At 39.2% G+C, this 141,635-nt stretch overlaps 2 protein-coding genes and 1 pseudogene across 4 annotated transcripts in view; 2 read left to right on the forward strand and 1 right to left on the reverse strand.

Moving 5' to 3' along the window:
- The window catches only part of LOC117693482 (C-C chemokine receptor type 5), a 6,518-nt gene extending 4,444 nt beyond the window's left edge, over positions 1–2,074 (forward strand). For both annotated transcript variants that reach the window (XM_076917259.1, XM_034484155.2), the window contains one exon: positions 1–2,074. This exon is cut by the window's left edge and continues 1,664 nt beyond it. The gene's annotated coding sequence lies outside the window, so the exon portion shown is untranslated.
- A 29,650-nt stretch (positions 2,075–31,724) lies between these two features.
- LOC117693797 (protein DBF4 homolog A-like) lies at positions 31,725–33,811 on the reverse strand (annotated as a pseudogene).
- Positions 33,812–45,046: 11,235 nt separating this feature from the next.
- On the forward strand, positions 45,047–117,998 carry LOC117693543 (uncharacterized). Of its 2 annotated transcripts, XM_034484266.3 has the most exons (5): positions 45,047–45,188; positions 62,734–62,860; positions 64,621–64,681; positions 65,924–67,281; positions 114,697–115,836. In XM_034484266.3, the coding sequence occupies exons 1-5, from the start codon at positions 45,186–45,188 to the stop codon at positions 115,644–115,646; spliced, it is 2,499 nt and encodes an 832-aa protein (XP_034340157.3). In that variant the 5' UTR covers positions 45,047–45,185; the 3' UTR covers positions 115,647–115,836. The 2 variants fall into 2 exon arrangements, with proteins under 2 accessions (XP_034340157.3, XP_034340159.1); XM_034484268.3 differs by lacking the exons at positions 45,047–45,188; positions 62,734–62,860; positions 64,621–64,681; positions 65,924–67,281 and adding exons at positions 94,304–94,463; positions 113,101–113,227; positions 113,420–113,480 and having other exon boundaries at positions 114,596–117,998.
- Positions 117,999–141,635: the final 23,637 nt, after the last annotated feature.

Consider the following 141,635-nt stretch of genomic DNA (forward strand, 5'->3'; position numbering starts at 1 on the left):
CCTCAGACCTAAATCTTACCATACCGGCTTTGATCCTGAAGGGTAACCAGGGGGCTGTGAAACACCTGGATTATGAATCACGAGCCTGAGATCTAGGAATAATACGAACCCCTTGTAATTCTAGATGAGGGCTGTTTACATAGTTTGAACTCAGAACTTTGAGCAGAGGGTCCAAGAGATGAGAGAAGAACATCAATTTTTTTTTTCTATTTACTTAGCAATCATCACATCTGGAAGATTCATTTTCAAAACAAGTTGCTGTGCACTCCAGGAGTCATGAAAGTCTAACTATTGCCCTCTGTGTTCCAGGTTGAGTGTGAGGGCTTCAGTCACACTTTCCAGATAGCTTCTCCACACAAACGATGCTAAATTTAGCCATTTCAGAGAGGTTGAGGATTTTTGTTGTTTTTGCAGTTGATATTGTTTTGAATTTTAGAGCAGTTAAGATCTTCATGGTGAAGGCTAGGGGAAGAAATAAAGGGGTTAGAATCTCTCAGAAGATTCAAGTATCCGCCTAACAAGAGGTGGTACTGGTTTCTCTCAAGCTCTGATTATGAAACCAGAGTCCTGTGACTGTCAGCAGGAAGTGAACCTTTGCTTTTTTCTTTCCTGTGATCCACATCTTCTTCCCCACTATGTAGCCCAGACTAGCATCAAGTTCATGGTCCTCCTGCTTACATCTCAAGTTCTGAGATTACAAGTATATATGAACATGCCCAGCTGGATTTTTATATTCGTTAGCACATAGAAAGTTATAAATTCTTCGAAGATAATGAGTCTTATAAAAAGTGCTTTGTAAAAAAATTGCATTTTATACTTTCAATCAAGTGTACATTTAGTGAATAGTAAGTAAAATTATGAGAGTATTTTGTAAGTAGTTGTTTTGGAGAACACCCCCAAATAATACTGGTTTAAATATAGAGTTCTTAGAGTAAGTGGGTGCTGGTGACAATTGTATTTCCTTTAAAGTATTTTTAGCAGTTAACTTTCCTCCTGAAACACATTTTCATAATAATTTGCTGTTAAAGATATTATGTCTAAGAAATATTATTATTTCTGAGCAGTTTTGCCTTGAAAGGTTGTAAATATTAAATTGTGCTTACTCTCCATCAAAAGAGTTTTTAACATATTTACAAATTTATTTCAGAAGTCAAGAATCTAGTTGAAAATAAAGATATGCAACTTTGTGGTCTGGTATTTGACTGGGTGTCACGTGGTAGGTGTCATGTGGCAGGAAGGGTGAGCATTGTCTTTGTTTGCTCCTTTCTTCCTTCCTTCCTTCCTTCCTTCCTTCCTTCCTTCCTTCCTTTCTTTCTTTCTTTCTTCCTTCCTTTCTTTCTTTCTTCCTTTCAAGTGTGTTAATAATTTCAGTAATGGAACTTCGATAACACTGGGATTTCTTGCACATGTTTCTTGTTCAGAAAGAGGATGGATGCTCCAAGGAGAGTTTGGACCATGCTGGTTTCCAGTCTGCTACAGCCTCAGCTTCTAAGGGGCTGTTCATGCTCCTTATGGAAGAAACAAACCAGTAGGAAATAAAACAGGCTGAGTGGTTCAGTAACTTCTAGATTCAAAGGGTTGCTTTTCATCTTTTAGATTTGAAGGTAGAAAGTGTCAAAGAAGAGTGGAAGGCATCCGGGCTTAGAAGAGAGAAAGGAGTCAGGGCAAGGGAGTCCTCTATCTGCTATGATAAAGTCAGCTTTTGTGGGGATGAGGGAAAGTGTGTTAATAACTTATCTTGTCGCTGTGAAAAAAATCTGACAAAGGCAGCTTAAGGAAGGACTGTTTACCATTGTTGGTGGTTTGAAGGAATACACTCTGTTGTGGTGTGTGAGGAGTGTGAGCTTGGTGGTCATGTCACATCTTCATCCAGGAAGCAAAGAATTGAATGCTGGTGTCATTTCTCTTTCTCCTTTTACTCAGCCCACGTCTCTAGTCCATGGGATGGTGTTGTTCATATTCAGAGTGGGTATTCCCTTCTTGGCTTATCTTTCTGGAAACATCCTCATAGATACAGTCAGAAATGAGTGTCCTAGTTAATTCTAAATCCAGTAAAGCAATCAATCAATACCAACCATTACAAAAATGTCTGTTTCTTTCTTTCTTTTTCTGTTATGGCTGAAATACACACTCCTTCTTACCTTTCCGTATGTTAGATGAATTCAAAAAGAAAAACTGCTTGAGGTATAATATGACTATGTATATATTTCTTTCATAATTTTATAAATATTTTAACGTCCCATTTGACTCCATATTGTTACTATTTAGATAAATTATAATTTCTGTGCTATTATAATTCTGTAATGCCTCAAGAGCTTATTTTGTTTTAAAAATAGGGAGTTTTGTTTGTTTTGAGAGTTTCTCTGTGTAGTCCAGGCTGCCCTGGAACTTCCTCTGTAGATCAGGCTGGCCTCAAACTCAGAAATATGCCTGCCTCTGCTTCCCAATTACTGAGATTAAAGGTGTGCACCATCATTGCCTGACTCAAAAATGAGTTTTAAAGTATACATAGAGAAAAATGACCCTTTTCCCTGCTTGAGTCAAAGGGAAGGCTCGCAAAACTGCAACTAGCCCAGGCTATATTGATTCTATACTGCCCCCCAGTGGCCAACTAGCAAATAACAAGAATGTTTGGCAACCAGCATGGACCACATCTTAGAAATAAGAAGTATGGTTCCACTGAATTGTTTACTGTTTGTGTCTTTAATTCCAGTGTGGACAGAGGCATATCCAGAGCAGCTCAGGGTAGATGACACACAGCTCTTTCTCACTGCTTCAGAAGAACAGGAAGAACATCAGCTGAGAATACCAGTTGACACTTTGGTTGAAATAATTATTTCAGGTGGATCTGCAGAATGCTGGAGCCCAGACCTTGAAAAGGCTCTAGAAAATTATTTATAAACAGGTATTTTTCACATGCACGAAATGCCCCACACTCTCCTTGCATTTCACTCTAACCCTGTGTTTCCCAAGTGTTTGCAGTGTTTCAATATAGTTTGAGATGTAGGTGGTTTTCCTTGATTCTTTTTATTCTCTTTTCTTCATTGCCATTATTACTCCACAGGGATGAAACACTCTTACAAAACTATATACCTTTACAATGGAATAGCTGTGGAGGATTACTCAGTCCAGGTGCCTCTCTCTGTAGGTGAGAAGCAGAGTCTACTCCAAGCCCTCAAAGAGGGTTTCAGAGGACCCAAGAATTAGCAAGTTATGACAGTGTTTCCCAATCTCAGTGTGCAGTCAGTGATAAGCCTTTGAGTAAGTAGGTGGGGAGACGGTCTGATACCACTTACAATCATGCCTAGATAAATTCAAGAGCTGGGCTTACTATTAATGAAGGCTATATTCTAGTTCTGGCGTAGTCTTAGCTTCACTTTGAAATGACATGGGGAGTTTTGCACTAAGCCCCGCTCCCATTCTACATCAAACAATTCTGTTTAATCAACCCACATGTGCCTGTGTTTCTAGCTCTTAGGAACTCGCCAGGTGGCTCTCAAGATAGTCGAGTTTGAGACACTGGGAGTGAAGACTGGGTTGAAGTCTGTCGTACTGGGTATGATGGTTGGCGTTTGAGCACTGTCACACAGACAGTGTGGCATGAAGAAGATTATGACTTGGTCAGGCAATGTTAATTCTGAAAGGATTGAAAAGTTAGCATTAAGAGAGTAACTCTTGGATAGCCAGGCACCTAATTTGAATCTATGCACACACACACACACACACACACACACACACACACGAAACAAAGCTTGGCTTGTGTCACTGTGACCACAGTACTCAGTTAAAACAACTGAAGGAAGGAGAAGTCTACTTTGGCTCATATCTTTAGTTCATTATGAGGAAGTCATAGCATTGTATGAAAGTTCATGGGGTATGTACACCGAAGACTCTTCATGTTACAGAAGTTCAGAAAGCAAAGTCCAGAATTGGGGGCAAGCTATAACTTTCAAAGGATCATCCCTAGTGCCCTAAAGCCAGCCAGACCTTACCTCCTAAAGAATCTATGGGCTTATCAATAGTGCCACTGTCTGGACATGTTTTGCTATACACAAAACATGACCCTGTGAAGACTATTTCTGAAAATCAGATATAAGTTACTCTTTTTGTTTTGAGTCAAGACAAGGTCCCTTTGTGAAACTAAGTATAGCTAAACATAATGCAACTAAGTTTAAAAATAAAAACATAGTGGAAATGCTTCAGGATAGTCTATATTTACTCCAGAATTTTTCTACTTACATTTATTTCCATTATCTTAGATTCCTCAAAATATCCTATAAAGAAGTTATAATGTTTTCTCAATATATAATCAAATCAATCATCTGTTGATTGGACAACTCAGTCTTTTCTGCATGGCAAAGGCCAAACTCTGGGCTCAGAAGGTAAGAACTTAAAAGTCATATTGTCCTGAATATCATCTTGAAGCAGTGGGAGCTTAGGCAGTAATCTGAGTTCTTAAAGCCTTTGGTTCCTTTTGCTAATTTGAAGACTACTAATATCAGCTGACAGGGATGTTTTGGATAGATAATGTCTATACCAGGCTGCCCAGTAGAATTTCCCTAATGCCATGCTCTCTTTCTGTATCTTCTAGTATGGTAGCATATTGCATGAGTATAGAATGTGGGTAATGTGGATTATAAGTTATATTTAATTTTAATGTGGCCAGGATTATTATATTGAATATTCCAAGTCTGGTGTGCATATAAATAGTGTAATTTGACTTGTGTTTAGTCATTAAAGTATTGAGATACTATGGACATCTACTATTTTTAAGCCCTGGATTTCCTCTCTGTAACTGAGTATAATAATATCTGTCTTATAGTTTTGATTAGAGGATAAATAAGATACTGGATGGTGAGACCTTAGCACAGTATCACCTAGTTCACAGACATCCTTGTAGATATTTGCTATTGTAAAAGTTTTTTGAGAATGTCTATCTTCTTTTTATCTTGAAGCACATATGGCACATAAGACTCTAATGACTCTGTGTAAACTGTCATAAGGGGTAGCTCATTGAGAACTTGAGCTTTTAGATCAGTCTCTCTATAAACACCCTCAAAGACTTACCTAGAGGAGGGCTTTATTATGTTCTTCTGGGTACTTCTCAATCCAATCAGGTTGATGGACAAGATAAATCACACTACTCCACTATAAAAACTTAAGTCCAGAGTATCCACAGAAACATGATTGAAAACCCTGTTACAATGTTCTCAGCTAACCGTAGTCACATGAAAGAGGGCTCTCCAAAAAGAGGAGACTTGTGCAGGCTCTGCCTGATTTGTGTGGTTGAATTTTTACTCATAGAATATTCTTGATATTTTGCTTGACCACAGGAGACTCAAACTGTCTCCAGACACCTTATTTTAATCTACACACATATCACCATGCTATGTCCATTGCCTTTCTTCATGAGTTTTTTCCATGGGCCCAGAATTCCCCTCTTCTCAGCTTCCTTAGTGGCATAAGTGGATCTGATGAGCATATGTAGCCTGTATCCTAACTGGCAAGGTGTACATAATTCATGGTCGTGTTAGATTGCTGGAGTCCAGCCTAGCATCACAGTTCCCTGAGAAAGGCAACAAGGGTGGCATTGGTGATTCCAGGGCCAAAAGCGACTTACTTTTGGCAATTTAACTCTCATTTTAACTCTTTGCTGTTCTGTTGCCAAAAGCCACTGGCTTCTGGCAATTAAACTCCTCCAGTATAGCAGCAGGGGAAAAGAAACTTAATTACTTTGGTACTTTTCTCTGTGATCAGGCCTCTCACTAGCCAGGTGAGATACTTGGAGTTCCTTAACTCTTATTGAGCCAGAGAAAAAAGAAAAGGAAAAGAAAAAAATCAGAATAAGAAGAAAAGAAAAGCACACATACAGAGACACACATGTACTGGATCAAGGAGAGAAGGGCTAACTTACTGCTTTATTGTAGTTTCTCTCAGTTTTTATACATTTTCAGAATAATTGATCACATGGGTTTTGTTTGGTTGGTTTTTTTAAGACATAAATTTATGTCATAGCTCACCAAGGCTTAAGGAGTTACAGCAGAATTGTTTATATGTATTTTCATTATGACTAGTTCCTGACTAAACATTCATTATTTTTACCAGCTCCATAAGTTCATTATAAGTTTAAAGCAATAATTTTTGTGTCACGGTAGGATGGTATTGTCAAAAGACAAATCTTGTGTCTTATTATTTTGAAGTCTTATATATAGAGACTAATCCATCATTTATTTTCTGTCCTTGTATCTACAATAAATTGCCCATTCCCAGGTTTTGACCTTTAGTTACCAGATAGTGGCCTCATTCCTGACCTAGAAGGAATGTTTACTTAATTGTAAAAGTGTTCCAAGCTTATTTTCTTTTCCTAGTGCAATTATCCTGTGGCACATGAAGGTTTATAGAGTTCTATTTGCAGCTTTGATTCTATAGGTGACTTGAGATTACTTATATCAGTTTATGAGTTCTAAAAAATCATTATCAAGTATTTTAAATCATCAGCGCACCTACACAGAATTACTACATGAAAGTACATCTCCATTTTGATTCTGCAGGAAATCTGTTCAATAAGGTGGGATGATGCTCAGGGACCATTGGGCTATATAATAATGGCAAGAAAGGACTATCAGCAGCAAGAAGCAATACTGGGATGAAGTCTATGAGGACCCTGCATCTCAGAACACACCTATCACAGCCCTGCAAGGCATTGGGCCATTTTGAGAAAACTCACTTGCCATAGCCTTTCATAGATGGCTTCTGACACTAGACATCCTTCTTAGTTTGTATATGCATGAGGTTGGGTTAAATCTCTTACACAAAGTATAAATAAAAGTATATCTGTAGAAAAATAAATCGATATCCAATGGGAATTGTGTATAAACATGGAAGTGACCTCAAAATGCTGAGTGGATTCTTTAAGAATGAAAAGTATTGGGACTCTGGGAGAACAAAGGTCCTTGTGCCCACAGATCCCTAGGGAAAACAAAGTATGTTAAATACACAAGATTTTCCTCTCAAAGTAAAGTGTGAAAGTTTAGTTTTATTAACCAGATGTCATCTCAGAGGCTTTCTGTTGAATAAGTTTACTCTTTCTAGTTCTTTCTGAACTCTGGCTGTCTGGTTCAACTCAGCAGTTCTGGCTCAAACCTCCTCTCCCAGTGACTGCTTCAAACTGGCTTGTCTAAGTTTCTGACTGAATTCCTCTGCTTGGCCTCAAACTAACTCTAGCAATCTGTTCTAATTTTCTGGCTTCTCATTCTCTGACTCATTCTGTCTCCACCTGCAACATGTCTCTGTAAAACTGTCCCAGTGAAACTGCCCTCTCTCTGTCTCTCTGTCTCCCTGTCTCTCTGTCTCCCTGTCTCTCTGTCTGTCTGTCTGTCTGTCTGTCTTGTGCTACTCTCTTAAGTGGCCTCTCCTTCCTGTCTGTCTTCATGAGAGTTGGGTGTATCCTATCTCTGACTCATTCTGTCAAATCTTTTTCTGATTTGTCACTTTGTCTGTCCCCCAGTTAAACATCTCTTTCAAACATAGCTGCCTCTCTTTATACACTAACCTTACTTTCACTGTTTGGAATTAAAGATGTGTACTAAGGGCATGTCTGTATTCCAGCCAGGGGAATTCAAGGTGTGTGACATGTCTGCATCCCAGTCGGATCACACAGATCTAGAAGGTCTTTGGATGTGATCCTTTGCCAAAGCATCCATATTGCTGGATTAAAATTCCTCTGCAGAAAGAATGTATAACCTGTTATCTTTTTCATCCAGAAGACATGGAAGTAGAAGTGATAATAGCCTGAAAATCTGCTTTATCTGTAGGGATAGGCCATATCAAGCTCCCATCACCAGGAATAGAGGTAGCTAATAGTCCAAATAACCTCTATATTATCTGTAAGATTGAGCCATGTAGCCTATTTCAAGAAACCATCTTCTTGGAAGAAATGGAATGTAGTTTAAATTGAGTTTCAATGTAATTATCCCTTCTTGTACACTGGAGGTTGTAGTACTTGGGGGAACATTTCCCCAAATTGTACTGTGTTTAAATGTGTTGTCAGTAAACCACCTGGCACAGACTCCCAAAATTTGATCCAGCCCAACTTAGTGAAGCTGAACCAAGTTTTTATTCTTTCTTCTTTGTGGATTGTTTTACTGCTGATCATGACATTTTCAGGGACCCCTCCCTCCACAAGGGAGAACTGAAAAAACAATGGAACTGGAATTCATTACAGAGATGTTAGTCTACTATAGTGGAAAGAAAATAGTGCAGCAGAGTACCAAGCATCATAGCCAGGAAGCGTAGAAAGAGGAGATGCCTGAGTTGGTTTTCTTTTTCTTCCTTGTTATCCCATCTGTGGTCCTAACCTATAGGATGCCACTCCTACTTTCAGAGCACACCTTCCCCCTCAATACTAAAGAGAGTGAGAACTCTAAATGATACAGGAATAGCACTGAAGATTGCAGCCATTGCCTGTAGGTTGAGGCAGAGAACCCAAAGAAGGTGAAGACAGAAGACATATATGGTGGATTTTTGCATGAAGTACATAGGGTGAAGAATCCAGTATGAGTGCCGGTTTTGAACCTTCTGTTGGTGATAGAGCTTGTGGAGACAGTGGTGGAAGACTCAGGCTGAAGACAGAGATGTGAGTAGTGATTCTTTGAGAATATAATAGAAGCGTTGTCTCAGATATGCATTCCCTGAATGGAGGCATTAATGGTTCTAAATGTGATACAAGAAGTTGGAAGATCATGAAGACTTGAATGTAGGGAGAGGTGAAAAGTCAAGCTTGGATTTCAACTCACGAAAATGAAGAACACTGACTTTAGAGAGTGGTAGAATGGCTACAGTTTTAAAGACAAGTTTAGTTAGAAACCATGGGAAAAATCTAGGCAGTAGGGAAACTGGGTGTGAAATACTGGCAGGGCACCAAGAAGAGTAAATAGAGATATACACGTGGCTGTCATGGGTAATGGATGCCACAGGGTGAACAAAATACCTCATACAGAACTTAAAGTAATGCAAGCATCTAAAGAACAAGAAAATTTGCTAGGAGAGTCAGAAGTACTTTAGTACTAGAAGTATATATTGGTTCAGGGAAGAGGAAGTGAAGTGTCAGCAATTGCAAATGCTGTGAAGATTGGCACATGTCATGGGAAGACACCAAAGCATCCACAGCCTTGTGATGGTATAAGAATGACAGACCACTCAGTTCCTGCCTGCTTCTTCCTCAGTGATCTGTTCCAAAAGAATGAAAAACAAATTAAAACAAACAAACACAACAAAAAACAAAAAAAAAACTTTTTTCTTTACCCCAGAAGTACCCAGAAAGGAACTTTTTTTTTTTTTTTTTTTTTTTTTTTTTTTTTTTTTTTTTTTTTTTTTTTTTTTTGTCTCCATGTCTGGTGTCTTCAGAAAGTATGAAGCCAGTCTTGTGGTTTAGAGAGTGTGGCTTACTTGGGGTGGAGGCATTTATTAAGAACCATTCGAGACGATGTGACTGAATCTTTTGAGAGAAGATGAGGGTCATCAATTCTGGGGTAGATAGGAGTGGCTTAAATCACATCCTTGAAAACTCTGGAGCCTATGAAAGTAATGATGTACAACCCCTGAGGAGTCTCAGTGACTGTGCCAGGGCATATATGGCAGGGAAGAAGCAGAGCTTTCTAAGTGCTCAACAGGATTTAGAACCCAGGACATCCATCTAGGCTGTAGCACAGACTAGAACTCTTTTCCTGCACAATTAGAATAAGTCATAATTTAATCTTATTAGAAGTACTATTGTAAAATGAGGATTTATCTAATTTATTAATTTTAAAATACTGAAACATAAAACATTTTTATTAGAGGCTATCTAAACCCCATCAATCTTGGGTGTCCAAATAGACATCCAAGAAGAGGAAATAGGAGAGTTAGAAAAATGGGGGCTGGGCAGATGTCTCAATGTCTGATCTTTTTGTTCACATTTTGTGGACAGAATGAAAAGCCAACCTAATGATCTGGTGGAGCAATAGATACTGTGCCCTCATTGGACACATGACTTCCTCTTTCAGGGTGATGTGTCCCTGTGTGGTTCCTATAGTCTTACAAAACTGGTTTTAAAATTTTTAGTTTTTATTTCTTATTATTCAGAGTAAATAAAATTTGTAAGAAATCCATACCCACTTTTCTAATTATAAAGGATGCTGTGAGAGCTGTTCAGGTGCTCTCTTCAGGGCCACTTACCACTCCCTTGGTTCCTAGGCATGGAGCTTTTGAGACCTGGAACTACCTGTCCAGGCTGTAATGCAGTGAGTGGATGAATATGGAAGCTGATGGAAAGGCTTGGTCCAATTTCCCACATTCAGAACATTCCTCGGTGTAGCTGGACTTTTACGGACTGTTCAGCTATTTAAATAAGGACACAGAGATTCTTGTATATTTTTTAAGTTTAGGGTTTAACTTGGGCTACCTCCCAGATCCTCTAACCTGACTAATTCTGCCCATGTCCCATCATGACCTGTTCTACCTCTCTGCTCATGTTCGCATCCATCTAGCTCCAAATCCTCTCCTTGAATCCCTGCTTCTGATTTTTCCCCATTGTCCCCTTCTCTCTACCAGAAGTCCTGCCTTCCACTTCATGCCAAGTTATTGACCCTCAGATTTTTATTAAAGCCAATAAGAGAATCCCTTAATTAGATGTTGGAAGGGCAGAGACCCTTTTACACAGTGTATTCCAACACCTCAAGGCTATCTTATCTCTGCTGTTCCTTAGAGTATTAGTTGAATACTGGTTGTTACTTCGTTATGGCTTTTTCTACGTGGCCTGATTCCTCATCCTGGCCCATATAGGGAAGCCTCAGACCAACAAGCTTTCCACACACATGCTTCATATCATCTTGGAGCTCTGGATCTCCAGGAATCCAAATGATCTGGTTCTTGGTTTTAATTTTTCACTTTCACTGAAAATTACAGATGTCAACAGGTGATAAAATGTTACCACTTGGATTCTGTGGCTCCTCCCCCCATGTGCTTCATCTCAATGTTACCAAAAAGTAGTTTTCTAAAACTCACAGTATATGAATATTTACTCATGTAAACTCAAAAAACTAACCCAGCAGAAAACAGATTGTTTCCTAGAAGTAGTTTTGGTACTTTTCCCACTAAGGACTATATGACTATTAGAATAGATGCTATTTGGCAGTTTCGCCATTGTATATTATTTTTGTAAACATTTTAAATTTTCTATAGTTTAGTTAAAGTTAGAGGGCTAGATAATCTATGAAAACATATTTTCAGAGACAGTTATAAGGAATATACCCAATTATGATAATTCCAAACAGCCTATTTTCGAATGTCAGTTTAGAACCTTGATACCTGACACTCAGTCAGCACTCTCTATCTTGGCATTTCTACATTCTGTCACTGAGCTGAATCTAATGTTTATGTGTAAAGCAATACCCATGAGAAAGAAACCCTCTTCCTGGGTTGATATAAGTTGTGTTGAGGGGAATTTTATAAACCACTAAGAGGTTAATAAGGATACTGAGTTATAGCAGGTTAAGTCTATAAGCCTGAAATCGTCTCAAATATATGAGTGATATTCACAAGACAGAGGTTCTCAAGGTATCCTTCATGCCTCTGTGAAATCTCATGAGTATGAAATGTCCCCCCGTAAGGTTATTGTGTTGAATTCTTGGTGCCAGATGGTGATGGTATTTTGGGAGGTGGTGAAAACCATTTGGGAAAATGGTTTTACTAGACAAAGGTTATTGTAGATGTGCTTTTGAATGTCTTTCCTTCCTCTGTCTTTTTCTGCTTGCTGTCTACCATGAGGTGAATAACCTCCTCCGTCACATTCTTTGCCACCATGATATTGTGACGAAGTACACAGGGCCAAGAAAACATGAACTGAACATTCCTGTTATATACATTTCCTTGGAAAAGGTAATAAGATGTCTGTTTTATCCAAATAAGTCAAATCCAACAGACCAAGAATATAATTTTGCTTAAGCATAGCTTGGTAAACTATTGAATTTATTGGAATTACTTACAGGAACATGGCTAAGGGGCTACTTACAGAAACTTGGGCACTCAGGCAGTCGTATTACTGAAAAGCTCACACCATTATGGGTGTTTAGAGTTATGGAACTGGAACTTCCTGAACAATTTGCAGGCAGCTCCACCAAAGAGTCTCCACTCTCCCAGAAAATCTATGTTATTTATGCTACCTCAGGGATGAACCACCAGTTTCATGGGTTTCTGAATATATGTTCCTGGTGAGTCTCATGATTCTTCTGACTCTCCCAAATGTTTCAATATGCAGGAAGTAGTGATATCTTTGTGCCCCATCCAGCAGGGTGATGAACAGGGTCCAGGGGAAATCACCTGAAAGAGAGAATGGGGGAACAGGTGAATGCAAAGGATGGCTTGTATATAGTCTGATCAAACCGGCATTTTAATTTTTTCACACAGGGGTTATATACACATAGAGGCAGGATGTGGGGAAGGGGATGACACAGGAGTGTAGGTGTTCTCAGGGGGAGTACAGATATCTTCCAGAACAGGGTTTTGGCTGGGTGAAGAAGCAGGAAACAGGTCACTATGACTCTGTCTATGATTCACTTGTTCTTATCCAAGCTGGTACTTTCCACCAAGGCTACCTATGCACAAGACCTATGACTACTTGCTCTTATCCAGGCTGGTAGTTTTCCACCAAGGCTGCCTGTCTACAAGATCTATAGCTATCTGTTCTAGAGTCAGTGTTTTCCCACAGAGACCAAGACTTTGTGTTAGTAGGCATGTATGGCTGACTTTAGGCCTTCAGTGCATAAGCAAGGTTGCTCCTGACATCTTTGAAACCATAAACTAAAATAAATAATTGATTCATTATGTTTTATAACCATTTCCTTCATAAAAACCACATGCAAACAACTGTGGTGGGAGGAAACTGACTAATCCCATCTGCAAGAGAGAGAGAGAGAGAGAGAGAGAGAGAGAGAGAGAGAGAGAGAGAGAGAGAGAGATCTTCTGACTGGTTTCTTTAAGCTGAACAGAAAGCCCCAGTGTTGCAGCTTTTATGAGTCATGCAGCTACTTCTGAGTCATCCTTAATTCTTTTAAGTAACTCCTCACCCATATTCCTGTTAATTACCCCAATAAAAAATGTTGGTTTGTCAAATTGTACATTGATGCAATCTTTACTTTAGTACGTAATAGATCCCTTTTCTGGAGTGAACTTCTTTGTGTCCTGTCTCCCCAGGTAAATTCTGCCAAATAACACTTTAATGTTTTTGAAAAGGTGACTATCTGCTTTATTAAGAAATATATTACCAAGTTGACAGGAAATTTTACTAGAGGCTACCTAATCTGTCAGAAAAATTCAGTAGGAAAATACCAAGAGTTGTATTTAGCTCATAGTTTCGGATGTTTAAGGGTATGAATTCACACAAACTCAGCTCTGATGAAGACCTCAAGGTATCATTTTATAACATGAGAATGAGGAAAACTGTAAAGTCACATGGTGAAATAAGAAGCCAGAAACCTAAGACGTTAACCATTCTTGTTTATTTATATTCATTCAGTCTTTCATGAACTTACTGAGACCCGGATGGACTGCATCAAGTGCCTTTTTGTGCCCTTCCCAGGCCTGAGCAGACCGAACACACTTTGCTTGCCACATAGGACCTTAACACCTAGGTGAAGTCATCTGCTTTGTTTACATTTACAACTTCCTACAGGACTTTAACACCTAGGTGAAGTTAGCTGCTTTGTTTACTCTTGCAACTTCCTACAAGAACTTAGAAGAGACTGTCTGGTGAGCCTGCTTTGCCACATTATCCAGCTGAAACAAAAGATGGGTCTGGGTGGGCTTCTCCTATATAACAGAAATGCTGACTATTAAACTTTAATCACAGAACTTTGTCTTGGCTTCATGCTTCTTTCGCCCCTCTGTCCCTTTTTTTATTACCAGCCCTCCTTTCAGGTGAACCCAGTTCATCTGTGACTGCTGGTGGCTACAGGTGGTGCCCAACATGGGGCCTGAGAAAGGGGAAGGGGCGGGGGATGACTGAGAAATGCTGTCTGGATGGAGCTCCACAGAAAATGGAAGAAAAAACATATCCTGCACTTGGTAAGCAACAAGCATTGATGCTAGCACTAGTTATCTTTTGGAGGCTGTGTTGTAGGTAAGTTTAAGCTGATACAGATAGGCTAAATAGGTGTTCCTTCAACATGACCTCGCTAAAACCAAGCTTCAAACACATGAAATTTTGTGAAACACAGACTGTATCCAAATCATAGTAAGGATGCTTGCAAAATCAGTGAAAGGTGGTCACTAGAGTCTACGTCCAATACTGTAAAAAGTGGAGTAGGAGCTGATGTGGACTGTGTATCCTTTGCTTTTAAAATTGAGTTAATATCACATTACAGAATATCTCTGTTTATTCCAAACGGTTATTGCTAAAATTATGACATAACATGTGCTTTCAGTACCCTAGATATAAGAATTTTGCAAAAAGAGTGGGGCAACTGCTGTTTTTAATTGGACTGATCCTTTGCTAATTTCTTTCTTTTTTATTAATTATTTTAATTGTTTACATTTCAAATGATATCCCCATTCTTGGCTACCCCTCCACAAACCCCTATCCCATCCCATCCACCCTCTCCCCCATCTCGTTTTCCTCTATGAGGGTGCTCCTCCACCCACTCACCCACTCCCACCTCACTGCTCTTGCATCCTCCTATGCTAGAGCATCAAGCCACCACAGGAACGAGGGCCTCCCCTCCCACTGATGTCAGATAAGGTCATTCTCTGCTACATGTGTATCTGGAGCCATGGATTCCTCCATGTATACTCTGGTTGGTGGTTAGTCTCTGGGAGCTCTGGGTGGTCTAGTTACTTTATATTGTTTTTCTTATGAGGTTGCAATTCCCTTCAGCTCCTTCAGTCCTTCCCCTGGATCTTCCATTGGGGTCCCCAGGAGATAGAACCTGTAAAGACCACCTCCAGTAGATAGGCATTGCCCCAAGTTGAGGGATGGGGCCACCCAACCATCTTAAAATTGTTAACCCAGAAATGTTCCCGTCCAAAGGAAAGACAGGGACAAAAAATGGAACAGACACTGAAGGAAAGGCCATCCAGAGACCATCCCACCTAGAGATCCATCTCATCTGCAGACACCAAACCCTGACACTATTGCTGATGCCAAGAAGCACTTGTTGACAGTAGCCTGGTATGGCTGTTCCATGAGAGGTTCTACCAGCACCTGACCAATACAGATGCAGATACTCACACCCAACCATCAGACTGACCCCAGGGACCCCAATGGAAGAGCTAGGGGGAAGGACTGAAGGATGTTTGCTGATTTCTTGCCCATTTTCTCAGCAAGGCTGCCTTGATACAGATCCACCCAGTCCTTCAATTCTCCTTTATAACTTTACTTTCCCATGAAAATTTCTACTACCTACCATTCACTTACTTATTTCTGACTGTTGAGTGTGAGCTCCATGAAGGTCAGGATTTTATCTTCTTTTGTTCATTGATGAATCCCCAGCATTTAGAACAGGACTGAGCAGATTCTGGGCAACCTATGAATATTTGTTGAATGAATGAATGAATGAATGAATGAATGAATGAATTACATGAAGGGAATAGTGAGAGTACAAAGTGACAGCTTTTATTATGGAAGTGGAAATAACTACTGTGATAAAAAGGAATTCAGACTTTCAAAGCTAAAGTTTTCAAGGAACAAAGCCACAGAACATGGTGTACTGCCACCAAAAGACATGAATGTGGTTTCAATAAATGTCTCCAAGGCCTATGTACTAAAGGCTTGGTCCCCATTCTGTGCTCTCTCTGTGTTTACTTATTTAAGTGTGTGTAAATGTCTGTATGAGTTTAGGTGTAAGGGTACATCTGTGGAGGTAAGAGAACATTCTTGAGTGTCAGACATCATTGCACTTTTTTTGAGGGTGTGTATTTTGTAAATTGCTGCTGTGTATGCCAGCCTATCTGGCCTGTGAACTTCTGGGGGACTCTCCTGTCTCTTCTTGCTGTCTATAGATACACTAGGATTACAGACTTGAGCTACTATACCTGGCCATGAGTTCTAGGCATTTGAATTGTGGCCCTTGGGATTACACATTTTAGTCTTTCACCCATTCCCTGGGTCCAACTTTCCCTCTCTTTTTTGAGTTATCTCAGATATTCTGTCTGCCATGGAAAGCTGAGTGGCACAATATCCCTTTATTTTCTGTCACTCATTAAAATGGTAAAAAGGACTTTCATTATTACTTAGATTCAAACCTCTAAGCTTTACATTTATTCTAATTCTGAAGATATTTAAAAATTATCCTCATCTAAGCACTATTAGGCAGAATTCTTGAAATAAAGCAAAATAAACTGATACTGCAAGTGGGAAGTTGGAATGATCCTGGATTTACACGATGGTGCTTTTCTTCTGAAGACTAAGCATCATGTGATTCTGTGACATATAGCAATAAAGTTCTACAGTTAGGTCAATGTCTTGGTTAATGTTTCATCGTTATGAAGAGACACCATGACCAAGGCAATTCTTATAAACAACAACATTTAATTGGGACTGTCTTACAATTTCAGAGGTTTAGTCCATTATCATCACGGTAGGAATTATATGCATTCAGCAGAATAGTATGCATTCAGACTTGGTGCTGGAGGAGTTGAGAGTTCTACAGTCTTATCTGAAAGCAGCAGAGATTGTCCCACAGTGAGTGGAGCTTGAGCATAGAAAACCTCAAATCCTACCCCCATGGTGGCACACTTCCTCCAACAAGGTCACACCTACTCCAACAAGGCCACACCTCCTAATAGTGTCATTTCTCATGGGCCAAGCATTCAAACATGAATCTATGAGGCCCAAACTTATTCAAACTTATTCAGGGGTAGGGTAGGTTGCTATTTCATTTTGACTTCCACTTAGCCATGTAACAAGCAGCTTGTGCATTCATGACTTTGTTTCTCCTGTCCGCAATTGTCTGAAACTCCTCCTATCAACTCACACATGGTCCTAGATGTTCTACTGTCTTCCAAGTCACTTGCCTGAAAGACACAGAAGAAGGAGCATGACTAACTCTGGTTGTGGCAGACACTATAGGCAGACTGAATTCCAAGGCCTGATGACCCCTGCTTCCTCATAGAACTCCATGCACCGAGTAGACGGAGGGTGTAGAATGATTTATGTTGTACGCCTGGACCTTTAAATGATCTCCAATTGCTTGTCAACTGTCTCCTTAAGAATTCTTAGCAGTTAGAACTGTTTGACCATGTGACCTTTAGTGTTGGTTGCCTCTTAGATTTCTGGGACCAGAAGATGATTTTTGTAAAAAACCCAGCGGAGGCTGAGAAAGGAAGATTGAGTGGAATGAGAAGAGAAGTCCGTTTGTGCGGAAGATATTGTTAGGAAACAGTTGAGCCAGGAGAAGCTGAGCTGAACAGATATGCTAGAAAAGTTGTTAGTTTGAGGCTGCTAGTTTTGGGAAACCTGGGAGAGGGACTGTTTAAGTGGGCTGTTATGGAACTGAGGGAGGAACAGTTGGGAGAAATATTTGAAGGAGCAGGGTTGGAAACTGGGAGAAATGGTTAGAAAATAAATTAGATTCAGGAATCCCCCCCTCCCCACTACCCTTATTTCTCTTCTATCTAGTGTTAGGGGGTAAAACCAGAGGGATAAAGCATAGAAAAAACACAAGAAACAAGAGAAGAAATGCATGATTTATCTTGTGCAACTAGCTCTTTAAGGTGTCCCCAGTTGCTAGTTAACTTTCTTGAGTGTCTTCTGGGAAGTGGCCACAGCCTGGGTTCTCACTGCACCAACCTGTGTTCCCCCCCCCCCTTTTTTTTCAGCAGCAGGCATTTTTAAAGCATCATGCCCGAGCATGTTTGACTGGGGTCCTCTTTTTTATATTTTTCTCTTAGCATTTTCTCACTTTCTATTTTTATTTTTATATGGACTCTATAACTGTTACTCCAAAGGTACATTGTTGATGATAATACCAGTGATGCCATTATAAATTCTATGCCAATATACAGGATTGGTTCCCAAATCAAGTTGATTAAGGCTGCACAGTCATTGGCCCATGAACAGTTCATTCATACTTTTTCTTTTTAGTTCAAATTCCTCTCCTTAAATCAACCCTTTTCATGTCATACCCATATCCTCACCGTTTCCTCAAACTTCCCAGCTCAGGTAACACTCTCTTTTTATCTCTTTGTCTTCTATCTTTATTAAACTTTACTTCATCATTGTATTTACATCTGACTTGTCACTTTTATAGCTTCACGGAGTCTTCTTCCTCTGCGTCCTTTTGTGAGCTGAGTAAGCTCCTCAAAACATCCCAGTATTAGTTATTCTCTGTTTCTTGCAACATTTCTATTTTTCTCAACATGAACACTTGGGCAAGCCCTCCACTCACCAGAACAAACACCAATTTCTGCCACACTTTATCTTCAACTTTTTTCCTAGCCTATATTAGGACTTTCATTTTCTCTAAATCCTCTCTTGGGATCTCATCTCTAGTCAGGCATATCATCCTTCAAGTATGGTAATAAAAACCCAAATACATGCCACGTGCTATGTTCCTTGATACATATTGTCTTATGTTATGGTATGGACCTCCATCAGTGCTAGTGAGACACTACACTTGAAGGTTAGGACCCTTGGGTCTGAACTGGAGACAGTGGGAACTGTTATGCTTCCTCTAGCATTGGAAACAATAGTAACTTACTTCCCTTATCTGAGTGGCCTGGAGGACAGTTGACTAAATGAAACAGAGAAGTCAAAGTTTGGGTGGTAGAGAGGATCAAGAAAAGAAGAACTTCCTATTTTCTCTCAGTGGCTCAACATAGAGCCTCATACTGTCTGAGAAACTTAAATTTCTTGATTCCATCTGGTCCTTAAGCTCTGTGACTGTGTTTTCTCTGGTCTTTCAAGATCAGGACCAGTCTGTTTAAAAGGAAGCAGTATTCTCTTGGCTCATTAATTCCAAGTCTCCTGAATAGTATATTGAGAGTCTAAGCCCTTCTTCCTTTAAGTTCAATCAAGAGGTAAGACATTAGACCTCATCAACTTTGTCAGGATTAGAGCAGTTTCATATTTGCAAACATTTTTATAGCCAAATGGAGCAAAACATTACTTGCCTATAAACCACTTCCAGGGGTGAGAAAACTTTTTTTAATTAATAAAAGATAGGAGATACTTCCATTTTCTCTTTACCCATGGTGTATCCGTTTCTCATCTGCAAATCTTATTTCAGCTAGCAGAATTTAAGTGAAGACAGTGTCATATTTCTTTGTGCTTCTTAGAGGTACCTGGCATATTAAGTCCTTGAGTATTTAATGACTATGCAGAGCATAGCCTCCAATCTGAGGAAGTAGGCACATGTTAAAGAAATGTTTAGCCTTCTGAGATCTTACCTACAATTGGCTAAATCAGGCCTCGAGAAGGGCAAAGCATGGCTGTGTGGGTTCAATCCAGTTTGTGTTTTCCTCTGGAAGGATATATCCATAGAATGACCCTGGAAGATACATGTGATATCCTCACACAGGATGGTCTGGAGAACAGTTATGTGGAACAACATGACAGATGCAACATCAGGACCCTTCAGTTGTTAGGGCCACAGCTGTGTTCTACTATTTTTTTTTTTTTTTTTTTTTTTGGTTGGGCTATAGGATAACATATTCATTGTAGTCATCCTGGTGAAATACAAAGGATTCAGGCATGCAGGAAGTGTATACTTTCTAAACTTAGTTTCTAGTTTTTGTTTCTAGGTTCTCATGCCATTATGCCCTCTCGTTGCTTTACATATAGAAAGCCTTGGTGATTTCATGTTAAAAGTTCTTATCGAACTACACCCTGCAAGCTTACACAGTGAGATGCCGTTTAACACGCTTTTCAATGTGCAACAGTGCCAGGCGCTTTTCATGTGAAGTGGTCATCTGCCAGCCTCATGACAGGGCCTGGAGGAGCCATTGTAAGTGTACTTGGAATGGTTTATACTTGTTCTGATTCACTTTGTTTGAATTCATGTTTTACAAATCTGAGATGGAAAGGAAGAAATGCAAGTGCTCTTTTATTACTCCATAATTGCAACCAGCTGAAGAGACATTCTGGAAGTGTCCTCTGGCATTGAAGATGAAAATTTCGCTACTTGTTTTCCAGCTGTTGGTTTTTTATATCTTGCTCTGTGTGAGTGAGGAATGAATAAAGGCAGTATGGTCTTTGCAAGTTTGCCTCCATCGTAACAGGTCTCTTTTGATGTATGCTCCCAATACTATTGGACTTTTCCTGTCCACATTCCAAGAGCAGCCATAACCTAGACATAAATGTTGATGTCACACAGAATTATTGCCAACACTCTATTGAAAAAATATTTTGTGCACTGGATAAAAGTTGTCTTTGTATTATTCATATGCTGGTTTCTGTACTGGCAGAGATCTGATTATAGGCTGGACTTTAGTAATAGTTATTCTTATGGCTGCATCACGTTTTGTAAACATTCCCTCCAACACCTTCTGCTTGGTTTTCAATAAAGAGCTGAATAGCCAATACCTGAGGCAGGAGAGGAAATGTGGGACTTTAGGGCAGAGACAGGAACTTTGAGAAAGATTCACGTGTGGGAAGACTTGCCAGTCAGACATGGAGAAAAAAACCTAAGAAAGTGAGAGGTAATGAGCCACAGGCAGAACATAGATTAGAAAAAGGGGGTTTAATGTAGCCATTTTATGTATGCCTGACTCTCTCCTGGTTAGTTTATGAGTAAACAATATGGAGAAATCAGAATTTATTAACAAGCCTAAACTGGGTAAATTCTGTGCTATGCTAAGCTATATTCAAAGCATAGATCCTATGTTTCTTGTAGTTTGAGTCTTGCCTGGTTTATTCTGTTCCATGTGTGTCCTCATTGCCGGTTTCTTGTGCCATGTTGTCATGGTGCATGCTGCCTCATGGTAACCTCCTTCTTTCTGTTCTCGCTTCCTCCTTGTGGTCCCTACCTGAGATTCCCTACCCAATCTCAAGTTCTGTCTTCCTCTCTTTCCTGCCCAGTCACAGCCTTATATTAACTAATTATGGATTATTGTGGAGTGTACCCCAATATCAAATTACAGCCTGATCAGGGACACAGAACTCATCTTCTGAATATCCATCGCACAAAACTAACCCTAGCATCTCCACTACCTTTCGTCCAGTAAAAGGTTCTTTTCTTATAATAAACTATATGTAATAAAGTATATTTAATAAAAGTAATTATGAAACAATTGTAAAAACTATCAAGTAAGAGTTGGTTTGGGTTACCTCACTAAGGATGATATTTTCTAGTTCCATTCATTTGCCTGCAAAATTCATGATGTCCTTACTTTTAATACCTGAGTAGCATACCATTGTATAAATTAACCAAATTTTCTTTATCCATTCTTCAGTTGAGGGACATCTAGGATGTTTACAGTTTCTGGCTATTACAAATAAAGCTGCTGTGAACATAGTTGGGCAAGTGTTCTTGTGAGAGAGTGAAGCATCTTTGTGGTATATGTCCAAGAGTGGTATAGCTGGGTCCTGAGGTATAACTATTCCCAATTTTGACAGAAATCACTAAATCGATTTCCAAAGTGGTTGTACAAGTGTGCACTCTTACCAGCAATGGAGGTTTGTTACCCTTGCTCCACATCCTCTCCTATGCTCTCCCTTTAGTTTTTCACCTCAGCCATTCTGAGAGGTATGAGATGGAATCTCAGAGTTGTTTTGATTTGCATTTCACTGATAACTAAAGATATTGAACATTTCTTTAAGTGTTTCTTGGCCATAAGAGATTCCTCTGTTGAGAATTCTCTGTTTTGCTTGGTAGCACATTTTTAATTGGCTTATTTGAGCTGTTGGTGTCTAACTCCTTGAGTTCTTTATATATTTTGGATATTAGCTCTCAGGGACACTGAGATGTAGGATTGATAAAGATCTTTTCCCAATATGTAGGTTGTCATTTTGTCTTATTTATGGTATCCTTTGCCTTTCAGAAGTTTTTCAGTTTCACGAGGTCCTATTTATTAATTGTTAATCATAGTGCTTGAGCCATTGATGTTCTGTTCAGCAAGTTGTCTTCTGTACCACTGAGTTCAAGGCTATTCCCCACTCTCTGTTCTACTAAGAGTTCTTTTATAAGTTATTGATTTAGTTATTCACTTTACATTCCAATATCAGCCCTCCCTTCTCCCAGCCCCCCTCACAACTCCTCTGCCTCATTTCCCACCCACCTTTCTCCTCTGAGAAAGGATGCCCAACAGCCATACATTATTTTATTCTCTCAGCCTTTTTATATATTCTTAGATAAAAGTTCCTTATAAAATTACCTCACAGATAAAATATTACACAAAAGGAAGGTTACAGAAGGAGGTTGATAGTAAGTTCAGAGCAGTGTTTCATCCTATAAGCTCATTATAAGCTCAAGGCAACAGTTTCACATGGTCTTGCTTTATCATAGTGTTCACTTAGACCTTCATACTTAGACCTGACTTAGAATGAAAGCTTTTCTTTGATCACAACTCTGTCCCAAGCCAATCTCTCTTCTTAGTGCAATTTATGAAATTTCATTGTATTCCTTATTATGCAGCCTTTATTCATTCTATGAGGAGGAGAAAGAGGAGGCACATTTTATTCTTGATTCAAACTTTATTACATCTTTATGGCAAAACAACTAAAGCCACCTTTTAAGCTTTCTTCCTAAAATTATTTTAATCAACCCAGAAATTCTATAAAGTCAGTGTTTATCTAAACAGCATTAATTCATAAAAGTTCACATTCATGCTAATCTGCAGGAAATTTGCCCAGTAGGGTGGGCTAGCACCCAGAGGGTAATGACATCATGATATAGGCAATGAAGGTCTCTTGGTGTCTACTCTCACCAAGAGAAATACATGTGAAGTATGGCAATGAAAAACATGAGAAAGCATATCAGTAGCAAGAAGAAATCCTGAGATGAAGTCTCTGGGGGCTGTGGCTCACCAGAATGCACCCATCACAGCTGAGCAAGATGGTGGGCTTTCTCCTAGGAGCTCACTTGCCCACTGCAGCTCTTCCTGCATGGTGTCTAGCACAGACACTCGGTTAGACCAGCACCCTTTGTTGAAGATGCTCTTCCTTTTCCATTCTATGGTTTTGGCTTCTCTGTAGAAAATCAAGTGTCCGTTTGTGTGTGGACTTATTTCTGAGTCTTCAGCTTGCCTTCATTGATCAACCAGTATTATGAAATTTTCATTACTATTGCTGTGGTACAGCTTGCAGTCAGGAAGACAGGAAGGGTGATTCCTCCAGAAATTCTTTTATTGTACAGGATTGTTTTAGTTGTCCTAAGTCTTTTTGTTTTTCCATATGAAGCTGAGAATTATTCTTTCAAAGTCTATAAAGAATTGTTTGAACTTTTGATGGGAATCGCATTGAATGGAATCTATACATTGCTTTTGGTAAAATGGCCATGTTTACTATGGTAATCCTGCTGATTCATGAGCATGGGAGACATTTTCATCTTCTGATATCTTCTTCAATTAGTTTCTTCAGAGACCTGAAGTTCATGTCATACAGGACTTTTACTTGCTTGGTTAGAGTTACACAGAGATATTTTATATCATTTGTGGCTATTGTGATGGTGTTGTTTTCTTTACTTTCTTCTCAGCCCACTTATTGTTTATATAAAGGAGAGCTGGTTTGTTTTAGTTAATTTTGTATCCAGCCACTTTGCTTAAAGTTTATCAGCTGTAGGAATTCTTTGGTAGAATTTTGAGGGTCACTTATACATACTATCATATCATCTATAAATATAACTTTGTGATACTTTGACTTCTTTGTTTCTAATTTGTATTCCCTTGGTCTCTTTCCGTTGTCTTATTGCTTCAGCTAGAACTTCAACTACTATATTAAAGAGATAAGGAGAGTGAACAGCCTTGTCTTGTCCCTGATTTTGGTAAAACTGCTTTAAGATTCTCTCCATTTAATTTGATGTTGACTATTGCTTTGCTATAAATTGCCTTTATTGTGTTTAGATGAGTGCTTCTTATTCCTGATCTATGCTGGGAGCCTTCTCAGCCTGGGGAAAATTTGGGTCTGAAGAGGGACATAGTGTGGGATGCAAGCCAAAGTACTGATGATCTCAGGCCTGTTAACTCTCTAATATACTGGAAAAAGTTGATAGCTTCTGGAAAACTAAATATTTTCTTGCCTATTATGTGGCTGAAAACCACTGGCTCCTTTTCTCTTTAGCTCTCTATGCTTTATTTTATTCTGTGTTTTATTAAATGATGAAGACTTAACTTTTTGTTTCTGTTCTGTGGTAAAAATTTAAGACTTTGTTACTATTCTGTGCTTAAATAAGTGCTGAAGTCTGGCAAATTAACACATGCCATTTAACAGCAGGGGATTAAGTAAAAATTGTTAGATTTTTTTTTCTCATTTGCCTGGAAGCTTCATCTCTCTGGAGCTGGTCAGGACAGAGGGAGACCTGAAACAACTCATCATGAAACAGAAAAAGAAGGCCATGTTTACAGAAAGAAAAACTTTACACAAAATAATATTCAGAGACACATATACACATTCATACACATATTCATGTTGGGCCTGATTGCCTGTCTTAGCCACTCAACAAGTATTATGCACACACACACACACACACACACACACACACACACTTAGTGGATGGAGCAAAAGCAAAAGCCCCCACAAGCAGGTTTCATTGAGCAAGAAGCACCAGCACAGAAAGAACTCACTCATTCTGGATGAAAAAGTAAGCTTCAACTTTTATTGCTCAGAAAAAAAAAACTTCCATTTTTTTATTGAGTAAGAAAAATCCATGTCCTTACTTAGGTTGAAATCTATTTTATTAGATATTAGAATAGTTACTCCAGCTTGTTTCTTGGGTGTGTTTGGAAAACCTTTTCCCAGCCCTTCACTCTGAGGTAATGTTGCTAAGGTGTGTTTCTTGCATGCAGCAGAATGATGGATCCTGTTTATGCATCCATTCTGATAGCCTGTGTCTTTTTATTGGGGAAATGAACACATTGATGTAGAGATTTTAATAAATGGTGATTGTTAATTCCTTTTTTATTTTGATATTGGTGGTAGTCTGTTCTCTCTGTCTCTCTGTCTCTCTGTCTCTGTCTCTCTCTCTCTCTCTCTCTCTCTCTCTCTCTGTGTGTGTGTGTGTGTGTGTGTGTGTGTGTGTGTGTTTCTCTCGTTTTAAATTTGCTTGTGTGGAATTATCTATTTCCTGTGTTACCCTCCTTTGCTGGAGATTTTGTTCTAGTATCCTCTTCAGTGCTGGATTAGCAGAAAGATATTGTTTAAATTTGGTTTTGTTGTAGAATATCTTCATATCTCCTTCTATGATGATTGAAAGTTCTGCTGAGTATAGTAGTCTGGGCTGATATCTGTGGTTTCTTAGGGTCAGCTATAACTATGGTGAGGCCCTTCTAGCTTTTAGAGTCTCAGATGAGAAATCAGGTGTAATTCTGTTAGGTATGTCTTTGTATATTGCTTGGCCATTCTCCCTTGCTTGCTTGGAAAATTCTTTCTTTGTTCTGTATAGTTAGTGTTTTGATTATTATGTGATGAGAGATTTGTTTCTGTTCTGATCTATTCAGTGTTCTGTAAACTTCTTGTACCTTTCTAGGCATCTTTTTCTTTAGAATAGAGAAATTTTCTTCTATGATTTTGTTGAAGATGTTTTCTGGGCCTTTGAGTTAGGAATCTTCCTCCTCCTCCTCCTCCTCTCCCTCCTCCTCCTCCTCCTCCTCCTCCTCCTCCTCCTCCTCCTCCTCCTCCTCCTCCTCTTCCTCTTCCTCTTCCTCCTCCTCCTCCTCTTCCTATTATTGTTAGGTTTGGTCTTTTCAAAGTGTCCCTGATTTACTAGATGTTTTGTGTATAGATTTTTTTAGATTTTGCATTTTCTTTGACTTTTTTTGATTTTTTAAATTATATCTCCTACACCTGAGGTTCTCTCTCTTCTATCTCCTGTGTTTTATTGGTGATGCTTATGCATCTATAGTTCCTGTTCTCTAGGTTTTCCATCTCTAGGACTGTTTAGGTTTGTGTTTCCTTTATTGCTGCCATTTCCCTTCTCAGGTCTGGAAGAGTTTTATTCGTAACCTTCACCTGTTTGATTGTAATTTTCTGTATTTCTTCAGTGTTCTTTTCTATTTCTTCTGATCAGATTTGACTATTTTATCAGGTATTAAAATAGCAATACCTGCTTACCACTTAGGGACATTTGCTTGGAATACATATACTCATCCTTTCACCCTTAGAGAGTATCTATCCTTGAGGGTGTGGTGTGTTTCTTGGATGCAGCAGAAAGAGGAATCCTGTTTTCTGTATTATCCTGTGTCTTCTTATTGGGGGAACTGAGACTATCAATACTGAAAGCTATCAATGTGCAGTATTTACTGAGTCCTGTTATTTTATGGTTATTGTGTGAGTTGTTTTCTTTCTTTTTTGATTTACTATACTGGTGTCGTGGCCTGAGCTGCCCCATGTTGGGTGCCAAAAATGTTGTGAGCTGAGCTACCCCAGGTTTGGGGGCCAAAATGTCTCGGACTGTTCTGTCAATGTTGTAACCCGCACTGCCAAAAGCCTTGGGGGTTAAGTTGTTAGAGCCCACACTGCCCCAAGCAGCTTCAGTCTGCGGGTCGGGGTTCAGACTCGAAGAATGGAGACCAGACAGAGTGTGATTCAATCCTGTTTATTCTTCAGTCTCTCTTCTTCTCTCCAAGTCCCTAGTGCCTCCAAGTTCCAAGTTCCAAGTGCTAAGTGCCTAATGCCTACTACCTAGTTCTTCCAAGTTCTCTAGTCCAAGTGTCTTCTACCTAATGCCTAATAACTACTCCAAGTTATACTGAACTCTTCTGTCTGCCTCTCACCTTTTATATGTCTCATTTCTAAGCCATGCCTTTAAGTCACTCCTTTAAATCATGCCCTTAGACCTTGTCTCTAAATCTGATCTCTAAGTCACACACCTTTAAGTCTCACACACCCAAGGGAAAATCCTGGGTATCTAAAGCAAGATGTTATCAGAGTGTGCTCAGCTGTTGTAGGCTATTGTAAACAAGCCTCTTGTCAGGGTATATGGCTCAAGATGGCTGCAAGGATGATAGCCGCCTTCTGTCAGCTCCCCACATTCTGGGATTATTTATTTCTTGTGTTTCTTGCATATGGTTAACCCTTTATGTAGGCTTTAATTTTTGAAACATACATTTAATAATGGTTCTAAAATGCTTTGACCCTCCTACTAGCCCACCATCCAAAGGTAGGGAAGAAAAGATGGAAAATAGGACAAGGGGATATAGACCTGATTAGAAGTAGTTCTTTTGGAATGATTCAAATCTTCATTTGTCAGGATACCAGCAGTCCAGTTTAGTAGTATCAGGATGCCAAACACAAATCAGCAGTGGTGGCACAATCCACCAGAAACAGCCAGGCCTCCACTGACTTGGCACAAGTCAGTGGGAACAACCAGTACCATCTGGGATGCCAGAAGAAATTCTTTGCTGGGCCTCTCTTAATGAAGTGAAGATCAGTGACAACTCAAGATCAATGAAACATTGCAAGGCTACCTATGGAAGCAAGCCATCACTGTCCATTGAATCCTATTTATACTCTCCCAAACATCACATGTCTTCTCAATGGTCTTGCCTCAGCAAAACCTTATGTGAGTCTGCCTCAGCAAAACACCATGTGTGTCTGCATCACATGACACAACTAGAAACTTATACTTCATAACCCCACTTTTGTTTAAAAATTGTACTTTCCCCTAACATTAACAATCTACATACAGTATAGTTATAAGAACCATAAAAGTAGAACTTTACATCGTATTTTAAATAAACAGCATATGTGCAATATAGTCTAACAAAACCACCTTAAATTTCTATTATCATACAATAATTCAAACAAAACAGCCTTAAATATCTATTAATGTAGAAAAAACAAAACAACCTTAACTTTCTATCAATATACAATGATTCAAAAACACAGACTTAAATTTCTATCAATAATTCAAACAAAACAACTTTAAATTTCTATCAGTATACAGTAATTTAAACCTACCATCCTAGATGATAAAAACCATACCATATCAAACAACCAAAACCATCCATTTCAACTTAAGAGATCAGGACAACGGTCTTCTTATAATTGACTCCTGATGAACTGGGAAGAGGAATTCCTGTTTGGGGCCCAAGGAAAAAATGGTAAATACAAACAAACAAACGAACAAAAACAATTAACTGTAGCATTTGTTACACAGTCTCCGTTTTTATCCAGTCTATGAGTTGTCTGTCAAGCCTATATGTTGTCCAGTCTCTGTGTGATTGATCATTTGGGCTAGCCCTTTAGAAGTTGATGTTCATTCATATTTTGTGGAAATCAGTAACTGAAGCAGTCTGTGAAGAGTGAATCAGCCGGGTTTATTTGCTTTGTGAAGACATTCTCAAATGTCTTTTGCTGCTATGAGGTTTTCCCTTAAAGATCAAATCTTTATAAGTTTTGTTGGTGAACATATTTTCTCATTCCCTGTAAATACATAAAGATAACCACATCTCCATCGTATAACTATAGCAGGTTTTCATTTTAATGTCAACAAATCTTTGTGGTATATTGGCCTAGTTTCTCAGGTTTTTTTTGTTTGTTTGTTTTTTGGGGTTTTTTTTGTTTTTTTTTTTTTTGTTTGTTTGTTTGTTTGTTTTTTTTTGATAACCCAGTGTCTCTCAGCTGCTGTTGTTCCAAATTTAGACATATTTAATCTGTTTCTGGGAGGATTTACTCTGCCTTTTTGTTTAATAATCATCAATTTTAAGGCACAGTTGGCTCTTTCTGTAACTGCTTGTCCTGTGGGATTTTGTGGTATACCAGTTACATGCTTTATACTGCAATATAGAAAGAATTATTTCATTTTATTGGATACATATAAAGGAACATTATCGGTTTTAATTTGTGCAGGTATTCTGATAATTGGCATTATTTCCAATAAGTGTGTAATAAAACAATCAGTCTTTTCAGAACTTAAAGCTGTTGCCCATTGAAACCCTGAGTATGTGTCAATGGTTTGTTGTATACACCTTTGTTTTCCAAATTCTGAAAAATGGAAAACATCTATGTGCCAGATGTCATTTATTTTGGTACCCTTAGGGTTACAAACAGCAGATAAAAGAATTTGCATAGAGAACACATAGGATTTTTTATTATTATTGCTTTTTTTGGTTTGTTGCCAAGAGATGGAAAATTTTCTTTAAACCTCTCCTATTAATATGATGTTTTTCATGAAATTTTGAGGCTTCTAACACATTCCCTTTTTGTCATTTCTCTGTCTATGACAATTGAAAGTTTTGCTGGGTATTGAAGTGGGAGTTTCTTGATATGTCATATGATGCAGATTCACACAGTGCTTTACTGAGGCAGACTTTCATGGTATTTTGCTGAGGCAAGAACCATGGGAGGAAATGTGCTATTTAGAGAGAGTATAAATAGGCCTCAATAGACAGTGATGGCTTGTTTGCATAGCTAGCCTTGCCACACTTCATTGGTCTCACGTCTTCACTGATCTTCATTTTCTTGAGAGAGGCACAGCAGAGAACTTCTCCTGGGGTTCTTGCTGGAAGATTGTAATCACCCCCAAAACTACTTCTAATCCGGTCCATATCCCTTGTCCTGTTTGCCATCTTTTCTCCCCTACCATTGGATGGTGGGCTAGAAGGGGGTGGTCAAAGCATTCTGATCCTCTCTATTTGGTGTTCTCTAAGCTTCTTGTGCATTTATGGGCATTTCCTTCTTTAAGTTATAGACATTTTCTTCTATGATTTGTGTCAAAGATATTTTCTGGGCCTTTGTATTGGGAGTTTTCTCCTCTATTTCTATTGTTCTTAGTTCTGATGTTTTGTCCAAAATTTCTTGGATATTTTGTGTTAGAAAGCTTTTAGCTTTAGCATTTTCTTTGACTGATGTGTCATTTTCTTCTATGGTATTTTCTGTGCTTGAGATTCTCACTTCTATCTCTTGTAGTCTGTTGGTAATACTTGTATCTATAGTTCCTGTCCTCTTTCCTAGGCTTTCCATCTCCAGGATTGCCTCACGTTGGGTTTTTTTATTGTTTCTATTTTCACTTTCAAGTTTTGTATCGTTTTATTTATTACGTTCATCTGTTAGATTGTAGTTTCCTGTATTTGTTTAAGGGGTTTATTCATTTACTCTTTAAAGGCCTTTATCATCTTTATAAGATTAGATTTAAGCCCGTATTCTTGTGATTCGTTGTGGTAGAATATTCTGTGCTTGCTGTAGTAGGAGGGTTGGGTTCTCGGATTGCCATATTGCCCTGACTTTTGTTGACTGTTTTCTTTATGCTGGTCTTTAGCCATCTGGTTGTCCCTAGTGTTGGCAAGCCTAGTGGTCACTGATGGGAGTAGGTCTCTGGGATTGGAGGTAGAGCTGGTTGTCCTTGGTGATAGCAGGCTTCCAGAGACACAGGCAGAGCTGGTAGACCCTGGTAGTTTCAGGCTGCTAGTTGTCCTGGGTAAGGGCGGGTCTCCAGGGATCCTGGTAGACCTGGTAGTCCCTGAAGATTTCAGGCCTCTGTTTGTCCTGCTCAGCAGCAGGCTTCCATGGATATAAGTGGAGCTGTGGCCTGGGAAATGGAGTACAAATGGGTCAAGGTGGAGCTTACTACTGCTGGGTTTACTTAGTGTGGCTGGTAGGTAGGGAAATCACCTGCCACCTACTTATTCTCTCTCACCTAGTGATCCATGATGGTTATGGGTGTCTGGGTTGTGATTCGAATTGTAGAACTAGAAGATGGAGCACAAAGGTGTCAGGGAAGACCTCACAGCTTCTGGACTTGCTGTGGACCCAGCAAACAGGAATATGGGGCTTGGGAACTCACCTGGATGCACCTAGAGATGCAGGTGGAGCTGCCTGATTAAGAGTTCGGAATTGGTCTCTCCTGATTCTTTGGTGGAATATTTTGTCCTAATGTGTATCCTAGATAATTAGTAGAATCTCTTTTCTGCATTTTTTTTTCAGGAGCAATTCGTAATCTCCAATGTGGCAAAATTCTCTTTACTTCATTTAACTTTTTTTCCCTAAGGTATCTGAATCAGCCAACAAACTATTATCCATATAATGGTAAATTATGGAATGAGGCAACCATTTACAAATTATTTTTAATGACTGCTGTACAAAGTATTGTCATAAAGTAAGGCCATTAAATATCTCTTGTAGTAAGATTTTTCCAGTGGTATGCCTTTACTGGATAATTTCTATTATAAGTAGGTACTGAGAAAAGAAACTTATTTCTATCATGCTCATATAAATGAATTGTGATAAAGCAATGTTTTAAATCATTTACTATAATAGCCAATTCCATAGGTTACAAAGAAGGCAATGAGTTTTTAGCTATAAAGAGCCTACTGGCTGAAAGATTTTCTTAATGGTTCTCAGATCTGTCAACATCCACCATTTGCCGGATTTCATATATATATATATATACATATATATATATATATGTCACAAGTTTTTATTGTATAATTTGTAACAGCTACTCAATCCTGTAAAAAAAATTTACAAATATCATCTTAATATTTACAGATGGTTCCATAAACAAAGTTTGCAAAAACAACCCCCCACAACTCCTAATTATATATGTATTTATAAAAACTTCAAGGAATATAGCTGTCACTTCTGAGAAGCAGATTCAATACTAAAATCCGACAAATGCAGAAGCTGAAGGGGAAGAAAAAAGTCGATATCAGGCTACTTGAATTTTCTTCCTCCCAAATATCTAAAACATCACATATTCCACTGTTTTCAGTGTAGCTTGTAAAACCCAAAAATTCTGTTTTCTCCTCGCTTGTGTGAAGAAAGTCCAATAGAGACTGTAATGATGACCCACAAGTTCTGTCTTCATGTGCAGGAAGATACCCAGTCCTCTTCTTATCCAATTCAGCACCCGGTTCCACATTTGCTTTCTTTTGCCCGAGTAACATTCTCACTTTCTGCTGGATCTTACCACAAGGCAAACTCTCCATATTCTCAGTGTCACACTCCTGAGGTTCCCGAGGACTGCGGGGTGGAGTTCTCGAGGTCATTGTAAGGTGCTCTTTTGATGTATTTGATGCCACCAGGTCAGAATCATGACCAATCACAACACGGAGATCCTTTTCTTGCAGATCTTGTGCTGAAAACAGTGTAGTATCTGCAGTTAATTTTGGTTGGGGTAGATTTCTTTCTGCACTGAGACAAGAAACGTGCCCACATGGCTGTGGCACACCTGCAGTAGCGCCCACTCTGTATTGTACATCATTTCTGTCTACAGTTACTCTATGTTCAGAGCCGTCGCGCATGCCTTCCCGCTTGTCACGCAGAGGCTGCTGTGCACAATCCTGCTTTGGGTCAGGCTCACGAGCATTAAACGTGCTCACTGGTTTCCCATCACATCCTTTCAATCCTGTTGAAGAATAGGCTGTGGGTTCTGAAGCAAACACAAGGTTTTCTTCAGGTTTCTGGGTTTCTTCATACTGAAAATTCTGCTCGAGCAGTTGTCCATTGCTTTCTCCCACATCCTTCTGGAAATTGGGCTCCAATCATAGCTTCTCCTTTGGTTCAGTGTTTTTCAGGACATTTGCAGAAACAGAAGAAAGGGATTCAGCACTGTATCTTATTTTTAATAGAAAAAATTGTGAGCTCCCTTTCAAAACCATGTCAGGGGGAGACTAAGTACCTTTTCTTCGTAGGCTTGTCTCTTTCATATTCCACAAAATCAAAAACTAACTTAGATACAGTGTCGTCAAGGACTTGACACTGGTTACTCTGTGCAAAGTTCCTGTTTCTCACTCAGAAGGTGAGTTTCGAGATCTTCATATTTCTGTAAGCAACATTCACAGTATCCTTTTTTTTTTTTTTTTTCTGTCTTTTCCTTCAACTGGAGTTGAACTGGGGTCCCAGATTTATCGCCATCCGAGTTAACTCTGAGTTTAGGCTGAGCCTGTTCCTGGGTTCTGGGTAACTTCTCTATGTCAAATGGACTGCATGGCTTCTGAAGAAAGTCGTTTATACAAGGCATACTGGAGAGCTGAAGGTACAATGGCCTGTAAGACCAGTTCACGTCCTCAGCCTTTAAAAAAAAGGATTCTTGGGTCTCCTTCTTGGCTTTTATATTCCAGTACCAGCTTTCCTCTCCCCTCCCCCCAGCACATCCCTCCTAGAAGGACTTGATCTCCTGAGTGCACTCAGTGCTTCTTCTTCTGTTCAGTGTAGTATCGAATGTCATCAATATGAAGAATCTTTACTCCCCATGGTAAGGCATTGGATAATATACTATTATCAGGCATAAAATCATGATCCTTGACAGCTTTTTCAGCTAACAATTTTCCTCGGCTCAAACACACTCTGTCTTGAGACTTAAAGGAACTTCCATCATGGCTGGGATAAGGAGAGGTGGTTTCTGCAGTATATACAGATTCTGGACTTGGTACAGGAGAAACTCGACCCAATGTCTGTGCATACTTTGCTTCCTTTTTGTTTGAAACAAGATGACTGATATCTTTGCTGAGAAATTCTTCAACTCACCCTCCGAGTTTCTTTGTATTTTTTTTGTAATTTCTCACATATGGTGGGAGAAGGCAAGTCAAGGTAAACTATTTTTCCCCAAAGTGTCTTATATTTGGATTTTTCCAGTCTATGATCAGCTTTCAGGGATTTTAAGGATGGTCTATTCTTTTCATTTTTGTCTTGGATGCCACACAGGAGAGATGCTTTGCTATGGATCCTCATAGTCTCGAGGTTCATGGCAGCCACCAGGCACCTACATGCTGGGTCCAGACAGACGGGGCCAGGGGTGGGAGTTGGGGTGGAGGGGAGTGCAAACACAAAGCTTCAAGGGCTCACTGTCCCTGGCCTCGGTGCCTCAGGGAAGGACCACATCCACTGGCCAGATTTTTTTTTAATAATAAATATAGGAGAATATCAAGGGCTAGTGGACTCTTCCATATACTGAGTCTCCTGCTGCTCTTACACTAGGTGTAATGTCTGTTGCTTTTCTTTTGTAATAGGCCATTGCTTTATCTGAATAGGTTTGTCAGTTTGCTATGTTAGTGGTAGGGCAGTTGGTGTTCTACCAGCAGTGGCTCTCCATACAAAGTTGAAGAGTCAGCCTCTGTTCTACTCTGTTTATGAACAGCTTGAACAGTCTGTAACTGTCTTTGATAACATCTTTTACTTTCTTTATTAAGAAAATCTCCTCCTTGGAAAATTGTTTTCCAGCCTTTTACTCTGAGGTAATGTCTGTCTTTGTCACTGAGGTACATTTCCTGTATGCAGCAAAATTCTGGGTCCTGTTTATGTATCCAGTCTGATAGTCTATGTCTTTTAAATGGGGAATTGAGTCCATTGATATTAAGAGATAATAAGGAAAAATGATTGTTGCTTCCTGTTATTTTTGTTACTAGAGGTGGATCTATGTTTGTGTAGCTATCTTCTTTTGGGTTTGTTGGAAGATTACTTTCTTGCTTTTTCTAGACTGTAGTTTCCCTCCTTGTATTGGAGTTTTCCATCAATTATCCTTTGAAGTGCTGCATTTGTGGGAAGATATTGTGTAAATTTGGTTTTGTCATGGAATATCTTGGTTTCTCCATCTATAGTGATTGAGAGTTTTGCTGGGTATAGTAGTCTGGGTTGGCATTTGTGTTCTCTTGGGGTCTGTATGACATCAGGTCAGGATCTCTGGCTTTTATAGTCTCTGGTGAGAAGTCTGGTGTAATTCTTATAGGTCTGCCTTTATATGTTACTTGACCTTTTCCCCTTACTGCTTTTAGTATTTTTCTTTGTTTTGTGCATTTGATGTTTTGATTATTATGTGACGAGAGGTCTCTCATTTCTCACTGAGGGAAAAAACCAAACAATGGGTCTTTATGAACACTCACTTCCACTTACCTTAGAGATAAATGTGATTCTTTTGAAGGCTAGCCTGGCAGTGTCCACCTTTCACGATGGTAATTTTTATACTGACATTCAATGTTGAAACATGAGTATATTCGTGTTTTGGTGTGCGCAAAGCTCTTGTTTGTAAGTACAACCATGCACAGCACACCATAGAGTTATTTCTTCTGTGAGCTTGAGGGAACACATATACACAGGAAGTGTTTCGGTCACTTGCAAAGACTCGCTCTGCCATAGGTGCACATGCTGCTGCTGATTCTGCTGTGACCCCTGGTGTAGAGAGAATATTTTGTGTATTATTTTGTGTAATATTTTGTGTATTATATGGATGTGTCGCTTGCCAATTTAAAAAAAAGAAAAGAAAATCTTCTCCTTTACAACCTGTGTCTAAAGTTGTAGGAATGATAATCTTTGTTTCCCATTGTTGCAATAGGTCTCTTCCCCATAAGTTCATGGCTATATTCGCCATATCTTCTCCTGTGCATTTAATCCATTTTAGATTTTGTTTTACCATGGACAATATACCAATCCCTAGGAGCTATGAAGCCATGCTGGATTCCAGGAATCTTGTGGTATTAAAGTCACATCCAATCCAGTATCCATTAATCCTCCAATCTCATTTCCATCTAATTGTAATTTTAATTTTAATTAAAATTTAATTTTGTCTCTTAGAATTTACAGTAGTTTGCCAAAATATCTCTTTTTTTCCTTAAAATCTTTTATTTTATTCCTAGGAGCTGCTCTATCTCTGTTATTTTATTTACATTTTGAGCAGCTCTGTTTGTCCTATAAGGCCTTAAATTTTCTAATTGCTTTTCAGAAATATTTTTCCCTGGGAACAGGAAACAAATGGCTCATGTTGTTTTTGGTCAGGACTTGATCTTTCCAGCATTAAGGAATTTCCTTGAATACCTTTGTATGACCTAAATTCATGAGCTATATGGGGAGATCTGCTATATGACCGTTCCTTCCAATAAATTGCATAGGAAACTTCCTCCCTGAATTATTACTACTATAGAAGAATTTATCCTTAGGAACTGTTTGATTACAGTCCTTTAGGGAATGACTGGATCTTTCACAGCCATATCAATGGGCATCGACTGTAATTGTTTGTCCAATTGTCATAACTGTATTGTGAGCAGTTGTGGGGTTTTTGTTGTTGTTGTTGTTTTCTCTTGTTTGTTTTTTGTTTTGGCACTTATTGTCATGGTGGAGAGTGAATGAGTACAGCCATACCCCTAAGCATTTGGTGTTTTATCTACAGTAGTTTTAATCCATTCATAAAGAGGTACAGATCTTGCCCTTAAAGATCTAATAGCATTTTTGCATTTAGCATTAGCAATTTCCAAAGCTAGAGATTCAATTAAAATTTTTCTGGCAGATGGATCTGATACTGTTCTATTCAGAGCTATAGTTAATCCTTGTAAACAGTCAGTGAAAGATTCTCTTGACACTGGGTTATCTTTGTACATGATGCAGGTCATCATTGTTCAAGCTTGTCTCAAGCATTTAAGGCTCTTGTGTGACCTTGTTCTAGAGCAGCATCCTCAAAAGTAATCTGTACTCTTAATTCAGAGTACAAACCTTCACCTAGTAATGGGCCCTTTACAATGTCAATGCCTCTAATCCTTTTTCTTTGATCCACAATTGAAGCTTCCTCTTTCTGTCATGCTAGCCACTGTAATCGAGGGCCAGGCTCTGGGATGTCTGTCATCAAGTTTCTCCAATCTTCTGGAATTATACGATTCTGTGTGTCCCAGTTATTAAGTATCTGACATATGATGAACGTAAGTCATAGCTTGTTATTGCTTCCTTAAATATTTTTAAATTTTTGCCTCTATAGGTTGTCACTCGAATTCTCGATTACTCTGGGAATTCCCTTCATCTCTGCCTAATTCTTTTATTAAGGATGGGAGAAGCATTTTAGTTAGTTTTTTTTAACAGATACAACCTGCCCTTTTGAAGTCTTGCTACAAAGTGCTCCTGTAGGTTCTAGCCTTCCTTCTTCTGTTTTTTATGATCTGCTTTAATTTTATTTATATTTTTTTGTGATTTTTCTTCTAAGATGTTTCCAATTTTTATTATTTGCCTTTTCGAGTATCTTTATTATCTTAAAATCTTCCTCAATTTTGTTTATGAGTTTTTCTAATTTTTCCTCTAATGTTTGTCTCTATATCCTTATTATCTTAGTATTTTCCTCAGTCTGATTTATAAATTTTTGTAAATTTTCCTCGAAATCTTGTTGCTTCACTAAGATCTTCTTTGATAAGACACAGAAAGCCAGTATCCTTACTTAAGAAACTTAAGAAAAGAATGAGGATTATTGATTCAAAAATAATCATAACCAGTACCATGTCAGTTTCAGTTAGGTTTCTCTCTCTCTCTCTCTCTCTCTCTCTCTCTCTCTCTCTCTCTCTCATTTAAAAGGGCATTAGATAAAGTCCAAAATCTCTGTAATAGTGTGCCTCTCATCTTTATATACTGTATCTCTTTACATTTATTTATTTCAAGTCATTTATATTTGTCTGTGAAATTTTGTGTCCAGATCCTTTTCCTCTTAATGTTAAGACATTTCATTCCAAACTCCTTTTACTTGGTCAGGTCTGTAGTGTTAGTTTCCTCTTTGTGTTCTCTGTCTCCCTCTGCTGCTCAGCTCAGGACGCTTACAGTAGTTAGTCCAGTTCTGGTCCTTGCAGGACTAGTTCTGCCACCATGGACATCCTGAGGAGCTTGGGCAACTGCAGGAGTGTGACTCTTACCCAGGTTAGTTCGGTCTAGTCCTCTGCCCACTCCCATGGCAGACCCTAATGGGGAGATCTGCTGCAACTATATCTGTTGGCCCGAGTGAAATTGTGGCTGCAAGGGCCTCATTCAATTGTTTGGTAGCTCAGCAGGGCCTTAGGAGCCACACTTTCATTTTTTGGGAGATTCTACCATGGACTTTCTCAGGTTAGCTTGGATTCTATGCCCCACATATGGTACACCAGATAATGTACTAACTGTATGTAGGCCTTCCTGTCCCACTCTATCCTGCTTAGTTTCAGAGTAAACAACACTGAGATATCAGAATTTATTAACAAGCTATAAACCTAAACTAGGCAGGTTCTGTGCTGTTTTAACTTATTTTCAAACCATAGACACCACGCTACACGCAGTTTGAGTCTCACCTGGCTTGTTGTGCTCCATGTGTGTCTTCATTGGGAGCTTCTTTTGCCACGAGGACATGGTCCATCCTCACGGTCCATCCTGCCTCATGGGGACCTCCTTCTTCTTTCTGTTCTCTCTTTCTCCTTGTGGTCCCTACCTGAGGCCCCCTACTCAATCTCAAGTTCTTCCTTTCTCTCTTTCCTTCCCACTCATATGCTATAGCCTTGTATTAACCAATCACAGATTATAGGGGAACATTCTTTACAACACTTTGGCTATTACAGTGCCCCAGTGTTAAGTTAGTCTGATCAAGGGGACACAACTCAGCTTCCGGATACACAGCACACAGGACTAACCCCAATAGAGGTTAACTTAAATTTTAAGAGCTAGTTGGGAAGAAACCTAAGGTAAGGCCAAGCTTTCATAAATAACAAAAAGTCTCTGTGTCATTATTTGGGCAGCTGTCACGTCGAGATGGTCTGGCAATAACTGGCACCCAACAGTTTTAATTAGAGTGCCATTCTTAGGGCATATAGTGCACACTTAGGCTTTCAGGTGATACCACTCACTGCTATGTTCTTGATGGAGATTTCAAGAAATGTCTCTGTAGTCCGTCCATTGCTATAGTGTAAAGATACTAGTATTTATTGTGCAATAGCTATGCCGAGGGAAGCCTATGCATGCTGGCTGTACTGTAAATTAGTAAATTAATTTATATCAAAGGCACAAAGAAAATTAACATTGGATTTTGTCTGCATTGATTCATGTGATTTTTCTATACATTTGTGAACAATATAGGACATAAGGAACAAATGGAAAAATGATCAAATGTTTGTCATGTATCATATTCATTGCGGCCATGACTCTAAACGTTGCATCTAGGCTCTTTTACTCCCCACTACGCGTCCATATTGTGAGTGGTATTAGTCTCACTTCTCTGAAAGAAACCTGAAGCTCAGAAGTTTGTCTAAATACTTTGAAGTGGCAGGACTCAGACAATCGTATGGATCACTTATTCTAGAGACTAAACTTTATCTATAGTATCTATATAGTATCTATATGAATGCACAGCTTTCAAATTGTTCAGCAAAACAATAATATAAGTATGTGCTTCAGAAACCAAACCTGACTGCATACAGATGCTGAAGAAAGTATTAACGTGGAAGCAATTTTTCAGGCACATTTTCTTGAAGTTCATGAGAAGAACCTAGCTCACTATAGGTTACAGAAATCAGAGTTGAGGTGACTTATCTTGTGAGAATCCTGTAAGTTATCTTGACTACTCACTACACCTAAGCTTTCCTGGTCTCTTCATCCTGTAGCCTCCCATGGTTTCTACACTTGCCACTGACTCTTCCATGAAAATTACAGTATCTTAGGAAACCTAACAACAATAACTGTGAATGCTTGTAATTGCCTTAAAAACGAACACTGTTACCTTTTAAATATACCACACACTTCAAGCTTCATCCACCTGTGACTACTGAATGATGCCCTACCTCTTTCCCCTGATGTCTTTAATGAAAGACAAGATCCCATCTGACATATCAACAGCACAGGGGCCCCTCTTCCAGAAATTGGATCTCTGTTAGAGTGATTCATCCTTGATGTTAAAGCCACTTCCAGCCTGTGGCATTCATAGCTGATTTTGCATCCTTTGTTCGCTTGATTATCTCATATTTGGAGGCATCCACTCTTTAGCTTAGGGTAGGATTTGGGATAGAGTTAGGGTTAGGGTCCATTTATAAGTAGACAAGCAAACAGAAAAAAAAAAGAAGGCACTAACTCAGTGGTGACAATTGTTAAGTAATCTGTTCTTGAATTCAATATAACTGGAAGTGTGTTTTTAATAAGATAAGGAGAGGGGGATATGTTTTGGTGGAGGTGTAGTCAAGTATGGGAAAGGAGGTGACTCCGTGGGCCCATGCTGAGGCATTTCTTTTCCCTGAGGGACCAGCCACAGGATGGTATATATACTGCTATTTATTACAGATCCAGTATGTATTATACATTATATATACTTAGTGAATCAAGGTCAGCTGGGTGACTCTGTCTCAACCAAAGGAAAAAAAATTAAAAGCATATTTGTTAAGGGCAAGCTGACTTCATTATTCATTTTTATAATTAAATTTAATGTTAAATTTTGATTTATTTCTATATTGCACCCTATGGTCTTTTCTTTAATCATGTCCCAAGTTAAAGGTCACTTGTATCCTCTTGTTCTTCCCCTATAATCTTCAGGTTTGCACATAATAAATTGTTTCCACTGTTCATGGTATGTTCTGAGAAATTACAAACAGCAGAATACTCCACTTTTGTTATCACTTGCTATGTACCTCAGCCTTGAGCTTGAATATAAAAATACCCCCCGAATTTTAATCAGGACCACATCTCTCTCTTACTTGAGAAGAGACTGCAAGATTTGCCCAGCCATAAAATAAATTTTTACCACATGACATTTTGGTGGTTCCTTTCTGATACTTGACACTGTAATAGTCACCCTTTTTAAAGGTCCATTTGAGATGGGTTGTACGATAAAGGTGAATACTGGTCAGCAAGTTAATATTGTAAAAAAAAAAAAAAGTGCATTTCTGCCTAATCTGCATGAGCCGTACATGGGGGCAAAACCCAGGATGGTTAGGTCATCTATCCTTGGCAGGATGCCTTAGGTTATATATATAGTTTGACTCTGCTACTGTAACCTGATGGGGCAGGGGGTTGCCTCTGGATGTTTGCTTAAGTGGACTTTGTGATTTTCTTCCCAGAATTAGAGTTTAGCCCTAGGTCTCACACAAAATGCGGTCTCTTAAAAAACTGAGTTGGTAGGCTTTACAGTGAAAGTTCTCTCTCTCTCTCTCTCTCTCTCTCTCTTGCTCTCTCTCTCTCTCTCTCTCTCTCTCACACACACACACACACACACACACACAGGGAGAGAGAGAGAGAGAGAGAGAGAGAGAGAGAGAGAGAGAGAGAGAGGAATTTAGACATTACTTTATTAATGTGTCTTTGTACCCCACTCATGCCTGTTGACCCGGGACACCAGGAGATGATGTCAGAACTCTGGAGTTTGAGTTACAGATAGCAATGAACTGCCCTATGTACTGAGAATAATACCTGCATGCTCTGAAAAGAATAACTCAATGCTCTTAGCCTCTGAGGTGTTTTCCACACCCGAGTTTTCTATTCCTAATAATGTTTCCTGTTCAAGGATTTCTAGGTCTCTTGGTGGGAAGACTTCTAGTGGAGGGGTGGTCCCTGCAGGTATCAGAGAGGGAAACAAACTACACACTGAGAGATGAGAATGAAACCCGGTACAGATTGACTTGAGGGATCAGACTGGGGGAGTGTAACACTAGGCACTCCATTGCCAACATATGTAAAACACAGTACAATTTTGGAAAAGATTTCCAGGCAACAATCAGTCCAACACCAAATGCATAAAAATGCTTAAGGTGTGATTACATAGAAACTCTTTTACAAAGTACACGTGACCATGAGGGTGGGTTCTATAGCCAAAAGGCATAAAATTTAATGTGGACTCTAACCAATAGCATAGAGAGCAGCCAGCTATAAAATGATGTTTCCCTTAATGATGGGTAATAGTCTAAGGAAGAGTCTGCAATAATCATTCTGTAGAATCTGGATGAGGTCTGGCTCCCGAGATAACAAAGAAGTCACCAGATTGTTAACAAATCTACTCCCAGCCTTTTGGATTGATGCAGTTATCTTATCTCCTTCATTGAGAAGCCCCTGTATGTTTGACACTCCTTGTTTCCCTAGTGATCTGTGGGAGCAAGGACATTTGTGCCTGTAACATCCTGTTGCTCATTAAAGAAGGGAACTCTCTTATATCTGGAAAAATTAACCTTGGGCAAAGATAAGCTCTGTCTTAGTTAGGGTTTCCATTGCTGTGAAAGGACACCATGACCAAGGCAACTCTTATAAAGGGCAACATTTAATTGGGACTGGCTTACAGTTTCAGAGGTTCAGTCCATTATCAACATGGCAGGAAGCATGGCAACATTCAAGCAGACATGGTGCTGGAGAAGAAACTGAGAGTTCTACATCTTGATCTGAAGGCATCCAGAAGGAGACTGTCTTTTGCAGGCAGCCAAGAGTTCAACAAGGCCACACCTCCTAATAATGCCACTCCCTGGGCCAACTATATTCAAACAACCACAAGCTCCATCTTTGGCTATCCAATGCAATGTGGTCAGTTCTGAAACCATATAGACACAGCCAACAGAAATGGAATCAGCTGTTGCAGGATATTTGATCACATTGTGCACACCGAGATTGTGTTATTTACTGGAAAAACCCGTTTTCTAGTTGTGATGTTTTTCAACCCTAGCACACATCTTTGATCCAAGAGCTTTCTTTTTATTGTAAACAAGATCCAATAAAGTCAACTATAGGTCAAGAAGCAGAGAAAGCAACCAGTTGCCAGGGAATGAACAAAGGAAAAAAAAAAAAAAAACCATAGAGAATAAAAGGGAATCAGGCAGACAGAGGGACGCACAGGAAGCAGAAACGAAAAACATACAGTCTGAGAGTTTGTTAGAGACAGAGTGGAGAAGGAGAGCTCTCTTTTCCTTTTGGGACATCGGCTGAGGATGAAGGACAAAGAAATGTTGTGTGCTTTCTCTTCATCTCTGAGCTAGCAGGCCTTCACCACAGAATCTGGCTTCAGGTCTTCATTGGTAAAATGAAACAATTAAGATTATGTTAAAAACTACACTCAGCAAATTTTACTCATATATCACAGCAGACTTATTCACACATAATTGACAAGGAAGAAATTGGTTGGGAAGAATTTGGGAAGTGATGGAGACAGGATAGGACAGGGGAAAGTGATATATTTCAATTAAAATGTATAAAATAAATTTTAAGTAAAAAAAAAAGAACAGCTAGAGATAGCTTAGCAGATAAGATCGGTGTGTGTTGTTACAGAGAACACAGGTTCCATCCCCAGAAACTACATAGTAGCTAACCATTTGCTGAAACTCCAGTTCCAGGCTTCTACTGCCTTAATCTGGCCTCTGTTGGTACTGTACAAAGACACATGCATACACACACACACACATTAGAATAGAGCTTTAAAAATAGAATTTTATACAGTGATATCAACCCTGAGACAGAGAGCAGTCAAGGCTAATTAAGATGAACTCCTTCTGATCTTGCATGTAAGTAGTTGTGGCCTTCCTCTGAGCCAGCCTGCTTAGAGGCTAAAGCAGCCTTACTGTGAGATTTGAATAGCTCACTGTTCCTCTAAGAACAGTGCACAGTGCTGACAGGTGACTGACTTTTCCTTGATGTTTGTTGAATTTGTGCTCTCTGTCCTTTGTATATGTGAGAGTTGTGGCATTGATACATCCATCTGTTACATCATGCATTATGATTAATAGGTAGCATTGGCTCCTGAGAAACCTACTTCCATAGTGTCATTTATTTGATTTTCAGCTAAGACCTTGCAGTATATGATCAGCATTCCAGGGGCATTTCTGTCCATCAGTTTTGTAATTTACATATGCTTTGCTGACTTTAACCTAAGAATGCCCTTAAACATCTCTGCTTTGTCATTGTGACCACGTTCAGCAGAGGATTTGCCTTAACATTTATAGGCGTAGGAAAACCTAGATGACATCACATCCAGACTCCCTCAGTAAAATCCCAGATCTTCCTTTGTTGAAGGAAATTCTTGCTTTGGAAATGACTTCCATGCTCCCCTTGCCTGCCACGGGAGAACAATCTTTCTCAGCTCTTCTGTCTTGGCTATTCTGATGGCTACTGCTCGTAGTCAAATGGACTACATCTAGAATTAACTGAAACCAAAAAGTTGGGTACCATGGGAAATTTTCCTTAATTAGACCTTTTGAAGTGGGAAAACCCTTCCTTAATCTGGATCTTTTCAGGTGCTAAGATCCAGCTTTAATCTAGGCCATAGCTTCTGTTGGCATCCTATATATGTGGTAGGTCTTTCTCTTTGTCTGCATGCCCTACCTCTGGCTAGCAAGTGCTTTTTCTTTTTTCTTCTTTTTTCTCTCTTTTTCTTTTCTTTTCTTTTCTTTTTTTCTTTCTGGCACTAGAGCCTATGTCTTCAGAATTCTGGTCTATGCTGAGACACGGTCAGCATTCCAGCAACATGGATTGGGCGACTACTGGATTCCTTAAGTTACCATATGCAGACAGCCATTGGTGGACTAGGTGACCCAGAGCCTGTGAGATATTCTAATCAATCCATTTTCTACGTGCATAAAGATTCATTTTATCAGGTCTGCTCAGCTAAAGACCCTTTACTACTAGAGCCGGTTTTTGTTTTTATTTTGTTTTGTTTTTGAACCTTCTCTCTCAGGAAGATCCGCGGGCTAACAACAATCCTCAACCATGTCATCTGTTTCCTGCTTCTCTTCCTGCAGTGTCTCATACCCACCAGATGAAAAGTAGCTGCAGTTTATCTAAAGCCACAAAACACTTGTTTCCTAAAATCGCTTTTTAATTGTTAATTTTCTGGGCACCCTTCCAGTTGTGGGACAGATTGATAACTCCACTGCAACTTCAGTGAAAAGCTATGCAAGCTATCTTCTTGATTTCAGGAGGAAGGGGAAGTACCAGAAATGTTCCTAAATTGCTACTTAATATTCTCAGCTTCACAGCCTAAGAGGAGGAGCAGGCAGCTGAGCATCATTGGGGGCTGAAGCGGTGGGTCCTCCCTGGGCTGGGTGGGAACACAGTCCGTCCTGTAGGCTTTGGAAGACAGGCACAAGTGCTATAGAACGCAGCCGCTGCAGATCTGGAAAAGTTTTGTCCCTGGACTGGAAACCTGGGCCAGAACACATTATGCTGTGTTCCTTTAAGACTCTCAAACAATAAGGGAAGTGTTCTTGTCACTCAAGACTCACTGCCCAATCAGGACCTCCAGGCGGATCTGGCTGCCCTTGAAACCACAAGAAATGTTCTTCCGGGTGCCATGTTGCAGTTTCCCTGCAGCTGAGCCGGCTTCAGTGGGTCTGTCTGATGTGCTCTGAGCCCTGCTGCTGGGTGCTGTGAGGCGCGCCCAGGCGAGCTCCGGAGTTGCAACATGGTGAGCACAGGGTCACTCACTGCCCACAAGGGGAAAAGCAGGCAGCTGAGCCTCGGAGCTGAAGTGTTGGGCTCTCCCGGAGGCTGGGTCGGAAAACAGAGGGCAGGCTATTGGAGGACTGGCACAGATGCTAACAGAGAGCTCAGGGTCACTGCAAGCAACAGGAAGGAGCAGGCAGCTGAGCTGCAGGAGCTGGAGTGGGGGGAAAGCAGCCTCCAGATTCAGCAACCTGTGAGATCCTTTGTGGTTCCAGACACTCCCTGGAGCTGGTCGTGTCCTCTGAATAACTTCACTGTGGGGGTTGTATCTATGCAAAGCATTTAGAACAGGAACTTGTGTGTAGAAACAAGTTTGTCAGGATGCCAAACTTGGAAATCCCCGGTTTCTGTGGTGTCTTCTACAAGTTCTACCCTTAGCATTTGACGTTTAGATGTAAGATCCACTTGGAGTTAATTTTGTGGAGGTTGTAAAAGGCATCTCATGTGTTGGATAACACTCCAGTATTAACCTGAGATGTAGAAAACTAGGATTGATGATTAAAGGATTTACCAATCCTTAGGAAATAGTAAATGACACCAAGTAGAATTTAGCTGAGGGAGGAGAGGGAGGACTGCCTGTAAAACACCAGGCATTTGGCTCCAACTATAATAACGAAGGGGACAACTCTGATTTACAATCAGCCACTAGGCCCATCCTCATATCACAGAGCAGACTTCTAACAAGCTGTTCAGAGGGGGCATTACAGGGTCACAACCAACAGTAAGGCTTGGTGTGCCATAAAGGTCCAGTTTGCTTCTTTAGGAAAGCAGAGTTTTGCCATATGGGCAGGACTACACCTGGTACAGCCATTTGAAAAGGAAAAGCATTGTCCTGTTGAGGGTTGTCCTGATTAAGCAAGACTTTCCATGAGGCACCTCATGTAGAGAGAAGGAACATACTCTTCCTCAACCTAGGAAGGCCGAGGTCTTGGGAGCTCTCCCTAAGGCCTCAGTGTATTGAGAATAAAACAGAGCCCTTCTCTAAATCCAGGAATATGCTTGGGAGAGCTGGTAATGGTCTGGGGTCAGGGCCTTTGGAAGGGGCTGCTTCAGAGCCTCTGAACCCAGCTCTTTCCACCCCATGGGGCTGTGGTTATCAGTCCTAAGGCCAGGGTGGGCTTGGCTTCTGCCTTCAGACCAGAACAGGAGAAACAGTTTCTAATGTTTTTGAGATACTTCTGGGGCAGCTTTATTTTATGAGATTCCTCCTCACTTTGTCCCATTGTATGATAGTTTCTGCTGACTTCATAGAAGTCTCCCGTTTCTTTCCATTTTTCTCCTGTAAGTAGTATACAGGATGCTATTCTTCACAGGCCTACTTGGCATACTGCATTGCTCTTGCAAGACTTCCCCACCCCAGCTTCTATGCTTTCTACTTGTCTATTTTTCTTTTCATCCTTCTAGTTAGGACCCTGTAACTGAAGAATGACCTGCTACTTCAGGACACTGCTGTACTTAAAAAATAATTCTGGGAGTAATCTTGCTGTGTAAATCTCCCATCTGTTTAAGTGGCTAGACTTGTAGTCTTCAATCCATATTTAAATTGTTCAAAATATAACTTAGGACCTGAACCTAAAAACAACTTAAGGGTGACAGCCTATGTGGAATACACAATCTCTTCTCAGCTGTCCTCTCAGCCGCTCTTCCATGTGTATATGAATACACACACACACACACACACACACACACACACACACACACACACATATATATATATATATATATATATATATATATATATATATATTATAAATAGTTTTGAAAGTGGTAGGAAGGAGGTGGTGGGAATCATCCTTCAGCTCTACTTGATCAGAATCTCCTGCCACCTGGCACAATGGTTTGATTCATGGAAATTAATTTCAGGGCACAAAACGAGTTTCTGAGATGCAGAGTTTTGCTAGGTGTACATGTGTTGGGGAGGTGGATAGGGCAACATGTGCATCTTGTGCTATAATCTATGTGGCAGGAAGTAGACATTAAATTATTCTTTAACATGATTCTGTGTGTATGCTTCAGTGGGGCTGGGTTTGCCTGAAACCACATAAGAATGGTCATAAGAGGCTGCAGAGCCATAGGCAGCTTTTCTGGTCACCTCCATTTCTAAAGAAATTTCTGGTACATGAAACCTCTGTTTGGGAGATCAGTAGTTGCTGGAGAGTCAGACATAAAACAGTTTAGGGGTCACCTTGAGTTATTTCTGTAGAGGTCTGAAGTCTGTGTTTAATTTCTTATACACATACAATCAAATGGAACACTGGTCAAGTTCACACTGTCCTGCTAGAGTTTCCTTAGGTATTCGATGAAAACTTGAATAGATTTTCAGGGTTTGTTTTCGGCTTTTTCTCCTCATCCCCTTATTCTTTCACAAATATTCTACACATTCTTGATGGTTGTAGCTTTGTGGTAAGTACAAAAGTCACATTGTTATAATGTATGTACTATCTCTTCATAATCCTATTTAGAATTCTGAGCTTTTTCATATGGAATATAGCTTTAGGATCAACGTTTCTGTTATAAATTGTTAAGGCTTTCCTTTGGATTGTATTGAATTTATGCTGCAAATTAAACATAGCCAACATTCTTTTTTTTTTTTCTTTCCTGAAACTACATCATTTTAGTGGTGTTTAGCATTCAGTAGTTTTATACTGGAGTATAAAGGGGTAAAAGATTTTCTGCACTGTTATTTGTTTAGCAAGCTACAGTAAGTGTGTGAAACGGAACCTGGTGTAGAATAATGTACAAAGCCTAGAAAGAGGACTTTATTAATATAGAGTCTAGTGACACAGAATACATTGTTAGGGTCACATAAAAGCTGTCCCACCAAGTATGATATAGTTGAGAAGACAAAATGTAAAAATAAAACATGGTCTAGAATTGAACAATTAATCTGAATGTGACTTGTAATTGTGTGAATGTGACACAGGATTGTGTATTAGCATACAAAATAAACTGATAGCAGTAGGTTGGGATTTTCCATAGATATCAACTAAAATGGATTAAAACCATGTTCCCTTGTTATAGTTGATATAAAGTTACACATATTTAGTGTATGTATTCTGGTGCATTTGGACATACTACCTACCCCCAGGCAACCTCATCACCACAAAGTACACTGTAAACCGTGTTCGGTATACATTCTCATTCCCTCCGTGTTTATGTGTGTCTGCAGCATACAGAGTTCTCATGGAATGACAGAATTGCTCAGGTCCTCTCATTGATCTTCTCAGGATGTTTTCCATGCACTTGAAATCAGTTTTATTCTGATTCTCATGCTCATTGCATGAGGATGAAATACGAATTTCATCCTAAATATGAAAATAATGTAAATGCTCTTTTTGTTGAGGACAAGCTAGGTGCCTTAGGGTGACGCTGTTCTAAGTGAATGAAGACAATAGCAGTGGTTAAAGGATTATACTTATAAAAGACTCTCATAGTGCTGTATCCATTAGAAAACATCAAGCAATTACAGCTTAGGCAGTTTCAATCAATCCACTTCTTTCTGTTTTTGTTTATTAATTACTTTATTGATTTACATTTCAAATGTTGTCACCCTTCCTGAACTTCCCTCCAGGAACCCTCACTCCTTTGCTTCTTAGAAGGTGCTCTCCCACCTACCCACCCACTCCTGCCTCACCTGTCTAGCATCCCCCTTCTCTGGGGCATCAAGCTTCCATAGGACTAAGCGCCTCTCCTCCCACTGATGCCAGATAAGGCAGTCCTCTGCTACATATGAATCAGGAGACATGGACTGGCCCATGTATCATCTTTGGTTGGTGGTTTAGTCCCTGGGAGCTCTGAGGAGTCCAGTTAGTTGATACTGTTGTTGTTACTATGGGGTTGCAGTCCCCTTCAGCTCCTTCAGTCCTACCTGTAACTCTTTCATTGGGATCCCCAGGCTCAGTCAAATGGTTGGCTGTGAGTATCTGCATACTGTCTTAGTCAGGTGCTGGCAGAGCCTCTCAGAGGACAGCTATACAGGCTTCTTTCTGTAAGCACATCTTAGTATCAGCAATAGTGTCAGGGTTTGATGTCTGAGGATGGGATGGATCCCAAGGTGAGGTGATCTCTGGATGGCCTTTCCTTCAGTCTCTACTCTATTTTTTGTCTCTGCATTTCCTTTGGATAGAAACAATTCTGGATTAAAATTTGAGAGATGGGTGGGTGGCCCTATCCCTCAAATGGGACCATGTCCATCTAATAGAGGTGGTCTCTTCAGGTTCTATCTCCTAGATGTTGGGCATTTCGACTAATGCCATCCCCATTGGGTCCTGGGAGCCTCTTGCATCTCTGGCATCTGGAACTTTCTAGTGGTTCTCCCCCTCATTCCCCACCCCCCACTGCTACATATTTCAATTTGTTGTACTGGGCCTCTGGACTTCTCTACTGTCTCTTCACATACCTATCCTAGCCCCCCTTTTTTCCCTCTCTCTCCCCTCTCCTAAAGCTCAAGTCCAAGTGGATCAAAGACCTCCACATAAAACAAAATACACTAAATTGATCCACTTCTTTCTCCCATCTGATTTTAATGTTTAATGCATTCTCATTTGTCAGATGGGTATGAGAGCTTCAGCCATCTTATCGACACTGCAGGTAGCAAAAGGAAGTGAAGGGCAGAAAGAACACAAAATTTAGGTTAAAAACTCACATTCAAAGAGTTTTTCTAACATTTTTAATTGGTATGTGGAGAAGAAAAATTAAATATCAAGCTTTTGTAGCAAAAGTTGTTCCAAAGATGATAAGCAAATAATGCTATTATAGTATACTGTAAAAATGCAGAAATTTGCTTTATTTGGATAGTATGAGAGATTTCTGCCAGTGAGTTATGTTGCATGAAAAAATTAAAAATTTAGTTAAATAACAGACTGACTTGTTTTGTTTGAATTTAAACAATGACAATAATCTATAGTTTGACAAAAATGTAATTGTCGTAGATAAATGACTCATCTCTTTGTTTTCTTGTAATCAAATAATCTACCTTAGATGGTGACATTTTTATCTTTGCTTTCAAAAGTGTGTTTAGACATTTAACCATTTTATATATGAGTTTGTATGTATTTAATATATAATTAATATAACAATACTATATAACATTACATATTTAGTTCTATTATTTGAAAACTAACACAAGAAAATGACCTGGGTTTGTTTCCTGCATGATATATATTTCACATTGCTGAGAGCATAACCTTTGATTTCACAGATGAATTCAGGGCCAATAATGAGCTTGCCATAAACTCCTGTGTGATGGTCACCCGTTCAGAATGAGAATTATATCTTTCAAAATCATGCTTTTTCCATGTCCTCACTATTTCACTCCTTTTTATTCAATATTTTATTTATTTACATTTCAGATGCCATCCCCTTCCCCATTCCCCCCACCCATTAATCCCCTATCCCATCCCTCCTCCTCCTTTTCTCCCTTTATACTGTTTAAATGACAAGCAAGTATTAAGGTCAGTTCTAGGTTGAGGAACTAGCAATACAATAGATGCAAATAGTCCAGGAACAAGGAAGACAATAAACCCAGATAATCAAAGAACACACACGATAATAAACAGAGTCCCGTGATCACTATTTCTAAGGGCTTATCAGGATGATCAAAATATCTGAGCCTACTTCCCTGTCCTAGTCCAAAGTCATTTTCATGCCTGAAGCCTACTTCTTTGTTCTAGCTTAAGATGTAGATTTCTGCCTATAATTACTTCTTTGTTCTAGCCTAAAATTTAGATTCCTGCCTGAAATTTCTTTTTTGTTCTAGCCTAGAATTTAGATTTCTGCCTGAAATTACTTCTTTGTTCCAGTCCAATGTCAGATTCCTGCCTGCAGTCCATTTCCTTGTCCTTGTCCTACGTCAGATTCCCTCCAAGCAGCCCATTTCCTTGTCCTTGGCCTATGACAGATTCCTTCCTGTCAGGCAGCCCCAAAAGCTCTCCACATCTCCCCCTTTTTACTGCATAAACCAAACTGAGCCTGTCTTAGATCATTCTGATAAGAAAGCCTTCCTTACCCATTGTGGAATATGCATTATCATAAGCAATGCACTTCTGTCTTAGGTTGGTAAGGCTCTGTACAGAATATTACTGTTCTTTGGCTATTTCACTTCTTTTTGTTCATTATTGCTTTTCTTCTTTGCATTTTCATTTAAGAAAAATTGAATTAATGTTTTTTATTGGAATAGATTCTTCTCTCATACAATATGTTCTGACTATTGTTTCCCCTCCCTCCACTCCTCCTAAGTCCAGCCTACTTTCCCCCTTCCACAGATCCACTCCACTTTGTCTGTTTCCTCTTTAGAAAAGAGCAAGCCTCTAAGAGAGGATGGCCTAACAAGACCAAACAAGATACAAAAAGACAAGGCAATAGACCTCATATTGAGTCTGGACAAGGCTACCCACTAGGAGGAAAAGATCAAGTGAATCTCAAGATCAAGTGAGAGAGTTAGAGCTACAGCTTCTCCCACTGTAGTGGGAGAAGTCCCACAAAATCAGCATGCTAATGAAATACCTCTCACTCTAGTCTCGGGATATCACAGCCACCCAATAACTCGCAAGACATAATTCTCAATGTAAACAGCAAGAGGCTTTATTTCAGGAATCAGCTAGCTGAGGTCGAGACTCATAATGAGGAGTGTCGACCCCAAAAGCAGAATGTGAGGGGTATTTAAAGGAAAAACCACAAACCTAGGAGTGAGGAGAATACCAGTGTAAAGTACCAGCCCATCATTTAGTCAGTCATGTGGGGAACACCCTGTACATGTTTTTCTCAGGAATTTAATTTTGCTCGACTATCTATTTTGTGGTTAGCCAGTTCTTAGAACCTAGAGCTTGTGAACTGGCTGATCTGCATTCTTGGTTCTGCCTTTTTGTGGTCAGCTAAGTTTCCTGGAACATAGCCGGCCTGGCTCTACTTTATCTGGTAGGGGTCTTAGGCTCTATTCTATCTGTTAGGGGGTCTCAAAAAGTTTCTATTCTTTTCAAACACACTTCTAAAGTTGCCCTCTGACTTCTACATATGTCCTGTGGCACACAGTTGCCCACATACAATGCATTCATATACATAATAAAGTAAAATTGCAAAAGGAACAAATCTATATAACTCTAGATTCACATTTAGTTCTTACACTAACAGCCATAATGTATCAGCAGGAAACCTACTGCATACACATGCAACACCCGATACTTGCCATGCAAGACTCAGATTTTTGGCCATCATTGTAGGCCATTGGTTCTCTCTTAGTGTAAACTTCAAGTTAAACCAAACACTAGTTTGCCACTCCAAGAAGTTTGGTGCCACCATGCCCCTGCACCTCTTGCAGGCAGGACAGATTTTAGATAGAGGATTTTTAGTCAGGGTTGATGTCCAGGTTTCTCTTCTGTAGCCTGTACCTTCTCATCCCAAAGAGACTAGAACCCATAGGTGGAGTCTCCAAGTCTGCACCTGCTTTACCTCTCTATTCAGTGAGCTATGTGGAAGTCGTCCTCAGCAATGCCCCCAGCTGTCAGTTTTCAGAGAATAACCTTCTGTCCTAACATCATCCTGGGTTGTTTAGGGGTCTCCATGGAGCTCCTCTGCCAGCAACTCAACTGAATGTAAGTCAGTCTCACCATTGTGACCCTGCTTGGCTGTAAAGGATGGCCAGTTCAAACTCTGTATTCTCCATTACGGGAGTCCTCACTAAGGTCACCCTCATAGATCCCAGGAAGTTACTAGTATACTAGGACTCTGCATTAACCCCCCCCAAAGCCCCCTAATTCTAGTTATTTCTCCCTGCACTGCACTCTCTCCACCCTCCCAAATGATCCCTCCCACTCCTGTCCCCATTCACTTCCAGTCCAATCACGGAATCTATTCTATTTCTCGTTTCCAGGGAGATCCATGCTTCCCCCTATAGCTGTCTGTTTTACCTGTATTCTCTGAGTCTGTGGATTGTCAATTGATCATCATTTACCTAATAACTAATATCTGTCTATCAGTGAATACATACCGTATTTATGTGTCTGGATCTTTTTACCTCATTTAGATTTATTTTTTTTTCTAGTTGCATCTATTTTCCTGTAAATTTCATGTCATTTTTTTAGCAGCTGAGTGATACTTCACTGTGTAAATATACGACATTTTCTTTATACATTCCTCTGTTGAGGGATATCTGGGTTGTTTACGGTTTCTGACTAAAATGAATAGTTATTTCTAAGGGTTTATTGGGATGACCAAAATATCTGAGTCTACTTCCCTGTCTAGCCCAAAGTCATTTCCATGCCTGAAGCCTACTTTTTTGTTCTAGCCTAAAATTTAGATTTCTGCCTGAAATTAATTCTTTGTTCTAGTCTAATGTCAGATTCCTGCCTGAAGCCTACTTCCTCATCCTTGGCCAATGTCATATTTCTGCCAAGCAGCCCATATCCTTGTCCTTGGCCAATGTCAGATTCTTGCAGAGCAGCCCCAAAGGCTCTCCACCTCTCTGTTTTGTTTTGTTTTGTTTTTGTTTTTTTTTTTTTTTCATTAAGAAGACTGAGCCTATCTGAGGTCGTTCTGACAAGAATGCCTTCCTTACTCAGCATGGAATATGCATTATCAAAAGCAATGCATTTCTGTCTTAGGGTTTGTGCAGAATCTTACCCATCTTTGGCTTGCCAGCCTGTTAATTTAATAACTCTTTCTGGGGGTCCACTTTCAGGTTCAAGCCATGTACTTTGGCTGCCAATGTGTTGATGTTGTTAAAGACAAGCTTTAACATAATGGGCAGGAATAAAATTATTCCCAGGATAAGAAGGGCTAGCATGATCAAGCTGTATATACCATTCTTAAAGCTTGACCAAAATAGAAATACTAAATACTGACCTCAGACTGTGAGTAATTTTATCAGCTGTATCTATTGCATCAACACTCAGCAGAGCAGCATTCTTGAAATTCAGAAGCTCACTATGTTAAACATATAGTTAAAACATCCAGAGAGGTATTAGGGTTATTGCCAAATATACTGCAAGGGTCTTTAAACTTCTTCCTAATTATAGTGACTACCACTGTACATTTTAGAACTAACATGAATCCAATGGTATTTGGCATGACAGTTGAGATGGCTCTTTACCCTTAAGTTCTGAACCTCCTTCTGATAATTTGAATAAGATAAAGAGCATCAATCCACTCTTCAAAATGCCTATCTAAATCCTCTTGTATATTCAACACATTAGTAACATTGTTTGCTAAATGATTAACAAAAGTAGCTGTCTTAACATCTCTTGTCAAAGCAATTGCAGAAGCAGTGGTGCTAGCAGTTAATGTAATTAAAGCTGTTATACCAGCAATAATCAAGCCCACTGCCCTCTTGCTTCTGCTTAAAGCCTGACTCATTTCTTCCAGTACTTGCAGGCTATTTTTAGAATACCAAGGTTCTGTAATACTCAGGGCAATAAAACAAAAGCTGGTTGATAGACCTCTGTAACTGGCATGCCAGATTTCAAAACACAAACACAATTAGAAGGTGTACATTCAATGCAACTTACATTAAATACTGTAGAAGAAACAAAGGTAATTTTAACATGACAATTAAAAGAGCCTTGACACATGTACTAACACCTGTTTGAAATGCAGATCCTGCCCCAACTTTATCTCTTGATAACATAACATCATAGAAAATGGCAGCTAACTTCCATATACATCTCTGAAAATGTCCATCACCAGACTTCCAATCAAAGACTGTTATTTCCAATATTGGATTGATTTATAGACCAGACCATGACTGAGTCTGAATAACTGGTCACATTTAAGAACAATACAATAGTCATTACAACTTCTCTTTTTGATTCTCTGTTCCACAACGTCTAAAATCTTGAGGCAAGGGAGCTTGTCTCATCAGGAGTATAGGTAAGCAATGGTGGGTGGGGAACATATGTCCAATTCAGCTTTCAGTCACCATTGTCAGGGCACTCAGCAAGCTCACAAGTCAGCATCATTCTTTGTCCTGGCATCAGGACCATGGCATGCTCCTTCAGCGTCCTGCAGGAAAAAACATAAACATGCCCTCTCCCCCATATTTAATTCCTGATCAGGATCATGTCATATGCTAGTAAGTGGATCCTTCCCTTTCACCTATGCATAAGTATGTCTAGTTGTAGTGTGCCATAGACACTCAGCAGAAAGTTCCTTGACCTCCAAATTTTTCTAAAGAAAATTTAAAATTAAAAAATAAAAAGAACATGATTTAACCTCTCCCACTGATGCCTGACAAGTCCATCCTCCTCTACATATACAGCTGGGGACATGGTTCCTTCCATGTGTGTTCCTGGACTAGCTGTTTAAACCCTGGGAAGTATGGTTGGTTGGTATTGTCGTTCTCCCCATGGGGCCCGCAAGCCCCTTCAACTCCTTCAGTCTTCTCTCTAGCTCCTTCACTGGGGACACTGTGATCAGTTTGATGGTTAGCTGTGAGCATCTGCCTCTGTATATCTCAGGCTCTGGCATTGCCTTTTAGGAGACAGCTATATCAGGCTCTTGTCAGCATGCACTTCTGGACATCCACAACAGTGTTTATATATGGTGATTGCATCTGAGAGGGATCTCCAGTTGGGGGCAGGGGAGTCTCTGGATGCTCTCTCCTCTAGTTTCTGCACTACACATTGTCTCATATTTGGTCCTGTGAGTATTTTGTTACTCCTTCTAAGAAGGACCGATGTGCCCACACTTTGGTCTTTCTTTTTCTTGGGCTTCATGTGGTCTCTGAGTTATGCCTTGGGTATTGTGAGATTTAGGGCTAATATCCACTTATCAATGAGTGCATACCATGTGCGTTCTTTTGTGATTTGGTTACCTCAATCAGGATGATATTTTCTAGTTCCATCCATTTGTCTAAGGATTTCATGAATTCATTGTTTTTAATAGCTGAGTAGTACTCCATTGTGTAAATGCACCACATTTTCTGTATCCATTCCTCTGTTGAAGGACATCTGGGTACTTTCCAGCTCCTGGTTATTATAAATAAGACTGCTATGAACATAGTGGATCATGTGTCCTTGTTATATGTTGGAGCATCTTTTGGGTATATGCCCAGGAGTGGTATTGCTGGATCCACAGGTAATGCTATGTCCAATTTTCTCAGGAACTGCCAGACTGATTTCCAAAGTGGTTGTACCAGCTTACAATCCCACCAGCCATGGAGGAGTGTTCCTCTTTCTCCACATCCTCAACAGCATCTGCTATTACCTGAGTTTTTAATCTTAGCCATTCTGACTGGTGTGAGGTAGAATCTCAGGGTTGTTATGATTTGCATTTCCCTGGTGACTAAAGATGTTGAATATTTCTTTAGGTGCTTCTTGGCCATTTGATATTCCTCATTTCAAAATTCTTTTTTGAGCTCTGTACCCCATTTTTAATAGGGTTATTTGATTGTCTGGAGTATAATTTCTTGAGTTCTTTGTATATGTTGGATATTAGTCCTCTATCGGATGTAGGATTGGTAAAGATCTTTTCCCAATCTGTTTGTTGCCACTTTGTCCTATTGACAGTGTCCTTTGTCTTACAGAAGCTTTGCAATTTTATGAGGTCCCATTTGTCAATTCTTGGTCTTAAAGCATAAACCACTGGTGTCCTGTTCAGGAACTTTTCTTTTGTGTCCACATGTTTGAGGCTATTCCCCACTTTCTCTTCTATTAGTTTCAATGTGTCCAGTTTTATATGGAGGTCTTTGATCCACGTGGACTTGAGTTTTGTACAAGGAGATAAAAATGGATCGATTTGCATTTTCCTACATGCTGACCTCCAGTTCAACCAGCATCATTTGTTGAAAATGCTGTCTTTTTTTCCACTGAATGGTTTTAGCTCCTTTGTCAAAGATCAAGTGACTATAGGCATGTGGGTTCATTTCTGGGTCTTCAATCCTATTCCATTGATCCTCTTTCCTATCTCTGTATCAATACAATGCAGTTTTTATCACTACTGCTCTGTAGTACAGCTTGAGGTCAAGGAGGGTGATTCCCCCAGAAGATCTTTTATTGTTGAGGATAGGTTTTGCTATCCTGGGGCTTTTGTTATTCCAAATGAATTTGAGAATTGCTCTTTCTATCTCTGTGAAGATTTGAGTTGGAATTTTGATGGGTTTGCATTAAATCTGTAGATTGCTCTTGGTAAGATGGCCATTTTTACTATTTAATCCTGCCAATCCATGAGCATGGGAGATCTTTTCAACTTTTGAGATCTTTGATTTCTTTCTTCAGGGACTTGAAGTTTTTATCCTACAGATCTGTCACCTGCTTGGTTAGATTCACACCTAGGTATTTTATATTATTTGTGACTATTGTGAAGGGTGTCATTTTCCTAATTTCTTTCTCACCCTGCTTATCCTTTCAGTAGAGGAAGTCTTCTGATTTGTTTGAGTTAATTTTATATCCAGCCATTCTGCTGAAGTTGTTTTTCAGGGTTAGGAGTTCTCTGGTAGAAGTTTTGGGCTCACTTAAGTATACTATCATATCATCTGCAAATTGTGATATTTTGACTTCTTCCTTTTTAATTTGTATTCCTTTGATCTCCTTTTGTTGTCTAATTGCTCTGGCTAGGACTTCAGTACTACATTGAATAGGTAGAGAGAGAGTGGGCAGCCTTGTTTAGTCCCTGATTTTAGTGACATTGCTTCAAGTATCTCTCCATTTAGTTTGATGTTGGATACTGGTTTGCTGTATATTGCTTTTACTATGATTAGGTATAGGCCTTGAATTCCTGTTCTTTCCAAGGCTTTTGCCATGAAAGGGTGTTAAATTTTGTCAAATGCTTTCTCAGCATCTAGTGAGATGATCATGTGATTTTTTTTTACTTTGAGTTTGTTTATATAGTGGATTACATTGATGAATTTTCATATATTGAACCATCCCTGTGGTCCTGGGATAAAGCCTACTTGATCATGATGGATGATTGTTTTGATGTGTTCTTGGATTCCCTTTGCGAGAATTTTATTGAGTATTTTTGCATCAATATTCATAAGGGAAATTGGTCTAAAGTTCTCTTTCTTTGTAGAGTCTTTGTGTGGTTTAGGTATGAGCGTAATTGTGGCTTCAAAGAACAAATTAGATAGTGTTCCTTCTATTTCTATTTGGTGGAATGGTTTGAAGAGAATTGGTATTGGGTCTTCTTTGAAGGTCTGATAGATTGATTTTATCATTATTGAATTTATCATATATCATCACTGATTTTATAATTAAAATCTTAATTAAGGACCAGCCTTAGTCCATGGTGATCTGATAGGATGCATGGGATTATTTCGATTTTCTTGTATCTGTTGAGGCCTGTTTTGTTGACCAATTATATGGTCAATTTTGGAGAAGGTACCATGAGGTGCTGAGAAGAAGGTATATTCTTTTGTTTCTGGATGAAATGTTCCATAAATATCTACTAAATCCATTTGGTTTATAACTTCTCTTAGTTTCACTGTGTCTCTGTTTAGTTTCTGTTTCCATGATCTGTCCATTGGTGAGAATGGGGTGTTGAAGTCTCCCACTGTTATTGTGTGAGGTGCAATGTGTGCTTTGAGCTTTAGTAAAGTTTCTTTTATGAATGTGGGTGCCCTTGCATTTGGTGCAAAACTGTTCAGAATTGAGATTTCATCTTGGTTGATTTTTCCTTTGATGAGTATGAAATGTCCATTCTTATCTTTCTTGATAATTTCTGGTTGAAAGTGATTTTATTTGATATGAGATGGCTACTCCAGCTTCTTTCTTGGGCCATTTGCTTGGAAAATTGTTTTCCAGCCTTTTATTCTAAGGTAGTGTCTGTCTTTGTGACTGAAGTGTGTTTCCTGTATGCAGCAAAATGTTGGGTCCTGTTTATATATCCAGTTTGTTAGTCTGTATCTTTTTATTGGAAAATTAAGTCCATTGATGTTAAGAGGTATTAAGGAGAAGTGATTGTTGCTTCCTGTTATTTTTGTTGTTAGAGGTGGAGTTATGTTTTTGTGGCTATCTTCTTTCGGTTTGTAAGAATATTACTTTCTTACTTTTTCTAGGGTAAAATTTCCCTCCTGTTGGTAGTTTTTCTCTATTATCCTTAGTAGGGGTGGATTTGTGGAAAGATATTGAGTAAATTTGGTTTTGTCATGTAATTTTTTTGTTTCTCCATCTATGGTAATTGAGAGTTTTGCTGGGTATAGTGGCCTAGGCTGGCATTTGTGTTCTTGTAGGTTTTGTATGACATCTGCCCAGAATGTTCTAGCTTTGATAGTCTTCGGTGAGAAGTCTCTTGTAATTCTGGTAGGTCTGCCTTTATATGTTACTTGACCTTTTTTCCTTAATGCTTTTAATATTCTTTCTTTGTTTTGTGCACTTAGTGATTTGATTATTATGTGACAGGAGAATTTCTTTTCTGATCTAGTCTATTAGGAATTCTTGTATGTTCTTGTATGTTCATAGGCATCTCTTTCTTTAGGTTAGGGAAGTTTTCTTCTATAATTTTGTTGAAGATATTTACTGGCCCTTTAAGTTTCAACTCGTTGCTTTCTTCTATACCTATTATCCTTAGGTTTGGTTTTCTCATTGTGTCCTGGATTTCCTGAATGTTTTGGGTTAGGAGTTTTTTGCATTTTGTATTTTCTTTGACAGTTGTGTCAATGTTTTCTATGGTATCTTCTGTACCTGAGATTCTCTCTTCTAGCTCTTGCATCCTATTGGTGTTTCTTGCATCCATGACTCCTGATCTCCTTCCTAGGTTTTCTATCTCCAGGGTAGTCTTCCTTTGTGATTTCTTTGTTGTTTCTACTTCCATTTTTATGTCCTGAATTGTTTTGTTCAATTCCTTCACCTGTTTGGTTGTGTTTTCTTGTAATTCTTTAAGGGATTTTTGTGTCTCTTCTTTAAGGGCTTCTACTTGTTTACATGCATTCTCCTGTATTTCTTTGAGGGAGTTATTTATGTCCTTCTTAGAGATTTCTATCATCACCATGAGAAGTGATTTTAAATGTGAATCTTGCTTTTCTGGTGTCATGGGTATTCAGGACTTGCTATGTTAGGAGAAGTAGGTTCTGATGATGCCAAGTAATCTTGGTTTCTGCTGCTTATGTCCTTGTGATTGCCTTTAGCCATATAGTTATTTCTAGTGCTACCTTCACTCACTGACTCAGGCCTGCAAAGGGCTCACTGCTGGATGGCCAGATAAAGGAGCACTAGCAATAAATCCTTTACTGAATTCCCTCTGTTAAACAGCATGTATTCATTGCCAGATAGTAAAACTTACTTAAGCACAAGTAAGAAAGAGTTAAGTTTTTACTACAGAACAGTAATAAAGACTTAGGTTTTCAGCACTAGTGAAGCACAGAACTGTAACAGCAAATTATAAAATAAAGTTACAGCATTTAATAGAGCATAGAGATTTATAAAGAAACAAGAATTCACAGAGAGTTTTCAGCCACAAAATAAGCAAGAGAATGTTAAGTCTACAGAAGCCATCAGCAAGTGTTCAGTACTGTTAGAGAGCTGGAAGGCCAGAGACCATCAGACTTTAAAGCTGCATCCAGTGCTGTTACCCAGTTCAAACCTTGGCACACTGAGTTGGTTCATGGCATTTGAGGTAATATCTACCATAGATGTTGAGCAACATTGATGTTGTTTTCTGAATTTACAAGATGTTATCAAAAGAGAATGTCTTGAGTGTCAGAAGAAACTTTGGACATTTGAACAGTGTACAGGCTATTGCAGACTGTTAGCATCATTAAAATTAAACTCGATGCATTTCCTTAATAGGGTGACCATGAACCTATAGTGACCAGGTCTGAATGTACTTGACTGAATCAAAGACCTTCTAGATAGGATGATATCTTTACACACTTGTGTCTCCTTTGTGTCTTTCTTTGGGGAGATTTTTTTTATGGACGTTTTTGTAGGAGGAGCCTTTCTATATTCCTTATTGAAGATGGGATTTGAGTGTCTATAAACTCAACCCATTGCCTGGTTTAGTGTGTGTGTGTGTGTGTGTGTGTGTGTGTGTGTGTGAACTTTGTTCTGCTTGAAACTCATCAGTCAGCTTCCTTCTTGTGCTGCCACAGCCTTTACCATTATAAACTTTATCCCTGAATCACATAAGATACAATAAAAGCAGTTGCTATTCAATGCTAAGCTAATTCGCTATTATGGTGGTTTTATATTTTTAATTTTGTATTTTGTTGTTGTTTTTGTTTTCTTTTGTTTTTGTTTTTGAAGACTGACTTTCTCATGTAGCCCTGGCTGTCCTGAAAGTAGATATGTAGACAAGACAGGCCTTGAAGTTAGAAATTCAGCTGATTTTGGCAACCAAGTCGTGGGATTAGATGTGGGACGACATCCCTGGTGGTGGTGGTTGTTGTTTTCTATTATTAGATGGAATGTAGGTTTTTGTACATGTCAAACATTTGCTCTTGTGCTGATCGTCATTCACATCTTGAATTTTGAAATTTGCCAGAGACTATAGTCTATTTCTCAGGATGCCATGTATTCATGACATTAATAGTACCTGAGCCTTCTGAGTCATTGAATTTCAGGTATGTGATATCTTTCCTACCTGTTGTGTTTGTTTTGATTTTTTAATGAATATGAGTATTCTGCATGTATTCATGAAGTCCTCAGGACACAAACTCCTCAGAGCTCTGCCTCTCTGATACACTTCCGTCATTTTTGTGCTAACTGGTACACCTTCATCCTTGAGTTCTAAAGCTGTTTGCTGTTGCTCTTCCATGGGCCTTGACAAAAGATGGCCTCAGAACTCCCAAACTTGGAATAGTGAATAGTTGTGAGCCCCCATGTAAGTACTGGCAATTGAGCTCAATTATTTGCAAGACCAGCAAGTGCTGCTAACTCCTGATCCGTCTCTCCTGTACTATGTTGTTTATTTATGATCAGCATTCACATAGCTGATATTTTCATGGGTTCATTTGTTACTGTTTAAACATGCATTCCCTTTTAGTTAAATCTTTATGTTACTATTTAAACTGGGACACTTCAGGTTTCTGGAAGATGAATGCAGAACCAGAGTGGATGTATGAACTTCACTAAAGACCTCTGAGTTCTTTCCATCTTTTGTTTGTTTGTTTGATTATTGCATGGGAGTCAGGATCCTAATATGTATCTCTGTCTGTCCTGCACAAACCAGGCATCCAAATCAGTGAGATACACCTGCCCCTGTCTCCAGAGTGCTAGATTTAAAGCCATGAGCCAGTACACCCAGATTTCCCATCAGTCTTTGTAATTGTTAATGATTCATACAATATCACTGATGTGTGCTCTGTATGATCCCTTTGCTTCTTTCTCTGTGTTTATGTCTGTTGGTTGGCATTTCTCCTGCAAGGCTATATTCTATTGAAAGGGCACAGAAATGACAGAGGTGAACCTCATTATATAGTTTCCTTCTACAGTGACTTGGTGATTTGATTACATTAGATCTACTGTGTCAGGTAATAAGTGGGAGAAGTACCAGAATTATATGAATATATTGTCAATGAAGTATACATTTGCAGTGTTGTCAGTTTCATGTTTTCTGTTCTACACATGTATGGGATATTTTAGAATGCAGTGACCTATGATGATGTGTATGTGAATTTCACTCGGGAAGAGTGGGCTTTGCTGACTCCTTCCCAGAAGAGTCTCTACAAAGATGTGATGCTGGAAACCTACAAGAACCTTGCTGCTATAGGTAAGATAGTGAATTTTCTTTGACTTTTTAAAATAAAGGGAGAAATGTTTGCTTGCTATGGTTTCTTTATTATTGATGATCTTTTGTGATTTCAATTGAGAATGAGGGAAAAAATGAGGTGAATAAATCAAGCATTGTTCTAATCTTCTTTGAATATAGTAACTTCTCAAAGAACCCAGAGGAAGCAGGCCTCCCAGGAGCTCTAACCCATGTAGTATCTTAGGTAAGCAGGCAGCAACACCTGCCTGAAACAGGGAGTAACTGGGACCCACAAGGACCCAGGAAGTCACTCCCAGCCAGAAGCACTGATTCCTTCTGGTCTGGGCCCAAGTCATGAGCAGCTCTGCCCCCAATCTCAAAAAAATCAGAGTAAGTGGGGCTCCCAGGAGCTCTAACCTCGGCAGTGTCTTAGGTAAGGAGACAGCAACGCCCGCCCCTAACAGGGAGTAACTGAGACCCACTGGGACCCAGGAAGTCACTCCTAGGCAGGAGCACTGGTTCTTTCCTGTCTGCCTCTGAGCACTGAGCAGATTTTGGGCCGCAGCTCTTACCCCAGTAGTAACACCCATCCCACACAGTTCTGATACAACCAAGATAATAGGAAAGAAAGGCTCCAGTCAGAGACAGGGCAGGTAGCACTAAGGAGATCCAGATGGCAAAAGGCAAGCACAAGAACATAAGCATCAGCAACCCAGGGTACTTGGCATCATTAGAACCCAGTTCTCCCACACAAGAAAGTCCTGAATTCCCCATATTACTAGGAAATCAAGATTCAGATTTAAAATCACTTCTAATGATGATGTTAGAGGACTTTAAGAAGGACATAAATAACACTCTCAAAGAATTTGAGGAGAACACAGGTAAAGAGGTAGAAGCCCTTAAAGAGGAAACACAAAGATCCCTTAAAGAATTACAAGAGAACACAACCAAACAGGTGAAGGAAATGAACAAAATCATCCATAACATAAAAATGGAAGTAGAAACAGTCAAGAAATCACAAAGGGAGACTACCCCAAAGATAGAAAACCTAGGAAAGAAATCAGGAGTCATAGACACAAGCATCACCAACAGAATACAAGAGATAGAAGAAAGAATATCAGGTGCAGAAGATACCATAGAAAATATTGACACAACTGTCAAAGAAAACAAAAAATGCAAAAAGTTATTGACACAAACTATCCAGGAAATCCAGGACACAATGAGAAGACCAAACCTAAGGATAATAGGTATAGACGAGAGTGAAGATTCCCAACTTAAAGGGCCAATAAATATCTTCAACAAAATTATAGAAGAAAACTTCCCTAATCTAAAGAACAAGATGCCCATAAACATACAAGAAGCCTATAGAATGCCAAATAGTCTACACCAGAAAAGAAATACCTCCCATCACATAATAATCAAAACACCAAGTGCACAAAACAAAGAAAGAATATTAAATGCAGTAAGGGAAAAAGGCCAAGTAACATATAAAGGCAGACCTATCAGAATTATACCAGACTTCACATCAGATATTATAAAAGCTAGAAGATGCTGGACATATGTCATACAGACCCTAAGAGATCACAAATGCCAGCCCAGGCCACTATACCCAGCAAAACTCTCAATTACCATAGATAGAGAAACCAAGATATTCCACGACAAAACCAAATTTACACAATATCTTTCCACAAACCCAGCATTACAAAGGATAATAGGAATATAGTAACTTAAATTTTCTTTAATTTCCAATAATGCATACATTTTCTCGTACTGCATTTTAGGCTACAATTGGGAAGACCATTATATTGAAGAACAATTTCAAAGTTCTCGAAGAAATGGAAGGTAATTTTCATGTGCAAATATGCCTCTAAAAAAAGCCACAACATAAAAAAGTACTTCTTTAAGCATATTGATGATTATTACATTCTCATTATTCCATATACCTCAATGTCAAGTGTCTGATTTGTGTTTGAGAGGCACTCTTCTAAAAAGGAGGCAAGGAAACAATGCCTTCATAAATATCACCATTTGAATCATAGCCCTATTAGAGCGATGCTGTAGAACTGCCAGTCTCACTTAAATACTGTGAAAAGTAGACACTTTGAATAGGTGGTTAATATATCTTCAAAATGTTCTAATGAGCAAAGAGTTCATAGTAAATCTAGTATTACTTATACACTTGTAGTTACATTGCTAAATGTAGTCAGAGGGGCAGTTTATGAGAGTCAAGAGAGCCGGGCAGTGGTTGCGCATGCCTTTAATCCCAGCACTTGGGAGGCAGAGGCAGGAGGATTTCTGAGTTCGAGGCCAGCCTGGTCTACAGAGTGAGTTCCAGGACAGCCAGGACTACACAGAGAAACCCTGTCTCTAACCCCCCCCTCCAAAAAAAGAGAGAGTCAAGAGTGAGATACCTTACTTACCATATGTCTGTGAGGAAGAAAAATCAAACTGTGTGATTGCAATGTGGAAACCTTTATTTTGTTATTCTTCTCTTAATGAGTATATCATATGTCACAATGGATACATGCCATTGAGCTTAGGGATTCAAAGAAGCAAGGTACCTCTCTGCCAGAAAAAAATAGAAGATATCTAGTAGTTCCCACTTTGAGTAGACTTTCTAAATGTGATACAAGTTGGCAATTTGGAATATATATATATATATAAACTCACACTGCAGAAACTCTGTATGGGTACTAGAAGGATAGAAATTCTTCTGATTGTCCTGGTTCACTTTGCAAATGTGCTGTGACTCACACTATAGAAAAATTTATGAATTCATTCAATGTGGTAAATCTCTGAGTTCTTTCAGCTTTCTTCAAATATGTGAAAAACTTCATATAGAAAAAGAATGCTATAAATGTGAGTCATGTAATAAATGCTCTTACCAGCACAAGTATTGTCAAAGATGCATAAGATCTCATAATGAAGGAGGATCACATTGAATGTAAAGAAAATGATAAAATCTTAGGATCTGATTCCTCTTTCCCATTAGACCAAATTATATTGTTAATTCATACAGATAAAAAAAATTCAACAATGTAATGCATGTGGTAAAGCTTTCATATGTGCCAATTATCTTCACAGCCATGAAAGAGGTCATACTGAAGAGAAACCCTATGAATGTAATCATTGTGGTACAGCCTTTACAACTCACCGTCATCTTCAAAGGCATAAAGGAACACATACTGGAGTGAAACCTTATGAATGTCATCGATGTGGTAAAGCCTTTGTATGGAAGTGTCATCTCCAAATACATAAAAGAACACATACTGGAGAAAAACCTTATGAATGTGATCAATGTGGTACAGCCTTTGCAAGTCATGGTCATCTTCAAAGGCATAGAAGGACACATACTGGAGAGAAACCTTATGAATGCAACCAATGTGGTAAAGCCTTTTCCCAACACAGTTCTCTACAAGACCATAAAAGGACACACACTGGAGAGAAACCCTATGACTGTAACCAATGTGGTAAAGCCTATGCACGTCACAGTCATCTCCTAAGACATATAAGAACACATACTGGAGAGAAACCTTATAAATGTAATCAATGTGGTAAAGCCTTTGCTTATCAGAGTAGTTTCCAGTATCATAAAAAAACACATACTGCAGAGAAATCTTATGAATGTAAGCAATGTGGTGAAGTCTTTGCGTGTCGTAATCATCTTCAAATACATAAGAAAACACATGCTGGACAGAAACGCTACGAATGTAACCAATGTGGTAAAACCTTTGCATTTCACAGTCATCTCCAAAGACATAAAAGACATATTGGAGAGAAACCTTATGAATGTAATCACTGTGATAAAGCCTTTGCAAGTCCTAATAATCTTCAAAAACATCTAAGAAGACATACTGGAGAGAAACCGTATAAATGTAATCTGTGTGATAAAACCTATGCATGTCACAGTCATCTCCAAACACATAAAAGAACACACACTGGAGAGAAGCCCTACAAATGTAATCAATGTGATAAAGCCTTTTCACAACAATGTTCTCTACAAGTTCATAAGAGAACACATACTGGAGAAAAGCCCTATGAATGTGATCTATGTTGTAAAGCCTATAGACGTCACAGTCATCTCCAAATACATAAAAGAACACATACTGGAGAGAAGCCCTATGAATGTAATCAGTGTGGTAAAGCCTTTCCTTATTACAATAGTCTCCAGTATCATAAAATGGCACATTCTAGAGAGAAATCTTATGAATGTAATCAGTGTGATAAAGTTTTTTCACACCACAGTTCTCTACAAGTCCATAAAAGAATACATACTGGAGAGAAACCCTATGAATGTAACCAATGTGGTAAGGTCTTTATACGTCAGAGTTATCTCCAAAAACATAAAAGAGCACATACTGTCGAGAAACCCTATGACTGTAACCAATTTGATAAAATATTTACACAACATAGTACTCTCCACAGCATAAAAAAGCACATATTTGAGAGAAACTCTATGAATATAATGTGTGGTAAAACTTTTGCTGGTCAAAGTTATCTTCAAAGACATGAAACAATAGATATTGGAGAGAAACCTCATGAATGTATTTAATATGGTGACACCTTTGCACATTTCTGTAATCTCAATCATCATGAAAGTATTCATACTGAAGAGAAATTCTACGAATGTAAGCAGTGCGGTAAAGTTTTTGTGTTATGGTTCCACGTAGATCCATCACAAGTCAAACACCAGATCAATGCAAATGACAAGAATTAATTGTAATAAAGCTGCTACTGATTAAACAGGCCTTTGAACATATTCTGGAGGTGAAATACAACCCATGTTACGGAGCTTTTAAGCTTGAAAAGCATAAACATCTGTGCCAAGTTACAGCTACAATTTTCTACCAATCAGCATTTAGTGATGGCAGCTTTTGTTATGTGATTGACCTATGTCAATGTATACAAAATGTATGTTTTTCACTCTAACCAATAATATCCATTTGTTCTTTTGTAGTTAGGAACAGTCATTATGTTTGGGGGAACAAAACATTATATTAACAAATTATGTTAACATAAATTTGTTAACAAATTATGTTAACATAAATTTGTTAACAAATTATGTTAACAAATGCTGTAGTTAGGAACAGTCATGTTTTAGGGAATAGAAGCCGTGGTTAGCTTGAGGTAGTAAGGATATGTATATATCATTTGGTGTTCATTGCTTCTTTATGTTTCTATTAGTTGATACTTCCTCTCAAAGTACTGCCTTCTAAGGGAATTATCTCAAGATGGTAGATAATGTAACAGCAATGAGATTTATTAAATTTTTTTCTGTTCTGTGTGTTTAATGTGATTATTGGCTTTTAGGCCATGATGGATAGATGGAGACTGGAAAACAACTTTCTACTGTGATCATCTTACTATGGTGATAAAGATCAGGTTGCCAGCTTTGCACACCACAGAAATTTTCCACTGAGCCGTCTCACTGAGGTTCAAATAAAACTAGCTGAAACATTTCATCAGTAAACTATTGTCTTCTTCTCAAGTTATAAACATATTGTCATCTAAGGATCAAGGAAAACAGGATGATTTTAATAATAAATTTTGCTTGCATAGGAATAGACTACTGTGGTGTTTTGTTTTTGTTTGTTTTGCTTGTTGGAATGTGTTAGTTTATTCTTAGGAGTGAACATTTGTCCATACACTTTCTCAGAACCACAAATGAATGCCTGAGAATTGTCTCACTGGGCAAAGTGGTTGCTGATAACCTGCTAACCTGCTAACCTGAGCATAGTCCTCTTTTTTTTTTAACATAAAAAAAATGTTTTTAACATAAAAATTTTGAGGTCAGCTTGGTACACATAGTGAGTTCCAGACAGCCATGGCTATGTAGAAATATCTCGTCTCAAAAAATTCCAAAAAGAAAGAGTGTATCTCGAATTATGGTGATTTTCCTAGTATACTCCAAGTAGACTCTTTAATGACTGAGAGACCAATATTACTCCTAGAGGTTTTTTCCTCTTATTTCTATCCTTGGGCTGTGGCATATACAAATACACCACCACATACATAAATAAATTTAAAACACGAATGAGGGCCAATGAGGTTACTTGAACCAAATGACTTCTTGGGTTTGATTTCAAGAACTCACACAGGTAAATTAGAAAATAGAATCCAATAATTTGTCCTCTCACTGCCACATGAGCACAGTGGGATAGATGTACATACACAGAAACAGTTCAAATATTTGTTTAAATGGGTGAAATTAACAAAGCAAAAAAAATACGAAATTATTGAGAATGTATAAAATTATTTGCAAGTTTAAATTACTATTGCAGAATTTCAAGAAGTATTACTGCTCATCAAAAAATAATGGTTCCTTTTTAAATGTTAATTTATATTTTATTCTCAGGTTCAAAGATGAGTCATTTTAAAAACTTAGCTGGGTTACAGATGCATTCCTGTGATCCCAGCACCTGGGAGACAGAGGCAGGGCAATCTCTCTGAATTTGAGGTCAGCTTGGACCACATAGTGAGTTCCAGACAGCCATGGCTATGTAGAAATATCCTGTCTCAAAAAATTCCAAAAAGAAAGTATATCTCAAATTATGGTGATTTTCCTGGTATACTACAAGTAGACTCTGACTGGTTTCAGCAACACCTTTTGTTATCTTTACTCACATTAAGAAAACTATGTTGTAGCTGGAGAGATGGTTTAGTAGTTAAAAGCATTCACTGCTCTTCCAGAGGTCTTGAGTTCAATTCCCAGCTACCACATTGAGGCTTAAAGCAATCAGTAACGGGATCTGATGCCCTCCTTTGCTGTGCCAGAAGAGAGCGACTGGGTACCACATAGATAAAATAAACATTTTTTAAGTTAAAAAAAAAGGAGAGGACTATGCTAACAGTGAAAATAAGTAATGTGGAGGGTCCATTCACAAAAGGGAAGAAATCCAGAAATTAGTTCAATAGCCATCTAGTAGGAACTTCATCACTCAAGTGATAGGAGACAGAAAGAGTAGTGGAGCATCTTCATCTGCATTGGGAGCTGAAGAATTAGTAGTACTGCTCCTCTTGAGTACCCAAGCTCAGAGCTACCTGTATTTCCAGATCCAGGACATCTGTTTCATTCTTCTGAGCTCCTGGGGTACCATATATGTAAATCGTGCAAAGACACATACGTATGTAATTCCCTATTGTAAAAAAAAAAAAAAAAAAAAAAAAAAAGGTTTTCTTTGTGTATATGTCATTTTTTAATATTAAAATTGATTCAATTTAGGTGCAGTAGTTTTACCACTGTGCATACCCAGTCCATTCCAGGTATCACTGGAGGCCAGAAGAGTGCCTGATCTCCTGTGATTGGAGTTACAGACAGTTGTGAGCTGTGTCTTGGGTGCTGAGAACCAGCACTAGGTGCTGTAGATGAACAGCCAATGCTGTCAGGGGCCGAGCCATCTCTTCAGCCCATGAACACATCACTAACAGCTATAAGGTGTGAACAGTTGATCCTAAGTTCATCTTTACCCAAAACCTGGTGACCCTGAAAAAATATAAGATGGGTAGCATTACAAATGGAGACTTAGTGCATAAAATAATTTCCCAACCCTAATCTCCACAAAGTTAGAGAGGAGTACATAAAATGCCCAGGAGACTCTAAATTGACCTTATAAGTCTTTAAAATCTGGTTGACCACATAACCAGAGCTACCAGACTGAGTTCATCTCACATGGTAAATAGGCAGCAATGGAAGCCCACAAGGATATATATTAAGTGTACCCCTGCTTGAGTCTTTGGCTACTCTAAGGAAAGGAAAGAAACTTGCATGCATGAAGACTGACTTGTCTGAATGGGAATGTATTCTACTTCCCTGAAACTAACAAAACATTCAGTTAGGAGCTATGGTTGTTGGTAGCTCCAGATAACATTGAGGTTGCTGTCAGTGGAACCTTGGACTTAAACAGAAGTTGTTCTAAGGGTGGGGAAATAAGACTTTTACAAAGAGCCTTGAAGTATAGATGAACTATGATCAAGGGAACTTTGGAAGTGAAAGGAAGAGGATTAATGGGTCAGCAATGTATGTGGGTATAGCTGAGGACAAGTTGGCTCCTACTGTATTCTTTGTATTCACTCAGCTATGGTCGTTCAGCCCTCCAGGTGTTCCACTGCTTCCTTTTCTTGGCAAGTACATGTAGCCTTCAATGACAGCATCCTGCAGGACCCCACTTGTTGGTCTCCAATTGGACCTTAAAGCTCCTCAGTCCCCACCCTGTTGTCACTGTAGCCTGCCTGCCTGGTAGGAATAAGAATGTGCTAAAGAGATACTCCCTTAGCTTAGGAGTATCTCTTAAGGGATACTCCCTTAGGGAGAAATGTTAGCCTTTCTCCTTTAGGCTAACATTTAGTGAAACAATGGATCTTATGAAATTCTGATTTCCCCTGGAATCTCATTCTGGAAAAGACTGATTTCTCTAGATGAGAATGTATCTCCTGAAAAAAATATTAATTCAATTATCTGAGTACCTTACAGGAGAGAAAGGAGCTGAGAATTTGTAGGTATTTATGGATGACTTGCTTAGATTACTTAGTTGTGTATATCTCTTAGCATCTAGCTAAATCTGTTAGGACTCCAAGGATAGATCATATCTTTATAATTATTTCAAACAAGTCACATTGAATAAGTATGTTAATATGTTTTCAATTTTCATTAATAATTTAAATTTTTCTTCTAATTTTTTATTTTAAATAATAGTTTCACTATGAATCTGTTGATGGCCTGGAACTCAGTGTATAGACTAGGCTGCCCTTGAACATCAGAGGTATTTGCCCATGTTTCTTCCAGAGTACCTACATTATATATGGGCATGTCACAACTGGAAAATTGATTTCTTTTAATTAGATTATTGAGGATATGTAGCTGAATCTGACAGTTTAGAATAACTAGAACACAGGTTCTAGTCCTAACTCCAGTAACAGGAGTAGGCTCCCATCAAAGACAGCCCTCCTGCCTTAAAGTCCAGTGTCTTCTAACTATGAGCAATGTTTTTCTTTATCACTGAGTCTGTTACAACTCATCAAAGGACTAGGGCAGAGTTCTGTTCTTATTCTACAGATGGTCAAACCCAGGCTCACAGAGATAAGGGGTTTTTCAATATAGTTAAGTATGACTGGCATCTTATTCCATTGTTGTCATGACTCACTTAATGAAGTTGAAGCCAAATAAGGCAGGCATAGTGGCACAGATTTTTAGTCATGGTGCTTAGAAACTAGAGGCAGTTGTTTCAGGATTTCAAAATCATCCACAGTGAGAATGGTCAGCAAAGTGTTGTGTGAGGCCCATCAATGTCCATAGATTTCCCTGTAGCTCTAGAACTCCAGGGCCATGGAAGTCCCTCAAGTAGTAGCAGTAGTAGCAAGTAGTAGCTGAGGTATTTGCCACCCCAAGTTTTCTATTCTTGAGAATGTTTCCAGTACAAGGCAGCCTAGGTCACTTCAGAGTCAGAATCCTGTTGCTCGTTAAAAAGTGAAATTCTGTAAGTGAAAGAATTGATCTTACTTAAGGATGAGCTTCTTAATTGAATATTCAATGCAAAATGTTCACTCCTGAAACCTCATACACTCAAGCAACAGAAATGGACTCATGTTTTACTAACATATTTGTACATACTTAGACATACTTAAAGAAGAAATCGAAGGGAAGAATTTGGGAAGGGATAGAGAATAGTCATGGAAAGGGAGAAAATGATGTATGTTAATTAAACTATATAAAATAAATTTTAAATAATAAAAGCTGCTAGAGTGATAGCATAGCAGTTAAGAGCACTGAATGATGTTATAAGGAACACAGGTTCTATTCACAGAAACCATCTGGTAGCTAACTGTCTCCTGTAACTCCAGTCCTAAGGGATCTGATGCCCCTTCTGTATTGTACACAGCTGCATGCAATCAGAACACCCACATATATAAAATACAAATGAAGCATTAATGAAATTTCTATGGTGATGTCACAGCCCTGAGATAGATAGTACCCTGAGCTAGTGAAAATGAACTTGTGGTCCTGCATGGAAGCAGCTGTGACCTTCCTCATACCAACCTGCTCAGAGGTAAAAGCACACTTATGGTGAGTTTAGATTAGCTCAGTAAAGCTATTCATCTAAGAACTGAAACCATGGTGCTGTTAGATGACTTTTCCTTCAAGTTTTCTGTCATATTGTGAGAATTGTAGCAGTGACACATCTTTTTCATCTATGTTTTTATTCATACTTTATATTCTAGAAGATATATTTTCTCTGTGAATCTCTTCTGTCTAGAAGTGTCTAGACAGAAGACAGTGTATATAGAAGATGACAGTGTCTAGACTTGTCATCTCCTGTTCCTATTTAAGTTATTCACAATATAACCTGGGACATAACATAAAAGAGATTTACATATGACATCTCATGTATAATGCAAAATGTGTTCTAGGCTACCAATTCTTTGAGCATTACTAGAACATCAACGAGACTGTTCAGTCTGAAATTTCTGTGGTGTGCATCCTGACCTTTATCACCATAGAAAGATGGTCAAAGTAGAAATCTGTTTTCCAGTCTCCATCTATTTATCATGGCCTGAAAATCAATAATCACATTATACATTTTACACAGAACTTCCCATTACATATTTAAATGAGTTGCATAGTTACAATACCTTAAACAAGAGTTAAACATATAGACAGCATGCTTTAGCAAAAATATAACCTTAAACTTTATCAATATAAAAAAACTATACCATTGTAAAATATTTGTGTCTTGTTGCTTTCTAGTCTAAAAGTAGTTTCAGTTATCTATCACTTTATTCTATCATTGTTTGATCCCTCTTTTTTTCTATCCCTTTCTCTTCCACTTCTCCTCTTATACTATATGATAGGGGAGAAAAAATAATAGAGAAAGAAAAAGAGTGAAAAATATCTCCGAATTTAACCTTCTTTACTTTGTCTCCTCCTTGACCAAGACCATTAACAACTTACAATCAAACTCCTTTAAATGATAACAAACATCTGTCACCCACTGCATGTCCACCTTACCTCTTAAGAATGGGCCTCATTCTCTTAAAATTGCTTCGTGCTGTCTGAGGGTAACAGTATCTTTTGGGGTCCCTAAAAAAGTTGGAATATTAGCCAAGTCCTTGGACAGCTAGCTATATCATTTGGTATCTAGTCTCTGTGTGATGGGAAAGTACAGGGGTTAACTGGCTGACTGGAATAGTCTGTTAGGCTGGACCATCTTAGCTAGCCATTTTGAAGTTGTTCATAATGGAAAGTTTTGAGGAAACAGCAATTGAGGTAGTCTCTGAGGCTGGATAACCTGAGCTACTTGGTCTTCATTGGTGTCCAGTAATTTTGTTCTGAAAACATACATTTAAAGGAAATATACATTTCTGCATTTACACATGTATGCAAAGTGTGGTGTGCAAAAATCAGCTAAAGATGATGCTTTATGTTTGAGCAAATGAAAAGCATCACATTTCACAAGTCTGTTTGGAATAAATAACCAAACTCTGATATAAATCTCTATCCATATCATAGGAAAGGATGGCATGTAATAGTAAGTCATAAGGATTCTATAGCCAACAAGATGTATTGGCTCTGCAGAGACATTTGTGACTCAGCTAGTTGTCAGAGCTGAAGACCAGGCTAGCTTCTAACTCACAGAGATCCGCCTGCCTCTGCCACCTGAATGCTGGGATTGCAGATGTGCACCAGTGAAGTGTTATTTTCTTATATCTATTTCATTATCGTGTAATTTAATACTGTGACCTTCAAGACAACCTTTAAGGCTGTGGGAAAGAATTCTGAAAACATGAGTTCAAGAATATATATTTTCTCCTTATAACCTCATAGCCAAACCTGGCTATTTACCTTGAGAGAAAAGATTTGAGTGGATGGTCATCAGCTGACATTCATCCTAAAGCCAGGTTCAGAACTAAATGTTTTAGTTAGATAGATGACAGAGGTGCTGATAGTCAACAAAATGATGGACTGGGTATTAGGACTATCTTGCACCTCACTGGTACAAATCGGCATAATTATGCTCTAATTGTATTTTGAGAGAAAAGTTTCATTTTAACAGGAAGGGTGATATGTAAGAGGAGCTAAGGTGGGAGGAGTACTGAGAGGAAGAGAAGGAGTAAAAAGAGGAGGATAAGAAGGAGAGGAGAAGCTAGGTGATGAAAGAGAGAAAGAGGGGGGAGACAGGGAGACAGATGTTCATGTATCTCCACCAGTCAAAGATAGTTGATATATCTAGGTTGGGTAGTGGGTTACACCTCTGATTGAGCAATACCAAACGTATAAAGCCTATGATTAACATTTTTTTAAAAAGTATAAATGCAAAAAGGAAAAGGGGGCATGGGATAGGGATTTTCTAAGGGGGGGAATGGGGAAAGGGGATGGCATCTGAAGTGTAAATAAAATATCTAATAAAAATGGGGAAAAAAGAATATATATTTTCTCAACTATGCAAAAATATAAGGATGCAATATGAATTGTATGAGGTTCTTCATAGACCTGATTAACAGAGGTACTTGCACTAATGAGTCAAATAAGGAAAAAGAATAGTTTAAAAAACAAGGCTCATGGTTCAAGAGTAGCTCCAAGAATTGAGAGAGTGGTGATCTCAGAGCAGGATCCTATCCAGCTAAACTTATTGTTTGTGCTTGTACAAAGGCAAGTGTATTTCTGAGCTCAAGGTCAGCCTGAGACAAAGGGAGTTTAAGTTCAGGCATGATGGGAGTGGTAATCTCAAGGTGAGGTCCCACAAATTTATTATGTGTGCTTTCAAAGGCAGTCATCTCTGAATTCAATTGCTGTGTTTTAAAAAAAAAAAAAATGTACTTGTCTTTTGTAAGAATCAAGGGACTAAGATCATATAATACTGATTCATGAGATAATCAAAAGGGAACCTGGTTGAACAATTGAACTGATATGCAAATAAAAGACCAGGCTTTTGTCTTCAAGAGCTGAGCTGTCTTGATATCTAGCAAAAGAGAGAGCTGTCAGTTTGCACCCACAATTGACTTTTAGTCATTCTTCTGTTGCTCCCAAAAATCCCTTCCTCGGGACGCCCTCTCCAAGCTGAGGCTGATCCTTGGGACTGATGGATGTCTTTTCTTTTTTTTTTTTTTTCTTTTTTTTTTCTTTTTTCTTTTTTCTTTTTTTTTTTTTAACAAAGGATATTTATTTATTTATTTATTTATTTATTTATTGTATATGAGTACACTTTAGCTGCCTCCAGACACACCAGAGGAGGGCATCAGAGCCCATTACAGATGGTTGTGAGCTACCATGTGGTTGCTGGGAATTGAACTCAGGACCTTTGGAAGAGCAGTCAGTGCTCTTAACCACTGAGCCATCTCTCCAGCCCACTCTTTTTTTTTTTCTTAAACCTTGCTTTGTTTGCCTAGCAGCTAGGGTATTGTACTTTTTCTTCCATTTAAATTACAACAGATACTATTACCATAATGCACTGGTAGTATGCAATTTTTTTTATATATATTTTTATGGGCTCACAGTTAGATATCTAAGATTTTTAAAGGATTTGGATTTTTAAGGATATAGGACCTTTGAAAGTGTACTGAATGGTATTGTGACCTATATATGAGATGAGGGACAAAAGGATTATATTATTGCTTTTACAATTTAATTTGATTATCACCTTCTAAATATTTTCTTATTTGTTTGCTTGTTTTATTTTTGTGATGTGTGTTGTATGTCTATATAAGCTTATGATTTTTAAGGTGACCAATCAGCAAATGGTAGATTGTGAAAATGGGTTTTTAGTGTCAACTTGCCACATATTAAAATTGCCCAGTAGGGAACCCTAACTGAGAAGTTGTCCTGATTGCCTTAATTTTTTGGAAAGACAACACTTCCCTCCTTGCAAGTGTGACAGACACCTTCTGGTAGCAGCCTAGAGTTAAAAGGGCAGAATAGAATGCAAGGGTAAGTGATGGGTATGCCAGGTATTAGTGTGAGTGAGGGAGTAAGGCCAGTGTCTTCTTCGATTTGTTAATAAGCACCTTAGTCACCTTTGTCCCTAGATTGATCCTTAAGACATTCCTAGAGGAGCAAAGACCATTGACTGTTGAGCTATTTTCACCACTATGATAACATTCATCATATGGTAAACATTCATGACAGCATGATACAGAGTAAGATTTTGTTCAGTAATTTATTTTTTAAAAAACTATTAGTTTCATAGAGAAAATAAAATGCATCCTTGATATCAAGGAGAAACTTGGTTATGAGAACATAAAGGAGCATACAACAAAAGTTATTTATGCTGCAGAGTTCAAACCCATTGGGAAAAACCAAAGACTCAATTCAAATCCAAATTAAATGAATTTATTCTTATGTAGCAGGACGACAGTAAGTCAAATTGAGAGCATGCTGTGTCTTGCTGGACTAGAGGAAGGGTTTTTTAAAGGTGGGCCTCACAACTATCTCATCCTCTCTGGAATCCACAGCAGTGGAAGAAAACTGCTTTACTCCCCTCTCTCTGTTGTCCTGCAGTCCTGTTACAGAGCAGTAAGGCAACTGTCTCATCTCTGGTCCCAGTCCAATAAAAGGGTTTACAACAGCCAGAGAAAGCCATTCATTGCCTCACAGAAGCCACATCATTCTTTTATTTTTATCTCACAGCAGAAGCAGTATTCTAGGGAGAATGCCGGCCATTAGGAGTTCATAGGAATTTCAAGGTAAAAGTTAAGGGCTATTGAGGGTATGCCTAGTACAGAGTTAAGTTTTCTGTCACAAGGGAGTTACACAGACTGGGCCACTTTGAAGAATGAAAAAAAGTGTCACTAATGACTTGGAAAAAGTGGGGTCTTCTTCCAAGCAATAATACCTAGTCACCAAGTGAGGGCTGACTGTCACTTTTTAAAAAATTATCATATATTACATCCCAACCCCTTTCCCCTCCCTGCTTTCCTCCAACTGTCACATTTAAAGCACTTACCATTAGAGGAGATGATGGGTAGGGTTGCAGGCCTGCATCTGCCCAGACACAGGCACCTGGGAAGTGGACCACTGACTAAGCTTAGCTGTAGGGAAGCGCCAAAGCACTGCTCTGGGGATGGAAAAGTTCAGTGTTAGGTGTGGGGAAGCTGGAGTTGGTTTGGGAGTCCTCAGGCCTGTAACAAGGCTAGGATGTGGAGTTCTCAAACTCTTGGACATTCAGGGGCTGCTGGGAGTCTTGGAAGAGTAGAGAATTGGGACAGCATCTAGCGCAGGGCTGGAGGATAGGGATAGGGGAAGGTTGCTCCTGCTTGCCCCAGCAAGGTGATTGTCCTTATCTTGGCAGAAGCAGGCTTGGTAGCAGTTTTGGCAGGGAGCACAGAGAGGCCTTCTAAGGGAGATTAGCCTGTGGTTCTGTAGGCAAAGGCCTTTTTCATGGATCCCCATGGCAGATCTTGATAAAAAGAGGCAGTCCATGTGTTGTCATGGTAGAAAATGAATGTATAAAACCATATCCCACTTCTCAGGGTGGGCCTGAGATTAAATACCTTTTTAAGGAAGGAAGTCTGGAAAGGGAAGCTTATTGGCTAAGCCTCTGGGTCTCTAGGTACCTCATTAGCATGGAGAACTCTGTTTTGGGCCTATGGGACCATAGGACATGTTTCTTCCATATGAGAAACCTGTTCCAAGTCAGGAGTCTGGCAGGGAGCTGGGAGTCACCTAAGCATCAGATCTATGCCCACCAAATCTCTAGGTCTCTACCTGCTCTGCCTTACCAAATTCTTGGCATGGTTTTACATACCACAATGATGCAGGACAGACATTTGAATTTCCTGAAGAATTTTGGTAATGATGCAATTGTATAAAACCATTCTCCTGAAGCCTAGCAGGCAAGAGAGAAAGAGAAAGAATAATATATAGACCTGGTCTTTAAATATAGACAGCCTAAAAAAACTAAGACAACCCATTTGTACTTCATATTCTTGCTAAAATATTCTTTTGTTCTTCTGCATATTCTGTAGAAACTTAAGATTAATAAGAAGCTCTGATTTTGGTTTTAAACTCAAATATTAACTTCCCCCAGGGACACATCCTGGGAGAAGCACATTGCAAAGGCTCGAACAAACATTCCAGGGGAAAGGGCACAGGATAAGGGAAATGAACCACCTGGGTAAACAGAAGCCACTTAAGTTGTAAAAGAAAAGGTGCAAATTTGAGTTACTTAGCAACCGGGCCTGGGAACTGCTGTTAAAGTCAGACTTTGTGGTTATTGATTAAGAGGTAAAACTGCCCCTATGAGCCCTGTGAATATGGTATATAAGCTGCCCCCAATTTTGGCTCGGGTTTCTTCTTACTTGCATGTGAGAGAACCCCAGTGCACTGGTTTTTTTTTTTTTTTAATCAATTTATCAATAAACCTCATGTTATTGCAGCCAGTCCTGTCTGTGAGTGTCTCTGGGGGAGCGTGTTCCCTTGGTTTTAGATCTTTAAATCTAACACTTACTTAGCATTTTTTTCAAATGAGAATTGAGCTATAGTTGAGCCAGAATCAAGTATGCTCAAGCTGCCTGATAGTGATAGAGACTCCAGTCATTCACATGGCTGTAGAGCCCCATGCATCATGTTCCAGAAGCTGGGAGTTTGGTGACTGGGATTGATGATTTGGGTCTAGGAATGACAGATGAAAGAGTATATGTGGCATTTGTCTTTCTGGGTCTGAGTTACCTCACTCAATATCTATCTATATGGCCCCAAGAATTCTCTTCCCAAAGTCTGACATTTAGAGAAAAGCCAACAACCCCTTAGGGATTTGAGAAAATAGTCTTTACCTCCTAAAAGGAAGTGTACATCGTATTTCTGACAAAAGAGACCTCTGGCTCTACCATTAATATGTGCCTGTTGTGCCTATAGTATATCAAGTCTATGTTAGCTTCCAGGCAACTTTAATCCCTATTCACAAGTACCTGTTGTATACCTCAAAGTCCTATGCCCCAGTTTACAGTTTTCCAGGTTAAATACCAAAAGATTCAATCAGAAACATCAAAATTCTAACACAATTCTTCACAGATAAGGGTATAAGCTCTTAGCTACTGCTCCATGCCATGCCTGTCTGCCTGAGCCATGCTCCATGACATGGTAGTATTGGACTCACTCTCTGAAATTGTAAATCCTCAATAAGCACTATCTTCTATACATTGCATTGGTTATAGTGTCTTATCATAGAAATAAGAAATAACTCAGACATGAACAAATATATATATAGAGAGAGATTATAAGTATATTCTATACATATGTTATATGTATAGAATATGTTATTTGTATAGTATATGTTATAAAATATCTTATAATACTGAATAATAATATTTTTCACTATGGCTCTTTCATTCTTCATGTTATTTATCAGTCCTTATTCACTGTCCTCCTGAATTGTACTTCCTGTCCCTCCTCAGTCTAAGTTTCTTTATTTTTTCTTTATTATCCATTATTCTTGTTATATCTTTTAAAGCATAGATTTCCTACTGTCCTACTCTCTAGAATACTTCTTGCTGGTTTCCATAGTGACTGAATCATTGTTCAATCTCACCAACAGTTATTATGAATTCTCCACTCTCCACATCATTGTCAGGAATTGTTGTTAGATACTTCCCCAAACTTAACAATTTCGACTAATGAAAAATAAAGTCTTGCTCTTTTTTTTTGTTTGTTTGGTTTGGTTTTCCCTCACTGATTGCTTTACTTATAGGCTTGTGAATGACAGCTGTAACCCAACCAGTCTCTACATTTTCTACAAAAGCAAACAAAGAGAAAAATTATGCTACTGTCAAAGCCTAGCCAAGGAAACTTGGTGGTCAGTAGCCTTGACTCCCAGGACTCAAGTACAAAGATACTGGTAAGGACAGAAAGTCTAGTTCCCCAAGGGCAAAGTGCTGGTGAGGTGGCTGAAGAGACTAAAGGCCCCACAGCTATTCTGTTGTAGTAATTATTTTAAAAACGACCACCAGTCAAGCCAACTATCTAAGCTGCAGTGACTCTGCCTAGCTCAGCCGCCATGTTGCATGGCCAGAGGCCACATGTGTGCTGTAGCTAGAAACTGCCAGCCAGAAACACCAGCCCTACCACCCTTGAGATGCCAGCATGGGAGATGGCTCTGCCAATCTTCCACACTGTCTCAGCAAGGCTGGACATTGCTCAGACCATCTTGCCATCCATGTAAGCCCAGTAGGAAAATGAGACTCTAATGCTTAAATTATCCAATGGCTTTATATATTTGGTAATGATCAATAACAAGATGCCCATACAATCAGAGGTGTAACCCAATACCTAACCTAGATATACCAACTACCTTTGACAGCTACAGACAATCGAACATCTGCCTCTATGTCCCTCTCTCTCATTCTCCGTCTCCCTAGCTCCTCCTCTTTCTTCTCCTCTTCCTCTCCTTACTCCTTCTCTTTCTCTCCTTACTCCTCCCACCTTAGCTCCTGCTACATATCACCCATCCTGTTAAAATAAAAAAACAACTTTTCTCTCAAAATATAATTAGAGTATAACTATACCAATTTGTATTAGTAAGGTACAAGATACACCTAATACCCAGTTTATTATTTTGTTGACTAAACAGAACCTCTGTCATCTCTCCTAACTTAACGACTTAGTTCTAAACTTGGCTTATGTCCTGGCTTCAGAATGAATGTCAGCTGAAATCCATCCTCTCAAGTCTTTTCTCTCAAGTAAATAGCCAGGATTGGCTATGAGACTATAAGTCTTCAACCCCGTCAGAAATCCAGAATGACTGAATTAACTGAAATTATGGGAAGCACAAAGCATAGCTTGTAAAACTTAGCCAATTTATAGAGACTTCTGAACACCTGGACAGTCCCTATACTTCAAAACGTTGGAGCATTCGATCTTCAGCCTTCTGGCCCAGGATCATCTGACAGATATAGTAATGGCGAATTATTAAGGGCTGATTAATCTGTCTTGGCAGATATAATCAGTCGACTATTCTGCAAGTGTGTCCTTTTCTGGACAGTAATTTGTAGATGAAAAGAGGCAATTCTTGCCTAGTGGCTGTCTCACCACAACTGGAGTAACTCCAAAGATGCTCAATTTCTTCTTAGAATCCAAGACAGGAAAGCTGTCAGGAGCAGAAAGGTCTCTAATTAAAATGAACATTAATATAGAAATGTTTGTAACGTCAATTCTGTGGACTTCTGATATTTTGAAAACCAACTATCCATGTAAGGCAATCTGGACTGTTGTCTGTCCATTAACTCCTCTCAGCTATTTCTAATTAAAATATAGAAGACACCCTAACAATAAACTCAGAGCCATGAATTTGCTATAGGCCTTTAACTCACAGGCTAACCATCTCAAATCAGTTAAAAAAGTTAAAGAAGGACTGGGTCCAAGCCTTGTATTCCTTAAATGTGTTATATAGGCACAATGCCTATGAGAGTAACAATATTAATCTCACTTTTACATCAACAAGAAGCTCGTACCAATGAAAACCTTAAATTTGAAATCAAAGTAAATTTTGTACCATTTAAGAAATTATAACTTCAGCTTAATAACAATTATACATATTTCTACCAATAGGTTATGGCTATGCAATAAATCCTAGCTATTCCTCCCTGTTCCAACAAAACCACTACTTTTCCCTAGAAAGACGGCTCAATATTAACCACCTCAGTCCCCAAGCCCAGGGAATAGGGGCGCTGACTCTTCATTAACTTCTTCAAGGTGAATTTGGCATTGAGATATTAGACGAGGGGTGAGGGGAAGGGTAAATTAATAAGCCTGTGATGTTGCAGAAAATTTGGTGGTTAAATGTGAATGGCTCCTTGTAGTGAGCCGCTGTGGCTGCACACGTGCGTTTTTCCAACATGGCGCTGGCCACATGTTTCCCCAGCAATAAACAATCATTCTGCGCAGCTGCTAGGCAGAAAGAGCGCCAAACCACTGGCCTATCCCGAGGCGTAATACTGGGTAGTGAGCAAGCAGCCATTCAGAAGTGAATACGTCACTCTAGGGTGTATTTAAGGGACCCTCTTCCGGTTTCTGGGGTCTTTCCGCTTTATCGTGTGCGGTAGTAAAAAGTTCCTCGTGGCAGTAAACCCGTATCGCCTCTTGTCCTTATTCGCGGGCGAAAAGGGATTTTGGGGGCGCGCGTTACATCTGGTGCCGAGAAACCCGGGAAATTTTAAGGCGCTGCGGGAGACCACCCAAGCTTGGGGACGGGTTACAAACTGCGGAACGCGAGGTGCATCCTGGAAGGTATGCTTGGCGTGGAGACCTTTGTTGCGACCGAATTTTCATTCACTGCCGCTGCTGTAGTAGCTGGCCTTGTGTGGTTTTCGTTGGCAGTCTATTTTTGTTGTGAGGAACTAGCTCGAGGCACAGCTAATAGGAGTGGAGAGGTTTCAAAAAAGGTCTGCTCTAAGCTATCAGAACCAGGATGTGGCAACAGGTGCTCAGCCATAGGGTTGGGAAAAGAGAAACAGACGAAGAAGTCTGGAGAGAGACTGGCCAGAGAGTTTGGTTATAGGAAAGAATGTTCAGGAGGGATACAGGCCACTGCAGGGCCTGTTAAAGCTAGCAAACCTTCACCAGCTGGTGAAGAGAAGCGGGAACCCCCGCACCCAATTAAGGAGCCTGCTTCCATACACCTTAGCAGCTCCGAGGAAGATCTAACACAAGGAGAGGAAGAGGGCCTGGGGCAGGAACCAGCGGCCTGTACTAAGGCTGGAGGTCCCAAAGTAAGACTAAGAAAGCCTTTGAATTCCTCAGCCCCACTCTTGCCTCCAACTTACGATTCGGGTGGAGGCCCTAACTCATTCCTCAGCCCGGCGGATCAGAGGCAGCTACAGCTTGCATTTCCGGTCTTTGAAGCGGCAGAAGGCGCCCGCGTTTATGCTCCCGTAGATTATAGACAGGTCAAAGAATTAGCGGAAGCAGTGCGCGCATATGGAATTGGAACTAACTTTACTGTAGCCCAAGTAGAGAGGTTAGCTACAGCCGCCATGACTCCAGGAGATGCCTTAGTATAAGAGAAACTAAGAGAAATCCTTAGTTCTGCTTTTTTTGTTTATTATCCTGTCCTTGGTGCACCAATGTCCACGTGTGTCTCATTGTATTTTCTGTCCACGTGTCTCGTATGAATGATTGGTCGTCTATGTTTCATGTTCTATGTTTAATGTTTAAAAGATTGTTAAAATTGCTTGATTCAACACTTGGTCTAGTCTAACTTGGTTTTCAAAGGCAGTTTTAATAAGCAGAGCAGTGGCTAAAGAGTTGAGCTCAGCTGGAAAGGCTGCCTTTTCTAGGGACCAACATGTTTTTGGATTAAATAAGGAAGTTAAGAGTTTGTCCTAGAAAAATCAAAGTGACAAGGTGCTTTTATCTTAAAATTACAGCTAGAGAAATCGAGAAATTTTGTTTGGTTTAAATATATAAGATGTGTTGTCATTTCATTTTTGCTTCCAACTGATTTTTAGAAATTATTGGCCTAAAGTTATTGGATATGATAAAAAGGTTTACAACCTTGATAAAAAAGGCTGGCTTAAGATTGGTGACTCAGGGTTGGAGTCATTCAAAAACCAGGTGTGTAAAGATAAGATTTAAGAACAGTGTCTCTTTGGTGAGATATTTAAAGCTGCACTATCGTGCATCTACATATAAGAACTGGCAGCAAAACTTTATAGCATAAAGGTAATTTACTTGATGTTGATTTTAAAGAAAATAAATTGCTTACATCGTTAAAGATTGGTTTTGTTTTTCAAAAATATGGTTATACTCTAACATTAAAAAAGAGGCTTAAAAACATAGTTAAACTGCCAATATTCCATTGGCTACAGTTGATAATTCAACCGAGAGTTTGAAAATTTTTGATTTGCCTATGTTTATAGAAAAAAGATACAACACGTGTCTTTTAAAATTTAAAGTTTAAATTTAAAGTTAAAAAAAAAAAATGTGCAGTTCAGGCCTCAGAGAACAGGCGGGAGATTAAAAATATTTACATTTGAATTAAGACAATGCAGACTGAGCTCTACAGCTCAGGAGCCGCTCCCAGATGGAATGGTAGTTTATACGGATGGGTCAAAAACAGGAATAGGTGCCTATGTGGTTAATGATAAAGTTACATCCAAACAATATCATGAAACCTCACCTCAAATGGTGGAATGCTTAGTGGTGTCAGAGGTTCTGGAAATATTTCCAGGTCCCTTAAATATTGTTTCAGATTCCTTCTATGTGGTTAATGCAGTAAAAGCATTGGAAGTTGCTGGGTTAATTAAGACATCTAGCAGACTTGTGGAAGTTTTTCAAAAGATTCAGCTTACCCTGGCTAAGCGTAGATCCCCGGTCTTTATAACTCATATTAGGGCTCACTCAGGCTTACCGGGACCTATGTCCCGTGGTAATGACCTGGCAGATCGAGCCACAAGGTTAATTGCAATTGCCCTTTCGCCAAAGTTAGATTTGGCTAAAGCTTTTCACAAAAGGTTTCATGTGACAGCTGAGACATTAAGATGTCGATTTAACATCTCTAGAAGGGAGGCCAGAGATATTGTTACTCAATGCCAAAACTGCTGTCAATTCCTACCTGTTCCCCATACAGGAGTTAACCCTCGGGGAATCAGGCCCTTACAAATCTGGCAAATGGATGTTACCCACATCCCATCCTTTGGTAAATTACAATATTTGCATGTTTCTATTGATACTTGTTCTGGAGTTATATTTGCCTCTCCTTTGACCGGAGAAAAGGCGACCCATGTTATTCAACATTGCCTCGAAGCTTGGAGTGCTTGGGGAAAGCCTAAAATCCTTAAAACGGACAATGGGCCAGCCTACACTTCTCAAAAATTTAAACAATTTTGTCGCCATATGGAAGTGACACACCTGACGGGTCTTCCTTATAACCCCCAGGGACAGGGCATCATTGAGCGTGCTCACCGCACCCTTAAAACTTATTTGATAAAACAAAAGGGAGAAGTTGAGGAAGCTCTGCCCACGGTGCCACGAGCTACTATTTCTCTGGCACTTTTTACCCTCAACTTTCTGAATTTGGACAGTCAAGGCAATACAGCGGCTGATCGCCATTGCATGGAACCAACTAGGCCAAAAGAAATGGTAAAATGGAAAGATGTTTTGACTGGTCTATGGAAAGGCCCGGATCCTATTTTAATAAGATCCCGGGGAGCGGTCTGTGTGTTTCCACAGGGGGAAGACAATCCATTTTGGCTGCCAGAGCGACTGACGCGGCGACTCGCGGTTCCTGAAAAAGACCCCCCGAAGGATTCATCTGCAGACGCTCTCAGCTCCCATTTGGACTCTCCAAAATCGGGTTCCTAGTATATACAGTAAATTTAGATGGTTAACCTATCTGCTTCTCAAAAACCTATGCCCTTGCCTTCTTAAAAGGCGTTGCTGCTGCTAACTTGTACCAATGTAACTCGCTTTATATTACAGTGCTGGTCTGCTTTTCTATAAGCAGGTCTAATAGCCAGTTTACCACTCTGATCCCTATCCCCGTTCAGACGTCTGAGACCTTGATTTTATCCTGACAAGAAAGGAGATTCTAATATAACTGCAGCCCTTATCGCTGCTATTACCATCCCTACAAATTGCAGCTGTAACAGCTGACTCAGACATGGTTAATCAAATCACAGCAGCTACTGTTGCTAATCAAATTTCAGAAAAAACCTCTGAGGCTTTTGACCCTCCCACAGAAAGTGGATGTGTTGGTCAATCAGAGAGTTTATTCGCTCCAAGCACACTTGATACAGCTCGCAGATGTGGCTCAAATGAGCTGTGTCTCAATGACCCCATATCCAGGTATTTCACCTCTGAGATTTGTGAATGATACATTTATTTAAAGCCATAATCTTTCTGCTTACTTAAAAGGAAAGTGGAATGGGAAGTTGGACCAGATACAGCCGTGATTACAAGCTCGGATTTCCAGCGGATGAAACCTGCTGCCCGTGGAGATTTTACTTCTTAAAAATAAATTTCTTCTGCCTTTTCTTTCCTTCTTCTTTCTTTCCAAAGAGCCGGAATAGGCCTGCGTGATACACTTCTAGGATGTGAACTAGTATTCATAGATGGATGGTTTGTAAGCTCAAGCCCAGCAAAAACGTGACAAGGTAGCTCTAAGCCTAAGCACGCGCAGCCTTGGGGCAAGCATCCTCCCTGAAATTTGATGATCTAGGCTAGAAATAGCCTATGACAGAGACATTCTCAGTCTATGCACCCCAAGAGCTCGGCTCATTTGCACTGGGTAGATGAGAAGTCTTGTCCAGTCAGCTCTTGCCTAAATAATTGTGATACCAGATAATAGGTTGACAGCCCTTGCACTCCTGGGAGCTATATATATACTCCATTGCACAGGGATGGGTGTCAATTCTCTTTATATTTCCTTAGCCCATGCACCCAGAGGACTCGTTTCCATGGCACCTGGAAGGGTAAGGAAAAAATCTTCGGGCTATAAGCTCTTGATCGCTTACTCCCCCCCAAGATGGAGTTTGCTTGATCGGGTTTGAGTTCGAATCTTATTTGGTACTACATTTAATAGGCAAAAGGCTGTTTCATATTAATAATTTAAACAGGGAGAGATGTAGTGAGCCGCTGTGGCTGCACACGTGCGTTTTTCCAACATGGCGCTGGCCACATGTTTCCCCAGCAATAAACAATCATTCTGCGCAGCTGCTAGGCAGAAAGAGCGCCAAACCACTGGCCTATCCCGAGGCGTAATACTGGGTAGTGAGCAAGCAGCCATTCAGAAGTGAATACGTCACTCTAGGGTGTATTTAAGGGACCCTCTTCCGGTTTCTGGGGTCTTTCCGCTTTATCGTGTGCGGTAGTAAAAAGTTCCTCGTGGCAGTAAACCCGTATCGCCTCTTGTCCTTATTCGCGGGCGAAAAGGGATTTTGGGGGCGCGCGTTACAGCTCCTATAGAGACATATGTTTGAATACTTATTTTCTAGTTTGGGGAACAGTTTAGGAAGGAGCACAGGTGTGGCCTTTTGAAATAGGTGTGTCACATGGATACAGTTTGAGTCTTTAAAAGCTCCTGACTATGCTTGTACTTGATACCTCTTGTGTGGGTAGCCGACAGAAGGCGGCTATCATCCTTGCAGCCATCTTGAGCCATATACCCTGACAAGAGATTTGATTACATTAGCCTACAACAGCTGAGCACACTCTGATAACATCTTGTTTTAGATACCCAGGATCTTCCTTTGGGTGTGTGAGACTTAAAGCTGTGATTTAGAACTGAGACTTAAGGGTGTGACTTAGAGATCAGATTTAGAGATAAGACCTAAGATTGTGACTTAAGGGTGTGGCTTAGAAGTGAGACATATAAAAGGCGAGAGGCAGACAGAAGAGTGGAGTACAACTTGGAATAGGAATTAGGCATTGAGGAAGAAGACACTTGGACTAGAGAACATGGAAGAAGAATTATTAGACATTAGGCACTTAGCACTTGGAAGAAGTAACTTGGAACTTGGAGGCACTAGGGACTAGGAACTAGAGACTGGGAACTCAAGACTTGGGACTTGGAGAGTAGAAGAGAGACTGAAGAATAAATGGGATTGAATCACACTCTGTCTGGTCTCCATTCTTCATGTCCGTCCTCACTCTCTCTCTTGCTGAACCCCAACCCGCAGACCAGAGCAGCTTGGGGCAGTGCGGACTCTAACAACTTAGCCCCCAAGGCTTTTGGCAGTGCGGGTTCTAACATTAATAGAGTGGTCCCCGACATTTTGACCCACAAACGTGGAGCAGCACGGGCCGCAACACTCTTGGTCTAAGGTCCAAAATACGAGCTCTCAGCTATTCCTGCTGCCACGTGTTTATGCTGCCATCCATGACTTTAACCCTTTGGATCCGTCAGCCCAACTTGCTGTCTTCAATTATATCTTGCTTTGGTCATGGTGTGTCTCATGACAGCAATATAAAGGTAACTACCCAGAAGAGTTCTGTTGAAGACAAGAGCATAGAAATCTCCCACTCCAACTGTATGAACCAGGGAGAAGGGTCTTTTTCGTTGTTGTTGTTGTTTTGTAACTTTAGCTCTAGGACAGTTAAGATCAATCCAAAGTCTTTGGGGTTGGACATGATCTCAAAATTGACAACTCTAGACTTTTCTAAAGAAGGAGCCCTATTAAGAACATTTTCCTTTACTTCTACCAAGAACAGTATCAAATAGCTTTTTAGATCTCCAATCTATAGAAGATGGTCATGCTAAAAATGATGGGACAAAGGCATAGGATTAAATATATAGTGCTATTTATTACAGATTCAGTATGAATTATATATTATAGTATACTTAGTGAATCAAGGTCAGCTGGGTGACTCTGTCTCAAACAAAGAAAAAATCAAAATTATATTTGTTAAAGGCAAGCAGACTCCATTAATTTTTTTTTCATAATTAAATTTGATGTTAAAATTTGGTTTGTTATCCGGGCAGTGGTGGCGCACGCCTTTAATCCCAGCACTTGGGAGGCAGAGGCAGGCGGATTTCTGAGTTCAAGACCAGCTTGGACTACAGAGTGAGTTCCAGGACAGCCCGGGCTATACAGAGAAACCCTGTCTCGAACCCCCCCCCAATTGATTTGTTTCTATATTATTTTCTATGGTGTTTTCTTTAATCATGTCCCAAGTTAAAGGTCACTTGATTCTTTGATTTGTTCTTCCCCTATAATCTTCAGGTTTACACATCATAAATTGTTTTCACTGTTCATGGTATGTTCTGAGAACTGCCTGGAGGTAACTAAATTACAAACATCAGAATACTCCACTTTTGTTATCACTTGCTATGTACCTCAGCCCTGAGCTCGAATATAAAAATACTCCCTGAATTTTAATCTGGACCACATCTCTCTCTTACTTGAGAAGAGACTGCAAGATTTGCCCAGCCATAGAATAAATTTTTACCTCATGACATTTTGGTGGTTTTTTCCTGATACTTGACACTGTAATATTCACCCTTTTTAAAGGTCCATTTGAGATGGGTTGTACTATGGATGTGAATACTGGTCAGCAGGTTAATATTGTAAAAATAGTGCATTTCTGGCCTCTTCTGCAGGAGACATACATGGGGGCAAAAATCACCTGACAAATAGAATGGTTAGGTTATCTGTTCTGTGCAGGATGTCCTAGAACATATATATATATATATGTATATGTATATGTATATGTATATATATACACACACACACACACACACACACACACACACACACACACACACACACATATACCTTATCTGTGCTACTGTAAACTGAAGGGGGAAGGGTTACCATTGGATGTTGCTCAAGTAGACTTCGTGATTTTCTTCCTGGAATTGGAGTTTAGACCCTGGTCTCACACAAAATAGGGTTTCCTTAAAAACTGAGTTGATGGGCTTTATAGTGCAAGTACTGTATCTCTCCTCTCTCAAACACACACAGACACACACACAGAGAGAGAGAGAGAGAGAGAGAGAGAGAGAGAGAGAGAGAGAGAGAGAGAGAGAGAGAGAATTTTAGACATTACTTTATGAGTGTGAGTTTCTTTGTACTCCACACTCATGCCTGTTGACCAGGGACACCAGGAGATGATGTCAGAATTTCTGGAATTTGAGTTACAGATAGCAATGAACTGCCCTATGTACTGAGAATAATACCTGCATGCTCTGAAAGAAATTCAATGCTCTTAGCCTCTGAGGTGTTTTCCACTCCCAAGTTTTCTATTCCTAATAATGTTTCCTGTTCAAGGCTTCCTAGGTGTCTTGGTGGGGAAGACTTCTAGTGGAGGGGTGGTCCCTGCAGGTATCAGAGAGGGAAACAAACCACACTCTAAGAGATGAGAATGAATCCCGGTGCAGATTGACTTGAGGGATCAGAATGGGGGAGTGTAACACTAGGCAATCCGTTGTAAGCATATTTAAAACACAGTACAATTTTGGATAAGATTTCCAAGCAACAATCAATCCAACACCAAATGCATAAAAATGCTTAAGGTGTGATTACATAAAAACTCTTTTATAAAGTACTCGTGACCATGAGGGTGGGTTCTATAGCCAAAAGGCATAAAATTTAATGTGGACTCTAACCAATAATAGAGAGCAGCCAGCTATAAAATGATGTTTCCCTTAATGATGGGTAATAGTCTAAGGAAGAGTCTGCAATAATCATTCTGTAGAATCTGGATGAGGTCTGGCTCCCGAGATAACAAAGAAGTCACCAGATCATTAACAAATCTACTCCAAGCCTTTTGGATTGATGCAGTTATCTTATCTCCTTCATTGAGAAGCCCCTGTGTGTCTGACACTTCTTGTTTCCCTAGTGAACTGTGGGAGCAAGGACATTTGTGCCTGTAACATCCTGTTGCTCATTAAAGAATGGAACTCTCTTATATGTGGGAAAATTAGCCTTGGGCAAAGATAAGCTCTGTCTTAGTTAGGGTTTCCATTGCTGTGAAAGGACACCATGACCAAGGCAACTCTTATAAAGGGCAACATTTAATTGGGGCTGGCTTACAGTTTCAGAGGTTCAGTCCATTATCAACATGGCAGGAAGCATGGCAACATTCAAGCAGACATGGTGCTGGAGAAGGAACTGAGAGTTCTACATCTTGATCTGAAGGCATCCAGAAGGAGACTGTCTTCTGCAGGCAGCCAGGAGTATCCCATTTCATATTGGGCAGAGCCTGATCATAGAAGCCTCAAAACCCACCCCCACAGTGACAATGTCCAACAAGGCCACGCCTCCTAATAATGCCACTCCATGGGCCAACTATAGTCAAATCACCATACACTACATGTATGGCTATGTAATGCAATGTGGTCAGTTCTGAAACCATGTTCACACAGCCAACAGAAATGGAATCAGCTGTTGCAGGATATTTGATCACACTGTGCAGACTGAGGTTGTGTTATTTACTGGAAAAACCTGTTTTCTAGTTGTGATGTGGTTCAACCCTAGCACACATCTTAGATCCAAGAATCAATGAAGTCAAGAGAAAGAAAGCAACCAGTTGACAGGGAGTGACCAAAGAAAAGAACCGTGGAGAGTAAGAGGGAGTCAGCCAGAGAGATGCACAGGAGATAGAAAGGATAAACATTCTGTTTCAAGATTTATTAGAGACAGAGTGGAGAAGGAGAGCTCTCTTTTCTTTTTTGGGACATCGGCTGAGGATGAAAGACAGAGAAATGTTGGATGTTTTCTCTTCATCTCTGAGCTAACAGGATTTCACCCCACCATCTGGCTCCAAGTCTTCATGGGTAAAATGAAACAATTAAGATTTTGTTAAAAACTACACTCAACAAATTTTATTCCTATATCTGAGCAGACTTATTCATACATACTTGACAAGGAAAATATTGGTTAAGAAGAATTTGGGAAGTGATGCAGAGAGGACGGGAATGGGGAAAGTGATATATTTCAATTAAAATGTGTAAAATAAATTTTAAGTAAAAAAAAGAACAGCTAGAGATAGCTTAGCAGATAAGATCGGCGTGTGTTGTTACAGAGAACATAGGTTCCATCCCCAGAAACTACATACATACCATTTGCTGAAACTTCAGTTCCAGGCTTCTACTGCCTTCCTGTGGCCTCTGTCGGTATTGTACAAACACACAGACACACAGACACACAGACACACACACACACACACACACACACACACACACACACTCGAAAGTAGAGCTGAAAAAATAGAATTTTATACAGTGATATCAGCTCTGAGACAGAGAGCAGTCAAGATTAATTAAAATGAACTCGTTCTGATCTTGCATGAAAGTAGTTGTGGCCTTCCTCTGAGCCAGCCTGCTTAGAGGCTAAAGCAGCCTTACTGTGAGATTTGAATAGCTCAGCAAACTGTTCCTCTAAGAACAGTGCCCAGTGCTGACAGGTGACTGACTTTTCCTTGATGTTTGTTGAATTTGTGCTCTCTGTCCTTTGCATGTGTGAGGGTTGTGGCATTGATACATCCATCTGTTACATCATGCATTATGATTAATAGGTAGCATTGGCTCCTGAGAAACCTACTTCCATAGTGTCATTTATTTGATTTTCAGCTAAGACCTTGCAGTATATGATCAGCATTCCAGAGGCATTTCTGTCCATCAGTTTTGTAATTTACATATGCTTTGCTGACTTTAACCTAAGAATGCCCTTAAACATCTCTGCTTTGTCATTGTGACCACGTTCAGCAGAGGATTTGCCTTAACATTTATAGGTGTAGGAAAACCTAGATGACATCACATCCAGACTCCCTCAGTAAAATCCCAGATCTTCCTTTGTTGAAGGAAATTCTTGCTTTGGAAATGACTTCCATGCTCCCCTTGCCTGCCACGGGAGAACAATCTTTCTCAGCTCTTCTGTCTTGGCTATTCTGATGGCTACTGCTCGTAGTCAAATGGACTACATCTAGAATTAACTGAAACCAAAAAGTTGGGTACCATGGGAAATTTTCCTTAATTAGACCTTTTGAAGTGGGAAAACCCTTCCTTAATCTGGATCTTTTCAGGTGCTAAGATCCAGCTTTAATCTAGGCCATAGCTTCTGGTGGCATCCTATATATGTGGTAGGTCTTTCTCTTTGTCTGCATGCCCTACCTCTGGCTAGCAAGTGCTTTTTCTTTTTTCTTCTTTTTTCTCTCTTTTCTTTTCTTTTCTTTTCTTTTCTTTTCTTTTCTTTTTTTCTTTCTGGCACTAGAGCCTATGTCTTCAGAATTCTGGTCTATGCTGAGACACGGTCAGCATTCCAGCAACATGGATTGGGCGACTACTGGATTCCTTAAGTTACCATATGCAGACAGCCATTGGTGGACTAGGTGACCCAGAGCCTGTGAGATATTCTAATCAATCCATTTTCTACGTACACAGAGATTCATTTTATCAGGTCTGCTCAGCTAAAGACCCTTTACTACTAGAGCCGGTTTTTGTTTTTCTTTTGTTTTGTTTTTGAACCTTCTCTCTCAGGAAGATCCGCGGGCTAACAACAATGCTCAACCATGTCATCTGTTTCCTGCTTCTCTTCCTGCAGTGTCTCATACCGACCAGATGAAAAGTAGCTGCAGTTTATCTAAAGCCACAAAACACTCGTTTCCTAACATCGCTTTTTAATTGTTAATTTTCTGGGCACCCTTCCAGTTGTGGGACAGATTGATAACTCCACTGCAACTTCAGTAAAAAGCTATGCGAGCTATCTTCTTGATTTCAGGAGGAAGGGGAAGTACCAGAAATGTTCCTAAATTGCTACTTAATATTCTCAGCTTCACAGCCTAAGAGGAGGAGCAGGCAGCTGAGCATCATTGGGGGCTGAAGCGGTGGGTCCTCCCTGGGCTGGGTGGGAACACAGTCCGTCCTGTAGGCTTTGGAAGACAGGCACAAGTGCTATAGAACGCAGCCGCTGCAGATCTGGAAAAGTTTTGTCCCTGGACTGGAAACCTGGGCCAGAACACATTATGCTGTGTTCCTTTAAGACTCTCAAACAATAAGGGAAGTGTTCTTGTCACTCAAGACTCACTGCCCAATCAGGACCTCCAGGCGGATCTGCCCTTGAGAAGACCAGGAATGTTCTTCCGGGTGCGCTGTTGCAGTTTCCCTGTAGCTGAGCCGGCTTCAGTGGGTCTGTCTGATGTGCTCTGAGCCCTGCTGCTGGGTGCTGTGAGGCGCGCCCAGGCGAGCTCCGGAGTTGCAACATGGTGAGCACAGGGTCACTCACTGCCCACAAGGGGAGAAGCAGGCAGCTGAGCCGCAGGAGGTGAAGTGTAGGGCTCTCCCGGAGGCTGAGTCAGAAAACAGCAGGCAAGCTATTGGAGGACTGGCACAGATGCTACACAGTGAGCACAGGGTCCCTGCAAGCAACAGGAAGGAGCAGGCAGCTGAGCCGCAGGAGCTGGAGTGGGGGGAAAGCAGCCTCCAGATACAGCAACCTGTGAGATCCTTTGTGGTCCCAGACACTCCCTGGAGCTGGTCGTGTCCTCTGAATAACTTCACTGTGGGGGTTGTATCTATGCAAAGCATTTAGAACAGGAACTTGTGTGTAGAAACAAGTTTGTCAGGATGCCAAACTTGGAAATCCCCGGTTTCTGTGGTGTCTTCTACAAGTTCTACCCTTAGCATTTGACATTTAGATGTAAGATCCACTTGGAGTTAATTTTGTGGAGGTTGTAAAAGGCATCTCATGTGTTGGATAACACTCCAGTATTAACCTGAGATGTAGAAAACTGGGATTGATGATTAAAGGATTTACCAATCCTTAGGAAATAGTAAATGACACCAAGTAGAATTTAGCTGAGGGAGGAGAGGGAGGACTGCCTGTAAAACACCCCACAGATAAGTAGTGTGCTAACCAGGCATTTGACTCCAACCATAGTAACAAAGAGACAACTCTGATTTACAATCAGCCACTAGGCCCATCCTCATATCACAGAGCAGACTTCTAACAAGCTGTTCAGAGGGGGCATTACAGGGTCACAACCAACAGTAAGGCTTGGTGTGCCATAAAGGTCCAGTTTGCTTCTTTAGAAAAGCAGAGTTTTGCCATATGGGCAAGACTACACCTGGTACAGCCATTTGAAAAGGAAAAGCATTGTCCTGTTGAGGGTTGTCCTGATTAAGCAAGACTTTCCATGAGGCACCTCATGTAGAGAGAAGGAACATACTCTTCCTCAACCTAGGAAGGCCGAGGTCTTGGGAGCTCTCCCTAAGGCCTCAGTGTATTGAGAATAAAACAGAGCCCTTCTCTAAATCCAGGAATATGCTTGGGAGAGCTGGTAATGGTCTGGGGTCAGGGCCTTTGGAAGGGGCTGCTTCAGAGCCTCTGAACCCAGCTCTTTCCACCCCATGGGGCTGTGGTTATCAGTCCTAAGGCCAGGGTAGGCTTGGCTTCTGCCTTCAGACCAGAACAGGAGAAACAGTTTCTAATGTTTTTGAGATACTTCTGGGGCAGCTTTATTTTATGAGATCCTCCTCACTTTGTCCCATTGTATGATAGTTTCTGCTGACTTCATAGAAGTCTCCTGTTTCTTTCCATTTTTCTCCTGTAAGTAGTATACAGGATGCTATTCTTCACAGGCCTACTTGGCATACTGCATTGCTCTTGCAAGACTTCCCCACCCCAGCTTCTATGCTTTCTACTTGTCTATTTTTCTTTTCATCCTTCTAGTTAGGACCCTGTAACTGAAGAATGACCTGCTACTTCAGGACACTGCTGTACTTAAAAAATAATTCTGGGAGTAATCTTGCTGTGTAAATCTCCCATCTGTTTAAGTGGCTAGACTTGTAGTCTTCAATCCATATTTAAATTGTTCAAAATATAACCTAGGGCCTGAACCTAAGAGCGACTTAAGGGTGACAGCCTATGTGGAATACACAATCTCTTCTCAGCTGTCTCTTTGAGCATTGGCCAGCGCTGCATGCATGCTGTCATTAGAAAGATTTCCCTTAATCTTTCGTTGTGTGTGGAGCGATTTCTCCTTGGGAAGGAATATTAATTCTAGAACAGCTGAATCTTCATCCTTTTAGAAAAATGGTTCTGAGACAAGCTGTGTTGATTCAGGTTGCCTTGATTCCAGTTTGTTGCTCCCTAGGGTAAGGACCTTGCCTTCCACTTGATGAAAAATCCTAAGTGCTTTAAAGGGCTGTGTTACAACAGTGTTTTAAAAATATTTAATGGAGTCATGCAATGAACTGTCCATTTCAGTAACAGAAAAGGGGTTAACATGTGGAGTAGGGCACCTGCCTTCTGACAGAGAACAGAAGAAACCGTTTACTGTGTGCACTGCGGAGTGACAGGGTGAGCAATAGCTAGATCACAGCTAAAGTTTAAGGGAGTCAGCTTCAGAGGTCACCATCACGAAGGACCTATATGCTTGTTTATTGCATTGCTTGTTCTTTGACTATTTGTGTTTATTGTCTTGCTTGTTCCTTGACTATTTGCATCTATTATATTGCTAGTTCCTCAACCTAGAACTGACCTAATTACTTGCATGTAATTAAAATGGTATAAAAGCAAAGAAAAAAAAGAATTTCATTCCTTTTGCTCAAGAGCTTTCATGTTTGTTTCTGTTTAGAGCAATAACTTTGCACCTCAGGCTTTCCTCATGCTATGTACTTCAGACTTGCTTTGAACCCCTAATCTTACCTCTGCTGGCCAGTGCCTCGAAGACAGTCTGGAAACTCCTCTCAGACTGGGCTCTGGATGGTCAGTGTGAAGGAGAAGACACCCGTGAATGAGTGTCCTCCAACCTTCCTGGATTTTTGAGGAGAATTACAAATAAAGAAGGACCTGTGTAAGAACGGAGTTAACTGACCACTTTTGAAGCTGGTGTAGTCACAGCTCAGGAAGGAACAGGGAGGAAGGTGAGAACTTCCTGCTTTGACATAGTTGTCATTATCAGTGAGTAGTGTGGTAACAGTTTTAGATGATCAGTAAAAGTCCAAACTGCCCATTTTGGGGAGTTCACAGGCCAGGGCAATCAAGAACCTAGATAAGGAACTGAACTTATTTCTAGAAAGCAGATTTCTGTACTTACACTGGTTCACCCAACACAGAAGATCTGGACAAATGGTGTGGCTGTGCATAACAGAAATGTTATTTTTCCTGTCTGAAAATGCACAACCTGAGAGAAAGGTCTGAATAATTATCTGGCGTGAATAATTCTTGGTATGCTCTAATACATATGTCTAGCCCCTAAGGAATAGGGACTGTCTCAACTTTTTAAAATAATTTTTGAGATTATAATTAATTCATGTCAACATTCTCATTTTTTTCCTATTGTTAAGTCTCAACCCCTGGGGAAAATATCTGAGGTCCCTATTCAACAAATCAAAGCAGAGCTGGCTGTCAGGTTTTCCAGCATTCCTTAGTCTCTAACTGCCATAGGGTATGGGTGGCATACCCCGCCCTCTAGGCCAGGAGTTGGGCTGTCTGTCTCCCAGCTGCTCTTTCTTATGTAATCCAGCCATTTTGGTTATCTAGTCTTTTTTGTGTATCCCTTTACCCTCCTGGTCTCTTAGTCTGATTCTCCCCCTCTCCCTTTCACCTTCTCCTGACATGGCTCAGGGTCATGTCCACTCTGGACTCTCCCAGATGCCCCTGCTCTGGCTATGCTCTCCCTTTTATCTATAATATATTTTTTACTCCACCAAACCTCAATGCAGCCATGTCCTTTCCTTTTATTTCTTTTTTCTTTGTTTTCTTTTCTTTTTTTTATTGGATATTTTATTTATTTACAGTACAGATGTCATCCCCTTTCTCCATTTCCCCTCCCTAGAACCCCCTATCCTATACCCCCTCTTCCTTTATGCTTTTATCCCATTTTGATTAAATGTATGTATTAAGGTCAGTTCTAGGTTGAGGGTCTAGCAATACAATAGGTGCAAATAGTAGAGGAACAAGCAAGACAATAAACACAAATAGTCAAAGAAAAAGCTAGGCAGTTACTTGAACACTCCCGTGATCACTGTTTCTAAAGGCTTATCAGGATGACCAAAGTATGTGAGTCTACCTCCCTATTGTTGCAACGGGCTCAGCTCTATCTGGCTTGAGACAAAAGACTTAAAAAGCCTGGTTAGTTACTATGTTGCTGCCTGCTCCTCTCTGCCTGGCTTCAAACTGCCACTCCGGTCTTCAGGTCAGGGTCTAGAGGGAGAGAGAGTGAGGATGAAGAGAAGAGACGCAAGGAATGGAGACAAGACAGATGTTCTGATGAAGTCTCTTTTCTTTTAAGGGAAATCTAGGGTATTTATACACTTATGCCATGTCCCTTGTAGGTGCGTGGATATGACGTAAGCCTTGGAGGCATGGCTAGCATGTGGATAGCTGCTTTCTAGCCGCCTTCTGCTAAAGGTTGGCTCCCAACACCTATCCTAGCCCAAGGTCATTTTCATGTCTGAAGCCTACTTCCTTGTTCTAGCCTAAAATTTAGATTCCTGTCTGAGATTACTTCATTGTTCTAGTCTAAGATTTAGATTCCTGTCTGAGATTACTTCATTGTTCTAGTCTAAGATTTAGATTCCTACCTGAAATGACTTCTTTGTTCTAGCCTAATGCAGATTCCTGCCTGAAATTACTTCCTTGTTCTTGCCCTTCACCTTCCATTTACTGTTCCTTGCTTTTAAATTCATGGCCACTCTTTGCTTTATTGTGGTTACAGCTTGATTTGGCTGAAGTTGAGCTACAGGACTTCCCAGCTGTGAGGTAGAGGTGGCTGCACTAGACATTCAGTGTGTAATGGTAGTGAGCGCATAATGGACCCTGTGCCTTGAAGATCAACAGGAAGTACTCTATGTGTTGTTCAAAGCGCAGCTTATGGCAGACCACACCAGGCCAAATGGTTCCATGTGAGGTTTATTCAGGAGATAGGGTAAAGGTGAGAGGAAGAAAGGGCGCTCTGTCTGTCTCTAGGGTGGGAGGGCAGAACTGAGAAGGCCTCAGTTATCTGAGTCATTTGATCTCTAATCGCCCAGTAGAGGAGTTGCTATTGTCTTCAGCCCCAGGTGGGTGGTACTCTGAGCTGGTGAGGAACTCTGAGCAGGCCTAGCAGTTGGGAGCATCAGTGGGCAGTCGCTTGCATGTTCTTTCCAGAGTTCTTCTCTGATGCAGCTGTAGGAAGCTGTGAGGGGGACCATAAGCCATACCATGATGAGTATGGGGGCCAGTATCTCCAGACCAGAAGTATGTCTGCTGAGCTATCAGAGTCTCATCTGCTTAGACTGAGATGGCCTGTGGGTAAGACTCTGGTTTCATTAGTCCATGTGGTGACCTGGCCTTTTACCCTATCTGAGTGTGAATTCCCTGGGGATGGGGAGTGGGGTGGAGAGACTACAACCCTAGCAGTGGAAGCAGTGGTGCATATTACTATTACTATTACTAACCAGTGTGCACACACAGGCATTGCTTGTGCTGTGCAGTAGGAAGATAGATTGGAAAAGTAAAGGTTGGGTTTCTAGAAAATTTGAAACTTGCATTCCGCATTCAGCTTTGGTGGTGGGAATCATCCTTCAGCTCTTTTTGATCAGAATCTCCTGCCACCTGGCACAATGGCTTGATTCATGGAAATTAATTTCAGGGCACAAAACGAGTTTCTGAGATGCAGAGTTTGGCTAGGTGTACATGTGTTGGGGAGGTGGATAGGGCAACTTGTGCATCTTGTGCCATAGTCCATGTGGCAGGAAGTAGACATTAAATTATTCTTTAACATGATTCTGTGTGTATGCTTCAGTGGGGCTGGGTTTGCCTGAAACCACATAAGAATGGTCATAAGAGCCATATGGCTGCAGAGCCATAGCCAGCTTTTCTGGTCACCTCCATTTCTAAAGAAGTTTCTGGTACATGAAACCTCTGTTTGGGAGATCAGTAGTTGCTGGAGAGTCAGACATAAAACAGTTTAGGGGTCACCTTGAGTTATTTCTGTAGAGGTCTGAAGTCTGTGTTTAATTTCTTATACACATACAATCAAATGGAACATTGGTCAAGTTCACACTGTCCTGGTAGAGTTTCCTTAGGTATTCGATGAAAACTTGAATAGATTTTCAGGCTTGTTCTCAGCTTTTCCTTCCCAGCCCCTTATTCTTTCACATATATTGTACTCATTCTTAATGGTTGCAGCTTTGTGATTGATTAGTACAAAAAGTCACATTGTCATAACGTATGTACTATTTCTTCAAAATTCTATTGAGAATTCTGAGTTTCTTCATATAAAACATAGCTTTAGAATCAGCTTTCCTGTTACTTGTTAAGGCTTTCCTTTGGATTGTATTGAATTTATGCTGCAAATTAAACATAGCAAATGTGCTATAATAGTATACTGTAAAAATGCACAAATTTGCTACATCTGGATAGTATGAGAGATTTCTGCCGGTGAGTTATGCTGCATGAAAAAATTCAAAATGGAGTTAAGTAACAGACTGACTTGTTTTGTTTGAATTTAAATAATGACAACAAATTATAGTTCGACAAAAAAACGTAATAGTTTTAGATAAATGACTCATCTCTTTGTTTTCTTGTAATCAAATAATCCATCTTAGTGACATTTTTATCTTTGCTTTCAAAGGTGTGTTTAGACATTTAGCCATTTTATATATCAGTTTGTGTATATTTAATATATAATTAATATGGCAATACTATATAACATTATATATGTAGTTCTATTATTTGAAAACCAACACAAGAAAATGACCTGGTTTTGTTTCCTGTATGATATATATTTCATATTGCTAAGAGCATAACCTTTGATTTCACAGATGAATTCAGGGCCAGTAATGAGCTTGCCATAAACTCCTGTGTGATGGTCACCCGTTCAGAACGAGAATTGCATCTTTCAAAATCATGCTTTTCCCTGTCCTCACTATTTCACTGCTTTTTGTTCATTATTGCTTTTCTTCTTTGCATTTTCATTTAAGAAAAATTGAATCAATGTTTTTAATTGGAATGGATTCTTCTCTCATACAATATGTTCTGACTATTGTTTCCCCTCCCTCCACTCCTCCTAAGTCCAGCCTACTGTCCCCCTTCCACAGATCCACTCCACTTCGTCTGTTTCCTCTTTAGAAAAGAGCAAGCCTCTAAGAGAGGATGGCCTAACAAGACCAAACAAGATACAAAAATGTTGAGACCCGAGCTGAATGTTGAGGCCCGGGCTGCCCAGCGCTTGGCAACCACTGTATCCCGGCCCAAGCTGCCACTCTGGTCTGCGGGTCGGGGTTCAGCAAGAGAGAGAGTGAGGACGGACTCGAAGAATGGAGACCAGACAGAGTGTGATTCAATCCCATTTATTCTTCAGTCTCTCTTCCTAGTCCAAGTCCCAACTCTAGCTGTACTCTCTAAAGAGTCTCCCTAAAGAGTATATCTCTCTGCTGTCTGCCTCTGCCTTTTATATGTCTCACTTCTAAGCCATGCCTCTAAGTTACACCTTTAATCATGCCCTTAGGTCTTGTCTCTAAATCTGATCTCTAGGTCACACTCTTAAGTCACACACCTTTAATCTCACACACCCAAGGAAGGTCCTGGGTATCCAAAGCAAGATGTTATCAGAGTGTGCTCAGCTGCTGTACGCTATTGTAATCCAAGTCTCATGTCAGGGTATATGGCTCAAGATGGCTGCAAAGCTGATAGCTGCTTTCTGCTAAAAGTTGGCCCCCAACACAAAAAGACAAGGCATTGACGTCATATTGAGTCTACCCATTGAGTCTACCCATGAGGAGGAAAAGAATCTCAAGATCAAGTGAGAGAGTTAGAGCTATAGCTTCTCCCACTGTAGTTGTAGAAGTCCTACAAAATCAGCATGCTAACAGCCATAATGTATCAGCAGGAAACTTACTGCATACCCATGCAGTGCCCTATACTTGCCATTCAAGACTCTGAGATTTTTGGCCATCATTGTAGGCCATTGGTTCTCTCTTAGTGTAAACTTCAAGTTAAACCAAACACTAGTTTGCCACTCCAAGAAGTTTGGTGCCACCATGCCCCTGCACCTCTTGCAGGCAGAACAGATTTTAGATAGAGGGGTTTTAGCCAGGGTTGATGTCCAGGTTTCTCTTCTGTAGCCTGTACCTTCTCCCCCCAAAGAGACTAGAACCCATGGGTGGAGTCTCCAAGTCTGCACCTGCTTTACCTCTCTATTCAGCCAGCTGTGTGGAAGTCGTCCTCAGCAATGCCCCCAGCTGTCAGTTTTCAGAGAGTAACCTTCTGTCCTAACATCATCCTGGGTTGTTTAGGGGTCTCCATGGAGCTCCTCTGCCAGCAACTCAACTGAATGTAAGTCAGTCTCACCATTGTGACCCTGCTTGGCTGTAAAGGATGGCCAGTTCAAACTCTGTATTCTCCATTACGGGAGTCCTCACTAAGGTCACCCTCATAGATCCCAGGAAGTTACTAGTACACTAGGACTCTGCACTAACCCCCCAAAGCCCCCTAATTCTAGTTATTTCTCCCTGCACTGCACTCTCTCCACCCTCCCAAATGATCCCTCCCACTCCTGTCCCCATTCACTTCCAGTCCAATCACGGAATCTATTCTATTTCTCGTTTCCAGGGAGATCCATGCTTCCCCCTATAGCTGTCCGCTTTACCTGTATTCTCTGAGTCTGTGGATTGTCGATTGATCATCATTTACCTAATAACTAATATCTGTCTATAAGTGAATACATACCATATTTGTGTGTCTGGATCTTTTTACCTCATTTAGATTTATTTTTTTTTCTAGTTGCATCTATTTTCCTGTAAATTTCATGTCATTTTTTTAGCAGCTGAGTGATACTCCATTGTGTAAATATACGACATTTTCTTTATACATTCTTCTGTTGAGGGATATCTGGGTTGTTTACAGTTTCTAACTATAATGAATCGTTACTATGAACATAATTGAGCAAGTATCCTTGTGGTAGGATGGAGCGTCTTTTGGGTCTAAGCCCAAGAGGGTCTTGAGGTAGACCAAGCTTTGGGGGTTTTTCTGAGGAATCCCAATATTGATTTAATAGTGGCTGTATTCATTTGCATTCCCACCAGCAAGGAAGACCTGTTCCCCTTTCTCCACATCTTTGCCAGCATAAGCTGTTACTTATATTATGGACCTTAGCCATTCTGATATATGTAAGATGAAATTGTAAAGTACTTTTCTGCATTTCTATTATGACTAATATGGTCAACATTTCTTTAAGTGTTTCTTGACCATTTGAGATTCCTCTGTTAAGAATTCTCTATTTAGCTCTTGCCTCTAGCTTCTCTCTGTCCCCTCCCCCCTTCCCTTCCCCCTCTCTCCACATGGTCATGATGGTCATGGTTGGCCTCTGCTTCTCCTCTCCTCTCCTCTCCTCTCCTCTCCTCTCCTCTCCTCTCCTCTCCTCTCCTCTCCTCTCCTCTCCTCTCCTCTCCTCTCCTCTCCTCTCCTCTCCTCTCCTCTCCTCTCCTCTCCTCTCCTCTCCTCTCCTCTCCTCTCCTCTCCTCTCCTCTCCTCTCCTCTTCTCTCTCTCTCTCTCTCTCTCTCTCTCTCTCTCTCTCTCTCTCTCTCTGCCTCTATTACCTTCCTGGCTCCCTTCCCCATGCCCTAAACCCTGAATAAAGTCTATTTTATGCTAGAAAAAAAGAGAATTCTCTATTTAAATCTATATCCTATTTTTAATTGAATTTTTTATTCTTTGAACATCTAACTTCTTGAGTCCTTTATACATTTTTGATATTAGGCCCCTATTGGTTGTGGAATTGGTAAACAGTCTTTCCCATTTCTTTACCTACCTCTTTTGTCCATTGACTGTGGTCTTTTGCCTTACTGAAGCTTTTAAGTTTCATGAAATCTCATTTATTAATTGTTTATTAATAGTGCCTGCACTGTTCATGTTCTGTTCAGAATGTTGTCGTTTGAGCCAGTACATTCAGGGATGTTCACCACTGTATCTTTTCTCAATTTTAGTGTGTCTGGTTGTATTGTGATGTCTTTGATCCACTTGTACTTGAGTTTTGTGCAGGGTGATGGATATGCATCTATTTGCAATTCATCTACATGCAGAGATACAGTTTAACCAGTACCATTTGTTGTAGCTACTATCCTTTTTCCATTGTGTATTTCTGGGTTCTTTGTCAAAAATCAGGTGTCCACATGTGGATGGAATTATGTCTGGGTATTCAATTCGATTCTGTTGATCAATGTGTGTGTTTTTTGCCAACACCATGCAAACTTTTTTTGCTTGGAACTTTTATTGTTCAGGATGGGTTTAGATACCTTAGATTTTGGTTATTCCATATGAGGTGGGAATTTTCTGTCAAGGTCTATAAACAATTGTTTTGGAATTTTGATGGGAACTATGTTGAATTTGTAGATTGATTTTGGTTGGATTGCTATTTTTACTATTTTAGTCCTTCTGATTCAAAAACATGAGAGGTTTTTTTTTTTTTTTTTTTTTACATCTTCTGATATGTTGTTGAATTTCTTTCTTCAAACACTTGAAGTTTTTATCATACAAGTCTTTCACTTGGTGTTTTAGGGTTACTCCAGCATATTTTATATTTTTTGAGTGTATTATAAAAGGTGTTGTTTGCTTGATTTCTTTCTCAGTTTGTTTGTCATTTTTATATAGGAGAGTTATTGATTTTTTGAGTTAATCTTGGAACCAGCCATTATTCTGAAAGTGTTTATCAGTTTTATGAGATTGATAGTGGGATTTTTGGGGTCACTTATGTATACTATCCTATCATCTGCCAATTGGGTTACTTTGAGTTCTCCCTTTCCAAATTATATCCCCTTGATCTCTCTCAGTTGTGTTTGCTCTAGTTAGAACAACAAAGACAATAGTGAATAGATAAAAACAGAATTTACAGTCTTGTCTTGTTCTTGATTTTAATAGAATTGTTTTGAGTTTCTTTCCACTTAATTTGTTGTTGGGTATAGGCTTGCTGTAAATTTCCTTTATTATGTTTAGGTGTGTCCTTTGTATCCATAATCTCTTGTAGACTTTTATCATGAATTGGTGTTGGGTTTTGTCAAAGGCTTGGTCCATGTGTAATGAGATGATCCTGTGGCTTTATTTTCCTGTCAGTTTATTTATATGGTGGATTACATTTACTAATTTCCGTATGTGGAAGGATGCTTGCATCTCTAGGATGAAGCGTACTTGAATATTTCTGGGTTTTGATTAAGTATTGATTTAAGTATTTAATTGAGTATTTATGCATCTAGGTTCACAAGGGAACTTGGTCTGTTATATTCTTTCTTTGTTGAGTATTTATGGGCTTTGGGTTTCAGAGTTGCTTTGGCTTCATAAAAATGAACAGGGTAATGTTCCTTCTGTTTATATTTTGTAGAATATTTTGAACAGTATTGGTTTTAAGTCTTCTTTGAAAGTCTAGTTGAATTCTGCACTAAAACTGTCCAGCCCTGTTTTCATTGTTAGTTTTTTTGTTTGTTTTGTTTTTTTTTTGTTGTTGTTCTTTTCTTGGTTGGAAGTCTTAATGAATTCTTTTATTTCACTAGGGGTTATATAGGTCTACTTAAGTTGTTGATTTGATCTTGATTTAACTCTAGTAAATAGTACCTATCAAGAAAATTATCCATTTCTTTTAGATTTTCCAATTTGGTGGAGTACAGGTTTTTAAAATGTGTCCTTATAATTCTCCAGATTTCTTCATTGTCATATTTTTTTCATTTCTCATTTTGGGGGGCAGTGCCGAGACAAGGTTTCTCTTTATAGCCTTGGCTGTCCTGGAACTCACTCTGTAGACCAGGCTGGCCTCAAACTCAGAAATCCGCCTGCCTCTGCCTCCCAAGTGCTGGGATTAAAGGCATGCACCACCACTGCCCAACTTCATTTCTCATTTTTTAAAATTTACATATTCTTTCTTTTCTTTTAGTTAGTTTGGCTAAAGGTTTGTCTGTTTTGTTCTTTTTCCCAAAAGAATCAACTCTGTTTCATTGATTGTTTTAATGCTCTCTTTGTTTCTTCTTAAGTGATTTGGGCTCTCTTTTGCTGACTTCTCCTCATAGATGTGCTTACTTCTCCCTATTCTAGAGCTTTCAGGTGTGCTGTTAACTTGCTAGGAAGAGACTTCTCCAATTTTTTTTATGTATGCACTTAGTGCTATCAACTGTCCTCTTTTCACTACTTTCATTGTGTCCCCTAAGTTTTGATATGTTATCTATTCATCTTCACTGAATATTAGAAAGTTTTTAATCTTTTTCTTTATTTCTGTCTTGACCTGTTTTTCGTTCAGTAGAGAGTTGTGCAGTTTCCCTGAGATTTTAAGCTTTCTGTTGTGTCGCTTGTTGATGATTTAAGCTTTAATTCATGGTAGTCTGTTGGGACGCAGGGGATCCTATCGGTTTTCTTGTGTCTCTTGAGACTTGCATTGTTTGTCATCAATTTTGGTGAAAGTTCCATGAGTTGCTAGGAAAAGGGTGTATATATAGTACAGTATATAGTAAGTAAAGATTGTATAATAAGTAACACAATGAGCTTTCATAATTACAGTAAAAAGACAAATAGAACAAATTTGCATTCAAGGAAAAACATTTAGGTCCAAGTACAAAGTCACAGGAGTGCACTATGTTAAGGCAAAGCAGTATAAAAACTGTTGCTTTGAACTTATAACCAGCACATTATAATGAAAGACTGCTTTGAACATCCTTCTGTAAGTACCATTTTATGTACCATTTTATCTCTGAGGTAATTTTCTAAAGAACATTTTGTCCAAGAAGGTATAAAAAGAGATAAAGTGTTGCTACCCAGGTCCGCAGAATATGGCAACGGCAACCGTGTTCTTCTTCAAGCGGTTTATTCAGCTATCCCTGTGCATCCCCTTAAAACCTTTTTCTTGTTCCAATCAGCGATTGCCATGATGTCACTATTAATTGGCCATTCTCAATAACGAGAGGTAAGGTGATCAGGTAACCACACCTCTCAGCGCATACAACTCCATATATGGAGTTGTCTTTTCTCTCAAGCAATGCCTATGCCAAGCGCCACCTTGTAATGGCAAGAGAGGAGCCGCTTCCCACAGCTCCCACTTTTTTGTTTTATGCAAGCAGAAGGACATAGAGGTCTGACCCCCTGTATTTGAAGGGAGATTGTCAACCCCATTTTCACCACCTGCCATCTACAGTATGGTTGCCATGGGCGACCCACCTGATGCTCTTTTCCAGGGGATAGGAACTAGGGCAAAACCTGTATGCAGTCAGACATATGTCCGAGGGCATACAGCGCCCTCTGCAGTGCTACGCCCTATATCCTGCTGCATGTTACAACTCAAAGCTCTTCAAATAGCTTAGCCAGATTTGCAGGAACTGGCCTCCTTCAAGAGTAGTAAATGCTTGAACAATCATGGCATTAGCGTTGCGCTGTTGTATACGCATCTTCAGAATGGACCATAGTGCTAGGCAACTGACAAGAACAAGGCAAAAGGCTAAGGGCTGCAATTCCCACTCATTCTTTTAGGTGGTTCATTGCAGATCGGATCCAGGAGGCCAGGCCCTCAGCAATAGACAGGTCAACACGGGTGGAATTCACGTGCACCATGGCTAGCCGCAGCTTCTGCATCAAGCCATCGAAATCTTCCGTCCAATTTCCTGTAAAATACTGAGACAAATTTCTAGACAAATGAGCTGCTTGACTTGCATTTTCATATCTTACAGATGTGACACAAAGACCTGTATACTTCCACTGACAGCCCAACTGAGCTAATTCCATGAGCACGTCTACTTGCTCCTGGACTAGATCCACTCTTTGATTCACCAGCATAATGCCAGCTCTCAATTGAGAATTAATCTGCCTCTGTGTATCCAGGGCCGTAGTTGCATTGCCCTGTTGCAGTAGCAGCAGTAGCTGACCCTGCAATAGGTGTCACAATGGTGGCAGTGATACCAAAATCCCTGCGTATCCTAAACAGGGTCATAGCTGATGGGGCCTCCAGCAGCCAAGGAACTAATCTAGGCATTCCCATCTGAACTCTTTAGTTTCTCCCTGCAGGGTCAGGATCTTTTCCCCCATCACCATCAGCATGAGCATCATCTTCACTAGCAACATCGTGATTAGATAGGAGCTTCTGTTGTCGGCTTTGCGCTGGACGAGTAAGTCTATCTGGAACCCACAATGGCTGTTGCCTATCCTGTGGAAAAACACAAACAGACCCTCTCGCCCACACCAACACTGGGTCTGGGCCATTCCACTGACCAATAAGGATATCCTTCCATAACACTTGTCCTTTATTTGCTGGAGACTGTTGCGCATGTCGCTCTGCCGCGGACTTACCCTCTTTGTCCAGTTGAAAATAATTGAGCGTAAAAAGAGCAATAGCAAGTCTTTGTCTAGGTGTCTTTCTCATACCTACTCCCCCTTTTTGTTTTATTAAATACTCCTTCAAGGTTCTATGGGCATGCTCAACTATGCCCTGTCCTTGGGGGTTATATGGGAGTCCAGTGGAGTGAGATATTCCCATGGCTTTGCAAAAGTTCTCAAATTGGGAGGAGGTGTAAGCTGGGCCATTATCTGTTTTTAAGGACTTTGGCATTTCCGAGGCATTCCATGCCTCAAAGCAATGCACAATGATATGTCTTGCTTTCTCTCCGGTCATTGCCGAAGCGGCTATGACTCCAGAGGCAGTGTCTACAGATGCATGTACATACTTTAATTTTCCAAATTCAGAAAAGTGTGTAACATCCATTTGCCAAATATGCAAAGGGCATAAACCCCGGGGATTAACACCCACAGTTGGGACAGCAATATATGGCAGACAGGAATTACAGCTTTTCACAATGCTGTGAGCCTCCTTGCGAGAGATCTTAAAGTGAGTAGCCAATGTGCGTGCATTGACATGAAATTTTTCATGGAATGTCTTAGCGTTTTGAACAGGAGTATGAGCAGAGAATATAAAGATGGCTCTGGTAGCCTTATCTGCCAAATCATTTCCATCTGCCAATGGACCAGGAAGTCCAGTATGAGCTCGAATATGTTGTACATAAAATGGATTTTTTTTTATTTAAAATTTCCTGTTGTAATTGAATTAAAATTTCTTGAATTGTACTTTTAACATTTATTTTTCCTACTGCTTCCAATATCTTAAGAATATTTACCACATACTGGGAATCAGAAATTAAATTAAAAGATTCTTTAAAATTTTTAAATACCATTAATACAATTCGTAATTCAATTACCTGAGGGGACTCTATGGCAAACTGGACAACTTTGAGGCTATCACCAGAAACCACATATGAGCCACAGCCAGTTTTAGATCCATCAGTAAATATTATTTTTACATCTTTTAATGGAACAGCATTAGTCATCTTTGGAAAAACCACTGGATGTTCTTTTATAAATTGTAATAAGTTTCTTGTAAAAATTTTTCTAATGTAGAGGACTTTATCCCCAGCCCCTTTGTCTTTAACAGCTCTCTTAGGGCAACAAAAATTGGGTGACTCTGTGAAGTTCCCATCTTATAAGAAACTTGTCTGAAAACCTGGAACTTTATCGGCTAGTTTCACTTTTGCACTTTATTGTCTCCTCTGAGAGCCTGACTTGTCCCACTAACCAGGAACCTACTTTCACTCTCAACTCTTGCTTTCAACTCTCGCTTTCAACTCTCACTTTCAACTCTCGCTTTCAACACTCGCTTTCAACTCTCACTTTCAACTCGTCCCAGTACCGGGAATCTATCTTGTCTCCTACCCGAGAACCTAACTTGTTCCACTTACCTGGGAACTTACCCAGTAGACTGTCCTGAAGCCGCAAGAAGTTCTGAACACATCCTGAGAGGTTTTGATGGATCTCGGGTTTCGGCACCACTTGTTGATACCCATGTTTGACCCGCAGAATAAGGCAATGGCAACTGTGGTCTCCTGTACAGCAAGCTTCCTCTCTCTCTCTCTCTCTCTCTCTCTCTCTCTCTCTCTCTCTCTCTCCTCCCCGTGCATCCCCTTAAAACCTTTTTCTTGTTCCAATCAGCGATTTCCACGATGTCACTACTAATTTGCCACTCTCAATGACTCGAAGTAAGGGGATCGGGTAACCACACCTCTCAGCACATACAACTCCATATATAGAGTTGTCTTTTCTCTCAAGCAATGCCTATGCCAAGCACCACCTTGTAATGGTGAGAGTGGAGCCACTTCCCACAATAAAGTTGTCTAAGAAGATATAATAATAAAGAATGCCAGAGAAAAGAAATAAAGTTATTGGATGAATTGTTTGACTTGGGGAGCTCTGTCCCATCCATCCATCCATCCATCCATCCATCCAAATGTATATATCTGTCTATGTATGTATGTGTGTATGTATATGTGTATATGTAAACATGCATGAATGCTTGTGGAGTTGGTTGTGACAAATAGTCAGGCCTGCCAGAGTGTGGGTGTATGAATGTATGTGTGTCTGTGCATATTTTCCTGTATAAAGCATTTTGATTCTTTTCTTTTCCTTCTGGTCTGGTTCACAAAGAGTTAACTACTCAGGCCTGCAAAGGGCTCATTGCTGAATGGCCAGATAAAGGAGCACTAGCAATAAATCCTTTACTCAATTCCCTCTGTTAAACAGCATGTGTTCATTGCCAGATATTGGCACTTATTTAAGCACAAGTAAGAAAGAGTTAAGTTTTTAGTATAGAACAGTAATAAAGACTTAGGTTTTCAGCACTAGTGAAGCACAGAAATGTAACAGCAAATTATAAAATAAATTACAGCATTTAATAAAGCATAGAGATTTATAAAGAAACAAGAATTCACAGAGAGTTAAAGAGAAAAGAAGCCAACAGTGTTTAGCCACAAAATAAGCAAGAGACTGTTAAGTCTATAGAAGCCATCAGCAAGTGTTCAGTACTGTTAGAGAGCTGGAAGGCCAGAGACCATCAGACTTTAAAGCTGCATCCAGTGTTGTTACCCAGTTCAAACCTCAGCAGGCAGGCCAATCTGGTTCATGGCACTTGAGGTAATATCTCATTGATGTTGAACAACATTGATGTTGTTTTCTGAATTTACAAGATGTGATCAAAAGAGAATGTCTTGAGTGTCAGAAGAAACTTTGGACATTTGAACAGTGTACAGGCTATTACAGACTGTTAGCATCATTAAAATTAGACTCAATGCATTTCCTTAATAGGGTGACCATGAACCTATAGTGACCAGGTCTGAATGTACTTGAGTGAACCAATGACCTTCTAGATAGGATGATATCTTTAAACACTTGTCTCTCCTTTGTGGCTTTCTTTGGGTAGCTTATGGAAGTTTTTGTAGGAGGAGTCTTTCTAGATTCCTTATTGGGGATGGGATTTGAGTGTCTACCCCATTGCCTTTTCTTTTGTGTCTACTATGTTGTGGTTGAAACTCATCAGTCAGCTTCCTTCTTGTGCTGCCACAGCCTTTACCATTATAGACGTTATCCCTGAATCACATAAGATACAATAAAACCAGTTGCTATTCATGCTAAGCTAATTTGCTATTCTATTGGTTTTTTTATTATTAATTTTGTTTTCTGTTGCTGTTGTTGGTTTTGTTTTTGAAGACAGAGTTACTCTGTGTAGCTCTGGTTGTCCTGAATGTGAATATGTAGACAAGACAGGCCTTGAAGTTAGAAATCCAGCTGATTTTGGCAACCAAGTGCTGGGATTAGATGTGGGATGACATCCCTGGTGGTGGTGGTTGTTGTTTTCTATTATTAGATGGAATGTAGGTTCTTGTACATGTCAAACATTTGCTCTTGTGCTGATCGTCATTCACATCTTGAATTTTGAAATTTGCCAGAGACTATAGTCTATTTCTCAGGATGCCATGTATTCATGACAATAATAGTACCTGAGCCTTCTGAGTCATTGAATTTCAGGTATGTGATATCTTTCCTACCTGTTGTGTTTGTTTTGATTTTTTTAAAATGAAATTGAGTATTTTGCCTGTATTTATGAAGTCCTCAGGACACAAACTCCTCAGAGGAGGGCTCTGCCTCTCTGATACACTTCCGTCATTTTTGTGCTAACTGGTACACCTTCATCCTTGAGTTCTAAAGCTGTTTGCTGTTGCTCTTCCATGGGCCTTGACAAAAGATGCCCTCAGAACTCCCAAACTTGGAATAGTGGATAGTTGTGAGCCCCCATGTAAGTACTGGCAATTGAGCTCAATTATTTGCAAGATCAGCAAGTGCTGCTAACTCCTGATCTGTCTCTCCTGCACTATGTTGTTTATTTATGATCAGCATTCACATAGCTGATATTTTCATGGGTTCATTTGTTACTGTTTAAATATGCATTCCCTTTTAGTTAAATCTTTATGTTACTATTTAAACTGGGATACTTCAGGTTTCTGGAAGATGAATGCAGAACCAGAGTGGATGTATGAACTTCACTAAAGACCTCTGAGTTCTTTCCATCTTTTTGTTTGTTTGTTTGTTTGTTTGTTTGATTTTTGCATGGGAGTCAGGATCCTAATATGTATCTCTGTCTGTCCTGCACAAACCAGGCATCCAAATCAGTGAGATACACCTGCCCCTGTCTCCAGAGTGCTAGATTTAAAGCCATGAGCCAGTACACCCAGATTTCCCATCAGTCTTTGTAATTGTTAATGATTCATACCATATTACTGATGTGTGCTCTGTATGATCCCTTTGCTTCTCTCTCTCTGTTTATGTCTGTTGGTTGGCATTTCTCCTGCAAGGCTATATTCTATTGAAAGGGCACAGAAATGACAGAGGTAAACCTCATTATATAGTTTCCTTCTACAATGACTTGGTGATTTGATTACATTAGATCTACTGTGTCAGGTAATAAGTGGGAGAAGTACCAGAATTATATGAATATATTGTCAATGAAGTATGCATTTACAGTGTTGTCAGTTTCATGTTTTCTGTTCTACACATGTATGGGATATTTTAGAATGCAGTGACCTATGATGATGTGTATGTGAATTTCACTCGGGAAGAGTGGGCTTTGCTGACTCCTTCACAGAAGAGTCTCTACAAAGATGTGATGTTGGAGACCTACAATAACCTCACTGCTATAGGTAAGACAGTGAATTTTCTTTGACTTTTTAAAATAAAGGGAGAAGTGGTTTTTTTGTTATTGATGATCTTTTGTGATTTCAATTGAGAATGAGATGAATAAATCAATCATTGTTCTAACATTCTTTGAATATAGTAACTTAAAATTTTCCATAATTTCCAATAATATATACATTTTTGATACTGCATTTTAGGGTACAATTGGGAAGAACATTATATTGAAGAAGAATTTCAAAGTTCTAGAAGAGATGGAAGGTAATTTTCATGTGCAAGCTGATACAAATATGCCTCTGAAGAAGTTTTACTCTGCTCTGGAAGTTCTTTTAAAAAAAGCTATAATGTAAAAAAGGACATCTTTAAGTGTATTATGATTATTACATTCTCATTATTCCATATACCTCAATGTCAAGTGTCTGATTTGTGTTTGAGAGGCACTCTTCTAAAAAAGAGACAAGGAAACAATGCCTTCATAGATATCACCATGTGAATCATACCCCTATTAGAGCGATGCTGTAGAACTGCCAGTCTCACTTAAATATTGTGAAAAGTAGACACTTTGAATAGGTGATTAATATATCTTCAAAATGTTCTAATGAGCAAAGAGTCCATAGTAAATCTAGTATTACTTATACACTTGTAGTTACATTGCTAAATGTAGTCAGAGGGGCAGTTTATGAGAGTCGAGAGTGAGATACCTTACTTACCACATGTCTGTGAGGAAGAAAAATCAAATTGTGTGATTGCAATGTGGAAACCTTTATTTGTTATTCTTCTCTTAATGGGTATATCATATGTCACAATGGATACACGCCATTGAGCTTAGGGATATTTAAAGAAGCAAGATACCTCTCTCCCAGAAAAAAAAAAATAGAAGATATCTAGTAGTCCCCACTTTGAGTAGACTTTCTATATATGATACAAGTTGGCAATTTGGAAAATATACATATAAACTCACACTGCAGAAACTCTGTATGGGTACTAGAAAGATGGAAATTCTTCTGATTGTCCTGGTTCACTTTGCAAATGTGCTGTGACTCACACTATAGAAAAATTTATGAATTCATTCAGTGTGGTAAATCTCTGAGTTCTTTCAGCTTTCTTCAAATATGTAAAAAACTTTATATAGACAAAAAATACCATAAATGTGAGTCATGTAATAAGTGCTCTTACCAGCACAGGTATTGTCAAAGATGCATAAGAAAACATAATGAAGGGGGAACACATTGAATATAAGCAAAATGATAAAAATCTTAGGATCTGATTCCGCTTTACCATTAGACTAAATTATAATATTAATTCATACAGATTTTAAAAATTCAACAATATAATGAATGTGGTAAAGCTTTCACATATGCCAATTATCTTTACAGGCATGAAACATGTCATATCGGAGAGAAACCCTATGAATGTAATCATTGTGGTACAGCCTTTGCAACTCACCGTCATCTTCAAAGGCATAAAGGAACACATACTGGAGACAAATCTTATGAATGTAATCGATGTGGTAAAGCCTTTGTATGGAAGTGTCATCTCCAAATACATAAAAGAACGCATATTGGAGAGAAAAGTTATGAATGTGATCAATGTGGTACAGCCTTTGCAAGTCATGGCCATCTTCAAAGGCATAGAAAGACACATATTGGAGAGAAACCTTATGAATGTAATCAATGTGGTAAAGCCTTTTCCCAACACAGTTCTCTACAAGACCATAAAAGAATACATACTGGAGAGAAACCATATGAATGTGATCATTGTGGTACAGCCTTTGCAACTCACCGTCATCTTCAAAGGCATAAAGGAACACATACTGGAGAGAAATCTTATGAATGTAATCGATGTGGTAAAGCCTTTGTATGGAAGTGTCATCTCCAAATACATAAAAGAACGCACATTGGAGAGAAACGTTATGAATGTGATCAATGTGGTACAGCCTTTACAAGTCATGGCCATCTTCAAAGGCATAAAAGGACACATACTGGAGAGAAACCTTATGAATGTAACCAATGTGGTAAAGCCTTTTCACAACACAGTTCTTTACAAGACCATAAAAGAATACATACTGGAGAGAAACCCTATGAATGTAACCAATGTGGTAAGGCCTATACACGTCAAAGTCATCTCCAAAGACATAAAAGAATACATACTGGAGAGAAACCTTATAAATGTAATCAATGTGGTAAAGCCTTTGCTTATCAAAATAGTCTCCAGTATCATCAAAGAACACACTCTGGAGAGAAACCCTATGAATATAACCAATTTAGTAAAATATTTGCACAACATAGTACTCTCCACAGCATAGATAGGTACATTTTTGAGAGAAACCCTTTGAGTATAATGTGCGGTATAACCTTTGCAGGTCAAAGTCATCTTCAAAGTCATGAAAGAATTCATACTGAAGAGAATCTTTATGAATATTTTTAATATTGTAAAGCCTTTGCACATTTCTATATCTTAATCATCTTTAAAGTATTCATAGTTGAGAGAAATTCTATGAATGTAAGCAGTATGGTAATGTCTTTTTGTTCTGATTCCACGTAGATCCATCACAAGTCAAACACCAGATCAATGCAAATGACAAGAATTAATTGTAATAAAGCTGCTACTGATTAAACAGGCCTTTGAACATATTCTGGAGGTGAAATACAACCCATGTTACGGAGCTTTTAAGCTTGAAAAGCATAAACATCTGTGCCAAGTTACAGCTACATTTTTCTACCAATCAGCATTTAGTGATGGCAGCTTTGCGTATGTGATTGATGTATGTTAATGTGTACAAAATGTATGTTTTACACTCTAACCAATAATATCCATTTGTTCCTTTGTAGTTAGGAACAGTCATTATGTTTGGGGGAACAAAAGATGTTAACAGATGCTGTAGTTAGGAAGTCATGTTTTAGAAAATAGAAGCCGTGTTTAGCTTGAGGTAGTAAGGATATGTATATATTGTTTGGTGTTCATTGCTTCTTTATGTTCATATTAGTTACCATCTGACACTTCCTCTTAAAGTACTGCCTTCTAAGGGAATTATCTTAAGGTAGTAGGTAATTTAACAGCAATGAGACTTATTAAATTTTGTTCTGTTGTGTGTGTGTAATGTGATTACTAGTTTTTAGGCCATGATGGATAGATGGAAACTGGAAAACAACTTTCTACTTTGACTATCTTTCTATGGTGATAAAGGTCAGGTTGGCAGCTTTGCACACCAAAGAAATTTTCCACTGAGCCATTTCACTGAGGTTCAAATAAGATTAGTTGAAATATTTCATCAGTAAAATATTGTCTTCTTTTCAGATTGTAAACATATTGTCATCTAAGGATCAAGGAAAACAGGATGATTTTAATAATTATTTGTTGCAAATGAAAATGATATATTACTATTGTTTTGGTTTTGTTTTTGTTGGAATGTGTTAATTTATTCTTAGGAGTGAACATTTGTTCATACACTTTTTCAGAATCACAAATGAATGCCTGAGAATTCTCTCACTGGGTAAAGTGGTTGCTGCTAACTTGATAACCTGAGTTCAATGGGAGACCCGTATTACTCCTATAGGTTTTTTTCTCTTATTTCTATCAATGGTCTGTGGCATATGCACATACACCGATACATACATAAATAACTTTATAACACAAATGAGAGCCATTGAGGTTACTTAAACCAAATGACTTCCGGGGTTTGATTTCTAGAACTCACATGGGGAAAGTAGAAAATAGAAACCAATAATTTGTCCTCTCACCGCAACATGAGTACAGTGGGACAGATGTATGCACAAAAAACAGATCAAACATTTGTTTAAATGGATGAAATTATCAAAGCAAAGAAAATAATCAAATTAGTGGGAACATATGAAATTATTTGCAAGTTTAAATTATTATTGCAGAATTTCAATAAGTATTGCTCTCAGGTTCAAAGATGAGTCATTTTAAAAACTTATCTGAGCTGGGTTTAGAGATGCATTTCTGCGATCTCAGCACCTGGGAGACAGTCCAAGGCAGTCTCTCTGAATTTCAGGTCAGCTTGGACCACATAGTGAGTTCCAGACAGCCATGGCTATGTAGAAATATCTTGTCTCAAAAAATTCCAAAAAGAAAGAGTGTATCTCGAATTATGGTGATTTTCCTAGTATACTACAAGTAGACTCTGACTGATTTCAGCAACACCTTTTGTTATCTTTACTCATGTTAAGAAAACTATGTTGGGACTGTAGAGATGGTTTAGTATTTAGGACCATTGACTGCTCTTCCAGGGATCTTGAGTTCACTTTCCAGCTACCACATTGAGGCTTAAAGCAATCTGTAATGGGATGTAATGCCCTCCTCTGGTGTTTCTGAAGAGAGCGACTGAGTACCACATAGATGAAATAAACATTTTTTATGTTAAAAAAAAAAGAGAGAGAGAGGACTATGCTAACAGTGAAAATAAGTAATGTGGAGGGTCCATTCACAAAAGGGAAGAAATCCAGAAATTAGTTCAATAGCCATCTAGTAGGAACTTCATCACTCAAGTGATAGGAGACAGAAAGAGTAATGGAGCATCTTCATCTTCTGCATTGGGAGCTGGAGAATTAGTAGTACTGCTCCTCTTGAGTACCCAAGCTCAGAGCTACCTGTATTTCCAGATCCAGGACATCTGTTTCATTCTTCTGAGCTCCTGGGGTACCATATATGTAAATCATGAAAAGACACATACGTATGTAATTCCCTATTGTTAAAAAAAAAAAAAAAGGTTTTCTTTGTGTATATGTCATTTTTTACTATTAAAATTGATTCAATTTAGGTACAGTAGTTTTACCACTGTGCATACCCAGTCCATTCCAGGTATCACTGGAGGCCAGAAGAGTGCCTGATCTGTGATTGGAATTACAGACAGTTGTGAGCTGTGTCTTGGGTGCTGAGAACCAGCACTAGGTGCTGTAGATTGTAGATTGGTGACAGCCAATGCTGTCAGGGGCTGAGCCATCTCTTCAGCCCATGAACACATCACTAACAGCTATAAGGTGTGAACAGTTGATCCTAAGTTCATCTTTACCCAAAACCTGGTGACCCTGAAAAAATATAAGATGGGTAGCATTACAAATGGAGACTTCATGCATAAAGTAATTTCCCAACCCTAATCTCCACAAAGTTAGAGAAGAGTAGACCAAATGCTCAGGAGACTCTAAATTGACCTTATAAGTCTTTAAAAGCTGGTTGACCACATGACCAGAGCTACCAGACTGAGTTCATCTCACATGGTAAATAGGCAGCAATGGAAGCCCACAAGGATATATATTAAGTGTACCCCTGCTTGAGTCTTTAGCTACTCTAAGGAAAGGAAAGAAACCTGCATGCATGAAGACTGACTTGTCTGAATGGGAATGTATTCTACTTCCCTGAAACCTACAAAACATTCAATTAGGAGCTATGGTTGTTGGTAGTTCCAGATAACATTGAGGTTGTTGTCAGTGGAACCTTGGACTTAAACAGAAGTTGTTCTAAGGGTGGGGAAATAAGACTTTTACAAAGAGCCTTGAAGTATAGATGAACTATAAGGGAGGAAACTTTGGATGTGAAAGGAACAGGATTAATGGGTCAGAAAGCAATGTATGTGGGTATAGCTGAGGATAAGTTGGCTCCTACTGTATTCTTTGTATCCATTCTACTGTGGTGAGTTAGCCCCTTACAGGTATTTCACTGTTTCATTTTCTTGGCAAGTACATGTAGCCTTCAATGACAGCATCCTGCAGGCCCCCCAGTTGCTGGTCTTCAATTGGACCTCAAAGCTCTACTGTCCCCACCTTGTTATTCCTGTAGCCTGTCTTGCCTGGTAGGAATAAGGACGTTCTGAAGAGACACTCATCTTTCTCCCTTATGCTAACATTTAGTGGAATAGTAGATCTAATGAAATTCTGATCTCCTTTGGAATCTCATTCTGGGAAAGACTGATTCCTCCAGATGAGAAGAAAAAAATATTAACTCATTATTTGAGTACCTTACAGGAGAAAATGGAACTGAGAATTGGGGAGACTTTCTTAGGTTACTTAGTTGTATATATCACTTAGCTTCTATCTAAATCTTTTAGGACCTCCAAGGATGGATTAGCTGCCTTATATCTTCATCATTGTTCCAAACAAGTCACATTGAATAAGTATGTTAATATGTTTTCAATTTTCATTAATAATTTAAATTTTTCTTCTAATTTTTTATTTTAAATAATAGTTTCACTATGAATCTGTAGATGGCCTGGAACTCAGTGTATAGACTAGGCTGCCCTTGAACATCAGAGGTATTTGCCCATGTTTCTTCCAGAGTACCTGCATTATATATGGGCATGTCACAACTGGAAAATTGATTTCTTTTAATTAGATTATTGAGGATGTGTAGCTGAATCTGAGTTTAGAATAACTAGAACACAGGTTCTAGTCCTAACTCCAGTAACAGAAGAAGGCTCCCATCAAAGACAGCCCTCCTGCCTTAAAGTCCAGTGTCTTCTAACTATGAGCAATGTTTTTCTTTATCACTGAGTCTGTTACAACTCATCAAAGGACTAGGGCAGAGTTCTGTACTTGTTCTACACATGGTGAAACCCAGGCTCACAGAGATAAGGGGTTTTTCAATATAGTTAAGTATGACTTCTCATCTTATCCCATCATTGTCATGACTCGCTAAATGAAGTTGAAGCCAACTAAGCCAGGCATAGTGGCAAGATCTGTAGTCATGATGCTTAGAAGGTAGAGGGAGTTGTTTCAAGATTTCAAAATCATCCACAGTGAGAATGGTCACCAGGGTGTGCTGTGAGGCCCATGGAACACAGGGAGACTGTGATTGGCTAAGGTCAATGTCCATAGACTTCCCTGCAGCTCCAGAACTCCAGGTCCATGGCACCAGCAAGTAGTAGCTGAGGTATTTGCCACCCCAAGTTTTCTATTCTTGAGAATGTTTCCAGTACAAGGCAGCCTAGGTCACTTCAGAGTCAGAATCCTGTTGCTCATTAAAGAGTGGAATTCTGTAAGTGAAAGAATTGATCTTACTTAAGGATGAGCTTCTTAATTGAATATCCAATGCAAAATGTTCACTCCTGAAACCTCATACACTCAAGCAACAGAAATGGACTCATTATATTTTACTAATATATTTGTGCATACTTACTCACACATACTTAAAGGAAGAAATTGAAAGGGAAGAATTTGGGAAGGGATAGAGAATAGTCATGGAAAGGGAGAAAATGATGTATGTTAATTAAACTATATAAAATAAATTTTAAATAATAAAAGCAGCTAGAGTGATAGCATAGCAGTTAAGAGCACTGAATGATGTTATAAGGACACAGGTTCTATTCACAGAAACCATCTGGTAGCTAACTGTCTCCTGTAACTCCAGTCCTAAGGGATCTGATGCCCCTTCTGAATTGTACACAGATGCATGCAATCAGAACACCCACATATATAAAATAAAAATGAAGCATTAATGAAATTTTATGGTAATGTCACAGCCCTGAGATAGATAGTACCCTGAGCTAGTGAAAATGAACTTGTGGTCCTGCATGGAAGCAGCTGTGGCCTTCCTCATACCAACCTGCTCAGAGGTAAAAGCACCCTTATGGTGAGTTTAGATTAGCTCAGTAAAGCTATTCATCTAAGAACTGAAACCACAGTGCTGTTAGATGGCTTTTCCTTAATGTTTCATATGTGTGAAAATTGTAGCATTGACACATCTTTTTCATCTATATTTTTGTTTATACATTATGATCTAGAAGATAGATTTTCTCTGTAAATCTCTTTCTGTCTCAGTGGCTAGACTTGTCATCTCCTGTACCTATTTAATTTCTCAATATATAACCTGGGATATAACATAAAAGCGATTTACATATGACAGTACATGTAGAATTCAAAATGTGTTCTATGTTCTAGGCTAGCAATTCTTTGAGCATTAGCTAGAACATCAGTGAGAATGCTTGGTGTGAAATTTCTGTGGTGTGCATCCTGACCTTTATTATCATAGAAAGATGGTCAAAGTAGAAATCTGTTTTCCAGTCTCCATTTATCCATCATAGCCTAAAAAATCAATAAACACACACACACACACACACACACACACACACACACTAATTTATTAAATCTCATTGCTATAATAGGGTAGCTGTGCTCTAAAGGTGTCATATTGCCTTGACTTTTGTTGATTGTGTTCTTTTGAGGGCCTTTAGCCATTTGGATGGCTTTGATCCCTGGATGTTCGTGTTGTAGTAGGTATTGGGAAGGGGCTTAATCTCAATTGTCCTGGTGTGTCAGACCTCTGATGAGTATCCTTGTGCTGTATGGTTCTAGATCAGCATGTCTGTATTGTTCAGAATTCAAATGTCTGAGAGGTTCAGGATCCACAGGTCTGATGAAGGTTGACAGAGAGCTGGGGGGGGGGGGGGAATGGAGGTCCCCCTGAGATAGTAAGCTGCTTAGGGCACCTTGGCACCTCCTCAGAGGACTCAGAGAACAGGGAAGTTGGGTGGGGGAAGGGAAGCTAACCTGTATGGTTTAGGATCTGCAGGTCTGATGAAGGTAGGGAGAAAAGTGGCAGGAGAATGGGATAATTTATTTCTCTTGAGAGTGATGTCTCTTGAACCTGAGGCTTGCCTCATATTATTTACTTAATTGTTTTGAACACCCAATCCTGCCTTGCTGCCCAAAGCTGGGAAAACAGTCCTAAAATTCTTTCCAGGCTGGACCTTGATTGGTCAGTGCAAATGGAAATTAGACTAGTGAATGAGTGTCCTTCAGTGTCTCTCACTTTTGGGGACAAGTTAAAAATAAAGAGGGCCCTTTTTATGAATTGAGTTCCATTTCCAACTTTGAAGATGATATATGTAACCACCCAGTGGCCAGGGATGGACTGGGTTCACTTGAAAGGGATGCTGGAAATGCAAAAGGGACAGAGTAGCAAGAGAAACATGGAGCAAAGACAAAGTTTCTGATCAAGGCTCCAAGTTTAATATTCAGCACTTTATATATATATAGGGAAAGCCCACAGAACCCATCCTTTGTTTCAGCTGGATTATGTTGCAAGGGAAGCTCACGTGGTAGTCTATTCTTGTAAGTAGCTGTACAAAGTTGTATGTGCAGCCAGGGCAGATAACTCCACCTAAGTCCTATTGTAGCAAGGTCTATTGTGGTAAACAAGGTCTTTCTGGCCTGCTCAAGGCTGGGGGGACCACAAAAAATCTTTAATTTTTTTAAAGATGAGCAGTAACTGGATAGGAGTACAAGATTTACTTGTTTTCCATAATCCTGTCCAGGGTAGAGTGGCCAGGAGACTGTGTCTAGATTAGGTCAGTGTCTATATTGCTCCTTCTTACCTGTCAAGGAGAACAAACATAGCAGCATTGATGTATGTCTCTGTCTTAGGTCGATAGGTGTTCAAGAACACTCTTACCTCTGTCTGACTACTGGCCTTCTATAGCATGCACACTCTTTTCCGTTCAGACCAAAGCCACAAAGGACATATGAATATGCACTCAATGCATTTGTTCATAGTGATAACTGCCATGGTGAATAGCTGAGCTTGCTGAGAGTGATCCTGTCTGAAGGCAACCGATCTGTTTAAGATACAAGGTCCAAAAGTTAAAAGCAACAAGATTATAATGAATGGTTTAAGTAGTATAGAAATTAAACTTTTAAGCAGGAATGTCCCAGGTATCTAATCCCACTGCTAATTGACAAGGGTCAATCACAAGGTCTGGACACCAGGTATACAGGGGGTGGCTTTGAGAATTGATAAATAACACTTGCTCTCTAGTGAGAGTGGAGACTACACTCCAGGTTAACTCAGCTGGCTGATTGGAATTTTGAGCCATCTTCATCATTAGTATCATAATCATGCTTAGGATCCATGTCCACTTGATGGACCAATCTTTCAGGCAGCCATTGAGCTCCATTTTTTGTGTGTGAAAAAATACAGAACATCAGGCCCAAATTAAAACAGGGCTGGCACCATTCTATGTATTAGTTGGGGGAGGGGGGGTGTCTCACCATTTAACCCTGGCAAATAAGCTGGAAGTAACTGAATTCCAGTGGCTATCTGTTACAAACTGACCTTTAGCATCAGTTTGCAAAAAAATTAAAACAATTAGAACAAAAGCAAGGTTTGCTTTTGGTGACCTTGGAGGGCGCTACTCCCTCTCTTTTGTTTTTAAAAGCTAATTTTTCAGAGTGTGATACACACATTCAATAATTTCTTATCCCATTAGGTTATAAGGAATTACTTTTACCTTCAATTCCAAATTTTTTACAGAATGATGTAAAGTTGTTTCCAGTATAAGCAGGCCCATTATCTGTCTTGATGACTCTAGGTAATCAATCTCATAGCATTGAAGGCTTGTAAGCAATGATTAATTACATTTCTAGAAGCTTCTCCCATATGTAGAGAAGCAAAAAGGAATCCTGAATAAGTCTCAATGCATACATGTATATATTTCAATTTTCCAAATTCTGCACAGTAAGTTAAATCCATTTGTGAAATATGATTGGGTATAAGGCCATGTGGATTAACCCCTAAATGAGGAACTGGAGATAATGTAAGACAATTGGGGCATTGTTTTACAATCATTCTAGCCTGCTCCTTAGTGATCTTATGTTGGAGCCTTAAGGTATAACTAGAGAGATAAAATTTATTATGATCACATCTAGTCAATGCAACAGGATCTGTAATTAAGGTTTCTCCTATTAAAGCTCTGTCAATGTGATCATTGCCTACAGCTAAAGGTCCAGGAAGATCAGAATGAGCTCATATATGACCAATATAAAAGGCCTTTTTTTTTTTTTTTTTTTTTTTTGTAAGAATGATGTTTTGTAGCTGTGAAAATAAAGATCTGGCTGGTGTATTGAAATGAATTGTTCCACAAGTTTCCAACAGAGGAACAGACTGAGCTACATAGATACTATCAGTTAAAAGATTAAAAGCATCATTTACAGACTAAAAAACATTGAGTACTGCTGGCTGTTCTGCAGCTGAGCAGAGAGTCCAGGAGTCTCTATGACTACTTGTTGATTATTTATGAGATATACCATTCTTGTAGAGGAGCCATCAGTATAAATCAAAGGAACATTATGTAGAGGCTATGAAGATATCATATTAGGAAATGTAACCTTATGTACATTTAAAAATCAATCTATCTTGAGAATAATGATTGTCTATAACGCCATTAAATCCTATTTTAGCAAGCAACTGATCTGTACTACATTGCTTTAACCAAGTATTCTGATCTGCATTAAAAGGCTGAATAATGATGTCTGGTTCTTTGCCAAAATAAATCAGTGCCTATTTCCTGCCAAGTGTAATCATATGGGCTACTGCTTCATAATATGGCAGAATGTTATGTTTAGGAAATATCCTTGAATGTATCCACCTAAAAGGAACCTTTTGCCATAACAATCCTGTAGTGTATGAGTCGTATTAAAAGTCAACAACTGTAAAGGCAAAGAGTAATCCATATAACTAACAAATTGTTTTTCAATAGCTCTCTCTACTTATTGTAAGGCCAACAATCCTTCTGGGGTTAAAGATCGAGGGGAGGTAGGATCAACATTCCCTTTAAGAATATCAAATAAGGTTTTCAGTTCTCCTATGGTAAACATTAAATACATGTGAAGCCAATTGATATCACCTAACAGCTTTTGAAAATCATTGAAAGCTTTTAAACTGTCCCTACAGATAATTATTTTCTGGGGATAAACAGCTTGATCTGTAAGCCTAAAGCCTAAATAATTATAAGGATCCCAAGTTTGTACCTTTTCTGGAGCTATTTGTAGTCCTTTATCAGATAATGCCTATTGTAAATCTCTATAACATAAAAGCAGTCCTGAGGATCTTTTCCTGCTAAAAGGACATCATCCATATAATGTATGATGTATCTCATTGGCCATTGCTGTCTTATAGGCTGAATGGCTTGTGCCACAAATTTTTAACATAATATAGGACTATTGGCCATGCTGTAAGGAAGAACTATTTATTGATATCCTTTCATAGGTTCTTTAAAATTAATGGAAGGAACACTGAAAGCAAATCTTTCACAATCCTGGGGGTGCAAAAGAATAGTAAAGAAACAGTCTTTCAAATCTACTATTTTATAACATCCTTTAGAAATGGCTACTAGGAATGGAAGCCTGGGTTGTAAGGCTCCCATAGGTACCATGATTTCATTGACCTTTCTTAGATCTTGTAGCAATCTCCATTTACCAGATTTTTTCTTAATAACAAATATTGGAGTATTCCATGGTGACTGAGATTCTATTATATGCCCTGCCTCTAGTTGCTCCTGTGCAAGCAAAGAAGTGGCTTCTATTTTTTTCTCTAGATAAAGGGCACTGATCAATACACAGTGGAACATTATTAAGCCATTGAATTTTATCAGCATGGGATGCAGGCAAGATAGTGGCCATTACAGGATGTACCTCAAGCCTCTAGTATTAAAATGAATCTTAGGACTTTCAAATGTCTTAATGCCTTGTACTTCTTTTCCTAGCCCTTGACCAGGCAAAAATCCTTGTCTTAACATTTGTTTAGTCACTACTTCATTAGGGCTTCACATCATAAGACCCATCTGTGACAAAAGATCTCTTCTCCAGAGGGTAATAGACAAATGTGGCATGACATAGGATTGAATTTTTCCTGAACTGCCTTCTTCATCTCTCCAGATTAAAAATTTAGAACTTTGTTTTGGGTTATTGGCCTAACCAATCCCCTGAAGGTGAGTGAGAGTATCAGATAAAGGCCAAGTTGAAGGCCGATCTTGTCCTCTAATAATTGTTACCTCAGCCCCAGTATCTATTAATCCTTCAAAACTTTTTTCTTCAATTATTCATTTAAGTTAGATCTCTTATTGGTAATAGATTGGACCCAGTTCACATCAGAAGAACCAAAGGCATCTTGTCCTCTCTTACTCTTTGAGCAATTCTTTTGTTAGAAGGCACAGCTATAATGCCATAGTTCTAATTTCTCTTGCATAATCATTATCTGTAACTCCTGGTTAGATCTGTAATCCTTTTTATAATAATGCTGCTTCAATCTAGAAGTAATCCCCAGGTCCCTGGAGGCAAAGGCCTCAAAACTCCCATAGACAGCATCTGAACTTCCATTTTTCAGGTCAGTACTATGTAGGTGGTGGAACTAAGGTCTAGTCCTGCACTTCCTGGGGTTGCTCTGATAAGTTCAGAAATTGATTTCCCTGGGTTGGCAACAACTTTATGGCCCCATAAGCTTCTGGCTATGGATTTCTTGGGGCCTGAGGCTTGCCCCTCTGCTTCTTTCCCAACAAGGGAGGCCCTGATTATCTGTTTTAGATTTACATTCTCTTACTCAATGATTACCCTTCTTGCTCAAAGGACAAAATCCTGGAGCTTGACCTGATTCTCTGCCCATGCTTCTGTTCCTGAGACAATCATTTTTGAGATGACCCAAACCTCCACATTTAAAACATCCTTTATTCCCTAGTCTCTGTGAAAGCATTGCTTGCATAGTGGTCAGTCCCTTGTAAGGCAGTAGCCATACCCGGACCCTGATTGTATGAAGGTCCAATTTCAGCACAAAGACAAATGTATCCAGGTAAGTCAGTCTTTGCTTTGTCTGGCAAGGTGTGCTGCCTTAGCATTCTCATAACTCAATTGTGTAACAAAACAGAATTCCTGCCAGAGGGTCTCCAAAAATTCTACCGGCTGCTTTTAGCAGTTCATCTGGACCCTGTTAGATAAACTCCCACTAAGATCTCCTTTCCAATCTTGGGGGGTTAAATTAGCTTCTACTACTGTATCCAATAAAGCTTGTATAAAAGGGGCAGCAGGCCTGTACTGTGCTACAGCTGTTTTTTAACTCTTTTATTCATCTTCACATGCTCAGTCTTCTTCACAACTACAAACATGGGTGAGTCAAAATCCCAAGCCTGTGACTGAACTGCAAACTGCAGGCAATGGAACATTGGCAGTTTAACTGTATTTTTTAAGTTTCCCTTGCAACACCAGAGCACAACCACAACTTTGGAAAGCAAATCCCAGTTTTAAACAACCCATTCTCTTTAAAATCAATACCAAGAGCATTACATTCATGTTACAAAGTTTGACTGCCAATTCCTGCACAAGAGTGTACAACTGTTCAGCCTCTAATACCTCACCAAAGAGACAATGCCATAAATCTTATCTTTTATAAGTCTAGTTTCTAGGATCTTTAGAGACCTGTTTTCCAGGGTTGGCTCATGCCATATGTTGTTGGCTTAATGACTCCAAACCTGAATTACCAGTTTTAAGCCAACTTCTGTTACCAATGTTACAAATTTTAATCATACTCAATAATTTATAAGCCAATAATATATAGCCAAGACATGCAGAACAATATTTATACTTTTAAAACCAGTCAGAAACAAAAATGAAGTAGATACACATCTTATATATTTAAACCAAACACAATTTTTGTACTTTTTTTAGCTGTAACTTCAAGAGAGGAGCACCTTGTCACCTGCTGAACCAAATAAACACTGTCACAGAGATTTTTCTTGTAAAAACAGCCATCAGCTTCCTTACCATAGAAGCCAAAATGCTGCTGGCCCCTTTAAGAGCAGCTTATGCAGACAATCAGCTACTGTCAAGGTTTCTCTAGCTGTGCTTGACTCCTAGGTATAGTACAGGGTAACTTATTTTCTGCTGTGCACATTAAGACTGCCTTTTCAACAAGTTAAACTAAACCAAGGGGTAGATAGCTAACAGATAAGGTTTTAACCATTTTTTCCCCTTTAACATGAAACACAGAACAACAATCATTCAAACAATGAAACAAAAACACAGACTTAACATAAAACAGTCAGTTTTGACAGCCATGGATTGATTGGCATGCCAAAGACAGACAATAACCAGAACTAAGGATTTTTCTAGTAGGAGCCAGAGAGAAAGCAGGACATCTCCTGATTTCCTCCTGTTCCTGGGAGACCTCTGAAATACGTTATATTCATTTTCCTTCTGTTTTGGTGATGTGTCCCAGACAGGGGACAACTGCTTTTCTGAAACCCTTTCTCTCTCTCATATTCAAAATCTAAGTCTTCATCTCCTTCTTTAGGAGGTGCAACAGCAGGTAGTTAATTCTCAGCGCCTGCTTTCTTTACTTCCCCAATTCTTCCTAACCCTGCTCCTCTCACCTGAGGCTGCTCTTAGGCTGCGGATGAAGGCCTATCTATGATTTCCTGACTCAAAATTTCACTATCAAACCTAGGTGAAGTTTGCGTTGGGTCAAAACCTATTCGGCCTAACTGTTTCCCCTTAATGCACCTCCTTCAGCACAGCCTCCAAAAGATAACTAGTGCTAGTATCAATGCTGTTCATTGCTTACCATGTTCGGGATACTCTTCTTCTTCCATTTTCTGTGGAGCTTCACCCAAGATAGCATTTCTTAGTCATCTTCCCCCCATCCCCCATTTTCAGGTCCCTCATATAAGTGCCACCTGTAGCCACCCAGCAGCCACAGACAAACTGAGTTCACCTGAAAGGAGGGCTGGAAATAAAAAAGAGATGGAAGAGAGAAAGAAGCATGAAACCAAGACAAAGTTCTCTGATCAATTTTCAAAGTTTAATATTAAGCACTTTGTATACATAAGGGAAGCACACAGAACCTGTCCTTTGTTTCAGAGGGATTATGTTGCAAGGCAAGCTCAGCAGGCAGTCTATTCTTCTAAGTTCCTTTAGGAAGTTGTATGTGCACCCAGAGTGGATGACTCTACCTGGGTCATTAAGGTCCAGTGGCAAACAAGGTCTTTCTGGCCTGCTCAAGGCTGAAGGAGGGCACAATCCATTATCTCTGTTATCTCTTTTATATGATTGATCTACTATCCCACTCTCTAGAATACTCCTCACTGGTTTCCATAGTGACTGAATCATTGTTAATCTCACCAACAGTGATTACTAATTCTCTACTCTCCACACCATTGCTAGGAATTATTTTTAGATATTTCACCAAACTTAGCAATTTCAACTAATGAAAAATGAAGTCTTGCTCTTTGTTTTGTTTGTTTTGTTTTTCCCTCACTGGTTGCTTTATTGACAGGAGTGTGAATGACAGCTGTAACCCAACCAGTCTCTACATTTTCTACAAAAGCAAACAAAGAAGAAAATGATTCTACTGGCAAAGCCTAGCCAAGGAACGTGGGTGATCAGTAGCCCTGACTTCCAGGACTCAAGTACAAGGGGGCTGGGAAGGACACAAAGTCCAGTTCCCAAAGGGCAAGGTTCTGGTGAGGTGGCTGAGGAGACTGGAGGTCCTACTATCCCTGCTATTCCTTGCCTGGGATGTCAAAAACTGTTACTAGAGAGGACTGAAGCCTAAAATTTGGGGCAGCAGTGGGGACTGAAAAAGGGAGCAATTCAAAGATTTCACAGTCATTTGAGGTATATGATTCTGTGAGGCCACCCTTAGCTGCATGGTGAGATTCAGCGTCCCTTACCTCCTGTATTACAGTCAAAGCTGCAACCCCACACACATGTCTACTCATTCACATCCAGTCCATAGACACAGGGAGGGCTGTCACAGGGAGCTGTATACCCTGGAGCCCTGAAATGTTTTAATTGCTACATTGATTGGGGGCTGTAGAGGAGCAGGTCCCCGATATTGCTACTGATCGGCTGCCTTACAGGCAACTATCCAGTCACTGTACATATCCACTGGTTCTGACAGATGTGTAACAGGTATCTGGAATGCTTCTAGGCACACTGTACAGGAGCTGACTCCAGTGTTGTGAGCATGGTCCATTTTCACATCACAAGACTTCTCATGGTTGCAGAAGAGACAAGTGGACTAGATCTCTAGGGGTCCCTGTCATCTTCTTGTGGGGTTTCATTTGACCTTCCTTTTTAAGACATTACTTAGTAATTTATGCTTAGTTCTTCTTGTGTGTGCTCTGTTCATATCCATAGGCCATTCTTAATTGTTTTTGTCTTACCTCTGTTTTTTGAGTTCTTTATATATTCAGAAAGTAAGTCTTCTATCAGATACAAACCTGACAAATACTGTCTGTATCATTTTCTATCTTACTGTTAATTTTGTTATCCAGAGCACTTTAGTTTTATGAAGTTCTAGTTTTCAGCTGTAAAATTCAAAAGTAATTCGTGAGCTAACAGGGGGCTATTCAGAAAGTACTTTCTTAAAACTCTGTCCTGTAAGATGTGAATACCAACAAAGCTAAGAGTTTGTTTTTTGAAAGGGTAAACAAAATCAAAACACTTTAGCACATCAAACAAGAGAGATAAAAAGAATGAATGGAGAAATAAGTGAATTGAAAAAGACAAATTAACCTAATCAGAGGTGAACAGAGAAACATTACAATACATGTTAAAGGAAGTCAGTCACTATAAAGAAATATTTTAGAATCCTATCAGTAACTTACAAAATATAAAAGAAAAAAATTTCTAACTTCATCCAAATAACTAATAAGGCAAGAAAAGATCAATAAGTTAAAAAGATCAAAACAAACAGTTTGAAAATAATATGTAAAAGATGTCAGAGTACAAGACATTCAAGCTAGATGGATTCACAGGAGAATTCTACCAGACTTGTAAAACAAATACTTCTAAAATTATTCTTTAAAAAAGTAGAAATGAGAGGTGTAATTTCCTATCCCTTCTCCCAAGCCAATGTTAATTTGAATGCCAAAACTAAGTAAAAACAAACAAACAAAAATCAGAGAATACTACTGGCTGGCATCCTTGTGGAGAATAGATGAGAAAATTCTAAATAAAATACTAATGAAACAAATACACACACACACACACACACACACATGCACATATGGAAAAAATATTATCTATTTGCCATAATACTATAAAATACTATTCAAGCTGACAGGTAAGAGAAACAGTCATATCCTTATCCAATAATGATGTCTATGAACCACAGTGATGACCAGCTCAACAAGAATCACTGAAGGTACAATAGTGGCACTCAACTTGGTGGTAACCAAGAGCTATCTAATAGTCGTTAAGGACTTCTGCCCAGGGATAGTAAAGTTACGGCGAATAGAAGAGGCCTACTACTGACATTTTATTATGACTCCAAAATCCCTACTATATAAATCTTATCTTTATACCTGCAGATGACTATAGCTGTAAACATCATCAAAAAAGATTCTCTTACAGAAAATGGACACTGTTTCAGGATACTACTACTTAAAATGAAGCAGAGGTCAACGGTTGTCAAGCACTGCATCCAAAGAATGAATATATTTGCAATGAAACTTCTGTATCTAAATCTCAGGAAAAAATTTCCAAAGGGGCAGAAATATAGTAGCAGCCAGAACCCCAGGAAGTCTGCCTTGACACTGTCTCTCCTAAAAATATATGCATAAGTAGTTCTGAAAAACTGCAATATCAATAGATAAGCTGAAGCAGAAGGGAAAGTTCTTCAAGCAATTAAAAAAAAGACCACTGTCTAGACATAATGTGTTATTAATTGTGTAAAGATTATCCTTGTATGATTCAAATGCTGATTTCACTGCCCACATATATGGTTGGGATCCAGACTCAGTATTGTAATAATGATGCTAAGTATCTCCTGTCTCAAGGTGTGTAAACATTGCTCCCCCTTTATTCTCTGACTTGTCAATAAAGCTTATCAGCCAGTGGCTGAGCAAAAGAGAGAATGTGCTGAACTTATACCAGCTAGGAAGGATACGGGGGCTCGAGCCACAAGGAGAGAGGGTCCGAGTAATTGAGAAAATCCTGAAGGTTTAAAAGCTAGTATCATGGGGAATTTGGCTAGGAAGTAGCCAGATTCAATTAGATGAGTAAAATAGAATGAATCTGCTCAGCTACTATGACGTAAGCTTATAAAAAATGTATAGTCTCTGTCTCAATTATTTGGGATCTCTCTGGGGTTCAAAAAAACTGTCAGCTTTTAAAATTACATTAACAGTACTGAAAGAAGGAGAATTAGCCTCTTCCAGGGATAAGCCTAACTGGTTATCCAATACAAATCGTCCTGTCACATACTCATAAGCAACAAAATCTGACTCAGCAGGTTTTATTTTCACATTTATTCAAATCTCTCTCTTCTCTCTTTCTCATGTATATAACAATAATAATAAAAGAAAATGATGACTTTGATTAGAGAGATGGGGGCCTAGAAGTGGTTTGGGCGGAAAGGAAAGGGGAGAAGTAATGTGATTATATTTTAATTAAAATCTATTTCTTAAAGGAAAGTCAAATTAAAAGTCTTCTTTGATAAACAGACATTAAATAATTATATTATCCATGAGAACCAAGTTGGCTTTAACCCAGAGATTCAGGAACTATTCAACATATGCAAGTCAACCAATGTAATGAGTCATAAAAATGAACAGTATGAGGAAAAACAATGTAATCATTTTGATAGATATTTTTTAAAGGAAAAGAAAAAAAGAAAAAAAATAGTGTTGGATACTTTCATAGTATCCAACACTCTTTCATACTAAAAGTCTTGGAACGTGCACTATTGGAAGAAACAAAACAACATGGTAAAGGCTTTATGTTACAAACACACAGGCAACATCATCCTACATGAGGATAAATTGTAAGCAGTCAATTAAAATCAGGAATGAGACAGTGCTGTTCACTATACCACTGGCTAAAGCTATAAGACAAAAGAAGAACTAAACGAACCATAAAAAAGAAAATTTTTGATATTTCCCCACTTGCAAATGGTACATTATATATAACATATAAACAATACCAGAAAACATTACAAGAAAATATCTAGAAATTTCACTTTCAGATAAGTGGTAAGATACAAAATCAAACTAATGAAAATTAGTAATTTTCACACAACATAACAGTAACAAGCATGTTGAGAAGTATATCACAGAAACAGTCTCTTTCTCAATAGCTTCAAAACCAGTAAAAATAACTAGGTATTTAGTTAACCAAGGAGTATATTAAGTTTGTGAAGAAGAAGAGTGAGGTAAACTGAAAGATGAGAATATCTTCCAGACACAGGGGTTGGTAGAATTAATATGGTGAAAATGATCATCCTACCAAAAGTACCTTACAGATTCAGTCCAATTCTAATCAAAATCCCCAAGATATTATCTGAAGAAATTAAAAAAGAAATACTAAAATTTGTATGGAAACACAAAAGACCCTATATACCTGAACAATACTGAGTAAAAAGAACAATGCTGGGGGTGGGGTTAATATACCAGACATCAAGCTCTGCTATAAAACTATAATGACAATATTAGCATGGTATTGGAACAAAAAGACCTGCCGAACTAATGGAAGTACAAGTAATCAAAGGTCAGTACAGGTGCAGAAAGTTGCAGCTATCTGATACTTATCAAATGGGTCAAAAATATGCACTAAAGGACAGACATCGTGTTCTATGAGTTGTGCTAGGAAAATGTGAGGTCCACATGGGTGAGAATGAACCTGTACTCATATCTGTTCTAATTTCTTCTAGGTTCCACCCAACAGTTAACTACCAACAGCCAGGTAAGAGTCTGGCTTGCCACATCGTGCCACCGCATTACAAAATGTATCAATTATCATCAATCAGTGAATGTCCCCACAGACTTGCCACAGGCTAATCTGGTAAAGGTATTTTCTCAGTTGAAGTTTTATTTCCCAGATGACTCTAGTGTGTGCCAAGTTGACATAAAACTACTGAGAGGACTAGATAATATCATTTTACTATTTATTGGATTACATTACACACAGCCACTAAAGCCATTTTCGCAGAGAATGAAATGATAGTTGAACAGACCTCTGAATACTGGCCTTTCCATCCCACAATATGCAGTCTGGGGTGCAACGTGGGAAAATGAAGACAGTTGGGTCAAGTTAAACCCCTGAATTCTCACCTACACATATGGGATTAAGCAGTCTCATTATTCATTACCACCATGTCTGCTCTGCTATGATGGACATGGCCTACTCAAGCCAGAAGCCAAATTAAAACCTTCCACAAATCAGCTGCTTCCTTTCAGGTGTTACTCAGCTGTGAAGTGTGGTGTAAAGAAATAAACTTACCTAAATAAAGAAGCCAAAAAGGGAATAAGAAAGGATAGAAATTGTACAGGTAGAAGCCGTGCCATTCCCATTTGCCTATAATAAGGTTCAATATTTTTAAAATCATAAGGCTTAAAACACTTAGACATAAGTAATTTAAATATGTCAATAGGGAAAAACATTAAAATTTCATTACACTTTGTATATCCAGATGAAAATTTGATGAAAAAAATTTCAGCAAAATAAGCCTATTTTAATTTGTTTCCATAATGCACAGTAATATAAATAACTATATGAGGTGGTTAATATCTTTATAAAGATCATTTAAATTCAACAGAAAGAAATGGAAGAAGATGCTAAGGTTTCGAATTAACTCGACTTTACAGGATCAATAGTGTAATGACTACTGTCAAAAACAATATTGAAATTATGGCATTCATATCAAAATCTCATATATATATATATATATATATATATATATATATATATATATATATTAGTTCATTTTTACAAAGGCACAAAGGATAATAAATAGTCAAATAGATACTTGTCAATAAGACAAACAAATCTTACTTAGCATAATGTAGAAAGTATTGTAATAAATTGTTGGGAGCCGACTTTTAGCAGAAAGCGGCTAGATTATCTTTGCAGCCATCTGGAACCATATACCCTGATAAGAGATTTGGTTTTCAATAGCCTACAACAGCTGAAGCACACTCTGATATCCCACATATTTTGTGTTGCTGTTTACTGGCCCCAGCTGCAAGGCGCACGTGGTAGCCACGCCTGCAAGGCATGCGGTTCACATGCTGTCCACGTGCTATCCAGGCCATATATGCCTGTAAGGCGCACATGCTATCCAAGCCTGCAAGGCGCACAGTGCACGTGCTATCCACGTTAGCCATGCTTGTAAGGCTTACGTCATATCAACACCTGCAAGGCACGTGGCAAAAGCGTATAAATACCTCAGAATTCCCTTCAATAAAGGAGACAGGAGACTTGAGAAAAGAGACAATAAAAGAGACTTGAGCACTTAGCCCCAAAGTGTTGAGACAAAGCGTTGAGGCAGAGTATGGGCCGCAACAATAAATGATGTTAAATAATATTGCAAAAACATCAGAATGAATCTACCACAGTCAGGTACGTATACATGTGATGAGGCAAAATAGATACTTTGGGTGATTGAAAAATACAAATGTTTAGTAAATAATAATCAAGCTACAATTCACAGACTCAGAGAGGATAAGGAAATGAGTGACCTTTATGTAGAACCATAGATCTCCCTGGAAATGGAAATAGAGTAGATTTTGCCCATGAACATGGGGCAGATGGCACAGTCATGGGAGGGATCAGTTTGTGGGGTAGGATGGATGGAAGGAAAGAGTACAAAGAGAGACAGATGAAACAGTGGGGGTTGGGGGCCTTGTGGAATCTTGGTGCAATGTAAACTTCCTGGAATCTATGAGAGTAACCCTTTTTGAGTACTCCCAGTAATACAGTAAACATAGTCTTAACTGGAAGCCAGACAAGGCTTCCAGAGATGGTATTTGGTTGCATTTATTTGAGCTGTTGGCCAAGGTGGTCCTGTGGATATCCCTAAACAACCCAAGCTTATGCTAGGACAGAGGGTCACTCTCTGAAAACTGACAGGGGGACTCCATTGGCAAAAACAACATCCTCACAGGTCATTGAATATAGAAAAGTTGAGCTAGTACCTGTATGGGGCGTTCACCCACTATGAACTAGTCTCTTTGACATGAGAAGGTACTCTCAAGGCTACAGAAACCTAGTCTCCAACCCAGACACAAAATCCTCCACCTATAATCTGTCCTGCCTCTAAGATGTGCTGGGGCAATGGTGGCTCAAAACTTGTGAGAGTAACCAATGATTAGTTTAATTTGATGTCTTCTCCACAAGAGGGGGCTCATGCCCTACCATGGCTTGATGGCCAGGAACCTGGCAACTGGATACTACAGACCAAGAGTAGAACCAACAAAAAAGGCAGAAAAATGAGCCTTATTCACAGTGTCCAGTCTACAACAGAGGCTCCCATCTGGCAAGATATGGTAGCAGATGCAGAGACCCACACCAGTCATTATGTGAAGAGATAGTTTAAACTGGAGGACAATATTCAAATATTGCTTTGTCCACGCTATTCTGCCATATGAACCATGCCTCCTGGGCTTGTGCATACAGTGTGAGTGTCCTTTCAATTGTGAGTTTTATGCTACTTCATTTCATTGTTTCTTTTCTACATATGCACAGCTCCAGATTCAGGGTTTTATCAAGGCCAGGTATTTGCTCTATATTCTAGATAACTAATTTTGCATATGATAGATTGTTTTTAATTCTGAGAATTATGATAAATGGACTCAAGGATGAGCTCACATGACCATCTTAAAAGATACAGAAAAGGCTTTTGTTAAATCCAAGGTGCTTTCATGCTAAAAGTCCTATAACAAATCACTGAAGGAAACATACCTCAATAGCATGTAGGTTTCTATGACAAACCCACAGGCACCATCAGATTCAGTGGAGAAGACCTTGAAGCAATCCCAATCAAATCTGAAAAGAATCAGTGCTGTCCAGTATCCTCCATCATTTTCAATATTGTACCTAATGTATTAGCTGGAAATTAAAGGGTTACAAATAGGGAAAGAAAAAAAAAAAAAAACCAAACTATCCCTATTGGTCAATGATATGATATTATACCTAAGAGTTTTCAAAAAATTCTACCAGAATACTTAAAATGATCAACAATTTCAACAACTGGCAGGACAGAATCAAGTTGCAAAACCCAATGATTTCCTACACATCACCAACTAATATGCATAAAAAGAGATCATAGAGGCACTACCATCCAGAATAGGCTCAAAGAAAATAACTGTGCTAAGCTTTTAAGTTTCATATTGTCATGTGCATCAAACCTTGTTTTTGCTCCAATCTATTCAGTTATTATTCAGAATGTCTTTGTCTGTGATTATAGTTTGAGAGTCATTCCTTATGTTTTCATCTGGTAATCTTCAAAGTATTTTAGATATTCCGTTGTTGATTTGTTTGTAAATAAAAGAGAAAGGCTGATTACTGTACTTATACATTTTTATTTGCTATCAAAATATTGTATGCAAAAATATTTTTATTAAATAAAATGTATTAGGTTTTTCACTCTTTGTTATTGTCCTCTAAGGTTATTTGGTATTATTATTTAAACTTTTAAATATTTTATTTTTTTATCATTTTATTATTTTCTCATATGAATAAATATAGTGCTGAAAAGGGAGGCTGATACCCGGAGAGTAATTTGGGAACACTTTGAAAACTTATGTCACAACTGGAAAAATCAAGAAAAAAAGCAGTCTAATTTCAATGTGAGATTACAAATTAATTCAGGAAATGCAAGCAACTTTCTTGGAGGTGGCCCACCATTTTTTTGCATGGCCTATAAAGAGTGAGTTCCAACAGGCAAATTTCCAAGATATTTCATCTCAGGATTACTTCTTGCAGCCGATATGTCTTTTCCTGTCAGGTAGTCAGGCCAGTCCATAGTGTGTATGTATGAGTGTATGTGTGTTTGTGCATATTGCCTGTGTAAAAGAATTTAATTATTTTCCTTTTTTCTCCCTTTGGATCACAAAGAGTTAATGAGTTCTAAGCCTCTTGCTTGGCCAGAAAGAAATCCTTGAGCTACAGAGTGAGAAACCAGCATTTATTAAAGCACAAATAGTAATAGAGTTATAGAGTAAGAAACCAGCACTTATCAGGACAGGACAGTAGGAAAGAGATAAGTTTTCAGAGGTCATCAGCTTCTGGCCCCAGGACAGTAAGAGAGAGTTACAAGGCTACAGATAATCAGTCTCTGGCCTTTGTCTAACTCTGTGTCCTGCCCAGTACTAGTCCCCTAAGGCTGGGCAGGCCCCTGGCAACTAGTCAAGGTTGTTAGCCTCCAAAAGAAACCTAAAATGACAATAGGGTTCAGAATACAAAAGTGGGATGACGGGTGCAATAACAGTTATTTATGAATGAAAGATGTCCATCAATTTAATCAACTCATGTTACACATATTGACTATGTATTGAACTGTTACTAGCTGATTGTTTCAGTCATGCAGACCGTTAGGCATGAAAGTAATATGAACTAGGTATGTGATACAACCAATTCTTTTTTTTTTATTTCATGAGAATTTCAAGATAATAAAAAAATAATTTTTCTGTTAAGAGTGTCCCAAATAGTCGAGGGAGAGCACGGAGCCTTTCCCACACAACTTGATGTGTAAGAAATAAATGAGTTCACTATGGGTTTTAATGATGAGAAACAAAGTATGCTCTCTCGCAAATTTTCATATTGAAAAGATTTCTTGTTCTCTAACCTTACCACTATTGTTAGTGATTAGCTACAGATATTTTGGGGAAGATATATTTAATAATATATAGTGTATATTTTATTTGAATTGAAGATACATGTTTGTATTATCATTGTTAGCAATACTTTTGACTTCCTTTTTAGTTTGCTACCCTCAAATACCAGCTTCTGGCATTGGCTTTTTCCACTGACAAGGAGATGCCTACAGGTATATGTCTGGGTGCCAGGGTCTCTAAACCCACTCAATCTTACCAAGTTTCCTAGCATACTCCATGGCCCCACACATAGCTAACTCTGGTTGTGGGAGTCACCATATACAGACTGATTTCCAGGGCATTTCACACACACACACAAATATACATATATATATATACATTCAAACATATATACATATCATATATGCATATGCACATATACACACATAATTGGTGAGTGGAAGGAACAAAGTTACATCAAGCAGGTTCCAAGCATGTCACACATACATACACATATACACACAGTTGGTGGATGGAACAAGCTCCAACACACACCCACACAAGCTTTACACATGTACATACAGACAGACTTGATGGATGAAACAAAGTTCCAACAACTTTTTTCCTTCTGAAGCTTATGTATCCCAGCAAAATCTCTCAAATTGTATAAAATTACAATGTGATTCCATTTTCTAGTGAATGACTATGAAAGAACAGAATGTTCTCGAAAATCTTTACAAGAAATAGCATTACATAGTAGAGGTAAAGAAAAGTTGTTCCCAAGAATCCACGTACATTCATAACTAAGCAACTTGTTATGGGTTAACAAAGGGTAAGCCAGTGAGGTTCCTTTCTCAGCCAGTTTCTTTTACTGGCAGGCAGCAATGTGCAGTTACAAAGAAAGGATTAATTAAATTATTATTTATCTTTAAGAGTATTCTTATAAGAATCTTAAAAGAATCATAAATCTAAACTTTTATATATAAAAGTCAGTCATATCTACTTTAAATCCTCAGAACATACATCTATTTATCAGCAATTTTTATTAAAATCATATCATGATGCTGAGGGCAAAAATGAGTAAAAGAAATCAATCATCAGCAGTCCAGCCTCAGTGAGAGTCATGTCACCGCCATTGTTCTTGTTCCCTGACATAAAAGTCCATTGCTTAACTATTAGGAGTGTTCCTTTCTGAACTTCAAATTGTTCCCTGAGATTTTCTACATCAGAGCCAAGAGCAAAACCATCTCAACCTGACTTCATTAACAATTTTATTTTTCCAAATGCTTTTGCATTTTTCCAAATGCCATTGCTGAAAATCTACAACTCTAAGCTCTTTCCTAGGGTAGTGAATGGAATCATTAATCTGCTCCAGTTGTAATGTCTGAAAGAGGTCAAGTAGTATTATTGTGAGTACCAGAGACACTGCCCAGTGAGCGGCTGGAAGCCCCCTTAGAGTTTTCTTACAGTTCTTAGATTAAATGGGATGTGAAGACAACAAGCAGAGCAAAACTCCACAACAGCGTGAAGTACTCAGGACATGATCCTCAGGGCCATGCCTCTCTGAGGCTCACCCATCGTGGCTGTCTCAGCTCTGGACCACATTCCATGAGTTCTGAAGCCATTTACTGTTCCTCCTGCATGGCCCTTAGCACATGGTCATTGATATTTGGGTCAAGAATTAGCATTTCTGGTTTGAATGTGAAATAATCTCCAGGGTTTACGGATTTGAACAGTGGATCCCAAGCTGGCCTCGTTGTTATGCAGTTGTGCAACCTTTAAGAAATGGAGCCTCTCAAGTGGAAACATAAGGGTTCTTTGGAACATCGGTTGGGTGGTGTTTTGCTGGGGTAAACACATGCTGATTTCCAGACAACACAGAAGGAAGTTGCTCCAAAGAACCTTTCTAAAACAGGTCCACTTCTCCCATATCCTTTCTTTTCCACTACCTCTGGTAGGTAGTTCATTACAAGGAAGGTTAAAACATTTAAGAACCATTTTATTATTTTAATTAAATTATTATTTAATTACTAATATTTAATTAATTATTGATCATTATTTAATTATTTATTATTTAATTGATTATTTAATTATTAATTATTTATTTAGATATTGTTTAATTATTAATATTTAATTATTTGATTATTAAATAAATTATTGTTTAATTAAATGATTTTAATTAAAATAGGACTTAAAAAATTTAAAGTTACAGGTGGCACCCATTGTGACTTAGGCATAATGGGCAACTCCTTGTAATATAGTGGAAACAGCAGATTATGAGGGGTTAGCAATGTTGCTTAAGGAGACTGGCAAGAATGGCAACTACTGCCTTGCTTCCAGACAGGGTTTTTTGACTTTTCTTTGTAGTTTTTATTATTGCTATTTTTTTAAGTTTAATGGAAAACAGAACAGTTGGGATCAGTCCAAAGTCTTTGGGGTTGGGAGTGATCCCAAAATTGACAATTCTAGATTTCTCTTTTTAAAAAAGGAGTCCTATTTTCCTTGCCTTCTGGGCTGTGCCTGCACCTGGATCAGTCCTAAGGCATCAGCTCTGCACCCAATCCTCCAAAACCTAGAGGAGGCTGGACTCCAAGGAGCTCTAACATGCCCAGGAGTGTAGGATGCTGAAGGAGCATAGTGGCTGTCAGATCGACAGGTGAGACATGCAGATGGCAGGAGATGCTAATGTGTGAGTTTGCTGAGTGCCCTGACAATGGTGGCTGGGAAGCTGAATTGGACATATGTTCCCCACCCACCATTGCTTACTTATACCCCTGATGAGACAAGCTTCCTTGCCTTAAGTTTTTAAACCTTGTGAAACAGAGAATCAAAAAGAGAAGTTATAATGACTCTTGTATTGTTCTTAAATGTGACCAGTTATTCAGATTCAATCATGGTCAGGTCTATAAATCAATCCAATATTGGAAATAACAGTCTTCATTTGGAAGTCTGGTGATGGACATTTTCAGAGATGTATATGAAAGTTAGCTGCAGTTCTCTATGATGTTAGGTTAGCAAGAGATAAAAGTGTTAGCACATGTGTTAAGGCTCTTTTAATTGTCACGTTAAAATTACTTGTTTCTTCTACAGTATCTAATGTAAGT

The sequence above is a fragment of the Arvicanthis niloticus genome, chromosome 21, assembly GCF_011762505.2.
Source record: "Arvicanthis niloticus isolate mArvNil1 chromosome 21, mArvNil1.pat.X, whole genome shotgun sequence".
NCBI classification, from domain to species: Eukaryota; Metazoa; Chordata; class Mammalia; order Rodentia; family Muridae; genus Arvicanthis; species Arvicanthis niloticus.

Bases quoted from the DNA above. Each gene is read 5' to 3' on its own strand.
- LOC117693543 (XM_034484266.3), top strand. The intron at 62,861-64,620 runs GTAAGATAGTGA...ACTGCATTTTAG, and splicing joins CAAGAACCTTGCTGCTATAG to GCTACAATTGGGAAGACCAT. The intron at 67,282-114,696 runs TTGAGAGAAACT...AAGGAACACATA, and splicing joins CAGCATAAAAAAGCACATAT to CTGGAGACAAATCTTATGAA.